The sequence below is a fragment of the Tachyglossus aculeatus genome, chromosome 11 (assembly GCF_015852505.1).
Source record: "Tachyglossus aculeatus isolate mTacAcu1 chromosome 11, mTacAcu1.pri, whole genome shotgun sequence".
NCBI lineage: Eukaryota > Metazoa > Chordata > Mammalia > Monotremata > Tachyglossidae > Tachyglossus > Tachyglossus aculeatus.
Genome location: NC_052076.1, coordinates 9,611,197 through 9,733,345, shown reverse-complemented (window position 1 = coordinate 9,733,345; position 122,149 = coordinate 9,611,197). Strand labels below are relative to the sequence as shown.

General features: G+C 49.0%; 2 protein-coding genes across 3 annotated transcripts; one reads left to right on the top strand and one right to left on the bottom strand.

Moving 5' to 3' along the window:
- The first annotated feature begins 16,853 nt into the window (after positions 1-16,853).
- ADCY7 (adenylate cyclase 7) lies at positions 16,854-72,852 on the top strand. Of its 2 annotated transcripts, none has more exons than XM_038753760.1 (27): positions 16,854-17,036; positions 29,345-29,847; positions 33,471-33,683; positions 36,037-36,183; positions 41,414-41,563; positions 43,374-43,522; positions 45,832-45,943; positions 48,522-48,649; positions 50,731-50,889; positions 52,852-52,984; positions 56,269-56,463; positions 57,198-57,241; positions 58,405-58,482; positions 59,392-59,464; positions 60,793-60,890; positions 62,151-62,235; positions 62,524-62,658; positions 63,710-63,772; positions 64,794-64,856; positions 67,882-68,084; positions 68,429-68,516; positions 68,734-68,889; positions 69,832-69,978; positions 70,116-70,223; positions 70,408-70,522; positions 70,604-70,728; positions 70,812-72,852. In XM_038753760.1, exons 2-27 carry the CDS (start codon positions 29,677-29,679, stop codon positions 70,962-70,964), a joined length of 3,291 nt encoding a protein of 1,096 aa, XP_038609688.1. In that variant the 5' UTR covers positions 16,854-17,036; positions 29,345-29,676; the 3' UTR covers positions 70,965-72,852. The 2 variants fall into 2 exon arrangements, with proteins under 2 accessions (XP_038609688.1, XP_038609687.1); XM_038753759.1 differs by having other exon boundaries at positions 58,399-58,482.
- Positions 72,853-77,478: 4,626 nt separating this feature from the next.
- BRD7 (bromodomain containing 7) lies at positions 77,479-109,591 on the bottom strand. Its single transcript, XM_038754090.1, has 17 exons — positions 109,516-109,591; positions 100,583-100,791; positions 95,581-95,713; positions 95,154-95,211; positions 93,233-93,377; positions 89,552-89,662; positions 86,775-86,959; positions 85,123-85,246; positions 84,401-84,476; positions 83,426-83,533; positions 82,467-82,602; positions 80,938-81,049; positions 80,358-80,414; positions 79,734-79,845; positions 79,294-79,437; positions 78,887-79,030; positions 77,479-77,709 (listed from the first exon to the last, which is right to left on the bottom strand). The coding sequence occupies exons 1-17, from the start codon at positions 109,562-109,564 to the stop codon at positions 77,639-77,641; spliced, it is 1,974 nt and encodes a 657-aa protein (XP_038610018.1). The 5' UTR covers positions 109,565-109,591; the 3' UTR covers positions 77,479-77,638.
- Positions 109,592-122,149: the final 12,558 nt, after the last annotated feature.

The following is a 122,149-nucleotide window of genomic DNA, read 5'->3' as shown; positions in this document are numbered from 1 at the left end:
AGAGGTAGATAAGAAAAGAAAATCACTTTTGAGGCTGGTGGCAGCCCCAGGTCCTTGTTTGTTTGGGTGGTGGCAAATGGGGAGATTGTGTCCAGACTGGATTTTGGATCCAGTAAACTGGGACTGAGTGGCCGCTGGAGCTGGGGGAGTTGTCTGGGAAGCTCTTAATAAATACCATTGATTGATAGATTGATCCCTAAAGGCTGGAGGTGGGTTGGGAGAGGAATAGAGTTTAGTGGGAAATTAGAGCATGCGTGGGGGTGGTGGTGTTATATTCAATCTCAGATTAGAACCTGGGAGGGGGGGACAGCGATTCCCTGCCGAAAGATGGAATTTAGATCAGTTTTTGCCTCTAAAGTCTAATTCTGCTCTGTCCATCTCAGGGTTATCATGTTAATGGTGTTTCTTTCCTTGCCCAGTTATCTCTTTGCTGTTGAAAGGAAGGTTGCATTTCTATAGACCTCAGCGCTTAGTCCAGTGCTTAGGACAGACCAAGTGTGTAATCAATACCCATCACTTTAATCTGCTGCAATTAAACTTCTCTGCCGGGCCATATTTTGAATCGATTTCACATCTCTGTTTCGAGCAGAGTTGTGAAGCACTCCAGATCTGAAACAGAGTCCAGGCCATCCTTGAATTGCCAGAATGGACGGATGGACACACACATATGCACACCCAGGCCACAGCTCATCTTCTAAATACATTGATTGGCCTGTGGGCATCACCTGAACTTCCTAGCCTCGTGACTGGGGGCTTCTATGCTCCCACTCCACCCATCCCCCAGTGTGGGGTTTAAGCAGTATCCGAGCCAGAGCATCTTGACATCCAAGAGCTCATCTAGTCCAGCACCCTGTCTGTATGCTGGGAGGCTCTCCTTCAAACACTAACCAGGCCTAGCATCCACTCAGTCTCACCCCGAGTCATGGGAATGAGAACCCCTTAATCTGTGGCCAAGAGGGGCTGGTTTGGGATTCCAGGCAGGGTCACCGTGTAGTCTAGTGGAAAGCCAATGGGCCTGTGAGCCGGGGAAGTGGGGAATTAGACCTGGCTCCACCACTTCTCTCCTGCAGGACCTTGGGCAAATCACTTACCTTCTCTGTGCCTCACTCTTCTCATCTGTAAAATGGGGATCAAATACCTGTTCTCCCTCCTTCTTAGAGAAAGATTCCCAGGTGTCTGATCTGGTGGTTTTGTATCCAGCCCTGTGGTTATCACAGTGATTGGCACATAGTAAGCTCACAATCATGTTAGTACTATTATTGTTATTATGTGGAGTTGACTGTGAGGGAGCAGCCCAATCAGGTTTTCTCAGGTATTGCAGAAGTTCATCTGGGCAAAGAGAAACCATGCTCACAAAACCAACATTTGGGTCGAGCTGGGTATTAATAATAATAATAATAATTATGGTATTTATTAATCACTACTTTTCTGTTAGGTTCTGTACTAAGCCCTGGGGCGGATACAAGCAAATCAGGTTGGACACAGTCCCTGTCCCACGTGGGGCTTGCAGTCTCAATCCCCGTTTTACAGATGAGGTAACTGAGGTACAGAGAAGTAAAGTGACTCGCCCAAGGTCACACAACAGATAATTTATAGAGTTGGGATTAGGATCCATGACCACCTGACTCCCAGGCCTGTACTCTGTCCACTACATTAGGATTCAGTGCATCTGTGCTGGGGTGGCCAGGACTCAGGTCTCCCAATGGAACTGCTTTCTGGAATCACCTTGGACTACTGTTCCGCTCCTCCAAGAAATAGCTTGGGTTGGGTTGGACTCTGTGGCTTTGGGAGACAAAAATTCTTCTCGCTCCATTTAGTATCATCACACCCTTGTCAATATTTTCTCTAAACTCTTCCTTAGAACCTGTTCCACCGCATGCCTTGTCTTACCCAATAGCCGATATCCTCACCCTGACCTTCTGAGCCCACCTACCCTACAGACCGCAGCCTCTATTTTCTTACACTGAAACACTACCTAGATAGGGGGAAAGGGAATATGAAGATTGCCAGGGAGTCAGTCAGATTGAGGGATTGAAGATTGAGGGAGTCAGTCAGTCAATCATGTTTATTGAGCGCTTACTTTGTACTCAAGCACTTTACTAAACAATTGGGAGAGTACAGTATAGCAGTATATCAGACACATTCCCTGCCCACAATGAGTCTGCAGTCTAGAGGGGAAGACAGACATTAATATTAATGCATCTATTACAGATATATACATAAGTGCTGTGGCACTGGGAGGGGGGATGAATAAAGGGAGCAAGTCAGGACGACGTAGAAAGGAGTGGAAGAAAAGGAAAACAGGGCTTAGGGAGCTCATGGGAAGCCGTGTGGCCCAGAGGAAAGAGCACGGGCTAGGGAGTCAGAATACTTGGGTTTTAATCCTGGCTTGGCCAATTGATTCTTTTTTTTATGGTATTTGTTAAGCACATATGATGTACCAGACACTGTACTAAGCGCTGGGGTAGATACAAGCTAATCAGGTTGGACACAATCCATGTCCCATATGGGGCTCACAGTCTTAATCCCCATTTTACAGATGAGGTAACAGGTATAGTGAAGTTAATTGACTTGTTCAAGGTCACATAGCGGACAAGTGGCAGAGCCGGGATTGGTATGTTTTTGTATGACCTTGGGCAAGTCTCTTTGCTTCTCTGTGCTTCAGTTTCCTCAACTGTAAAATGGGAATTCAGTCCCACTTCTCCCTCCTACTGAGACTGTGAGCCCCATGTGGGACAGGGACTGTGTCCAACCTCTTTCACTTGTATCTACCCCAGCACTTCAAGTAATGCTTAAAACAGAGCATATGCTGAACAAATACAATAACGGTAATCATGATAATAGTATTAATAAAGTCTCCATTCCTGGAGACTTACCCAAAATAAGACAGTGCTCTATTCTGAATGGTTTAGGCATTCAGTTGCATGGAGGCAGGTGGCTGGACCAGATGGCTCCTTGAGTGCTTTTCAGGTCTGGGATTCCATGGCAGTCCCAGTTTTCCCTTGGTGAAGAAGAAGATGGTGGCCCCCAGGTTTGGATGGGGACCTTCTGATCGAGCATTGCGCTTGATGCTGGAGGTCTCAGATGCTGCGGTTCTCAGATGCTGCAGTGCCTGAGCCAGGGAGGGCCGGGCCCAGGCTTCAGGCCCAAGAGGGGCTCCTCTGCCTGAATTCCGGCCACTGCGGTCCAAAAGCAGCACATCTTCTCTAATAATAGTAATAACAATAACTATGGCATTTAAGTACTTACTATGAGTCAAACCCTCATAGTGCTTGGGGAAGATGCAAGATAATCAGTTCAGACACAGTCCCTCTCTCACACAGAGCTCACAGTCTGAGTAGGAAGGAGCACAGGCATTGAACCCCCATTTTTCAGATGAGGTAACTGAGGACCAAAGAATTGAAGCAACTTGCCCAAAATCCCACAGCAGGCACGTGGCAGAGCTGGGATTAAATCCCAGGTCCTCTGACTCCCAGGCCCGGGGTTTTCCCACTAGACCATATTCTAAACCTTGGCACGTTCAGTCTCTCTCTTCTTGTCCCTGTGGGGAATTTCCCGTTTGGATTGTAGCCAGGGTTCCTCTTACTAGTGAATCAGGCACTTGTTGGGTTTTTTAAACAGCAGTGTGGTTCCCTGTTTAAGTATTTACTTAATGCATTTATTGAGTGCCAACTGCTGAAGTTAATAATGAGAGAAACCGTTCAGATGAAGCATTTTCATGGGTCAGGAGAGAGGGAGGTGTTTGGTAGGTCACTATCTCTTCCTTTTTTATGAGAAAAGAGTGGTTTTAAAGGCTTCTTGTCCTGGTAGTCAATCACACTTCCCCGCCCCCCTTTCAAAGCCCTACTGAAAGTTTACCTCCTCCAAGAGGCCTTCCCAGACTAAGCCCCCCCCTTTTCTCAGCTCCCTTTCCCTTCCACGTCACCTCGACTCACACCCTTTACTCTACCCCCCGCAGCACTTATGTATCTATCTATAATTCCATTTATTTGTATTGATGCCTGTTTATTTGTTTTAATGTGTATATACCTATAATTCTAGTTACATTGATGCCTGTTTACTTGTTTTGATGTCTGTCTCCCTCCTTCTAAACTGTAAGCCCAGTGTGGGCAGAGATTGTCTCTATTGCTGAACCGTGCTTTCCAAGCACTTAGTACAGTGCTCTGCACGCAGTAAACACTCAATAAATATGACTGAATGAATGAACATCATCCAGGGCAGGCAGTGATTCATCAAGAAGCAGCATAGTCTAGTAGAAAGAGCACAGGCCTGGGAGTCAGGAGACCTGGGTTCTAATAATAGTTGTCTGTTTTGTGACCTTGGGCAAGTTACTTCACGTCTCTGAGCCTCAGTTTTCTTACATGTAAAATGGGTACCAAATACTTGCTCTCCCTTCCTCTTAGACTGTGAGCCCCCTGAGGGGCAGGGACTGAGTCTGATTTGTCAAGCGCTTAGTACAGTGCGCTGCACACATTAAACGCTCAATAAATACGATTGAATGAATGAACGATTGTTCTGATCTACGCCAGTGCGTAGATCAGTGTACAGAGAGTTTTCCTGTCAGGTGGACGGTGAGCTGTCTTGTTGGGAGTGGCAGGCAGCGCTTGCCACAGGCAGAGCATCTGTCTGTGGCAGGCAGCCCTTGCCACAGGCAGAGCATCTGTCTCTACGACCAGGGAGGCGACGGGGAAATGAGGTAGGGGTGGCGGGGTCAGGGCTGGTTGGGCTGCACTGAGGAGGGGAAGGAGATGCAGGGCTGGATAGAGTCACAGGCCCTGCCCTGGACCACGGGGGCCACTAGCCAGAGAATGGACCCCCTGACGGGGCAGTGTGGACAGGGATGCCAGCCAATTACTCTCCCCCTCTTCAAAGTCTTATTGAAGGAAGTAAGTGCTGTAAGCTTGTGGTGAGCAGGGAATGTGTCTGCTAATGCTGTTGTATTTTACTCTCCCAAGTGCTTAGTATGGTGTTCTACACATAGGGCTCAAATACCACTGACTGATTTGTTGATGAGCAAACACCACAATCGGTGTTGTTGTTTTCTACTCCTCAAGGAGATGGGGTGCCCTGACTTCCCCGTTTGAGGATGTAATCTCCCTCTATTATGAGCCAGGCAGGTCTTTGCCGAGGCTCTTTGAGCTATAACTGGCATGGAGCCCTGGGGAATCCCTGGGGAAGAGTCAGGGAGGAGCCAAGGGAGAGTTTGCCAGTCAGTGGGTCAATCATACTTGAGCACTTACTGTGTGCAAAGCATCGTATTACGTGCTTGGGAGACTACTGTAACCTCCCCAGTGCTTAGAACAGTGCTTTGCACATAGTAGGTGCTTAACAAATACCATAATCATCATCATTATTATTATTATTATTATTATTATTACTACAATAAAACAATAAACAGACACATTCCCTGCCCACAATGAACTTACAGCTTACAGAGAGTTTTCCAGTCAGGTGGACAGTGGGCTGCCTTGTTGGGAGTGGCAGGCAGCCCTTGCCACAGGCAGAGCATCTCTCTCTACGACCAGGGAGGAGACGGGGAAATGAGGTAGGGGTGGCGGGGTCAGGGCTGGTTGGGCTGCACTGAGGAGCGGGAGGAGATGCAGGGCTGGATAGAGTCACAGGCCCTGCCTTGGACCACTGGGGCCACTAGCCAGAGAATGGACCCCCTGACGGGGCAGTGTGGACAGAGATGCCAGCCAATTACTCTCCCCCTCTTCAAAGCCTTATTGAAGGATCAGCTCCTCCAAGAGGCCTTCCCTGACTAAGCCCACCTTTCCTCTTCTTCCACTCCCTTCTGCGTCACCCTGACTTCCTCCCTATATTCATCCCCATTCCCAGCCCCTTGGCACTTATGTACCGATCTGTAACTTTATATTATCTGTCTCCCCCTCTAGACTGTAAGCTTGTTGTGGGCAGGGAGTGTGTTTATTATATTATGCCCTTCCAAGTACAGTACTTTGCACACCGTAAGTAGTCAATAAATGTGATTGACTGACTGACCTCTTGGATCCTAGGTAGAGTCTGACTGTGTACACACACGCACGACATACCCTCTCTCTCCACCCCCCCGGGTGGAGTCTGGCTGTCTGTCCTTCCACTGATACATCCACAGTCTCCCTATGCCCCAGGTTCTGGAGTGACTGTCATTTGCAAGGGAGTGACTCACCTCCGACCTGTCACATTTCATCCCGACGCTTCACCAAAGTCGTGGCCAAATTGCCCGATTCATCACTAATGAGGAACACATTTGCTTGGATAGAGCAGTGACTGAAACTCTTCCCGCCTATTTTCCATTCCATTCTGGAACTGGTTTTCTTCCCTTTAACTGGGTGTGTGAAGTTTCCTGCGGGGGTCAGGGCCCGGGAGTGGGGATGGAGTGGGATGCCCTGTGTGGGTCAGTCTCAGGACCAGACTGTAGCCTCCACTACAGGGTGCTGAGGGGAGGGCAGAAGAAGAACCAGCATGAAGCAGCGTGATCTGGTGGATAGAGCACGGGCCTGGGAGTCCAAGGACCTGGGTTCTTATTCCGGCTCCACTTCTCTGTGTCTGTCACCTCATCTGTAAAATCAGGACTAAGACTAGTAGCCCCGTGTGGGACAAGGACTGTGTCCAATCTGAATAGCTTGCATAGTAATAATAATAATGGTATTTGTTAAGCGCTTACTATGTTCCAGGCACTGTACTAAGTGTTGGGGTGGATACAAGCAAATCAAGTTGGATAGAGTCCTATCCTAGCACTTAGTGCAGTGCCTGGCACATGCTAATCACGTAACAAATACCATTAAAACAAAACAAAAACAGGTGAATGGTGAAGTAGGGGCCTGGCTGCTTAGATTCTGAGGCAGGGTGGTTTCTCTGCATTGCTCCCTCTCTGCCCTGTACCGCCTCATGCTGGGAAGTACAGTGTCTGGCACATAGTAAGCACTTAAGTACTATGACAAAAAAATTAAGTTCTCAGGATCCCTGGGAAGCATGATGGGAGTCAGGCACCAATTCTTGTTCAAAGTCTCCCCTGCTTCCTGGTATGAGAAGGTTTACAGGACTGCCACTGAATCAATCAATGATATTTATTGAGCACTGCATGCAGAGTACTGTACTAAGCACTGGGAGAGTAAAATGCTGTGGAATTGGTATATAAGATCCCTACACACAATGACAAGACATTAAAAATGAATTACAGTTAGAGGAAATGGTAGGGTATAAGGATGGTCTACTAATTTCGTTATATTGTACTTTACCAACCTCTTAGTAAGGTGCTCTGCCCACAGTAAGCACTCAGTAAATACCATTGATTGATTGAACGTAAGTGCTGTGGGGCTAAGGGTGGGGTGAATATGTACTTAAGGATTACAGCTCTGAGTATGTAGGTGATGCAGAGGGGAGGTGGTGGGAAGGGGAAATGAGGTTGGGAAGGCCCCTTGGAGGAGATGGAATTTTAAGAGGGTTTTGAAGGTGGGGAATGTGGTCTATCAGATGTGAAGGGGAAGGGTGTTCCAGGCCTGAGGAAGAACATGGGCTAGGAATTGGTGGTAAGTTAGACAAGACCAAGGTATTGGACCATAGTAGGAGATCAGTGAGGTGAGGTAGGAGGGGGAGAGCAAATTGAGTGCCTCAATGTCCATGGTAAAGAAGTTCCTTTTGATATGGAAGTGGGTGGGCAACCATTGGAGTTTTTTGAGGAGTGGGGAGACATTGGCTGAACAGTCAGCCTGGTCAGATCTGTGTTCTAGTCCTGTCTCCATCACCCATCAGCTGTATGACCTCTGGTAAGTCACTTTAATTCTCTGTGCATCAGTTTCCTCATCTGCAAAATGGGGATTAATTATTTGTTCTTCCTCCCCCTTGGAGTGTGGGACAGAGACTGTGTCCAATCTAACTCAGCGCTTAGAACAGTGCTTGGCACATAAGTGCTTAATAAATGGCATTATCATTATTAATTATCCTGTATCTACCCCAGTGCTCAAGAATAGTAATAATGATAATAATAATTGTAGTATTTGTTAAGCACTTACTATGTGCCACACACTGGACTAAGTGCTGGGGTAGATACAAGATCATCAGATCCCACATGGGACTCACAGTCTAAGTGGGAGGGAGAACAGGTACTGAATCTCCATTTTGCAGATGAGGGAACTAAGGCACACAAATGGTGGAGCTGGGATTAGAACCCAGATCCTCTGACTCCTAGGCCCAGGCTCTTTCCATGAAGCCATGCTGTTTCTTATATATAGTGCTTGGCACATAATAGGTGATTAATGAATATCACTACTATTAGTAGTAGTAGTAGTAGTAGTAAAATTCCCAGCATCCTCCCTTGGAAGAGTGGTGGGTCCTGGCTAGGGACATCCCTTGCACTTATCAAGCCGAGCCCCAGAATTCCATCCCCCTCTTCAAAACCCCGATTCCTGCCCTCAATCTAAGCCCCTTGAGGGCAGGAAATGAGTCTTATTCTTCTGCTGTTCTTTCCCAAGTGCTTAGGTTAGTGCTTTGCACTTAGTAGGTACTTAATAAACACTAATAATAAATGCTGATTAACTTGTATCTACCTCAGTGCTTAGAACAGTGCTTGGCACATAGAAAGCACTTAACAAGTACCATAATCATAATAATAATAATAATTATTACCACTACCGTCATCCCGGCTCCACCACTTGTCAGCTGTGTGACTTTGGGCAAGTCATTTAACTTCTCTGTGCTTCAGTTACCTCATCTGTAAAATGGGGATGAAGACTGTGAGCCCCATGTGGGACAATCTGATTATCTTGTATCTCCCCAGTGCTTAGAACAGTGCTTGGCACATAGTAAGTGCTTAATAAATGCTTTAATTAATTAATACATAAGTATGCCTGAAGTACCAATGACAGATGCTCAAGTCCTTATAGATCCCTCAAGGACTTATACAAATCATATACTTACATCATTCACAGAAGGGGATGTGAGTTCTCCTAGGGGTCTGGTGGGGTAATCGTGGGGAGGCAGAGTGGAAACTTAGCCTCATGGGAAACTCATTCTCCCTTCTCTATAGGTTTACATTCAAATAAAGAAGCAAAAATGTAAATTCCCTTTGGGACATGGAATTGGACTCCACAGGCGACAATTTCCATAGACTCTCCCTTAACAATCTGCTAGATTGTAATCTCTGGGAGGAAGGGAGAATGTACTCTCCCAAGTGCTTAATACCCAGGGCTCTACAGATGGTAAGAGCTCACTCAATGATTTGGATCACGTCGACCACAATTTCTGTTGCTACTAGCCTCTTCCTAGCAGTCTGCTAGACTGCCATCTCCGTGAGGGCAGGGAGAAGGTTCTCTCCCAAGTGCTTAATTCACAGGGCTCCGCAGATAGTTAAAGCTCAATGAATTCCTTTAATTGATTGATCTCTCTGGCTGTAGCCCAGAGAGAAAATTTACAGTGTAAACTCTACAAGTCATAAATGGACATCTGCAGACCCAAGTTGTCCATTTCACCTGCCCTAGATTAGTGTCCTTTGGAGGGAGGTAGGTGTGTATGTGGCGGGGAGGGGGGAAGCGGGAAGAGAAGGGAAGGAGAGGCGGTTGGATTCAAAATTGTGGGTTCTAATCTCAGCTTTGCCACTTGCCTGCTGTGTGACCTTGGGCAAGTCACATCACTTCTCTGTGCCTCAGTTTTCTCATCTGTAAAATGGGGATTAAAGCTGTGAGCCCCATGTGGAGCAGAAACTTCCTCCAACCTGATTTTCTTGTAGCCACCCCAAGGTTTAGTACAGTGTCTGGCACACGTTAAGTCCTTAACAAATACCAGAATTATTATTACTATTGTGGGGGGAGAAGCAGAGTTCTTTCTCCAGAACCCGTGACCATAGGCAAGTCACTTAATTTGTCTGCGCCTCGGTTTCCTCATCTTTAAAATGAAAATTTAAAAAGCTGTTCTCCCTCTTCCTTAGGCTGTGAGTCCCATGTGAGTCAAGGACTGTGTCTGACCCCGTTGAATTGTATCTACTCCAGTGCTTGGCAGGTTGTAAGTCCTTAACAAAACTATTATTATTATTATTATTATTATTATTATTATTATTCGACCTGAGGGGTGGTGATGCTTGGAGGCTGCCTTGGCTGAGTTTCTGTTCTTGGCTAAAGATTTTGGCAGCAGAGGTGCCCAGGGGCTGTCTTTAGCTGCCTAGACCGAGGGGTCTCAGAGACTGCCTTGAGGGGTGAACGGGTGTACCGTGGCCCATCCCCTCGCTGTTCCCAGCGAACCAAGGCCTGTGTGTTCCGTCTTCTCTGGCTGCCAGGACTTTCTGCTCCCAGAACTGTTGATGAAAGAGCTGGACAAGGGGTCCAGAAGTCTTCCCAGGGAAGCTCAGAGAGATCTATCCAGGTGAAAGATTTATCCAACCCCTCAGGCTGGGACTCCCCACCTGCCCTAGCCCAGGAACCCCCAGGAATTTCAGAGATGGCCTGATTGTCCGGTGCTTGCGCGGGCTTGCCCGGTGGCAATTGTGGTATTTTGTTAGGGGCATAGTATGTGCCAGGTACTGTACTAAGCTCTGGGGGTACATACAAGATTAGCAGTTTGGACAGTCTGTGTCCCATATGAGTTTCTCAAGCAGAGAAACAGTGTGGCCTAGTGGATAGAGCATAGGCCTGGGATGCAGAAGGGTCTGGGTTCTAATCCTGCCTCTGCCACTTGTCTGCTTGGTGACTTTGGGCAAGTTACTTCACTTCTCTGTGCCTCAGTTACCTCATCTGTAAAAGGGGGCTTAAGACTGTAAGCCCCATGGGGGACATGGACTGTGTCCAGACTGACCAGTTTGTGTCTGTCCCAGCATTTAGCCCTGTGCCTGGCACCGAGTAAGTGGTATTTATTGAGTGCTTACTGTGTGCAGAGCACTGTACTAAATGCTTGGGAGAGTACAATATTAGAACAGTGCTTTGCACATTGCGCTTAACAAATGCCATCATTATTATTATTATATAACAGAGTTGGAACACAACAGTCCTTGCCCACAATAAGCAAACAGGTTAAGAGAAAGGGAGAACAGGTATTTCACCCCTGTTTTACAGATGGGAAGACTGAGGCCCAGTGAAGTGACTTTCTTCCCAAGATTACAAAGCAGGCGGCAGGGTTGGGATCAGAACACAGGTCCCTGAGGGGTTTGGTCTGTGGACAGGGGCTCTGAAGAGCAGCTGAGTGAGGGGCGTGAGGCTGTGACAGGCTTCACTGATCTGGAAAGGCCCCTGGTTGAGAGTTGGTGATCCCAAAGGAGTCCCAAAGGGTTAAAGTCGGGGGAGAGGGCCACACACAGACCAGTGCTGGCGCTGTGGGTGTTTTGGACAGTCCTGCTTGCTTGTAAGCAGCGGTTCAGTTGTTGTGGAAACAAGAAAAGACGTTGCTGTGTAGGCCCGTGCTGATTAATGGCGGCTGCAGAAACCCTCGGTGTTGCGGGTACCTGGCCTCTTGGTCGGCTGAGTTCACAGCGACTCCCTGCAGCCTTGGTGGTGGTAGGGGGCTGGAGGTGGGCTTTGTGAGGGGGCCCAGGATATCTTTCTTCTTCGCCCCTTCCCTGCCTCTGGTGAACCAGAGCCAACTGGCCCCGGGAGGCTTTTCCCTCTGGTTGGGTAGGGGTGTGAAAACCCTTCCCTCTCCTTCTCCTAATCATCATCATCATCATCTTTGTGGTGTTTTTTATGGGAAGTGCTTACTGTGTGCCAGGCGGTTGTACTAAGTGCTGGGGTCTGCTGTGTAACCTCAGGGAAGTCACTTCACTTGTCTGTACCTCAGTTACCTCATCTGGAAAATGGGGATCGAGACTGTGAGCCCCACGTGGGACAGGGACTGTGTCCAACCCAATTTGTTTGTATCCACCCCAGCGCTTAGTACAGTGCCTGGCACATATTAAATGCTTAACAAATAGCTCGCTGATTATTATTATAAGCTAATCAGTTTCAACACAGTCCATGTCCCACGTGGGACTCTCAGTCTTAATCCCCATTTTACATATGAGGGAACCGAGGCACAGAGAAGTTAACTGACTTGCCCAGGGTCACACAAAGGGTAAGTGGCAGAGTTGGGATTAGAACCCAAGTCCCTCTAACTCCCAGGCCCGTGCTCTATCTAACAGACGGTGATGCTTCTCATCGTATTTAAGTGCATGCTGTGTGCCAAGCACTGCACTGAGTGCTGGGGTAGCTACAATACAACCAGTTACAGTGGGATCCTCTTGGTTGTCTCTCCCACTTTCTGCTTCCTGGGATTGAGTAGGTTAGCGTGTGGGAGGCTGGTTTTCCATTGGAGTGGATGCCAGGTGGAGCGGAGCCCCAATCAGGATACCCCCTGAAGGGCATTCAGGGTATCAAATAAAGCCACATCCCCCCCCCACTCCCTGGCACCTTGTGACTAGTGAGCACTTGTCAGACCAATCAGTCTATCAGTGGTACTTGGTGAGCACTGACTGTGGGCAGAGCACTCTACTTTGCACTTGTGAGAGTAAACTACGTAGACATGTGCCAAGCACTGTACTAAGCACTAGTGGAATTAGACTGGGTTCAGGTCTGCTGTGAGTTTCCTGGATGCTCCCTATCGGGATTTCAGCTCCCAGATCCCCCTCTCCATAGTCCTAGGATTGGAATCTCGGCAACCTGAACAGTCAGCCCATTTGAATGAGGAAGCGGGAAATGTCCAGCACACCCAGTTGAGAGGACCCAGTTTGGGCTTGAGCTCTGCTGAGAGCCTAAACCAATTCCGTTCAGCACCCCGATTTCAAATTTAGAGTTTAGGGAGTCACTGTTGTTTAATGAGCAGTTGCTGTGTGCAGAGCACTGTACTAAGCAGTTAGACAGTGGGCTTCCGGCTGGGTTTTACCCAGGAATTATTTCCCTGTAGTCACCATCCGATTGGACTTTCTGGTGGTTTTCCGGCACTGAGCTGGGAGCCTTGGCTGCTGATGCCACCCCAGAGAGCCAGGGAGAAAACGTGGGCTTTTCGGGGTGAGTCTGTTTTGGTTGGGAACTGGAAAGGGTCAGGCTTCCCTTAGGTAAACACTGTTCTGTTTCTGGGTGGTCACAGCTGGCAGAAACAACGCCTGCCCTGGTGACTTGGCCCGCCTCCCAGATAGACTGGGCCGAATGGAAGAGCTGTCATTCTCCCAACTGAGAATTTTCTCAGCATTATTCTGGGGTTGGAGGAGGACCCCCCTCCCCCACGCCCACCCCAGGGTCACATGGGACTATGTAAACTCCCTGTGGGTGGGGAACATGTGTACTGGGCTCTGCTCATTCTAAGCACTCAATAAATACCGTTGATTGACTGACTGAATCCTCATCTTGAGCTTCAGTGGGCAAAGGAGGAAACACCGCTTACTGAAGTTCTCAGGACTGGATGTTAGGAGACCTCAGTTCTAATCCGGGCTCTGCCAATTACCGGCTTTGTGACCTTGGGCAAATCATGTAACTTCTCTGTGCCTCAGTTTCCTTAACTGAAAAATGAGTATTCAATGCTTATTCTTCTTCCCTTAGACTGTGGGACAGGGACTGTTGTTGGATTTGGTTATCCTAGGTCGATCCTAGTGCTTTCAGCACATAGCATTCAACAAATGCTGCAAGTATTATCAGTTACTAATAATAGTATTTAATAAGCACCTATTGTGTATAGATCACTATCATAAGCCCTGGGAAAAAGAATACCGAGAAGAATTATACATTTTGTTTTGTTGTCTGTCTCCCCCGTCTAGACTGTGAGCCCGCTGTTGGGTAGGGACCGTCTCTATATGTTGCCAACTTGTACTTCCCAAGTGCTTAGTACAGTGCTCTGCACACAGTAAGCGCTCAATAAATACGATTGAATGAATGCATGAATGTCCCCTCTAGATGGTAAGCTGATTGTGGGAAGGGAATGTGTCTGTTATACTGTTATATTGTACCCTCCCAAGCACTTAGCATAGTGCTCTGCACACAGGAAGAGTCCAATAAACACATTCGGTTGTCTCATTTTTAATCTATGTCTGATCTGTTATAGTTGTGGGCGAGAGTTAGGCTTAAATTACTTTAGTTTAATTTTACTTATATTAAATTACCCCAGTGCTTAACACATAGTAAGCATTTAATAATTGCCATGATTAGGTAGCGAAAAGTTCCAGGTGAAACCCAAGGCCAAATTTTTGGCTGGCTTTGGCTTTGAAGCTCAAGTCCCCTCAAAGATCTGTGCTGATTGTGAGTTTGGTTTGTTATGTTGATCAGGTTTCCCTCAGACCTGGTTTCATTGGGACACAGAAGCTTCTGATATCTAGAAAGAAGGTTCTGGAAAGTCAGAGGAGAGGAGGAAAGGAGACCAGCCAGGACTGGGGCCTGCTGGGCTATGGTCGGCCTTTGGCGGGGGCTTTGCGCCTTGGGCTGGCCACACTCCTGAGGCCCTGGAGCTCCGCTGATGGGATCCAGCCTGGGGCGGGGGCTTCAGTCTCATTTATACTACGTCCATCTTGCCTATCTCACCACTGACCTCTCGCCCACATCCTGCCTCTGGCCTGGAACGCCATCCCTCTTGATATCCAATAGACAATTACTCTCTCTTCCTTTAGAGCCTTATTGAAGGCATTTCTCCTCCAAGAGGCCTTCCCTGATTAAGACCTCTTTTCCTTTTCCCCCATTCTCTTCTTCATCACCCTGACTCTATTCATCCCCACCCCAACCCCACAGCACTCCTGTACATATCCATAATTTATTTATTTATATTAATGTTTGTCTCCCCCTCTAGACTGTAAGCTTGTTGTAGGCAGGGAATGTGTCTGTTTTATTGTTATATCATACTCTCCCAAGCACTTGGTGCAGTGCTCTGCACACAGTGAGCACTCAATAAATTCAATTGAGTACTCAATTGAGTATTCAAAACTGTGTGCAGAGCACATTACTAAATGCTTGGAAAGTACAATTCGGCAACAAATAGAGACAATCTCTACCACCCAATATTGATTGATTGGGGCTTGGGCCGGCCGGATCCCTGGAGCCCCACTGTTGGAATCTAGTGACCCCTGGCTCGCTCAGCTTGAACCTTGAGGACGGGAGCTGGCCAAGTCCATAAAGAGGCTGAATCCCATCCCTTCCTGGAATGAGGTTTCCAAGGGCTCTGCCTGGATATGGGGGAATGGCGGAAGGCGGGGTGGGGTGGGGGGTCTCACCAGCCCCGGCCAGAATGGTGGCAGCAGCTGAGGCCCCCAGTGACCCTACTGGGACATAAATAGAGAAGCAGTGTGGCCTAGTGGAAAGAGCATGGGCCTAGGAATCAGAAGGACCTGAGTTCTAATCCCAGCTACTCCACTTGTCTGTTCTGTGACCTTGAGCAAGTCACTTCACTTTTCTGGACCTCAGTTACCTCATCTGGAAAGTAGGAATTGATTGTGAGCCCCATGTGGGGCATGAACTGTGGCCAACCTAATTAGCTTGTATCTAACCCAGCACTTAGTACCATACCTGACATCAAGTAAGCACTTCACAAATAGCATTGAAAGAAAAAAAAATACTGTGTATGCCCCCTGAGGTGGAGTTAGCCAGACTTAAGCAAGGGGAGGCCCCGGACCATGTGTGTGTGGTCATAGAGACTCCCTGGGCTCGGGGCAGCTGTGCAGGAAGGTGGGGGCGGGGGGTGCCAAGACCTGACCTGGTGGAGGTAGAGGAAGCCTGGTCCCCAGGCCCTTGGGCATCTCCACTGCCCCAATTCCCTAGACCCACTGTTACGATTTTTATTATGGCATTTGTTAAGTGCTTACTATGTCAAGCACTGTTCTAAGCACTGGGGTTAGATTGAGTCAGGCATAGTCCGTGCTCCACATGAGGCTCACAGTCTAAGTAGGAAAGAGAATAGGCACTGATTCCTTGTTTTACAGGGGAGGAAGCTGAGACACAGAGAAGTTAATTGATCTGCCCAAGGTCCTAAGGCAGACAAGCGGCAGAGCCAGGATTAGAACTCCTATCCTCTGGTGCCCAGGCCCATGCTTTTTCCACATGTCCATGCTATTAATAATAATAACTGTGGTATTTCTTAAGCCCTTCTATGTGCCAGGCACTGCACTGAGGTGGAGACAAGCAAATCGGGTTGGAGACAGCCCCTGTCCCACATGAGGCTCACGGTCTTATTCCCCATTTTACAGATGAGATAACTGAGTCACAGAGAAGGGAAGTGACTTGCCCAAGGCTACAGAGCAGACAAGTGGCGGAGGCAGGATTAAAACCCATGACTTTCTGATTCCCCAGCCTGTGCTCATCCACTATGTCATGTTGCTATTCTAAGTTGTTGTTGGGCTCCTGACTTCTCTTGGCTCCCTGACTACCTTCGTGTCCCAGGGCGTCTGTTCCAAGGAGCGGGCCGGGGTCCGGATACCGAGGACCACAACGAGTCCTGAGCTGGGACCGCTTGCTGGCCTTGGGCACGCTGGGAAGGAGGTTGTCCGAGGAGGACGGTCTGCTGACCCTTCATGCCCACGCCCAGCTACTGCCATTGCTCCCTTCTGTCGCGGGCCCAGGGCTTCACCAGGCTGAGGCCTGTCGCGGCAAATCCTGTAAGATGATGCACAGAGGCAGGGTCGAGCCCTGTTGGACTGGGGGGCTCCTCCCACACAGTGCCGCCTGCCCACCGCCGCCTCCTCCTAGGCAGCCCCCATGCCATGCGAGGCCTGCGGTGGTCTCGGGTGGCTGACGAGGCCCATCCCCCCGCCCCCACCTTCTTGTCCCCTGCCCTCCCCACTCTGCATCGGGTTTGGTCTTCAGAATCAGGAAGCCTGTAGGCAGCTCTGCCTGCCGAGGCGGCCAAGGTTCTCCTTTTTTAATGAATTCACAGCAAGTTTCCCTTTCTCCTCCCCCACCCGCTCTCCGTTCCTCTTGAAGCCAAGACATTTGAAAAACCTTTCCTGCTGGCTGGGCCGTCCTGGATCTCCTTGTTGTCAGCTTCGGCTGTGAGGGGCTCTGGGCTGCGGGATCTGAGGGAGCTGCCGCCAACGCCACCGTCCTTGGTCTCCGAAATAAGGCTCAGGCCGCCTCCTGGGTTATCTCCACCTGAAGACCCTGAGGAATCAGGTACAGCCCCAGTGGGGTTGGGGGGCAGGGGCGATCCTTTATGCTCTGGCTTTAAGGCACAGTTTGGCCTTTGGTCCTGAATGGGGAGACACACATCCCTTTCCATGCCCCTGCCCTCCACCAAGCTCTGGGGGCACAGGGAAAAGCATATGCCCCCTACCCCTACCCCACCGCCCCATGCTCTCATTTATACTGTGCCTCCCAAACGTCACCCTGATTCCTGGACCTTGTGGCCTCTGTCACTTCCTGGTCGGCAGTAGCGGCCGGGTCCCGGAAGGCTGCCGGGGCCACGGAGGGAAGGAGGGTCCTGGGACCACAGGCCACCGCTGGGCAGCAAGGGCCATGGAGTTGGCCGGGCTCTGCTGGAAACCCCAGCCAGATGCTAAACAATGGGACCAGAAGGGAGTTGTTTTGTCTGCACAGATGTTGGAGACTGACATTGTCAAGGACTCATGTTTTGAAAGGAAGATCTGGGCCTATAGTCTGATAGGGAAGGCAGCTTTAAGTTTTAATGAGAGAGAGAGAGAGAGAGACAGAGATAGATAGATAGATATGTGGGTCTATGTCAGTTAGGCCTGTTGGCAGTCAGATGTGAAGTCCGGAAACCACAGCGTCACCTTTTGGCAATGTGCCAGCTTAACAGGAGCTACATCAGAGGTGCTCAAAGGGCCCTAGAAACTGGGATTAGCCTTTGTTGCCAGATGAGATGAGATTAAATGGGCACAGTTGGGGAGTCCTTGCTCTCTCTCCCTCCCACTCTCCTGGTGTGTGAGTCTCTCCCCTCCCTCTTATCTCTTTTCCCCCTTTCTCCCTCTCTTTCCCCCACATTCCCCTCTCCCTCGCCCCCTCTCGTCCCTTCTCTTTCCGCTTCTCTCTCCAGTTCACTCCCCTCTATTTCTGCTCTCTCCTCTTTTCTCTCTCTTCCCCTCCCTCTCCCCCAACTTTCTCCCTCTCTCCTTCTCTCCCTCTCATTTATTCAATCATATTTATTGAGTGCTTACTGTGTGCAGAGCACTGTACTAAGCGCTTGGAAGTACAAGTTAGCAACATATAGAGACGGTCCCTACCCAACAACAGGCTCACAGTCTAGTCTCTCAAATGTAGTGTTATCTTTGATCTTACTGCAAAATCTAACCCGGGGCATCATGTTTTCAGTAACTTACTGTCTTATCTCCCCTCAGCCACCGCTCCAGTTCCTCTGCACTTGGTCTCCATCTCCCTGCCTGTCCAATGGGGGTGAGACCCACCGGTGTGTCCGTGGGGTTGGGGGATAATCGATGAATGAGAGGGCCATGGGAGGGACTTGGGAACAGCCAGTGGCCTGGGATGATGCTGGTGCCTGGGGTAGTGGTGGAATTACCAGCTACCTCCATCTGCTGTGGACACCAGTACTGGCACCGGACACCTGACCCATTCCCTCTCCATCTTTCCCAGAAGAGCACTGGGGGGGCTGCTGGGTCTTGGGCAGGATGACCCTTGGCTGGACTCCCTCCATGTGACAGGCTGAAACCAGACCTTGAGCCCTTGGAAAACAGGGAGTAGGTGCAGTGTCTGCTGCGGGTGGGAACCGATTTTCCTTCCTTGGAGCTCCTTGACTTCTCCCCCAGCTGAGCTAGGGCAGTGTGGAACAGTCATTCATTCATTTATTGAGAGCTTACTGTGGGGTTTTCATCTGGGGTTCTCCTTTAAGGGAGGTTTGGAACTGGGTGGGGGGCTTCTTTGTTTAGGAAGAGGGTTTCGGGGTACCTCTCCCCGTGGGTCTGAGCTTTGCTCCTGAGGGACAGTCCCTTGTGTGAGTGGGCCCAGCTGGGAACACTGGGAAGGGACCAGGCCAGATGTGGTTGGTCCAGAACCTTGCTGGGAGAGGCCAATCTACTGCTCTTGGGCTCCTAGTAGAGTCTGGTCACTGGTCACTGGGGCGGGATGAGTCAGGCTGCCCTTGCCCCTCCTCCCCCCATCCTGGCTGCCACCACCAAAGCTCGAGGAAGCTTTGGGCTCACACTGACCCCACCCCTAATACTGTCAGGGTGGGTCTGGAGGAAGACAGGCAGGCCTTGGGTGCCCCAGTGACCGGCAGGCAGAGAGGCCAGAAGTGTGCACTCTACAGGGGCCACCAGAACCCATGCTTTAACTTCAAAGAAGCAGCCGCGGAGCTGCCTCACCCCACTGTCGCCCCTCCCCTGCAAGCTGCATAGGCCCTCCCCGACTCCCTGGACTGGCCCCTTGGTCAGCGGCTGGTTCTGACGCCAGGGGACCTCAAAGCGTCCATCCTTGTTGGAGCCTCCGCACTTGTTCCTCCTTGCTGTGGGAGCCTGGGGGTGGGGGAAGCCTGACTCATGAGATGATCTTTGTTGGGACAGGTTGGGTGGTTATGATGGGGGAAACCCCCCCGAGGTATCAGGGACCGGGGGTGGGGGGTGGGGTGGGTGGGTGTGTGTGTGTGTGTGTGTGTGTGTGTGTGTGTGTAAGAAAAAAATGTACGTATATATATGTTGGGGGGACTTTCACATCCACAATCAGCATCTCTTTGATGCTGTCTCTGTCCAGCTGGGCAGAGATGCTGCTTTCCAAGTTACAGAGTGGGCACTAAGGCCCAGGGAGGTTGTCGGTTGTGTAAGAACACACTGTAAGTTACCAGTAGAGCCAGGATTAGAATTCACCTCTCGTGACTCCCAATCCTGTGCTCTCTCCACTCAAAACACTCAAAGCTCCCAAAACTCTCCTGGGAGGCCTCTTTCCTGGGCTTTTCTGATTGGCTGACTATGCAGGCTTGTGACCCAAAGAAAATTCGAAGAGCAGGTCTCCTATTCTTCCCAGAGATCCCATCTCTGGTGAGATTAAAGCCTTCGAATTACTCCTGGAGCTGAATGAATCATTTTTCCGGTGGGCAGGCAATCAGAGGAATTTACTGAATGCTTACGGTGTACAGAACACTTCACTTGGGCAAGTGCAGAATAACAGAGTTGGTAGGCTTGATACCTGCCCACAAGAAGTTTACGGTCTACAGGAGGAGACAGGCATGAAAATAGATTAGGGAGGGGCGACAGTAGAGTATAAGATATTACTGAAGGATTGTGGGGCTGGGATGAGTGGCAAAGTACTTATGGGGTTCACAGTCAAGTGCATAGTGGATTCATTCATTGTCATATTTATTGAACACTTACTGTGTGCAGAGCACTGTACCAAGAGAGTGTGGTTAAGGGAAATGAGGGCTTAATCTGGGAAAGGCTCTTGGAGATGTGATTTTAAGAGGGTTTTGAAGGTGAGGAGAGCTGTGGACTGTTGGATATGAACGGAGAGGGAATTCCAGGCCAGAGGGAGGACTTGGGCAAGGATTCGGTGGCCAGATAGACGAGATGGATGTACAGATACTAGGTGGGTATTGTAGGAGTGGAGTGTACGGGGAGGATTGTAGTAGGAAATCAGCCAAGTTAAGAAGGAGGGAGAGAGCTGAATAAGTCCCTTGAAGGCGATGGTGAGGAATTTCTGTTTGGTATGGAGGTGGATGGGCAACCACTGGAATGTTTTGAGGAGTGCAGAGATGGTTTTGCAGAAAAGTGATCCAGGCAGCAGAGTGAAGTATGGACTGGAGAAGGGAAAGACAGGATGTTATGAGGCTGATGCAGTCATCAGGGTGGGAAATGACGGTTTCAGTTAATGTGGTGGCAGTTTGGAAGGAGAGGAAAAGGTGGATTCTGGAGATGTTGTGGAGGCAGGCTAGAAATACTAAAGTAGGTTTTTAAGTGTGAATTTATGTGTTGCTGACCTTTGCTTGCCCCACATCCCACTCCCCATGAGCCCTTCCCAGTGAAAACCTCCATCCTTCCACCTCTCACCCCTACCATCCCCTCCATTCTCCCATCCTTCCATGCGTCCATGCCTCCATAAATTCAGGAGATGTAGATTGGAATCTTCGGTATGTGCAGACTCCTCAGCTGGTTGGCTTCTTCCTTGCTTTCATTGTGATCGACGGCCAAGTCCTGTTGGGGTGGGGAGGAACCTTGAAAACTCTCCCTGAGCACTAATCGTGGACCAGGATCACTGACATTGAGCCAATGGGTCAGCTGGCCTGAAAGAGCAACAGTTCTGTCCAGCTGGGCAGGGGAGACTCTGGCTTTAGTCATTGGAGGCAGGATCAGGGCCAGGGTAGGCTAAGCCATTGAGGGCAGAGATTGTGCCAGGTGTGGTCAGACCCAGTGATTTCTTGGGGGAGGGGCACTTCCCATTGTTGGGTAGGGACCATCTCTATATGTTGCAGACTTGTACTTCCCAAGCGCTTAGTACACACAGGAACCGCTCAATAAATACGATTGAATGAATGAGTCATTAGGAACCTGGACCTATCGTCTCCTGCCTCGGTCACCCTGGCGCCTGGCGCTGTCCCACTATCTCCCTCCCACTGATGAAAGCGGAAGGAGGTGGGTGGCCACAGAGGAGCCCCCCGCCTGCCTCCTTTTTCCAGGCTGGACTGCAGACTTCTGCTTTCGCCGTGTGGGTGGAGTGGGGCGGCTGAACGCCGATGGGGGGCTCCAGGCAGGAAACGTCAGTTAGTCTGATCCGGGGGGGCGGCGCGGGGGCCAGTGGCCTCCGGGTCCGGGAGTTGCTCGTCTCAGGGGTGGCCAGAGAACCTGCCTCTTAGAGACCTGGTCGCTAATTTCCTGAGGGGTTAAAATCTCCAATGAAGCCCCTGGATAGTGAGGAGCCAGGGGAGGGGGCACCAGAAGAGGAAAAGGGCCTCCTGGGAAATGAGTGTTTGTGTGTGTGTGTGTGTGTGTGTGGTGGGGGCATGAAATAGTGTCCTCAGCTGTTGGGGGAGAGCAGGTGTGGCTGGCCAGTAGAGCGGCCTGGTTTTGTGGCTTTCTTCCAGGGTCATCAGTCGTGTGATGAGTGTCTACTATGTGCAGGATCTCTGGTGTTTCCCATTCGCAGCTCCTCAGACTCAGGGGGCCCTGTAGCTTTGTGGCAGCCAGGTTGCACAGTCCAGAGAGTGGGCTGCCCTCAGTTTATTTTAATTATGGTATTTGTTAAGCGTTAACTATATGCCAAACACTGTTCTAAGTTAATCAGGCCAAATACAGTCTCCCCCACACCCCACCTTTTTTATGGTATTTGTTAAGTGCTTACGAGATGCCAGGCATTGTATCAGGAGTCAGAAGGTCATGGGTTCTAATCCCGTATCTGCCACTTGGCTGCTCTGTGACCTTGGGAAAGTTACTTCACTTCTCTTATGCCTCAGTTCTCTCATCCAAAAATGGGGATTTGAGATGTCCAATCCGATTTGCTTGTTTCCACCTCAACACTTAATACTATACCTCACACAAAGTAAGAGCTAAACAAATATCATAATAACTAAGCACTGGGGTAGATGCAAGCAAATCAGGGTGGACACAGTCCATGTCCCACAATGGAACTCAGTCTCAATCCCCATTTTACAGATGAGGGAACTGAGGCACAGAGAAATTAAGTGACTTGTCCTGTCCCTATCCCACTTGGGGCTTGTAGTCCAAGTAGCGAGGAGGAAAGTTATTGAATACTGATTTTACAGTTGTGAAAACTGAGGCACAAAGAAGTTAAGTAGATTGCTCAAGGTCTCACAACAGGCAAAGTTTGGTGCCAGGATTAAAACTCAGCTTTAATGATGTGCATAGAGCTTTAATTCTATTTGTTCTGGCGATTTTGACACCTGTCTACATGGTTTATCTTGTTGTCTGTCTCCCCCTTCTAGACTGTGAGCCCGTTGTTGGGTAGGGACTGTCTCTATATGTTGCCGACTTGTACTTCCCAAGAGCTTAGTACAGTGCTCTGCACACAGTAAGCGCTCAATAAATACAATTGAATGAATGAACGAATCCTCTGCCCCCGCAGGCCTGTGCTCTTTCCATTAGGCCACACTACTTAGTTACTTCTCTTTGGCTGATTTGGGGCTGTAACTTGGAAAGGGAAAGTGAGGTGTTACCTCTTCCAGGGAACCTTCTTAAATCGATCCTACCTGGCTTGATCAGTCTGGAATCTCCTGGGCACTTTTTGAGAACACATATCTGATGTTGCATGAGTGCTGTGTGTATTTTGGGCTTCTTTCCCCATTATGTCTCTTTTTGCCCATGATTTGGTCTCCCCAGTGCCTTCAGTCTGTCTGAATGCACATTTTCAGTAGTAATTGTGGTATGTGTTAAGCGGTTACTATATACCAAGCACCGAACCAAGCGCTGGGGTACAGGATAATCAGATCGGACATAGTCCCTGCCCCACAGAGGGCTCACAGCCAAAGTATGAGGGAGAACAACTTATTAAATCTCCATTCTACAGATGAGAAATTTGAGGCACAGAGAAGTTCAGTGACTTGTCTAAGGTCATACAGCAGGAACAGGGGTTAGAACCCAGATCCTCTGTCTCTCAGGCTTGTGCTCTTTCCATTACACGATGGCAGAACTAGGGACCATCCTTCTGTCTGTGTTTCTCTCTCTGGGAGTGGCCCGACGCAGTGACAGTAGAGATGGTTGTCGGATGCTGGGGCGTGGCGTGGGGATTCGTTGGTGTTTCAATTTAGACTCCATCGCCCCCGCAAAATGTTCATAATGTACTTGAGGGCAGGCATCGTGTCTGCTCATTCTATTGTACTCTCCCCAGAGTTTAGAACAGTGTTTGGCACGCAGTTGGCACTCAGTAAATGCCAGACTTCTGTCTGACCTGATGATCTTGTATCTACCTCAGTGCTTAGTATAGTGCTTGGCACATGGAAAGCACTTAACAGATACTGTTATTATTATTGGTCTGCAGGGCAGTGCTGCTATGAGTACCTCCTGCTTATAGCCTCCCTTTCCCTCTCCCTGTCCTCCCTCCCCCTCTTCCCATCATCCCCTTTCCCCATCTTCCCCTCTCCCCATCCTTCCTTCTTCCTCTTTCCCCACCCTCAGGTGTTGATAGGCTTTTCTGACCTGAGGGTGAGGTTTGTAGAATCAATCAGGGGGACTTGCGTCCACATCTCATCCTCTTCAGGTGCCCCCTCCCCTCCCCAGCCCAGTCATTGAGCAAATTAAAACTGAATGTGGTTCCTTAGGCTTGGATTGCCACCTTGCATTGACCTAAGAACGTAAGGGGATTGAGTCTACATCCCAAAGAGTAGCAGTCCATGAGTAAGTAGTCAAATAGAGAGTGGTGGGGGTGGGGGGGAAGTGACTCGTCCTGCCGGCTCCTGATTTTTCAGCTGTAGAAATCTGTGCTGATTCGTGCTCCGGTCAACACAGAGCAACCCGAGATAAAGAGGCCCTTTCCTTCCAGGTTTTCATTCCCCTTCTGTCATGATGATACAAGGACCTTAAAATCACAAATGAATGACAGCTAGTTGTGTAGATTCTTACAGAATGATTTACCCCGATCGAACGTCATCCTCACTACTGCTTTGTGGTGTGAAACCAACTGGTGACCCTGGGCAAGTTACTTCACTTCTCTGTGCCTCAGTTGCCTCATCTGTAAAATGGGGATCGAGACTGTGAACTCCACATGGGACAGGGACTGTGTCCAACCCGATTTGCTTGCATCCTCCCCAGCAATTAGTACAGTGCCTGGTCCATAGTAAATGCTTAACAAATACCATCTTTATTAACTGGTATCTCTTTAGTAATAATAATAATAATGATCGCATTTATTAAGTGCTTACTATGTGCAAAGCACTGTTTCTTTGCACACAGTAAGCACTCAATAAATGCCACTGATTGATTTATCTTGGTCCACTCTTCAGGAGGGGCTTATTCACATTTATCGAGTCCCTTACCCTCACTGTGGCTGAGCCAGTGTCCAGTCTCTGGGACTGAGAGACAAATGAGAGAATTTAGCTTGGGGTCTGACATCTCTCTTGGACTAGTCTGCTTTCCCCTTTCAGAAGAGGAAACAAGGGAATTTTGTGTGGTCTTAAACATCTTTGTGACTTACGCTCCCGGCCCTTGCTGACTGTGTCCTTTTCCCTTTCCCTCTTTGCACGGCCAAAGGCAAGGGAGAATTTACCTTTGTCTTGCTGGTCTGTAGCTCTGGAGGGACTGTATAACAGACCAAGTTATGAGAAGCAGCGTGGCCCAGTGGAAAGAGAACAGGCCTGGGAGTCAGAGGATCTGGGTTCTAATGCCAGCTCTGCCACTTGCCTGGCTGTGTGACCTTGGGCAAGTCACTTCACTTCTCTGGTCCTCAGTTTCCTCAACTGTAAAAGAGGGATTCAATACCTGTTCTCCTTCCCCCTTTAATTGTGATCCATTTAATCATATCTTCTACCCCAGGGCTTAGTATGGGGCTTGGCACAAAGTAAGTGCTTACTATATGCTATAGTTAATTAATAACAAGGGTGAATTTGGGATGATTGAAGTTGACGCAAGAGTCTTGACATCTCCACGCTCTGGGATCCCACAGGCAGATAGCTGGCAGCCTGGATGCCCTGACCCACAAGGGGAATGGATCTTCAGGCTGGTGCAGGCTAGGGCATCGGGGAGCAATGTGAAGAGTCAGTCTTGGGGGTTGAGGGGAGTCTTGGCTGGGAAGTAAAATCGAGCACTAGCTTGTCACCTGCATTGTCTGGCCTGGAGCTGATGGATTTGATTTGGATCAGGAGGACGTATGACCTGGAGAAGTCATTCTTAGGTGGCTGGCTGCACCCTCCAGCAGAGCAGATGGGGGCCGATGGGGAGAGTGGACACTGTGTCCGAATGCCTGGTCAATTCCAGTCTGGCGAGTGGGCTAGATCCCCGCAAGAAAGTGGGTGTCATCTGTACCCCATACCCTTCCCCTGGACTTCTGTGAGAAGGCAGATTAAGAGTCACTGTACCAACTTTCTTGAGTAGAGAAGCAGCGTGGTTAGAGAAGTAGCATGGCGTAGGGGATAGAGCCTGGGCCTAGGAGTCGAAAGGACCTGGGTTTCTAATCCTGGCTCCACCACATGTCTGCTGTGTGACCTTGGTCAAGTCACTTCACTTCTCTCTTGTGCATATATCTATAATTCTATTTATTTTGTTGGTATTGACACCTGTCTACTTGTTCTGTTTTGCTATCTGTCTCCCCCTTCTAGACTGTGAGCCCGTTGTTGGGTAGGGACTGTCTCTATATGTTGCCGAATTGTACTTCCCAAGTGCTTAGTACAGTGCTCTGCACATAGTAAGTGCTCAATAAATACGATTGAATGAATGAATGAATTCTCTAGGCCTCAGTTACCTCATCTGTAAATGGGTAAATGGGTATTAAGAGCATGAGCCCCATATGGGACTGGGACTGTGTCCAACCTGATTAATTTGTATCCCCCCGCCCAGTGCTTAGAACAGTGCCTGGTACACACTAAGCACTTAACAAGTATCTTTGTTGTTGTTATTATTTTTATTATTATTTTTGAGCCTTCTGCCTGCTGCAGACTTAGAAGGGCCGGTGGGCAGGTCTCCGTCACCTCAGTCGGGAAGGCCAGAAGCAACCGGCTATCCAGAGTCGGCCCAGCCCTGCCCCGGGCACCCTTATGTGGGCCGTGGTGCTCCCCGCCCCTCAGCTTCCGCTCTCCTGGGTGAGATGGTCTAGGCAGGCACCGGGCCAGCGGCACCATGGTGAAGAAGCCAGGGGCCTGTTATCACGCCTTAATAAAACTTTTCTCTGGCGGCACGGAGGGGAGGGCAGCCATGTTCTTTCTACTTGGCTGGCTTTTTCTCAAGCCCTCTCCTGGCCTGGACTGACCTTTATTCAGGAACCAAGTTGGAAACCGTCCCTCCCTCCAGAGGAACAATGGAACTCATCTCCCCAGGGCCCGTTTTTCATTCCCTGGGGCTGGTTGCCCTGGGCAGCCCCTTAATTAGCCATGACCACTGGCAAGGCTGAGGCTTCAGACCAAGTGGCAGTCTGTGGTGGGCTCCCCCTCCTTCCCTCCCTCTTTCTGCTTCTGACTTTGAATCGGTTTTCCCATTTCTCATTCCCCCTCCCTCCCACCTCCCATATCTTGGAGGTGGTGATGCCATCGGGGCCAGGGAGGTGGTGATAAAGAAGGACAATGGTTATTCCTTGGCATTGCTTCTCCAGAGGGTTTTTAGCAAGACCTCTGCCACCCCCAGAACAGGAAGGAGCCGAGGGTCACAAACGTGAGTTGTGAAGAACACAGGGAGCTCTTGGGGTTGCTATCTGTCAGCTGAGACTAGCATTCATTCATTCATTCATTCAGTCGTATTTATTGAGCACTTACTGTGTGCAGAGCACTGTACTAAGCACTTGGGAAGTACAAGTCAGCAACATATAGAGACAGTCCCTACCCAACAATGGTCTCACAGTCTAGAAGGGGGAGACATTCTCTTGAAAGTCTTAGAAATCAGCCTTCTTGCCCATACACCTGCAGCTCAGAAGACAGGGGTTCAAGAAGCGGTAGCCTGATTGAATCAATTGATCAATCAATGTCGGATTTACTGAGCACTTACTGTGCAGAGAGCACTTTACTAAGCCCTTGGGAGAGTCTTCTAGACTGTAAGCTTGTTGTGAGCAGGGAACGTTGTGGGCACTTGAGAGGGTATGATATAAAAGTGTTTGTAGACACGTTCCCTGCCCACTGTGAGCTTACAGACTAGAGGGGAAGACAGACGTTAATATAAATTAATAAATTATGGATTTATTCATAAGTGCTGTGGAGCTGAGGGAGGTGTGAATAAGGGTGCAAATCCAAGTGCAGGGGTGACACAGAAGGGAATGGGAGGAGAGGAAATGAGGGCTTTGTCGGGGAAGACTTCTTGAAGGAGTTATGCTCTTAAGGCTTTGAATAATTAAATCCATCAATGGTATTGAGTGCTTTTTTTAAATGGCATTTGTTGAGTGCTTACTATATGCCAGGCACTGTACTTAGCGCTGGTGCAGAGCACTGTCCTAAGTTCTTGGGAGAGTACAATATAACAGAGTTGGTATATGCAATTTCTGCCCTCAAAGAGATTAGTTGAACTTTCTTTGCTCTTGAGGACAGTTGTGCCAGGACCCACAGGTCAGCAGGGAAGGTATTTGTTGGAGTGCCTGGTGCTGGGGATGGGTGGGGTGAGAATCATTTCTGTCGGCATTGTGAGACCGGTGTCATCTCCCCAGGTGCGATAGCTGTTGGCTGGCCCTACCTCCATCCGGGACCCACCCAAACTGTTTAAAACAACAATGAAGAATAATCGTGGTGTTGGTTAAACACTTGCTAGATGCTGAACCCTGTGCTAGGCTCTGGGGTGGAAATGAGACCACCAGATTGGTCACAGTTGATGTCCCATAAGGAGTTTCCATTCTAAAGGACCATAGACTTTAAGCTTGTCGTGGGCAGGGAATACATCTGTTTGTTGTTATATTGTACTCGCCCAAGCACTTAGTTAAATACTCTGCACACAGCAAGTGCTCAAGAAATGCCGTTGAATGAATGAATAGACTGTAAGGTCATTGTGGGCAGGGAGTGTGTCTTTCAACTCTGTTTTGTTGTCCTCTCCCAAAAGCTTAGAACAGTGCTCTGCACACATTAAGCACTCAATAAATACCGTTGATGGATTAAGGGTGGAAATGGAGGAATGAGTGGAATTGCAGGACAGGGAGCCTGGTTCCCAGAGAGCAGTTGACGTCCTTAGGACGGTGACCCTTTCTCTTGCCAGATGGTAAGTTCCTGGAGGGCAGGAATCATGTCTGCTTGTTCTCTTCTACTTTCCCCAAATGCTCAGTGCAGTGTTTGGCACAGACTAAGTGCTCAGTAGGTACCACAACACTTCTGCCCTCCATATCTGTAATTTATTTATATTAATGTCCGTCCCTACCTCTAGTCTGTTAGCTTGTCGTGGGCAGGGAATGTGTCTGTTTATTGTTACTTAGTACTCTCCCAAGCACTCAGTACAGTGCTCTGCACACAGTAAGTGTTCAATAATAATGATGAGGATGATGATAATAATTATAATTGTGGTATTTGTTAAGTGCTTACTATGTGCCAGGAGCTGTATTATGTGCTGGGTTGGATACAAGCAAATCGGGTTGGACACGGTCTGTCCCACGTAGGACTCACAATCTCAATCCCCATTTTACAGATGAGGTACCTGAGGCCAAAGAATTAAAGTGACTTGCCCAAGACCACAGAGCAGACAAGTGGTGGAGCCGGAATTAGAACCCACGACCTTCTGACTTCCAGCCCGTGCTCTGTCCACTACGTCATGCCCTTCCCATGGCATAGTGGTTAGAGCAAGGGCCTGCTCGATAAATACAAATGAATGAATGAAGAGCAGAAGTGTGGGACGGGTGTTGGAAGGTACTGCCCCGACCCCGTTTCATTACATCCCAGGATCTGTCTTGTGTCTCCGCAGGACTGGCTTCAGCCAGTGGGAGGTGGCGAGGGGTGATGTTTCGGCTGCAGGAGGCCCCCTAGGTGGCGGGCAAAGGTGAGGTGGTGGGGGCGGGAGAGCAGGATGGAGCTGGTGGTCTGGGGGCCCGGGCATCACCCCTCACCGCTGAGCATCGGCCCTCAGCCCCCCGAGAGGATGCCCCGATCCTGGACGTGAGCAGCCCGCCCCCGGCTCCCTGGCCCGCACCCTCCATTTCCCCGCGGCCCCGCCGGGCGGCCCTGGCCGGGGGAGCCGATGCGTTTCCCCTCCTGGTTGCCGAGCGACGAGGGAGGACCAGGCCGGACTGGGGTGCCATGCCAGCCAAGGGCAAGTACTTTTTTAACGACGGCGAAGACTGGAAGATCAAAGACACGCTGTACGAGAAGTACCGCTACACAAGCCAGCACTATCCGCTCTTGCTCATCTTCCTCACCATCGCTATCGTTTTTTCCCTGGTCCTGATTGGGGTCTTCTTTTCCTGCCCGGTGAGTGGAATGGCTTTCTTCACCCCCACCAACCCATCCCATCCCTGAGGGCTTGAGATGGCTGGGTGGACGGAGCCCTCGACCTAGAAGCAGTGTTGCCTATTAGAGAGAGCATGGCCCTGGAAGGCACAGGACCTGTGTTATTATTATTATTAATAACAGTATTTGTTAAGCGCTTACTGTATACCAAGCACAGTTCTAAACACTAGGGTAGGTACAAGCTAATCAGGTTGGACACAGTCCTTGTCCCACAGGAGGCTTACAGTCTTAATCTCCATTTTACAGATGAGGTCACTGAGGCACAGAGAAGTGAAGTGACTTGCCCCAGGTCATACAGCATATATGTGGCGGAGATGGGATTAGAACCCAGGTCCTTCTGACTCCCATGCCCATGCTCTCTCTGATAGCACATGCTGCACCATCCACCTGGGGTCCAGTGTAGGCCCCGCCACTTGCCTGCTGTGTGACCTTGGGCAAATCCCATCACTTCTCTGGGCCCCAGTAACTTCATCTGGAAAATGGAGATTCAATCCCTGCTCTCCCCGCTACTTAGATTGGGAGCCCCGGGTGGGTCAGAGACTTTGTCCAACCTGATTAACTTTGTCCACCCCAGCGCTTGACACGTAGTAAGTGCTTATTAAAAAATTATTGTGGGGGAGTGGGAGCAGCAGGAATACTCTCCCAAGTGCTTAGTACAGTGGTCTGCATGTAATAAATACTCAATAAATACCATGGATTGATCAAAAAGATCAGCTAGAGAGTTAACCACAGTGCTTTTAGATTGTGAACTCCTTGTGGGTTAGGAATGTGTCTGTCAACACTGTTATGTTGTACTTTCCCAAGCGCTTAATACAATGCTCTGCACACAGTAAGTGCTCAACAAATACCATGGATCGATTGAAAGGGTCAGCTAGAGTTGACCACATATGTCAGGTGAAATAAGAGAATCAGGAATTGAGTGTCTAATTAAATATGCATGTATTCCATCCATACTATGGGTGGGTAATAAAAATATATGCGGTTTGGGGGTGACTGTTGGCTAGATAAGACTTAGGGGGTGGTTGGGATTTCATCAGGGAAGTGTTGGAGGTAGAAATTTAGGAGGTTTTTTTTTTTGTGGCCGGGAGTTGAGGGTGGGTCAGGGAGGAGCAGCGAACAGTGTGAGCTGAGGACTGTGATGAGAGAGCTGGGCTGCTGCAGGGTGTGTGTGTGAAAGAGAGAGAGAGAGAGACAGTGTGTGTGTGTGTGTGTGTGCGTGTGTGTGTGTGTGTGAGAGAGAGAGAGAGAGAGAGAGAGAGGGAGAGGAAGAGGGTGCGAGGGGTGGTGGTAAGGGGAAAATGAGGTCAAGGATGAGAGTTAGGCTGTTGCAGGGTGTGTGTGTGTGTGAGGAAGAGGGAGATGTGTCAGGGCTGCCAGAGAAGAAGCTGGGGATGGAGGACTAGGGTACATGGCGACATCCTATAACCCCAGCCCTCAGCTTCAGAAGCTGTTGCTGCTGCTCAGGTTGGCTCTCGGAGAAGAGGTGCTGATGGTAAAGGCAGAACTAGCCGAGGAGGACTACAATGGAACAGTCAATCCATCAGTGGTATATGAGTGCTTACTTTGTGTAGGCTCATTAGGAGCAGGGAACGTGACTGCTAATTCTTTTGTATTGTACTCTCCCAGGTTCTTAGTACAGTTGCTTTGCACATAGTAAGCGCTCAGTAAATACCATTGATTACAGAGCACTGAAGCTAGAAGGTCTAGAATCACGGGACACTCCTTCCCCTGAGAACAGTGTGGTGTCTTTTTACATCGTCGTCTTGGACTGCTGATTTTGCAATTGATTGTTTTGCATTTCCCTGTTCCTACTCTCCCCCATTTTGATTGGGGATCCTGTGTGGGACAGGAACTGGGTCTGATCTGTTCAGTTGGTATTTGCAAAGTGCAAATGTGCAAAGCAAGTGCTTAATAAATAACATTACTAGTCCACTATGGGGAGCCAATAAATTGAGAGTATTGAGCATGCCCTCTGTGCAGAGCACTGTAATAAGTGATTGAGGAAATATGAACAATCCATCAGCAGTATTTGAGCACTTAACTGTGTGCAGAGCACTGTACTAAGCTCTTGGGAGAGTACAGTGAAACAGAGTTGGTAGACACATTCCCTGCCCACAACAGTCTAGAGGGAAAGATAGGCATTAATATAAATGAATAAATTACGGATATGTACATAAATGCTGTGATGCAGAGGGTGGGGCAAATGCCAAGTGCATAGTGGACACAGAAGGGAGAGGTAATCAGAGAAAGAGAGCTTCATCAGGGACTGCCTCTTGGAGAAGATGATGTCACCTTAGTAGACATGATCCCTGCCCTCAAAGAGCTTCCAGTCTAGCACGGTGGAAGAAGAGGAGGATACTGAGTATATAGGCTTGGGGCTTTGAAGGGAGAGTAATCTCAGCTCTGCCACTTGTCTGCTGTGACCTTGGGCAAATCACCTAACTTCTCTGTGCCTTAGTTACCTCATTGGTACAATGGGGGTTAAGATTGTGAGCCCCATGTGGGACAGAGACTCTCTCAAATCAGTTAGCTTGTCTCTACCCCAGTGCTTAGAAAGTACCTGGCACATAATAAGCAGTTCCAGTCTAGCACCGTGGAAGAAGAGAAGGATACTGAGTACACAGGCTTGGGGCTTTGAAGGAAGAGTATTCTACCCTGCCAATAATTTCTCATTTACCCCACCTCCAAACCATTTGGTTGTAAGATCCTCAAGGACAGGGATTGCATCTGTTTGTTCCCTAAATGCCCTACTACCATGCTCTTCCGACTAGATGCTAAGTCAGTATTTTTTTAGTGTTCCCCCTATGCTTAGCACTGACCTAAGTCATAAGTGTTGGGAGAGGTTACTGGGGATACATAGTTACGCAGGTGGCCAAAGTGTCCACTTCTGTGTAGTCATTCAGGTAGGGGTGTGTGGGTTCATGTACAAATCATAGGAAAATCATCCTAATTTGCAAGATGGCATTTGGAAATAACTTATCTCAGGCATGAATAATAACTGTGGTATTTGTTCAGCTTTTCCTATGTGTCAAGCACTGTACTAAACGCTGGGGTAGATACCAAATAATCAAGTCAAATACAGTCCTTGTCCCACACAGGGTTCCCAGTGTTACGGGAAGGGAGATCAGATAATGAATCCTCATTTTACAGATGAGGAAACCGAGGCACGAACAGGTAACGTGACTTGCCCAGGGTTACATAGAAGGCAAATATCAGACCCAGGACTGGGCTCTTCCCACTAGGCCTTGCTGCTTCTCTAGGGCCTAGTGGCAAGAGCACGGGTTTAGGAGTCAAAGGTAGTGGGTTCTAATCTTGGCTCTGCCACTTGTCTGCTTTTGGGCAAGTCACTTAACTTCTCTGTTCCTCAGTTACTGCATCTGTACAATGGGTGTTAAGCCTGTGAGCCCCATGTTGGACAGGAACTCTCTCCAATCGATTAGCTTGTCTCTACGTCAGTGCTTAGAAAACACTTGTCACATAATAAGCGCTTAAATACAATAATAATTATTATTATTCACATGGTTCTATCCAGGCTTAAGAAATCTTTAGCCTCACAGGGCGGGCGGGTGTCTTTGCGTTGCCAGAAACAGAAAATCGAAGATCATCTCGCCTTTACCGTGACAGTCTTCACGACCCTGATCATCTTCGGGGTCATTTTGGTGCTTGTGTACATCGAGTCCTTGTTCCGGAGATGGCTCAGGTTCTTTGCCGGGCTCACCTGGATGTGCTTCCTGAGCTTGGGCTGTGTGCTCACCTTTGACTCGGGGAAGAATGGGAACATCTGCGTCTGGGAGCAGGTATCTGTCTTTGTGGTCCCCTTGCCCTTCCTGTATCTCCCCCACAGCCGACCGAAGTTGGGGGATAATAGGGAAATGGGGCCCTGCTCTGCTTCCTACCCTGGCGAATGCAGGTCCATCCTGGAGCTACTCCTGAGGACCGTGGGGAACCAGTGGTTGGATTCCTAGCTGATTTTCCCCTGACCACCTCGGGTGTGAGGGAGGATGGTGGGGGTGGGGGCAAGAGGAGTGGCCAAGAGGCTCAGAGTTTGTTGAGGAAGAGGAGGAGGCGGAGAGGCTGATTGATCCACCTTTGGGGAGTAGGGTCCAGATAACCCAGTTGTGGTGAGTCCGGGGGAGTTGGGCCTGGTTAACCTGAGGCTGGGGGGAGCCGGACCCAGATAACCCATGGCTGTAGAGGTGTCGGGCCTAGATAACCAGCAGCTAGGGGGAGTCAGGCCTGGAAAACCTGCAGCTGGGGGGAGCCGGGTCTGGATATCTCATGGCTGGGGGGAGCCAGGATGGATAATCCGCTGCTGCGGGTGAGTTGGCCCGGATAACCCAGGGCTGGGGGGAATCTGGCCTAGATAAATGCAGCAGAGGGGAGCCTGGCCCGGATAACATGTGGCTGCGGGGAGTCGGGCTTTGGCCTTCGGCTTGGCCCCCTTGACTCTCTAATCGCCCTGGGGAGCAGGTCCCAGCCTGCCCTCAGGACACATCATTACCTAGGGCTAATTACAAGGCAGCAGTCTCTGAGGTAGAATCCTTCAGACGGCTCCTCCTCTGAAGGGGCCATTTAGCAGTCCCAGGAGAGAGCTAATCAGCGTTTCTGGCTCGAGGCTTGACGGCAGCTCTCCCACCGTTGTCTGTCCGAGGCATGGAACTCCAGAAAGCTGGAATCTGCCCACAGAGAGGCACTGAAGAATAGGGAGGGAGGGGCCGTCCGGGCAGTCGCTGTAGCCCTCGGCCCCCTGCCCTCACTGCTGTGGCCCTGAGGATCCTTGGAATGGAGTCTCAGTAAGTGAAGCTGAATCCTATCCTTTAAAATGGGGAAACATCTGCGAGAAGGTCCTGGGGCAAGGTGCTGCTAAAATCCATCCCACATTCCTGCCTAAATTTGACCTTGGCTTGGGGTCCGTCGCTCTGCCCTTACTCTGAAGTCCTGCTAATGGCCTGGTAGCTGCAAATTCTGAAAATCCACCCAGTTCCTCCCTTTGGCCAGGCCCATCAACCTCCTTCTCTGTCAAGCCTTTCTCCAAAGCTGCTCCCCAGGAGAGAGAAGGCAGGCAGCACAGAGGAACTCAGAGAATCCAGAAGCAGTAAGGTCTAGGGGAAAGAGAGCACAGGCCTGTGAGTCAGAAGACCTGGGTTTTCATCCTGGCTCGGCCACTTGCTTGTCAAGTGACCTTGGGCATGTCACCTTACTTCTCTGGGCCTGTTTCCTCATCCCTAAAATGGGGATTCTGTACCTCTCCTGCTTAGACTGTGAGCAAATCAATCAATCAATCGTATTTATTGAGCGCTTACTGTGTGCAGAGCACTGTACTAAGTGCTTGGGAAGTACAAGCTGGCAACAAATAGAGACGGTCCCTACCCAACAGTGGGCTCACAGTCTAGAAGGGGGAGACAGACAACAAAACCAAGCATACTAACAAAATAAAATAAATAGAATAGATAGGTACAAGTAAAGTCAATCAATCAATCAATCGTATTTATTGAGCGCTTACTGTGTGCAGAGCACTGTACTAAGCGCTTGGGAAGTACAAGTTGGCAACATATACAGTCCCTACCCAACAGTGGGCTCACAGTCTAAAAGGGGGAGACAGAGAACAAAACCAAACATACTAACAAAATAAAATAAATAGAATAGATAGGTACAAGTAAAATAGAGTAATAAATATGTACAAACACATATACAGGTGCTGTGGGGAAGGGAAGGAGTTAAGATGGGGGGGAAAGCACAGCCACGAGCAGGACCGAGTGAGTGCCGGCCCAGCGGGCGCACCCATCCCACCCACCCCCTGGGAGGAGAGTCTGGGATTGTATCTGAACTGGTTATCTTGTATCAACTCAATGCTTAGTACAATGTTTGGCACATAGTAAGTGCTTAACAAATACTGAAATTATTATTATCATCATCTTCCCATTGAATAATCAGCCAAAGGATAACCAGACTTGTCTGTACCTAGGCCTTGGGTGCCTTCTCCCTCGCCCCCACCGTAACTGAAAACATTCAGATCCATCGTCCATCAGACTGAGCCCACTGGAGGGGGCCCCCCTGCCTCCCATCCTTCCCCCGACTCCAGCCCGCTACCGGCCCCTACACTTCTCCCATAGTTCCCAACCTCGTTCTGAGCCCTGTGTTCTGCCCCAGGTCCCGTTCTTCTTGTTCCTGATCTTCACAGTATACACCATGCTGCCCTTGGGGATGAAGGATGCCATCATCGTCAGCAGCGTCTCTGCCATGTCCCACCTGCTGGTCTTTGGCATCAGGCTATGGGGAATGGGCTTCTGGAACCAGGTATATTTGTCCAGCGCTGGTGGGGTTTGGCTGGGAATATGGAGTCGCCATCTGGTTTAGTCATGAGGCCGGGCATCGGCTGCCGGGGAGAGTCGGGGCTAGGAAACCAGGCCACGTGGGAAAGCGGGTGGGCAGGGGTGGGGGTGAGTGGATGGTGCCCCAGTGTGTCTGACCACTGAGTGAGCAGGCTGGCATTGCTGGACCTTCCCTCCCTCACTCTCCTGCTGTCCAGACTAGAACGGGCCCTGTCCCTTGGGGCCGGCTCCAGGGTGACTTGTCTGTTGGCCCTGCTGGATGTTGGAGCCTTGGGTGGGGATAGGGTGGTGATGTTCTGATCTGGAGGGGAGAGGAGAAGAAGATGGGCAAAAGGAGGCCACCCTGGGACTTCAGGGGCTGTGGAGGCAGAGGGCACCCCCGGCAGGCTTTGATTTTCCTTCTTGTTCTCTGTCTTCTTTCCTTGGGCATCAGAGGTGTCCAGTCCAGGGGAGCAGGGTAGGATCGTTCAAGTGGATATGGTCACAAACAAGTGCAAATCTGTGGTGCTCAAGGATGGCTATGGCCTCTAGACTTTAAGCTCATGATGTCTACCCACTCTGCTGTATTATACTGTCCCAAGCCCTTAGTAAAGTGCTCTGCACACAGTAAGTGCTCAGTAAATACCATTAAAATAGGATTGATTGATTGTCCTTCTAAGCAGCCCAAGCCGCCATTGGGGAGATGGGGGAGATGCCTCCTATTTGAAAGGATCTCAATTCAGTCTTTTCCTCCTAGCTCCTAGTAATAATAATGATAATAATTGTGGTATTTAAGTACCTACTATATGCCAAGCATTGTAGTAAGTGCTAGGGTAGATATAAGGTAATCAGAATGGACACGGTCCCTGTTCCACATGGGGCTCACAGTCTCGATCCCCATTTTATAGGTCTTAGACCCAGCTCTGCCACTCACCTGTTGTAGGACATGGAGCAAGACATGTGACCTGTCTGGGCCTTGGTTTCCTTGTCTGTGAAATGGGGATAAGAGCCTTGCTCTCTACCTCTTAGATTTCAGCCCCATGAGGGATCAGGGATGCCAAGTGGGAATTGGAAGACTTGGGTTCTAGTCCCAGCTCCACCCCCTGCCTGCTTGCATCACCTGGGTTCAGTGTCTCCCGCACCTCACTGACATGATTTTTTTTTAATGGTATTTGTTAGGCACACACTATGTGCCTAGCACTGGGATAGAACAAATTAATCAGGTTGAACACAGTCTCTGTCAGACAGTACTGTCACCATGTTTATCCAAGCACTTATCTTATTCTGCCCTGATGACTCTATCAGCCTCTTTGCTGACCTCTCCTCCCTCTCCCCACTCCAGTCCATACTTCACTCTGCTGCCCAGTTCATTTTTCTACAGAAATGTTCAGACCATGTTTCCCCACTCCTCAGGAACCTCCAGTGGTTGCCCACCCACCTTCGCATCAAACAAAATCTCCTCATCATCAGCTATAAAGCAATCACCTTGCCCTCTCCTATGCTACTCTCCTACTACAACCTAGCCCCCACATTTTGTTCCTCTAGTGCTTTCTCATTGTTCCTCAGTTTCATCTGTAACTCCACTGACCTCTCGCCCACATTCTGCCCCTGGCCAGGAATGCCCTCCATCTTCATATCCAACAGATAATTCCTCTTCCCCGCTTCCTTCAAAGCATTATTAAGGCACATTTCCTCCAAGAGGACCACCCTGACTAAGCCTTCTTTTCCTGTTCTTCCACTGCCTTTCTGCATTGCCCTGACTTACTCCCTTTATTCATCCCCACTTCCAGCCCCAGAGCATTCGTGTACATATCTTTAATTTCATTTATATTAATATCTGTCTCCCCCTCTATACTGTAAGTTCTTTGTGTGTTATATTGTTTTTGTACTCTCCCAAGTGCATAATACAGTGCTGTGCACACAGAAAGCGCTCAATAACTTCAGTTGACTGACTGATTGTCCCACATGAAGCTCACAAGTTTAAGTAGGAGGAAGAACAAGTATTGCATCTCCATTTTACAGTTGAGGAAACTGAGTCCCAGGGATGTTAAATGACATGCCCAAGGTCACACAGATAGCAAGTCAGGTCTCTGGCAGGAGTTTGAGCCCCAGTGGTCTTGGGAGTTTAGCCTCGGGTCTCCTGGAGCTTTAAAACAAACATCGCCCAGTTGAGCTGAGGCCCTGAAATACCTATCGGAGGCTTGGGATTACATCAGGTCATTACCCCATCAAGGTCTCTCCCAGCTCCCCGCCTGGACCAGGGCTTCCCAACAACCACTGGGGTTGGGGTTCTGTGTGGGTTCCCCTTCCAGACGTCCTCTTAGAGACCCCACGGAGGTGTCCGCTCCGAGAGGCGGATCCCTCGAGGGTCTCTGTCCACCAGAGCGTGGGACCTGTAGCCCGCCAGCTGACTGCCAGGTGTCTAGCCAGTGCTGGTGAGAGGAGATATTTAGGAGGGAAGCTGGGAGCCTTGTTTACAAGTCTTTCCCCATTCCTCTGAAAGGCCAGGGAGTGAAACAGTGACAAGCCCCAGAAAACTCACCCTGCAGTTGGAAGGGGGATGCACATGCAAAGCTGAAAAGCAGCAGAACTAGGGACAGGAACTATGTCCCATCTGACTGGTTTAACAAATACCACGATTATTATTTCTTAGAGAGAAACGCCAGGAATAAAGGCAGCTCTTGGCTGCCCCCGGAGGGTGAAGGGGTGGACCGTCAGTCTTCTCTGCTGCCTTTCCAATAATAATAGTAATAATAATAATAATGGTATTTGTTAAGCAGTTACACTGTGCCATGCACTGTACTAAGCACCAGGGTGGATACAAGCAAATCAAATTGGACACAGCCCCTGTCCCACATGGGGCTCACAGTCTTAACCCCCATTTTATAGATGGGGTAACTGAGGCATAGAGAAGTGAACTGACTTGCCTAGGTGGCAGAGGAGGGATTAGAAGACAGGTTCTTCTGATTCCCAGACCTAAGCTCTATCCACTAAGTGACATTCCTTCTCCAAGCACTGGGGGTTTGTTTCCCGGCACCCATCTGTCCCTTCCCAGCTTTCTGCACTCTCCCTCTCCCTCTCTCTCTTCATTAGTGTGAGCCCCCTGACCACCTGCAAGGCAGGCAAACGGCACATATTTTCTGGGTGTTCGTCATGTCTCGCTGAGATAACCTCTGAGCCAATTTTCCCTTTCTGAAGAACGCCTGCAGCTGTGTGCCATTACCACTCTGGAAACTTATGGGACATTTAGGATGTCTTTCCTCACTCCTCTCCTCACCACATCTCCCTCCCTGGCTGCTCCCCGCCCCTGTAGCCCAGGGCCTGGGAAGCACCCTGGAGATGAAGCAGAGAGGGGACACGAACTGGCCCTGGAGATCAATCAATCAATGATTGAGCACCTACTGTGTGCAGAGCACTGTACTAAGCACTTGAGAGAGTATAATACAACAATAACAGAGTACATTATAACCCAACGGAGTCGGTACATCTTGCGCTCATTTGTTTGCTGCAGGCTGCTCCTAGAGGCGCATGTTGTCTCCTGTGGTCACACCTCCCAGGATGCTAGAAAAATTTAGGGGGGTGGGAAGGGGGCTGCCCACTCTCCTGAGCAGGCTGGCACTGTGGGCCTGGGGTGGTTGGGGTCTGGGACATTTGGGGTCTGGGGGTGAAGTTTTCCCAACCTGCTCCTTGCTCACCTTGCCTTTCCCTGAAACTCAAGGCCAGATGAAAAGGTTTTTCACTCTCATCCCAAACTGCCAGCTGACCAGACACCGAGTTGGGCTGATCTCTTGCCCTCAGGTGGCTTTGGCCAGCCCTACTATGGGAGGGTCTCCAGCATTGGCTGGGAAGTGGAAAGTTTCCTCAGGAGGCCTAAGCGCTCAGTGCTCCGCACATAGTAAATGTTCAATAAATGTGATTGAATAAGAGGCTTAAGGAAAAGGTCATGCTTTTCTTACTCTCCAGAAAATCTGACACCTTATTCTGTAGCTTGGGGCTTGGAGTTTGCAGAAGAGCCAAAGGAAATGAAAACTCTGAGTAATTGGGGCACAAAGAGCCATACGGTTTGTAGCGGGGAAGTTGCTGCAGCTCCCAGCACAGTGGGATAATATCATTGCACCAAGTGGCTGTTTGATGGCAACAGCAGCTGCTGTGAGCCAGGTGGGGAAAAAGAGTCGGATGGGGGAGGCTGGGAAGGTCCCCAGAAACACTTATCCATACTACCTTGCCTTTCGGGGTTCAGGCAGTGTCGGGCTCTCCTAGGGGTGACTTTGGGGCTCAGATGCCTCCTTAGCAAGTCGGAGCTCTGGGCATTTTCTAGGAATTTCCAACATCGCTGCATAGGCAGGGGGCAGGGCCTCGCTGCTCTGGGCTGGCGGCTCAGCAGGGTGGAGATGGTTTTCTCCACCAGGCACTGAGGTGGCTGGCCTCGCTTCCCAAAAGGAAGGCAGGGATTTGGCAGAGGCAGGGCACTCTCCCGTGGTCTCTCAGGGCCTTCCAAATCAGTTAGGAGGCCAACTGCCTGCCTCCTTTTCCTCCTCTTCAATCCCTGCCAGCTGAGAGCGTGGACTTGGGGCGAGGGGATTGTGGATCTTTGAGCTGGAGCTGAGACAAGGCTCCCTCGCACCCACCACAAGTTACCTTTCATGTAGAGAAGCAGCATGGCTCAGTGGAAAGAGCCCAGGCTTTGGAGTGATTCATTCATTCAATTGTATTTATTGAGCGCCTACTGTGTGCAGAGCACTGTACTAAGTGCTTGGGAAGTACACGCTGGCAACATATAGAGACAGTCCCTACCCAACAGCGGGCTCACAGTCTGGAAGTCAGAAGTCATGGGTTCAAGTCCCAGGTCTGCCAATTGTCAGCTGTGTGACTTTGGGCAAGTCACTTCACTTCTCTGTGCCTCAGTTCCCTCAACTGTAAAATGGGGATTAATACTGTGAGCCCCTTGTGGGACAACCTGATCACCTGGTAACCTCCCCAGCACTTAGAAAAGTGCTTGGCACATAGTAAGTGCTTAATAAATGCCATCATTATTATTATTATATATTCATTCAATCATATTTGAGTGCTTACTGCATGCAGAGCACAGCGTTGAGCACTTGGGAGAGTACAATATAGCAATAGAGAGACACATTCCCTACTCACAATGAGCTGAGAGTCTTCAGTCTATGATCTTTGCTTCCTTTCTGTCTCCCCTCCCAACTACTCCCACGCAGCTGGCCGCCAATGCCATCATCTTCCTCTGCGGGAACGTGGTGGGAGCCTTCCACAAGCACCAGATGCAGGACGCCTCCCGCCACCTCTACCAGCACACGCTAAAGTGCATCCAGATTCGCAGGAAGCTGAAGATTGAGAAGAGGCAACAGGTGAGCAGAGAGAGAGAAAATGATCAGCCCCTCACCCTCTGTCAATCGCGGGTATTTATGAAGCACTTACCATGTGCGGAGCATTGTTTAGAAAAGGACATTAGACTAAGTGGACATCATCCCTGCCCTCAGGGAGCTGACAATCTGGCCTTGCCAACAGTGTTCAGCTGAGACTTCTGAGCAGTAATTCTCCACCCCCTCCTCCTTGTAGCAGTAGTATTTATTAAGTGCTTATTGCATGCTGAGCATTGTACTAAGTGATTGAAGAGAATATGCAGGGGGAATTAGACACAGTCCCTGTCCCTTGAATCTAATAGGATAAGTTGGGAGAAGGGTTAGTAGACAGACACATCAGGAATGATGAGGCATTCAACCACAACCCTTACAAATACACAAAGTAGAAACCAGATTGGTAGGGTGCTGTGGCTAGAGGAGCAGAAATTCAGGCTCCTCAGAGTTCATTGTACTCCCATATCCACAGAGACGACTCTAGTATCCATCAGTCTTCCTGGAGTTTTGGAGGGTAGTGTCAAACTGTGGCTGTTTTTCTCTTTCCCGGTGGGGTCGGGGAAGTCAGGATGGGATAGAGTCTACTCTATGGAACCTCCTCTGTCCTCCACTTGCCCAAAGTCCTAAAGAACAAAGTGGGATCTCTTTCTGAAAACAAATGCAAAGGCTGTTTAAGGGCTGCGCCTGCCTGTTGTCGCAAGTTGTTGCCATTTAGAGAAGCAGTGTGACCTAGTGGATAGAGCTCTTCAAAGTCCTACTGAGAGCTCACCTCCCCCAAGAGGTCCTCCCAGACTGAGCCCCCTTTTTCCTCTCCTCCTCCCCATCCCCCCGCCCTACCTCCTTTCCCTCCCCACAGCACCTGTATATATGTTTGTACAGATTTATTACTGTATTTATTTTACTTGTACATATTTACTATTCTATTTATTTTGTTAATGATGTACATTTAGCTTTAACTCTATTTGTTCTGACGACCTGACACCTATCCACATGTTTTGTTGTCTGTCTCCCCCTTCTAGACTGTAAGCCCGTTGTTGGGTAGGGACTGTCTCTATATGTTGCCAACTTGTACTTCCCAAGCGCTTAGTACAGTGCTTTGCACACAGTAAGCGCTCAATAAATACGAATGAATGAATAGAGCACAGGATTGGGAGTCAGGAAATCGGTCCTAGTCCTGACTCCGCTACCCACCTGCTGTGTGACCTTGGGCAAATCATTTTACTTCTCTGTCCTTTTGGTTTTCTAATCTATAAAATGAGGACTCAATACCTGTTCTCCTTCCTACTCTGACTGTGTGTCCCATGTGGAGCAGGGACTTTGTCTGGCCTGAGCATCTTGTATCTATCTACCCAGCACTTTGCACAGTGCTTGCACATAGTAAACACTTCAGGAAGAGCAGTTTCTATTATTAGGGGGATTAAATGCCTGTTCTCCTACCACTTTAGACTGTGAAGCCCGTGTTGGGCTGGGATTGTGTCTGCTCTGATTGTGCTCTATCTACCCCACCGCTTAGCTCAGTGCTTGGCATGTAGTAAGCACTTTACAAGTGCCACAGTTATTATTTCATGAAATGTCTTAACAGAGTCCAAAGAGGCTTTCAAATCCAATATGAATTTGCCTTCTCCGCTTCTCCCTCTCCATTCCCTAGGGGTGGGGAGCAGTCCAGCACGGGAAACAGTGGTGCTTTTGACCCTTTGAGATGTCCCCAGCTTGCAGGGGTGTTCTTCCTCCCCCTCCCCGCCCCAGGGACCACCCACTCCCCCTGCCTGACACCACCCCATCTCCCCCCCGGCCTCCCCAGGAAAACCTGCTGCTGTCGGTGCTGCCGGCCCACATCTCCATGGGCATGAAGCTGGCCATCATCGAGCGGCTGAAGGAGAACAATGACACCCGCCACGCACCCGACAACAACTTCCACAGCCTCTACGTCAAGAGGCACCAGAACGTGAGGTGAGCACGGGCGCCGGAGGCTGCTGTCTCCCTGTCCTGAGGGTGTTGGCAGTGGGTTCTGGGCTCTGCGGATGCTCAGTCCCGCCCTCCCACTGCCACCTGCCTCGGCCCTCTCTCCCCTCAAATACCTGGCTGAGTGGCCCTTGAGCAGCCATTGCCCAGCGAGGTCCCTGGATTGTCCCCAGAAACCTCCTCTTCCTGTCTCTAAGGGGCTCAAGCTGGACCCTTCCAGCTACTTGGCTTTGGAAGTCTCCTTGTCCCTAACATGTAAGTGCTTCCAGAGCTGCCCCCATTTTACAGAAGGGCAAGCTGACACTGGGGGAGGGGAGGGGCTTGTCCCTGGGAATCCTGCTTTCAAACTATTCAGGCTTAAACTGGTCTTATAGCCCCTTGGGCCCAGACTGTCAATCATATCTATTGAGCACTTACTATGTGCAGTACACTGTACTATTTGGGAGAGTACAATATAAGAGACATATTCCCTGTCCACAGTGAGCTTTCAGAGGAGCCTCTCTGGCACTGGCCCTTCAACTGGTGGTTGCTTCCTCCTCACCGTTCCCCTGGGTTGGACATTGATGTCCTTACCCACACTGCCCCAGAGGAGACAGAGAGGAGGTTTATGGGAGGTTCCTGAAAGGGAGAGTTGGGTGTGGGTACTGTCAGGGCTATAAGTGATTTAGAAAGGAATTCTGTTCCCTAGTTTTCTGTACAAGAAAGGATATTACTAATCTGGGCACAAATGAGGTTCAAGCCAGTGTGACCCACCGGGGGTTGGGGGCAATCCTTTCAGAGAAGTGGAAAAGGAGCTACGGCTTCTGGCGGGAGAGGGACGCTACCAAGGAAAGAGCGGGAGGAAGATTCAAAGTTCTGTCCCTACCAGCCCTTGATGAGCAGGGTCTGGCTGCTGAAACCCTAAACAATCCCCTTGGTATTCAGGATAGGGGGCATCTGAAAGTGAAGAGGGAGTGGTTCAGTGAAATCAGGGAGCTAGGCCTCAGGCAGGTCGTCATCATCATCCATGGTATTTACTGAGTCCTTACTGTGTGCAGACCACCATACTAAGCGTTTGGGTGAGAACAATATAACAGTGGGTGGACGCGTTCCATTTCCACAACGCGCTTATCCTGGTGAAGACTCCTGAGGTTTTTTTCTGTCTTGAGAACAATGACGCTCAGGGGACCTTTGAACGCTGGCGAAACCCCAACATCCAAGAACTCTCATTCCAGTGGTCTTTGCAGTCCTCCTGGCTGGGGGAACCCCAGTTGTTGTACCCCCAAACTATTCTGCTCTTGGCTCAGGCCGCCCCCATGCTGGGATCTCAGCACTTAGTGAAGGGCCCAGAGGAGCCAGCCAGTTGGTGGGGTGTACTGAGCACCCACTGCCCTGGCTATTGTAGGGGCATACGGAGGAAAGGCAGACCTTGGGGCCTGCACCCCTCCTCACCCACCTAGTGGGGCAGACAGGGCACAAAAACGCTCAAAGATGGCAACCTGCCATCCAAGTTGCACTGCGAGCTAGAAATGGAGAGACAAACAGTGCAGCATAGAGGCAGCAGAAATGTAGGAGGGTTTTTGTTAGAGGTTCCAGTGCGGGAGGCGGAAGAGGTTGGGGTGATTGGCTGGAAACCAGGGTGATTGGAGAAGCCCCCAGGGCAGGTGAACGTTCGGAACAGCTTTATGGGGCAAGGACTCGGTTGGGTGAAGAGAAGGGGGGATTAAGACTGTGAGCCCCATGAGGGATATGGACTGCATCCAACCTGATTATCTTGTATCTAACCCAATGCTTTGTACAGTGCCTGGAACATAGTAAGCACTTAACAAATACCATTTAAAAAAAATAAAAAGAAGGAAAAGGAACTCCAAGTATCCGGAGCAGAGGAGTGCATGGGCCCCTGGCCAGGATCATTTGATGATCCTTTTATGAGCGCTTAGTACAGTGCTCTGCACACAGTAAGCGCTCAATAAATATGATTGATTGCTGTCCTTAGAGCTAACCTCTCTCCTCTCCCTCCAGGACCCTGTCCGGGCTGCCGAGACATGGGGTGTCAGGGTGGCCAGGAGATGGGCTATGTGTTTAGGGTGGCCAGGGGGTAGGCTGTGCGTTTAAGTTTCTGAAGGCATAAAGGTGTCAGTCTTTCCCATTGCCGGAGCCTTGCCCCCCTTCCCAGAGAAGGGATGCCAGCTTCCCAGAGGGCTGGCGGTTTGATGCTCATGCCCTCCGCCCCCCGAGCCAAGCAGGGAGTGTCTGCTCTCCATGTTATGTTCCTTCCCTCCCACCCCCCACCCAGCTTTCCTCTTTCTCCTCCTCAGCATCCTGTACGCGGACATTGTGGGCTTCACCCGGCTGGCCAGTGACTGCTCCCCCAAGGAGCTGGTGGTCATGCTTAATGAGCTGTTTGGAAAGTTTGACCAGATTGCCAAGGTAAGCTCCTTCTGCAGGCCTTCTAGTTGGGTCTTGCCAGGAATTTCTGGCTCGGGGGCTTTCTGGCTCGGGGGCTTTCCCTGTCCTCCGAGGCTCTGACTGGCTCTCTGCCATTCTCTTGATTCCTAGTTTGGGTCTCCCTGACCCAGTGGTAAGAGCCAGGGTCTGGGAGACAGAGGACCTTAGTTCTAAACGTGGCCTGACCACATACCTGGTGAGTGACCTTGGACAAGTCACTTCACTTCTCTGGGCTCCAGTTCCCTCATCTGTAAAACAGGGTTCAATACCTGTTCTCTGTCCTCCTTAGACTGAGCCCCATGTAGGACCTGATAATCTTGTATCTTAGCACAGTGCTTGTTACATAGTAAGCACTTAGCAAATACCACAATTATTATTATTATTGTAATTTCTATTCAATAATACCTTGACTCTGTAGAGCATTTTTTATTTTCCAGAGCTCATTAGCCACAGGGTGGCCTCATGAAAAGAGCATGAGATTGGAAGTCAGGAGAACTGGGTTCTAGACCTGGCTCGGCCACTTGCCTGCAGTATGTCACTTCTCTGGGCCTCAGTTTCCTCATCTGCAAATTGGGGATAAAAATACTTGCTCCCCCTCCCTCTTTGATGGTGAGCTCTTTGTGGGAACAGGAACTGTGCCCATCTGATTCTCTGGTATCTGCCCCAGTGCTCAGCACATAGTAAATCCCTAATAAATGCAAGCATCATTATTGCCATTTGTAAGTAAGGAGAGACAGGTATTACTATCCTCATTTTACAGAATCCAAGTGCTGGGACCCCTTTCCTCCCTCCCTCCCTCCCCAAGTCCTACTCAAGTTGAGCTCACAACCCTCAAGACCCAGGGCTTGTTAGTTATGTTACTTACTAAGTGCTGACTTTATGCCAAACTCTGTGGTGGATGCTAGAGAATCAGACTAAACCCAGGCTGGATCCCACATGGGCTTATATTCTAAGAGGGAGGGAGAGCAATTGCCTGATCCCTTTTTTATAGATAAGGAAATTGAGTTTCAGAGAGGTTGAGTGACTTGCCTGAGGTCACACAGCAGGCCAGTGGCAGAGTTGGGTGGGACTAGGGCCTGGGTCCTCCAATGGCCAGGGGCCCTTTCTGCTAGACCGGGCTGCCTCCCTGTGTGGGCAGGAGGAGATGGACAAAGAGAGAGAGAGAGACATGGGGACCCCCGCAGTCTCACGCCAATTTCCTGGGTTTTGATAAGAGCTCATTTTAAATGGCTGGTCTTGATATCAAATTGGACCGAACTGAACCTTAGCTCTCTGGAACCTCTGCCAGGAGCCCGCGTCCATTCCGGTCAGTTCAAAGTTCACCGAAGTTGGCCACCGCTGTGGCAGAGGAAGGCCAAGATAGCCTGGGTGCCGGTCCCCGCAGGGATTTCCTCATGCCAGGATCAGAGTGGGCCGCGGTCCCCAAACATTTCAGGTCCGAGATCCCAGAGGAGTGAAATCATTTGAAGAGTGCGGCCCGAGCAGCTGGGGCCCTGGGGAGAGGAGAAGAAGCCTCTGAAAGATGAGGAGCTGCCTTCCCCATGCTCTCTGTTGGCCCCCGCTGAATCGCCATTGGCCGCCGGGCTCCCCAGGGGACAGGGATTCCTAGCAAGTCATTTGACTAGGTTGTTAAGATCGGGACTAGAACCAGAGGGAGTGGCCTTCTGGATAATGAACCGGGCCAGCTGGACTGAATCCATTCGGTGACACTGAGCATCCCAGGGACACTAGGGGCCATAGCAAATTGTAGACAGTAGGGCCTGAGGGCGGGGTGGGGGGCTCAGGGCTCCCGAGGAAGGGTGGAACCGTCAGTCGTATGGTGGATGCAGAGGATCCCGGATAATTGAAATTAGCAGATAATCCATATACCCATTTTAGCCAGGTGTTTCTCTGCCCACCCAGAGCTGCCTACTGGGGCAAAACACTTGTGTTTCCATCCCCCTACCCAACTCCTGTGGGGGCAGGGCAGATGAGCCAGGGCATCTTGATTTGGAGTTGAGGAGGAGGAGGGATTGAGATATTTGTTCAACACGTCAAATACTGAAGTAGATGCAGTCTAATCAGGCTGCAATCAGTCCTTGTCCCAAGGGGGATCACAGTCTAAAGCGGGGGCGTGGGTGGGAGGAACAGGTATTGAATCCCCAGTTTCCCCATATAAGGCCCTGAGAAGTTAAGTGACTTTCCCTAGGTCACACAGCAGGTAAGTGGTGGAGCCGGGATCAAAATGCACATGTCTATTCCCGATCCTTTACTGCTTTTACCAGGCTGTCCTGCTGCTCTTCTTTATTTAAAAATTCCTCTGTAACAAAACCTCCCTACAAGTCTCCCCACAACCCCACCACCATTAGTCCCAGCCAGCCCCAGTCCCCGTTCAGACAGTCCCCTTGAAAAAGCCAACGCTGGGTTTCTTCCACGCAAACTCAGGCGGGCGGGCATTGGGATGGATGGTCAGGACTCCTGTCTGCCCCAGGGAAGGTCCAGGAGGCTTTTTGGAATGATTGGGCCCCCGGCTGTTCCCTCCACGTTCCCTTCTCCACTCCCACTTTGCTGTGTCTTTCAGGAGAACGAATGTATGCGGATCAAGATTCTCGGGGACTGCTATTATTGTGTCTCCGGCCTGCCCGTGTCTCTCCCCACCCACGCTCGCAACTGTGTGAAGATGGGGTTGGACATGTGTGAGGCCATCAAGTAAGTGATGAAATGAATTCGGGCAACCTCACACAGGAGGTTTGGGGTCTTTCTCTCCCTTCCTCTCTCTCTGTCTCCCCCTTTCTCTCCCCCCTGTTTTTCCTCCTTCAACTCTGTCCTTTTCCCTGTCCCTCTCCCCCTTCTCTGTCCTCTTCCCCTCCACCCCCCCATCCCTTTCTTCTCCTCTCTGGGTTCTTGGGGGCCCCGGGTCTCTATGGACAAACACTATGGCCCTAGACTGGAGCACCTAAGTGACTTGAGCTGAAAGGGGGGAAAAGACTAAAAGATGGACTCAAGGCAGAAAGAGAGGGAGAAAGTCTTGGTTGCAGCAGAAGGGATTTAGGTTAGGCTTGTGAGCCATTGGAAAGAGTGATTGGGAATGCTGAATGTCCTCTTCTGGAGACTTTGAGGAATACTCAATCCATGGTATTTACTGAGCTCTTAGTCTGTTTGGAACACTACTAAACTCTTGGTAGAGGGCAACAGAGTAAGTAGACACCCTCCCTGCCCTCAAGGAGTTTACAGTCCAGCAGGGGAAATGGACTCTAAAATAATTTACATGTAGGGGAAGTAATAATTGTAGTATTTGTTAAATGCTCACTATGGGTCAAGCACTGTACTAAGTGCTGGGATGAATTCAAGGTAAATTATGTCCCTAATGGTACTCACAGTCTAAGTAGAAGAGACACTATTGTCTCACTGTACTGGCACTGTACTAAGTGCTGGGGTAGATTCAAGGTAATTATGCCCCATGCAGTCTAAGTAATAGTAATAATAATAATGGTAGTATTTATTAAGTGCTTACTATGTGCCAAGCACTGTTCTAAGCGCTGGGGGGGATAAAAGGTGATCAGGTTTGTCCCACGTGGAGCTTGCCGTCCTAAATGGGAATTGACTATGAGACCCCCGTGGGACAACCTGATCACCTTGTAACCTCCCCAGCACTTAGAACAGTGCTTTCCACATAGTAAGCGCTTAATAAATGTCATTAAAAAATCTCCATTTTCCAGATGAAGTAACTGAGGCACAGAGGAGTGAAGTGACTTGCCCATAGTCACACAGTTGACAAGTGGCAGAGCCGGGATTAGAACTGGGTCATGGGATTAGAACCCATGACCTCTGACTCCCAAACTTGGGCTCTTTCCACTGAGCCATGCTGCTTCTCAAGAAGAAGTAGGGAGAAGAGGCAACGAATCCCCATTTTGCAGGTGAAGGAACTGAGGCACAGAGAAATTGTGACTTGCCCAAGGTGACACAGCAGGTACGAGTTGGAGGCGGGATTGTGAGCCCGTTGTTGGGTAGGAACAGTCTCTATATGTGCCAACTTGTACTTCTCAAGCACTTAGTACAGTGCTCTGCACACAGAAAGCGCTCAATAAATACGATTGAGTGAATGAATGAATGTTCCACTGACTCCCACGCTGTGCTCTTTTCACTAGGCTACTCTGCTTCTCCTGAGCAACTGAGTGTAAGGATCTGTACCTGAGTGCTGGGGGGAGAGAGGGTAGCAGGAGCAACTAGCTGTTAAGGAGGTATTGACCCAAGTGAAGCAGCATGGCCTACTGGATAGATCATGGGCTTGGGAGTCAGAAGGACCTGGGTTCTAATCTCAGCTCTGCCACTTGTCTGCTGTGTGACCATGGGCAAGTCACTTCACTTCTCTGGGCCTTAGTTACCTCATTTGCAAAATGGGGATTAAGACTGTGAGTCCTATGAGGGGCATGGACTGTGTCTGACCTGATTAGCTTGTATCTACTCTGCCACTTAGTACACTGCCTGGCATGTAGTAAGTGCTTAACAAATATCATTAAAAAAAGGGTGACCCAGTAGGAAGGGAAACGGGGTAGAGAGAGGAAGATGAGAGAGGCCAGTCGGAGTGGAATAAGGGAGTGTGGGAGTGAGGGGGCATGTTGAATGTGAGCAGTTGAGGGGGGTGGCTGAATTGTCCCACAGTGGCATTATCCCTTGATCCCACAATCAGCCGGGTACTTTCAGCTGCTTGGAAAAGCAGCGATGGTCTGGCTGGGGGCAGAGGGTGGTGGCCGAGGCCAGGCCGATGGTCCTGTCCGGTGGTCATGCAGGCAGGTGAAGGAGGCCACGGGGGTGGACATCAGCATGCGGGTCGGCATCCACTCGGGAAACGTGTTGTGTGGCGTCATCGGCCTGCGGAAGTGGCAGTACGACGTGTGGTCCCATGACGTCTCCCTCGCTAACCGCATGGAGTCCGCAGGCGTCCCTGGGTAAGAGCGCGTCCTGCCTCGGAGTCACCCTCCGCTCAGGGGAGCTGGGGGCTTGGCTGGGGGTGGCTGGGGTGGGAGGCCAGCCCCCCAAAAATAGGGTTAAAGAGGCTTGGACGCCCTGCTCAGCTCTCCCACCTTCAGCTCCGCTTTTAGCTCATGGCTCCAGCAGGGCAGGTCACTGTGGCCCTGGAGCAGCAGGGAGGGAGAGACCAACCTGGTCAAAGCCCTTCTCCCCTCGGTCTCTTTCCTAGCCATGGCGGCCCATCACGGCCTGTCACCACTGGTGCGGCAAGCAGTCCCCGAGCCTGCAGAGCAGAGTCCGGGGCTGCTCGGTTCTAATGATGATGCTGATGGTGGAAATTGATCAATCAGCCAGTCAATCAGTGCTATTTATTGATCACTTACTATGTGCAAAGCACTGTCCTTAATGGTTGGGAGAGTACAATACAACAGAATTAAAGAAGTAGCTTGGCCTAGTGGATAGAGCACAGGGCTGGGAGTCAGAAGGACCTGGATTTTGGCTCAGCCACTTTCCTGTTGTGTGACCTTGGGCAAGTCACTTCACTTCCCCGTGCCTCAGTTACCTCATCTGCAAAATGGGGATTAAAACAGTGAGCCCTGTGTGGGACAGGGACTGTGTCCCACCTGATTAACTTGTGTCTACCCCAGCACTTAGTACAATGCTTGGCACATGGTAAGTGCTTAACAAGTGCCAGCTGAGCCAGATCTACAGGTGAGAGAGATTGTCAGTCAATCAATGGTATTTACTGAGAGCCTACTTGGTGCTGAGCACTATACTAAGCACTTGGGAAGAGTACAGTATAACAGTATAAACAGACACATTCCTGACCACAACGAGCTTGCAGCCTAGACAGAGACAGGCATTAATATAAATAATAAATTATGGGTATGTGCACAAGTGCTTTGGGGCTGGGGGATGAATAAAGGGAACCAGTCAGGGCTACGCAGAAGGGAGTGGAAGAAAAGGAAAAGAGGGTTTAGTCAGGGAAGGCCCCTTGGAGGAGTCATGCCTTCAATAAGCCTTTGAAGGTGAGGAGAGTAATTGTCTGTCGGAAATGAAGAGGGAGGGCGTTCCAGGCCAGAGGCAGGACTTGGGTGAGAGGTCAGCGTCAAGATAGATGACATGGAGTTCAGATTCCATTGCCTCACTTGGACAAGGCTGGGCCTGATTAAGTAATAGTAGAAATAGTGTGCACTGTGTGTGGAGCACTGTACTAAGCATTGGGAAAGAATACAAGGGTGAGACTTAGACAGGGTCCCTTGCCCAGAGGGGCTCATGATCTAAGAAGAAGGTGCAGAGGGGATTGGTGATTGGCACATGGGAGCAAGTAAAATTAAAAAAGCAAAAAATGAATCAATCAGTGTCTATTTATTGAGTGCTTACTATGTGCCGAGCACTGTACTAAGTGCTTAGGAGAGTAGATGAGGTCCAGGTTCAGTGCACAGTTCATTAGGAGCTGTCGGGAGCGGAAGGTCGGGGCACTCATGGGCTCAGGATCCATCTGGATAGAGCCCGGGCCTGGGAGTCAGAAGAACCTGAGTCCTAATCCCATCTCTGCCACTTGTCTGCTTCGTGACCTTGGGGAAGTCATTTCACTTCTCTGGGCCTCACTTGCCTCATCTGTAAAATGGGGATTAAGACTGTGAGCTCCCTGTGGGACCTGATTACGTCGTATCTGCCCCAGCACTTCGAACAGTGCCTGACACAGAGCAAGGGCTTAACAAATACCATAAAAAAAAAAAAAACATAATAGTGACGGCTACAACTGTGGCCTTCCCAGCGTTCCCCATTCTGAGGAGGCAGGTTGGGGAGGAGGGCACGCTGAGAAGTGGCTGGGGGGCTCGGCTATGTGGTGGTCCGGGAGTCTGAGCCCTGGGTGCAGCCGGTCTGAGGCGGCCCCTGAGGGTCCTTCCGGGCTGTTGGTTTCCCTCCCCCTGCAGCCGGGTGCACATCACTGAAGCCACCCTGAGCCACCTGGACAAGGAATACGAGGTGGAGGAGGGAAATGGGCAGCTGCGGGATGCCTACCTGAAGGAAATGAATATCCAGACCTACTTGGTGATCGATCCGAGGGTAGGTGGTGAGTGGGCAGAGTGGGCACCCTGAGGCAGGGCTGGGGGGATGATGGCTGGGAGAACAGACAACTCTGAGGGCTGGGAGAAGAGTCTGCCCAGTCCTGACTCGGGGAGCACCAAGGACCTTCTGGGAGCAGAACACTGTATCCAGGGGAAGGAAGAATGAGTCCCGGCAGCCACTGTCCTTGAGGATCTTACAGTCTAAGGGGATGGGGGTTGGGAGAGGTGAGTAGACCTAATATCCATCCCCAAATATATTAACTAGAACCTGGGTGGCAGCACCCCAAAGAGGTGGAGCAGATATCTCTTTAAGGGTGGAGGTTCTCACTAGAGCGATCGGGGTGACTGCAGCTTCTAGATGGGGATAACCTAGGAGGGCCTCCCGGAGGAGCTGTGAGCTTTTAGTCTTCAGCACAAAACTCCTTCCGGTCAGTTGACGTCTGTGGCCCCAACCACCAGGTTTGGGTGGGTGGAAGGCGGTTAAAATGCCAAGCAGATATGAGCTGCGTAGGTTGGCACTTCCTGTGGTGCTTACGTCCAGGCCAAGGCTCTTGGCGGGTGGACTCGCCACGCCCCTGGCCCCAGCAGCCACGTGGTCGGGTTTGGTACTGGCAGACCCATGCTGGGAGGGAGAGGAGCAAAAGAGGTGGAGAACGTTGGCTCAGTGCTGCTGGGTTACGGGGTGTGCCAGGGTGGAGGAGCTGTTGATGCAGGGAAGGTGGGGTGTCTGCCAGGCCCCGCGGCCCCTGTTGTGCCGAGCCGGGCTGCCCGTCCTGAAAACCGGAGGTGCTGATTTTGCCAGGCGCCCCGGTGCCAGTAGCCCGGGTGGCAGAGAGACAGGTCTGAGCTGCTCAGGAAGCCGAGACAGGCACTGATCCAGAGACGTGACTCCTAGGCGATCCAGGCGTCTGCAGGGTTTTCCTTGTCCCACTTACCCAGCTGCCTCCTTGGATTGCTTCCCCCTTCTCTGTTTGCTCTGTGCTGTCAAGGGCGGGCGGGTAAGTGGGCCTCCTGAGCTTCGGGAATCTTGTTTTCTGGGCCACTGTCGAACCAGGTCAAAAATCAGCTCGGTAGGAAATTTCAGTTCAAGTCCCAGATCATCTCCGGTTTCCTGATTCGTCAGAACAAAAGGCCAAGAGCCAGGCCCCTGGTTCCTCAGCTCCAACAGTGGCTCCTGGCTGCTTGCGAGAACCGGGTGATGGTTGCCCTTCTGGTTAGGGATGGATCATCAAGTGCCTCTTTTCCTCTTGGCATCCCTAAGGTCTGCCCCCCCTTCCCCGTCCCAGTGATTTAGCCAACCCCCTCTCACCTGCCAATCATGCTGCCTGTCCAGCTTTCTGGGGTGACCATTTCGTATGTTTACTACCCTCTGGGCGAAGAAGTGACTCCTTTTGTTCATCTCATACCTACCTCCTTCAGGTTTTGCTAGGTGCCCCTGCAGTTTGATGGTAAGGATTTGGGGAGCATTTTGTGATTCTGTTTCCCAGAATAGAAGGTGAATTTGGATATTCCTGTCTGAATCAATCAGTCAGTGGTATTTACTGAGCACTTGGGAAACTACAATACAACAGAGTTGATAAACATGTTACCCGCCCACAATGAATTTACAATCTAGAGGGAGAACAGTATGATTTTTATTCATCTTTCTGCCAGCTTATCTTTTTCACATCTGTTGGTCTGTCCTCCCTTCCCTTTCTCCCTCCCTCTCTGTCTCCCTCCCTCCTTCCCTTCCTCTTTCCCAGAGCAATCTAGCAATCCCAGAACTCGGAGTTTCTGAAGATGATTAATTAGCTATTAGGCTATTTTGTTTTAGTTTTGTCTCTCACAAAAAGATCCTCTTTTGTTCTCAGGAATAATAGGCCCCGGCAGCGTGTTTTAGACCCTGAGCAGTTTCATGTGCTGTGGCTATTAAATCCCCACTGGAAACAAGCTGATCCAAACAATAAGCATCTGTCCTGCTTGCCTGAGAGCTGGTAGTCGTCAGCACTTTCGGCTGTTCTTTTTGATTTGCCCGAGGACTGGTTTTGATGGGTGGTTTCGCCGGGTGGTGGGTTCAGCCTGGCCACCCCCTTTCCAGGGTATTAGTGGTGGCTCTGTGTTAGGACCCAGGTATCCCCCGTGCCCAGTCCCGGGCCCCTTCCTCTCCCCCGCCTTCATTGGTGCTAGGCCCCGGGGGCTTCTGATATTCTCCTCTGACAAACAGTACTTTTTCCAGGACATCTGTATGCGGATCTAATGAATCATCCTTGGGGCCCAGACAGGAATGTTGTCCATCTGTTACCAAGCTCCTGCTCTCTCTCTCTTGGCCCTGGCTGCCCAATGGGGTTGGCCTGGGGAATTTGGTTTCTGGATAGCGTAAGCGGCCTAGTCGCCAGCATCCCCATGGCCTGGACCGGACCCGGCCGGAGCTGGGCTCAGCTAAGAGGCTAAGGGACCCTCGTGGTCTAGACCGCTAGCCGTTCCCCCAGTCCCCAGCTAGCTTTGGGTGTGTTGGCGGCTGCTGAGGGGACTGTGAGCCCTGAACTCCAATTGGACCTGGCCGGGCCCAAGTGGGGCAGTGTCTCTCCATTCCACCCACTGACTGACTGCCTGACATCAGGGACAGGGGAGCAGCCAGTAGGGCAGTGTGTTCAACACTTGTGGCTCTCCAAGTTTTCCCAGTTTTTCAGCCTCTTCCACTGGGGATGGGAAAGTGCTTCATGGAATGAACCAATGACAAAGCGGCCTGCAGATGGGCCGGGATTCTGGGTCCTGAGGGCTCTGTGGGGCCTGGGGGATTTGGATGGTCCCAGAGACCCCCAGGCTGGTGCATCTGTCCCATGCCACCCCAGCTGGGGAAGGAGGGAGTGGCCGGGGCCTGAAACAGGGTGGGGGCATCTGTTCTGAGAAGGTCGGCCGGCAGCCGGCATCAGGACAAACCTCCGGTCCTGGCCTGCCCTGCCTGCCTTGGGTCTGGAGCAAGCCCTAAAGCATGCTGGATGTTTGGGCCACTGATGCCCCTGCCATTCTGTGGGTGTAGGCCACAGAGCAGGCATGGAATTTGGGGGTCCCTCGCCTTCTGGTCAGGCTACAGAATGAGGCAGTGGCCACTGGCCAAGTTGGTGTCGAGAGTCCCGAGCAGATGCAGCTGCTTGCCTGTGCTGCATGGGCTCTTCCTTCCATCCTCCGGCTCCTTGAGAGATGAGCGGGGGCACATGGGGAATGGGGGGGTCTGGACTGCGGTGGGGGGGTGCCCGGGGTGGAGGAGCCCCGGACGGACACTGGTTTGCTCCCACATCGCAGCAGCGCAGGCAGCCACTCCCGGCCCACCCCCAACACCTGCCCAAGCCGAGGGTCAACGATGCCCTGAAGATGCGGGCATCCGTCCGCATGACGCGCTATCTGGAGTCTTGGGGGGCCGCCCGGCCATTTGCCCACCTGAACCACCGGGAGAGTCTGAGCAGCGAGGTCTCCATTCCCGGCGGCAAGAGGACCAACGTGAGGCGGCCTTTGGGGAGCGGGGCCAGGGAGGGGGCTCTTCCCTGGGATGGGGTTATTCCCTGGGACAGAGGAAGGAGCCAGTCTGACCTAGTGCCAGTCTGGGAAGCTGTATGGAATCAAAATCACTTCCCGGGAAGAGGATGTTGGGGCACCCAGATCCAGGGGTAAAGGCATAGGTCTGAGAGGTGGGAGACTTTTTTTTTTCTATGGTGTTAAGTGCTTACTGTGTGCCAGGCACTGTACTAAGCACTGGGGTAGATAGAAGATAATCAAGTTAGACACAGTCCCTGTCCCACAGAGGGCTCACAGCCTTAATTCCCATTTTACAGAGGAGGTAACTGAGGCACAGAGAAGTGAAATGATTTGCCTAAGGTCACCCAGCAGACAAGTGACAGAAATAGATTAGAATTCAGGTCCGCTGACTCCCAGGCCCGTGCTCTTTCCACTGGGTCCCGTGGGTTCTGGCCCTAAGTTGCTCCCGTCCTGCTGTGTGACCAGGGCGGGTTACGTAACCTCTTTGGGTCTTGGCTTCCTCCTCAGTAAAATGCGGATTGTGACTCCCTCTCTTCACTGTGATGCGAAGAGAAAGGAGGAAAATAACGGATGGGAAGCACTTTGGGAAAGCAAAGTGCAGTTACAAAATCAAGTTTTAAAAAAAAATCCCCCATTTTGGCTACACCTCCTCCCTACTCCCAGGATGGCTCACCCCCTCCCCTTTTGTCCCCTTTCAGGCCATCCCCTTGCAGGCTATCGGTCGTCGGAGGGCAGCTGACAGGTGAGCTGGGCCCAGGAGGGAGGGAGATCAGGAGGGCAGGAAGGCGAAGCTGGTGGCTGCTGGACTGGAACATTCCTCCCTATTTCCCCCTGCCCCGTTAGGCCGTTTCAGGTGGGGCTAGGCCAGGGCAGTGGGGGAGCCCGGCAGGGAGTCAGAATGAGGGAGCTTTCAATTAATTGATTGATTGATTCTTTGAGTGGGTCCAGCAGCAGGTGGGCTGGGCTGGCCACTGGGGGAGCAGTCAGAATGAGTGAGACTCTGATGGATTGATGGATTGAGGCTGGCAGCAGGCCGGCCCGGAACCTGGGGGAGCCTGGCAGTGAGTCAGAATGAGGGAATCTAAGATTGATTGATTGACTGATTGAGCCCAACAGCGGACGGGGGGGCCGACCCCTGGGGGAGCCCAGAAGTAAGTCAAAATGAGAGACCCTCGGATTGATTGATTGGACCAAGCCTGGCAAAGGGCCGGGCTGGACCCTGAGGGAGGCTGGCAGCAGGATGGGTTGGGACAGCCCCTGGGGGAGACCGGCAGTGAGGTGGGCCGGGCTGGCCCCTGGAGAAGCCCAGCAGCCGTCTGGTCCGGCCCTCTTCTGCTGTGCTCTGTCTGGGAGGCTGGCAGGATGTGCCCAGCCATCCTCGGGCCCACCGTCGGTGCTGAGCAACCCCGGAGAAAGCCATGAAGCAGAAACCGTGGGGAGGGATGGTGGAGGGGAACACCCAGCCCCTCCCTCCAGGGGCTGACCCTGTGATAATAATAGTGATCATTATGACATTAGTTAAGTGCTTACTATGTGCCACGTACTGTATTAAGCGCTGGGGTGGATACAAGCAAATCGGGTGGGACACAGTCCTTTGTCCTATGTGGGGCTCACAGTCTCAAACCCCATTTTACAGATGAGGTAACTGAGGCCCAGAGAAAGTGACTTGTCCAAGGTCACGCAGCAGACAGATGGCTGAGATGGGATTAGAACCCATGACCATCTAACTCCCAGGCCAGTGTTCTGTCCAACTTCACCATGTTGCTTCTGCCATGGTGAGACCAGGTGGACCCCGGAAAGCCAGAGGTCCAGAAAGGGAGGGCGAGGGTTGCTCTCTGGGCCGGGGTGCAGCGGGACGGGAGTGCGCATGTAACGCTCTGCAGCGGGGTCTCGTTGCAGAGACAGGGCCCCAGGGGACCGGGCCGAAGACAACTCCTATGATGAGGAGATGATGTCTACCATCGAGGGGCTCAGCTCAGCCAAGTGAGTATCGGCCAGCGTCCACCGGCCACGAGCTGGCCCCAGCACAGTTAGGACTGGGCTGGGCTGTGGTGTCGTCCCCTCCCCTCAGCAAACCATCTGCCCCTTTGCACTGACTCAGTCAACCAAGCAATGACCAGAGTGAGGGCAGTATTGGGAGAGGACAATATTGTTGGAAAACACCATCCCTGCTGCCATCCCTGCTCCCTCCCAAGTGGGACAACCTGATCACCTTGTATCCCCCCAGCGCTTAGAACAGTGCTTTGCACATAGTAAGCGCTTAACAAATACCATCATCATCATTATTATTATTATTATTATTATTATTATTATTATTAACAAACACTTAAAAAGCACCTCTGGGGAGACAGCAGGGGGCCCTCAGGGCATCTCCCCTCCTTGTTGGGCTCTGCAGACGATTCCCAGGCCCTCTGAGTCTCTCACGCCTCTACCCCTTGACCCCGTGGCTCCGGCTCCTCCCCACCCTGGGTGGGGCAGCTGCTCATGAAAGCCAACGTCACTGCCAGTTCCCCGGGGCCCTGAGTCAGTGACCCAGCAGTGGGAGGCTCCCGGGGCAGGCTGACCCGACCAGGCTGGCTGCTTGCCCTTCGGGGAACCCCCTCCCCATTTCCTCCCCCAGCTCCGTAGGTGTGTCCGGGAAGCCTCCGGATGAGCTCGAGCCAGTGCAGGTTGATGCTCCCTTGGGCCCCCAGCTCTGCCCTTCGGACGCCATTGCAGGGCAGAGGAGACGATGAGGATTGCCTTTTGGGGCGGGCAGGTTTTGGGGGAGCCACTGCAGTGGCTGGGCTCCAGTGCCTCCCCACTTCTCCTTGAACCCCATTTCTCTGGCCTGCGGGAGCCCAAGGGCCTGGGGGCCGCTGTCTGAGTGGCGCCCGACTCATCTCCTTGCAGACCGTGCTGCAGCAAGTCAGGAGACTTCTGCGCAGTCGGGATGTTCTTCGTGGAGAAAGGCTTGGAGAAGGAGGTGAGTTGGCCTCGATCCCCTAAGCCAGGCAGAGAGTCCCCTGCCCTCCTTCTGGCACAATGGGTGATAATAAGAGTTGTGGCATTTCTTCAACGCTTACCATGTGCCAAGCACTGAGCTAAGCACTGGGGTAGATACAAGACAATCAGGTCAGACACTGACACTGACCCTGTCCCACATGGAGCCCACATTCTTAAAGAGGAAGAACAGGTAGTGAACCCCAATTTTGCAGATGAGAGGTAAAGGGACTTACCCAAGTTCACACGGCAGGCAAGTGGTGGATCCGGGATTAGAACCCAGACACAAGCCACCCCCCCAACCAAATCCTGGGGGAAACTGAGACCACGGCCCACCCCCACCCCCGTCCAACTCTCCCAAACAATGGCATTTGCTGAGCGCTTACCGTGTGCATGGTGCTGTACTTAACACTTGGGAGAGTATAATACAATAGAGTTAATAGGTATGATCCCTACCCTCAGGGAGCTTAGAGTCTAGAGGTGGAGAGAGAGACACTAAAATCACACCCCTTGAGTGTGGTAAGGGTTTAGCTGGTTTTCATCTGGCAAGCCTATATGGGTCTAGGGGACCCCGGACTCTCTCCCACCATTTTCCCTTCTGACTCTCAGGCTGGGGTACCTTGGCCATGGCCGGGTCACTGGCTCCGTCTCCAGTGTGGTTGCCTGTAGGCTAAGGTGTTGATGTCTGTCTCCCCCTTCTCTAGGCTGTGAACTTGTTATGGGCAGGGAATGTCACTGTTTATGGTTGTATTGTGCTTTCCCAAGCACTTAGTACAGTGCTCTACAGTAAGCACTTAATAAGTATGATTGAATGAATTTTAAAAAAAGGCCTCTGGGAAGCCAATGGCACCACCCTGTAGTTGTCAGTCATTTGTCGTTATTGAATGCTTACCGTCTGCAGAGCACTGTGCTAAGCACTTGGGAGAGTACAATATAACAAAACAGGTGAGCACAAGAGGTAGCGTGGTGTCTAGGAGAGAGGCAGCTTGAAGCCTCCTCACACCCAGTTGCTGAGATGGGACAGCGTCTTCTCTCATCACTAAATAGTCCCTTCCTCCAGGAAGCCCTCCCAGAGTATGCCGTCCCAGCTAAGCCCACCACGGTGGGATGTTCTCAGCTGTCCTGAATGCTTCTGTACCCAGCATGCCCCAGTCTTGGTGATTGTGTGGCTCGGATTTTGGCTAGTGGGCCTGTCCTCGCCCTGCCCTCCACCCACACCCTCAGCAGGGCCTGGGTCCTGCCCTCCCTCTGTCACTGCCCCCAGGAGGCTCCTTCCACCCTCACTGAAGGAACCTGCCGCTTTTCTTCCAGTACCGCTTCATGCCTGTCACTGAGGTCCGCAACTACTTCGCCTGCGCCAGCTTCATCTTCCTCTGCCTCCTCTTCATACAGCTCCTGGTGATGCCCAAGTAAGCTGCTTTTCCTTTGCATTTCATTAGAAGTTCGGCTTGGGTTCCGGGTGAGATGGGGCAACAAGGTTGGGGTGGGATGGAGGTGAGGACAGAAGAAGTGTTGAACCATTGGCCTCCACTGGGATGTCTCCAAAAGCCAGGCCACACAAAAGCAACAGGAGTGTAAGAGTGCCCCTAGGACAGGGTATTGGGGTCACTGCTCTGGGCCTCAGGCCCCAGGGACCCACTTCCCTCTTGCAATGACAAGAGGCTCCACCCTTAAAAGGCCGCTGTGTCAGCTCTGCCTTTGGGTGCTTTGCCCGAGCCCTGTTCTCCTCAAGGAACTGCCAGGTTTGTACTTGCCTAAATTTTGCCTACATTGGCATTAGTCTCACGCAGTATTCTTATTGATCCCTTGGAAGTTGATGTTTCTCCACATTTCAATGACAAATCCTGAGTCTTCCCTGGCTTAGTGGAAACCGGTGCCAAGATTCAGAGAAAAGCGGGCGAAACATAGGTTGTTAGTTACAGCTGCCATGGGATAGTCTGTGCTTCACCAGGGAGCACGGTTCTGGGGAGACTTAGCTCTTATACCACAGTGCTAAGTCATCCCTGCTCAGGTCCTCTGAGATCTGCAGAGGGAGGAATTCCTGGAATCAATTTCTTTCTCTCCGCACTTCTTTTCTTCCCCCTTTCTCTTATCCTCTGCCCTTCCCTCCTCCTCACACTTCTCTCCACTCTTCCCACCCACCCACCTCCTACCACCCACCTCTCTATGCTGAATCCTAGCTCTTTTGTCTATCATAAGGAAACCTCTCCATCACAAACACGCACACACATATGGGGTGGGTTCGGGTTGGGTGGAGGGTGGGGGTAAGGCACAAAATTCACAGAACAGGGTGGAGTGAAGCAGTAGAGTGATGAACCAATGGGTACTCTCCCAAGTGCTTAGTATAGTGCTCTGCACACAGTAAGCAGTCAGGAAATACCACTACTTGATTGGCCAGCCACTGGGAGCTTGCCAGTGTAATCCGGAGAGAAGCATAAGACAAGGGCAAGGGTCTCGGTTTGGGGCTGCCGGCCCAACTCTGAGGGTGGTGTCCCTGCCGGGGAAGGTCAGGGAGTGCTGCTTTTCGAGTCCCGGCCCTGGCCTGGAGGGCCATGCAGGGGTCCAGCTGTTGGGGGTGAGGGATGCAGGGGACGGGGGTCAGACTGGTGGCTCCCTGTCGCCCCATCATTCTGACCAGGAGCCGTTGGTGGGGGTTGTTCTCATTTCAGAAATGCAGAGTTGGGCACCTCGTTTGGGATCGTCGCCGTCCTCCTCCTGCTTGTCCTGGGGGTCTGCTTCTCTGACAGATGCCTGGTCAGTTGGTCCACCACCTGGACCTCTCCAGCTCAAGCCCAAGGGCAGGTGGTGGGTTGACACCAGAGAGCAGCCGCCCTCCCTCCTGGGCTTGTTGCATTGAACTCTGACCCTTCATTCCCCAGGACACCTGCAGTTTGGGGGTATTTTGGGGGTCCTTCCCTAGTTGGGGTCCAGTGTTCCAGCATCCGCTTTGGATGGTGGTGTTGGAGTGGGGCTCTATGGTCAATTTTGTGCCTCTGTCCAGCCTGACCGCACCGCCTGGCCGGGGCTCTTGTTTGCTTGCAGAGGTTCTGCCCCCAGTGGTCTTCCCTACAGCGACTCGGGGCCCTCTCCAAGAAGGTGGAGGGGATGCCAGTGGTGCGCCTGGTCTTGGAGGTCCTGACTATCGGCAGCCTGCTGGTCATTGCCATCTTCAACCTGGTAAGCCTCTCCCGAGCTCTCCAGCCTGGCAGAGCTGGGTCTTGCTCCCGGGGGGTTGGGAGAGTCAAAAATCAGTGATAGGTCCTGAGCACTGAGAGCACATACTAAGCCCTCGGAAGAGCATAATACAATAGTCTCCATCCATTGGGCGGGCGCCAAGGGGTCATTTCACCCTTCGGATTTGGGCAACGCTCGGTTTTTCCCTGGGGGCTGGGTTTTATTCTCCCCACTGCGCAGATGGAAAACTGAGGTCAAGAGGAATGATAGGCCTTGCCCCAGGTCAGCCAGCAGGACGGGCAGATCTGAGATCGTATCCCTGACTGCCTGTCTTTTATTCATTCATTAGTATTTGAGCGCTTACTATGTGCAGAGCACTGTACTAAGCACTTGGGAAAGTACACTATAACAACAGATACATTCCCTGCCCACAAGGAGTTTACCCTTTTTCACTGGCTCTAAGGGAAGTAGCCAACATCGTTGGGAAATTCCTTTAAAGTCTGTTTTTCTTCTTGGCTAGTGTTTGTCACAAGGAGGTCCCGAGGCTTCCTCTAGTTGGGGTTAGGAGCGAAGCAGAGACTGAGCCGCAAGAATGGTATGCTTGAAGCCAGAGGAGGACTGGAGCCTTGTGAAAGAGCCTGGGTCAGAAAATCAGGGTTATAATCCTGGCCCCATCTCTTCTCTGTTGTGCTGCCTTTGGCAAGTCCTTTCATTTCTCTGCGCCTCAGTTTCCTCATGTGTAAAATGGGGATTTAATACTGGTCTTCCTCCTCCTTAGACAGGGAGCCCCTGATGGGACGATCTGATCGATCTACCTATCTCAGTGTTTCTGCACAGTGCTTGTCATCATGGAAATGCTTAACAAATAGCCCTATCATTATTGTTATTATTATTGTCCTTCGTAAGTCATTTGAGGCCCTCTCTTGTGGCCCTTAGGAAAGCCACCAAACTCTGGTACTAAAGGGAGCAGAACTTCCAGGTCTCTAGGGCCCCAGGCCTCACCCACACTTTAGATTCCACAGTCACCCCAAAATGGTTCTTCTTCCCTCACCAGCCCCCGCAGCCAAATGGAAACCTGACGAGTCAGTGTCCCGCCGGGGAGAACGTCTTTTACTCTGTGAGTAGAGCTCTGGGCTTCACTTTCAGTTCAGCTTGACAGCATTGCCCTTATCTCTCTGCCCCAGCTGCTACTACACTAATTCAATCACTCCTCCTATCCTGCCTTGATTACTGCATCAGCCAACTTGCTGACCTCCCCACTCCAATCATCATCCATACTTCACTCTGCTGCCCAGATCATTTTTCTACAAAAAACATTCAGGCCATGTTTCCCCACTCCTCAAGAACCTCCAGTGGTTGCCCGTCCACTTCCGCATCAAACAAAAACTCCTCACCGTTGGCTTTAAAGCAGTCAGTCACCGTGCCCCCTCCTACATCACCTTGCTACTCTCCTACTACAACCCAGCCCACACACTTGGCTCCTCTAATGGCAACTTTCTCACTGTCCCTCGGTCTCGTGTATTTCACCGCTGACCTCTTGCCCACGTCCTGCCTCTGGCCTGGAATGCCCCCCTCCTCATATCCGACAGTTACTGTCACCCCCCTCCATCACCGAGCCTTATTGAAGGCACATCTCCTCCCTGAATAAACCCTCCTTTCCTTTTCTCCCACTCCCCTCTGTCTCCCTGAAATGCTCCCTTTATTCATCCCCCCTCTCAGTCCCACAACACTTATGTACATATCTGTAATTTATTTATTTATTTATATTTTTGTCTGTCCCCTCCTCCATACTGAATGCTTGTTGTGGGCAGGGAATGTCTCTTATATCGTACTCTCCCAAGCGCTTAGTACAGTGCTCTGCATACAGTAAGCTCTTAATAAATGCAATTGAATGACTGAATACCTCAGTGTTTCTGCACAGTGCTTTACAGAGTGGAAGCATTTAAATAATAGCTCTATTATTAGTATTATTATTATTTTCCATCGTGGGTCATTTGAGGCCCTCTCTGGTGTCTGATGGGGAAGCCACCAAACTCTGGTGCTTAGGGAGCAGAACTTCCAGGTCAATAGGAACCTGGGCCTCACTTACTCTCCACAGTTCCACAGTCTTCCCAAATGGCTCTCGCTTCCCTCTCCAGACCCCACAGCCGGTTGGAAACCTGACGAGCCTGTGTCCTGCCCGGGAGAACATCTTTTACCCTGTGAGTAGAGCTTTGAGCTTCACTTTCAGTTTAACTCAACATCATCCATTGAGCGCCCACCCGCTGGGTCCCAGAGTACAGTAGAGAGGACGGAAGAAATTGGGAAGACCTGGTCCCTGCCCTTAGTGGGTTTTGATTCACTGGGGGACGCAGGTTGATCCCAATTGTAAATTACAGAGGGAACAGGGGGAAGACAAACCTACAGCCGGTTTAACAGCAGAAGGGTCGGAGAAAGGATCCGGCGAGGCAGGGATGTAGACCGTGTTCATGAGTGGCAGAGTGGCCATGGGTGACACCAGTGGGGCTGGTGGGAGTGGCTCGGTTCCCGGACAATTGCCAGGCCAGAATACCTCCGCCCCATCCCAGGGACAGCCCAGCCTGACTCTGGTCTCTTCCCATTTGTCCTCTCAAGGTCTCCACGGGGCAGGGCATCCTCCCCCTTGATCTCACAGAGGGCAGGATGTCTTCTCCCTTGATCTCAAAGTGGGTAGGGGGCTTTCCCAAGGCCTCCCAGCCCGGAACTTCTCCACTGCGCCACATCCTGCTGTACCTCAGAGCTTCCAAAGCCAGCCGGACTGCAGGGCGGCTTCCCAGGGTCCGGTCTTGGTTGGGGGGAGGCTTTCTGGCCACTGAGACCCCTTCCATGAGAGGGAAGAGGGGAAGCAGCGTGGCTCAATGGAAGGAGCATGGGCTTGGGAGTCAGAGGTCATGGGTTCTAATCGCACCTCTGCCACTTGTCAGCTGTGTGACTTTGGGCAAGTCACTTAACTTCTCTGTGCCTCAGTTCCCTCATCTGTAAAATGGGGATTAAGACTGTGAGCTCCATGTGGGACAACCTTGATTACCTTGTATCCCCCCCAGTGCTTAGAACAGTGCTTGGCACATAGTAAGTGCTTAACAAAAACCAACATTATTATTATTAAACAGGTTGTGTTCCGCTGGTCAGGGTGGTGTCGGGGCAGCCTCTCAGCCAGTCGGAGTATTGGGGGCTGCCACGCCGGTCCGTCCCACCCACAGCAGGGGCTCCGGACAGCGGCGGCGTCTTCATGGATGTGAAGGATGGATGGGAAGGATAGATGGGAATGTTGCAGTCTAGTTCTGAGAGCATCCAGGAAGCCTTCCTTCAAAGCCAGCCCCCCTTGGGCGTGGAGCTAAGGGGGCAGAGCCTGGGAGAGACATGCCCTCAGGGCTGGATTTTTGCTGCAGAGATAAGGAGGAGGCAGTCTGCCCTGGGAGTCACTGGGGTATTATTTGATGAAGATGATGATGATGGCATTTATTAAGGGCTTACTATGTGGAAAGCACTGTTCTAAGCGCTGATTTATTGAGTGCTAAGCACTGTACTGAACGCTTGGATGAGTAGAATCTAATAATGTAACAGAGTTAGTAGATGCAATCCCTGCTCACAACAAGCTTACATTCCAGAGCCTTAAATAGATTATGGCTTAAAGAGCAGACCCAGCCCTATCCTCAGGCTCAGTCTAAAAGCAGAAATGAGGCAGACAGACAGATGGACAGATGACCTACCGTAAAAGTGGACCTGGCGATTGGTTCAGCGATTAGGATAATGGGTGGAGGAAAAAGACTGGATCGGATTGATGCTGGCCGCTTGGAGTGGGGATTAATCAGGGATGGCTTCTGGAAGGAGGGAGGGGTGGCCACGAATGTTTCACCTTACAATCATCCACTTACTGAGTCCCCACTGTGGCCAGAAGACCCGGTCCCTGCCCTCAAGGAACTGACAATCCAATGAGGGATTCAGACTTGCAAGGGTCAGAGGCACAAAACACGAACCCACACGTGTGATTCGCGGAGATGACAAAAGCATTGGGGACCATTCATTCGTTCATTCATTCAATCGTATTTATTGAGTGCTTACTGTGTGCAGAGCACTGTACTAAGTGCTCGGGAAGTACAAGTCAGCAACATATAGAGAAGGGCTCACAGTCTAGAGGGGGGAGACAGACAACAAAACAAAGCATGTAGACAGGTGTCAAAATCATTAGAACAAACACAATTAAAGCTATATAATAATAATAATGATGATGGCATTTATTAAGTGCTTACTATGTGCAAAGCACGGTTCTAAGCACTGGGGAGATTACAAGGTGATCAGGTTGTTCCACGGGGGGCTCACAGTCTTAACCCCCATTTTACAGATGAGGTAACTGAGGCACGGAGAAGTTGTGACTTGCCCAAAGTCACACAGCTGACAATTGGTGGAGCTGGGACTTGAACCCATGACCTCTGACTCCCAAGCCCGGGCTCTTTCCACTGAGCCATGCTGCTTCTCATAATGATGGTATTTGTTAAGCACTTACAATGTGCGAAGTACTGTTCTAAACACTGGGGTGGGATACAAGGTGGTCAGGTTGTCCCATGTGGGGCTCACAGCTGTAATCCCTATTTTACAGATGAGGTAACTGAGGCACAGAGAAATGAAGTGACACAGCTGACAAGTGGCGGAGCTGGGATTAGAACCCATGACCTCTGGCTCCCAAGCCCGTGCTCTTTCCACTGAGCCATTCTGCTATATGCACATCACTAACAAAATAAATAGAATAGTAAATATGTACAAGTAAAATAAATACATTAATATATATAGTAATATAATATATATAGTAATATATAGCAATATATAGTTATATTTAGCAATATATAATATATATTATATAGTAATATAATATATATTATAATATAATACAATATAATATACATAATACAACATAACATAATACATAATATGTAATATAACATAATATATATTATAATATAATATAATATAGTAATATAATATGTATAGTAATATAAATATATATATTACTGTATTTATTTTACTTGTACATATTTACTATTCTATTTATTTTGTTAATGATGTGCATATATATATTGGTGAGCAGAGCCACTGGGTGGAAATCTGGGCAGGTTTCCTGGAGGAGGTGGTGTTCTTGTTGTGCTGGGAGCCTGAACCTTCTGGGGACTTGGCTGCCTTGGTCTTCCCTCTGACCCTACCCTTCTTTCTCAGTATTACACCTACAGCTGTATCCTGGGCCTCATCGCCTGCTCCGTGTTTCTCCGTATGAGCCTGGAGCTTAAGGTGTTGTTGCTGACGGTGGCAGTCATCGCTTACCTTGCCCTCTTCAATACCCACCTACCGGAAGAGGCCTGCGGCGCCTGCTGGCCCGCTCACAACCAAACCAACGCCAGTAGCGCCAACACCACCTCCAGGTATGCTTGGCCACTGGTGGGATGGGAGAGCTGAGGCCGGTGGAGGCGGTGGCCAGACAGCCCAGGCCTTCCAGAGGCCATCCTGTCCACAGGTCTGCCTCTGACCCAAGCCCTGCCTGGAATCCGTACCCCTTCAGCCGACTGCCCGCCGGCTCTGTCGTCTCACTTCCCCCCAACCCCGGGGGAGGGAAGCAGACAAGGGTCGGTGAAGTCAGCCCCGCGGTGGGTGGAGGGAGTGCCAGGCTGGTGGACCAGCACGAACGAGCGGGTGGGGACGAAAGGAGTCGACACAGAAGTCTGCTAATGACCTGACCCTGCCTTGCTTTCTTTCTCCTTCTATCCAGTTATCCTCTTTTTGTGAACGATCTGAGAATTATGATTAATTTGTACCTGGTCCTGTTTTATGTTACCCTTATCCTGCTGTCCAGACAGGTAGGGATCGAGATGGCCTGCCTCCCCCTCTCCTTCCTCTTTGGCCGCGATCGCTTGGGACCCAGCCCCTTGTGGGCAGGGGGGTGGTCTGTCCAGGGGAGGGGACGCTCCCCCAAGGCCCCCCTTTGCTCCAGCACTCGGAGGACGGGCCGTGGAGACGATCTCTGAGTGCAGCCGCTGGGGGGGCGGGGGGTCCATCTCCGGGCCCTGTCTGTAGATCGACTACTACAGCCGTCTGGACTACCTGTGGAAGAACAAGTTCAAGAAGGAGCACGAGGAGTTTGAGACCATGGAGAACGTGAACCGGCTGCTGCTGGAGAATGTGCTGCCCGCCCACGTGGCCGCCCACTTCATCGGGGACAAGTTGAATGAGGTCCGGGAAGGGGGCCGGGTTCGGCGAGGCCGATCCTGGGGCTGGGGTTTGGAGGAGGAGGGGACTGAGGTCGAGGAGATTGGAGGGAAGCTCTCACTTGCCCGTTGTGCTGATTGCGATGGTTTCAAAGGAGACTGTCTCCCCAGCGACCCCAATCTCCCATGCCTCTTCTTAGTTCAGTTTCCTGGGCTCCGCTTTAATTGTTGACGGTAAAAGTACCAACCTTCAAGAGCCAGGAGAATCCAGTGGAAAAAGCCTGGGAACACAGGGTCTGGTCTTACCTCGGTCACTGGTTTCTGTAATGGGGTTTAAGCGCTTACTATGTACCAGGCACTGTACTGAGTGCTGGGGCAAATATAAGCTAACCAGGTTGGACCCAATCTAGGTCCCACACGGGGCTCACAGTCTCCCCATTTTACTTATGAGGCACAGAGAATTGAAGTGACTTGTCCAGGGTCACCCAGCAGACAGGTGTCAGAGCTGGGATCAAAACCCAGGTCCTTTGGCCTCCCAGGGCCATGCTCTATCCACTAAACCACGCTGCTTGGCTGTCGCCTAACCTCCAGCTGCCTTAATTCCCTTTTCCATAAAACTGGGAGAAAATATCTATGCCTCCTCCCTCTTCCTCTGCAGGCCTCGGGTGCGTCAGGGACAAGACCGGATCTGCTGATCTCGTATCTTCCCCTGTTAAGTAGGGTGCTGCACTAAGCACTTAATAAGCCCTTCATAAATAGATCACCATCCTGCCCTCAAGGCCCCGGGAAGCACACCTGGTTGGCAATGGGCTACAGTGGCATGGTGCCTGGTTTGTCTGTGGTGACTGGGCTGGCCCCATCTCCTCGTCACAAGGTCTTCCTCATCCTACAGGCAGGGCTGGGTCGGGGGAGGAAACTCCACTTTTCCTCTCCTGCATCTGCCCCCCTTCTCTCTCCCATGGCACAGGACTGGTACCACCAGTCTTACGACTGCGTCTGTGTGATGTTTGCCTCGGTCCCGGACTTCAAAGTGTTCTACACCGAATGCGACGTCAACAAAGAAGGGCTGGAGTGCTTACGCCTGCTCAATGAGATCATCGCTGACTTTGATGAGGTGGGGTAGAGGAGGGCATCCCCAGCTGACGCCCCCGGGATGCCCGGGCTAGGAAAACCCCAGGGGAATGAGGGGCTGGTGTGTGGAGGGTGAGGGGTGCACTTGCTCCCTTCCTCACACTTCCCCTTTGTCCACAGCTGCTGCTAAAACCCAAATTCAGCGGTGTGGAGAAGATTAAAACCATCGGCAGCACCTACATGGCGGCCGCGGGGCTGAGCATCACCCCTGGGCATGAGAACAATCAGGTGTGAGACTGCCCTCCCCGCTGCCTGTGCCCGTCCCAGAGCCCCCTATCCCTGCCTGCTTGGGCGCTGAGGGGGAATTAAGGGCTTTGGACTGCAAGGAAGAAGAGACTGAACAGGGGGATTTGGGCTGTTCATGGGGGCGGGTGCCCGTGCCCCGCAGCTCACCTGCTGTTCCCCCTCCCAGGATCAGGAGCGGCAGCACGCCCACATTGGCATCATGGTAGACTACAGTATCGCCCTCATGAACAAGCTGGATGGAATCAACCGCCATTCCTTCAACAGCTTCCGGCTCCGGGTTGGTGAGTTCTCCTAGGAAAGGGCCCACCTGCCATCTTGTCCCCCCGGCCTGGGGCGTAACCACAACTCTGGTCTCTCTTCAGGGATCAACCACGGGCCAGTGATTGCAGGAGTCATCGGGGCCCGCAAGCCTCAGTATGACATCTGGGGCAACACGGTGAACGTGGCCAGCAGGATGGAGAGCACGGGGGAACTGGGAAAGATCCAGGTAATGCCCGGGGACCACTTGCCCCCTACTCTTACCCAACTTGGCATCAGGTTCCCACAGCTTGGCTTTCTGCCCCCTCGCAGGTGACTGAGGAGACAAGCAGCATTTTGCAGGGGCTGGGCTACTCGTGTACGTGTCGGGGGCTCATCAACGTCAAGGGCAAGGGCGAGCTCTGCACCTACTTCGTCTGTACTGACACGGCCAAGTCCCAAGGCGGCGGCGGCGGGCTGAACTGAGGAGCTGCAGCATCCTGGAAGACCACAGAGGCTGATTGCCACTGACGTGGGACCCACCCGGGACTTGGTCTGGCAGGGTCTCCTCCTGCTCGCCAGTCCCACCTGGACCGCTGGGACCGAGCTGCGGAGCCCTCAAGAGCAAAGCCCCCGTGGGGCTTCTCAGAAGGAGTAGGTCTCGCCTCAGGAGCACCGACTCTGAGCGCCATAAGGTCACGACGGGCGAGCACCTGACAGGAGTTTGTCCAAGTCGGAGCGACACTGGACTACATCTGTTGGGGCAGGATGTTGTGACCTCCTTGGGACCCCTTCCAGCTCCAAGGCTGAAACCTTGGCTGAATGGAAGAAAACATATCCACAGGCATTTTCTTGCCTAGGGGATTTGAAATGCCAGCAAGTAAGTTTTAAAGACAGTCACAAAACAGGCCTTGCTGACCCTTCCTTAGGGTTCATGTTGCGTTTTCAGTAGACACAGGGTTAATACAGAGACTTTTTGATTCTCACCCTTCCCCGGCTGCCGATCTAACGGGTGAGTTTTTGCCTGTCCATCTGAACTGGAGCTATGACGACCAGAGCGCCCGGAAGTGGGGAGAGGAGTCTCCTCCTCGGTTCTGGAACTGGTGAGGTGGCACCTGCTTGCTCTCCCTGTCCTTCCCCTTCCTCACCACCTCCCCTCCCCATCACCACTCTTCAGGCTGTGAGTTTGTTTTCAGCCAACCCAAGAGATGTCACTGGGAAAACTGCAGAGGTCATGATCCTGGCCGGGAGCCAGGCTGGTGCTTGCTGGGGCAAAAAGTTGTTCATTAGTGGTATTTATTGAGTGCTTACTGTATGCAGAGCACTGTACTAAGTGCTGGAGAATACAGTACCCTAAGTTGGAAGACACGTTCCCTGCTCATTGGAAGTGAGTTGGGTGGGTGCAGCTGAGGAAAAGAAAATACCGTGTTTACTTGCATAATTGCCCCACTTTTGCAACAGGGGATGGGCTATTATCGGGGAGGTTGTCTTAAGAATAGAGATAATGGGAGCAGGAGGAAAGGAGGGGAAGAAAGACGAGAAAGGTGAGGGGGCACTTGGGAAAGCATTCTCCTCTGGCCCCTGCCTGGATCCAAGGATTTTTTTAAATGTTCTGATATGTCCAAGAAACTTCCCTGCTGCTTTTGCTCTTTCTAAACACTTCTCTTTCTATCCCAGGATGTGCTGCTCTCGCTGCTTCCAAAAATGATCTTGTATTTCCTCTTCAAAAATCAGGGTTGCAGGGGGTCATGTGAGTAAATGAAACCTGCGGTGGTAGTGAACTGCCTTCCCCGGCAGGGATTCTGCCCAGCTAACAAGCCTCCCGAGATGTGGGGTCCAGTCCCCGCCCCCACCTCCCCTGCACCCCAGCAGGAGTGGGGGACGAGCCGAGAAGGAATCTTCCCTCTCCCAGCTGTTTGGTAGTCCACCAGGCCAGGGCTGGCCTTCCCTGGAGCAGGATTCAGCAAGTGAGCCCAGCCCCAGTTCTCAAACAGTGAGCAGCACGGGGAGGGTTTTGCTGATTTCCCGGGTGGCACCAGCTGCATGCTGCAAGGGAACAGAGGCCATGACTCTTTCTGTTCCTGGTCTAAACTGATGTCTCTGCAAACAGAACTAAACCAACAGCACAAGCTGTTTTCTTTATGATTAAATGTAGTGCTTTCTGCTCTAATCCAGAAGGGACCATTTTTCTCTTTTTAAACAAACGGAAGTTAGGACAGTTCCAGAAGTACTTCGGCTGACTGTAACTCCCATGGTTGCCCAATAAGAATCCTTTTCTGAACTCCAAGCAAAGGGATTTTTTGTTTAAATGGTATTTGTTAAGCACTTACTATGTGCCAGGCACTGTATTAAGCGCTGGGGTAGATTCAAGGTAATGGAGTTGGACACAGTTCCTGTCTCACATAGGGCTCATAGTCTTAATCCCCTTGTTACAAATGAGAGAACTAAGCCACAGGGAAGCAAAGTGCCTTGCAAACGGTAACATAGACAAGTGGCGGAGGTCCTTCTGACTCCGAGGACTGTGCTCTATCCACTAGGCCACACTGCTTGTGTGTGGGTCCTGAGAACCGTAATTGTGCCGATCTCTACCTTGACATCATTTAGTGGCAGGTAGAAGTGGCTAGCTCTGGTATGGAAAAGGAAGATTTTTCGTGTGGCAGAGGTGACTTAAAAGCATCCTTGGCTGTGCGGGCCCAAAAACCAAAATGATCACAATCACTGCCAATCAGAAGGGAAAGAATCCTCACAAAAGAACAGGATTCCTTTTGGAATCCAGGGCCACCCAGGCTGATTTAACTTAAGGTGCTTAGCTCCGATAAGACCGCTTGCCACGCTCTAGATTCCAGAGGACGCCAAGTGTCCCAAGCTCGGAGCGTTGGCTCACCGAGTACAGACCCGCCAGTAAAATCACCTCCTGGCCCCCCACCTCTGCTCCTTCCCAATCACTGGGTGTCCCTGGGGGAAGCGCTAGGCTGTCCCGATAGAACAAACCTCTCTTCTTCCACCGCTGTCCTATCTAACGGGCTGAGTCTGTGTGAAGCCAAAGGCCATGGAGCAGTCCCCTGCCTCTGAAAAAAAATGATAGTCTTTAAAGCTTTCTTAATGCTGGTGCTAGAGTAAATGTGTCATCTGCTCACAAAAAAGAAAGGCACATTAGTGGCTGAAACTACCGTGTACACTCTGTAAAACAGGTCAATGTGAATAAGTTTGCTTTTAAGGGTGGATCTGAATAACTGGGGCATATTTTGTATATTGTTTACGTAATGGCATTTGTTCTGAAATGTTAAATTATTCTTTTTTTATAAAAAGCCAGACTTTTTCAAAATGGATAGTTTCTCTTCAGCTGCTTGTAGGAAGTAGACAGCCGACAATGGGAGGCCTTACTGCCTTATCTTTTTATGCCTTAATGTAATCCCTTGATCACAATAAAGGTGAAACAGGACCAACCAAACTTAATTGCTTTTTGTATACAGAGCGCTGTTCTTCTAAACAATGCTGGTTTTTTTTTTTTTTAAACAGAGGGGTTTTCTCCGGCTTCCCCAAAGGTTTTGAATGAAGTTACTAGAATGAAGTTCAGATTGCAACAACCACTTTGGCTGAAGGTCAAGAAGCTGCTTCAGAGAGTAACTCTTCAGAAATAGCCCTACATTCTCACCAGCTCTTTCTCCCCCAAACTGTGAATTTTCTTTGGACTAGTTTTATACTGGAAAGAACAAACGGAGTATTACAAACTGCAGAGTGACTCACAACACCAGTGAGGAAATGCTTTAGATCTTTCAACGGTTGCACATATTGCCTCTAGGCAGGTGGGTTAGTGGTAGAGCATCCAACCAGAACCATTTGCAATCCTAAAATAAATACGGTAGCTTCCTAACACTTGCTGGGGGCTTTTTAGAGGGTTCTTAGGGATTTGGAACCACCCCAACCTAGTTTGCTTTGGTCTGGGTAAGGGAAATGGCAAGAACCAATCTCAGAGTTTGTCATAGGCCTCATTAATGACCTCCTTTAACACCTACCTTACTTTCAATTGAGACAATCTGGGGAGTTGATACGGTTTCCACTCCGTGGTTTTACTCAATGAGCTCTGAAGCATACTTTCACAGGATAAGAGGCCACTGTTATGCTCCGGGGAAGAAAGTTACTTCCCTCTGACTTTGAATCATCATCTGAATATGATTGGAAAGCAGAATGGAGGCTTCTTTTCCCCCTCTAAGCATCCACCCCTCCCTTTTTTACAAATTTCCTGAATTTCTGCTCGGCATAATTGGGATTTGTCCAGAGCCCTCGCCTAATTATTTCCTCTTCAGTGTATTTTCTTTTTAGGGAAACAGCATGGCCTGGTGGAAGTGCACGGGCCTGGGAGCCAGAGGAGCTGAGTTCTAATCCTCACTCTGCCACTTGTCCAGGGTAAGTCACTTCGCTTCTCTGTGTCTGTTACCTCATCAGTAAAATGGGGATTAAATTTTCTGACCTATACTGTGAGCCCCAAGTAGGACAGGGACTGTGTCCAACCTAATTATCTTGCATCTACCCTAGTGCTTAGTACAGTGCCAAGCACATAGTAAGTACTTAACAAGTACCATTAAAACAAACACCCCGTACTCATTCACACAGCCTTGACTTTCACCTTGAAGGCTCAGTGGAGGTTTTCAGAGGCGGGGTTGGTTCTTTTACGAAATGAACCATCCCATACCACTGCTCCCTTTACCTAGAATCCCACAAACCCCACTGGAACTGCCCCCTCGTATTTCAGGCCAAATGGATTGGAATCTGGTTCAAAGTGGGTCAGCCGCTGAGCGGGGGAGAGCTAGGAATCCCCTAAGGCCTTTGGAAGAAGCAATCTGTTTGTTTTAAAATCGGAGTGGCGGCCAGATGGTGGTTTTGGGCGTGTCTCTGCAGTCCAGAAAAAGGCCAGTGAGCTCTAGAAAATGTTGTAAGTGACATGGTGCCACAGAACTCTTACACTGAACCTCCTGGCTGAGAATCCAAAATGTCAACATTTTTTGTGCTCTCTGGCAGTGGAGAGTTCAGTAGGTTGGCTTTTCCACCCTCCTTCCCCAGACCAGAGGTGGGTCAAGAGGAAAGGTTCTGTGCCCTCCCTGGTTCCTCAGAAGAAAACCTCAGAGGTTTTCTTAACTAATTATTAACTTATTAACTAATAATTAACTCCTAATTTTCCCTCCCAAACCCTGCCCTCTCCCTGACTTTCCCATCACTGTTGATGGCACTACCATCCTTCCCGTCTCACAAGCCCGCAACCTTGGTGTCATCCTCGACTCCGCTCTCGTGTTCAATCTTCACATCCAATCCGTCACCAAAACCTGATGATCTCACCTCCGCAACATTGCCAAGATCCACCCTTTCCTCTCCATCCAAACCACTACCCTGCTGGTTCAATCTCTCATCCTAGCCCGACTGGATTACTGCATCAGCCTCCTCTCTGATCTCCCATCCTCCTGTCTCTCCCCACTTCAATCCATACTTCACACCGCTGCCCTGAAGTCTTTGTGAAGAAACGCTCTGGGTATGTTTCTCCCCTCCTCAAAAATCTCCAGTGGCTACCAATTAACCTACGTATCAGGCAAAAACTCCTCACCCTTGGCTTCAAGGATCTCCATCACCTTGCCCCCTCCTACCTCACCTCCCTTCTCGCCTTCTACATCTCAGCCCACACCCTCTGCCGCTAATCTCCTCACTGTGCCTAGTTCCCGCCGTTGACCCCTGGCCCATGTCCTCCCCCTGGCCTGGAATGCCCTCCCTCCGCACATCTGCCAAGCTAGCTCTCTTCCTCCCTTCAAAGCCCTACTGAGAGCTCACCTCCTCCAGGAGGCCTTCCCAGATTGAGCCCCCTTCCTTCCTCTCCCCCTCCCCACCCCTCCCGCCCTCCTTCCCCTCCCCACAGCACCTGTATATATGTTTGTACAGATTTATTACTCTATTTTGCTTGTACATATTTACTATTCTATTTATTTTATTTTGTTAATGTTTTGTTTTGTTGTCTGTCTCCCGCTTCTAGACTGTGAGCCCGTTGTTGGGTAGGGGCTGTCTCTATATGTTGCCAACTTGTACTTCCCAAGCGCTTAGTACAGTGCTCTGCACACAGTAAGCACTCAATAAATACGACTGAATGAATGAATGAATAATAATAGTTATGGTATTAAGTGCTTACTATGTGCCAGGCACTGTACTAAGTGCTGGGTTGGACACAGTCCCTGACCCACATGAGGCTCACAGTCTTAATCCTCATTTTACAGAGGAGGGAACTAAGGCACAGAGGATAATGATAATTATAATAATTGTGGCATTAGTTAAGTGCTTACTATGTGCCAGGAACTATACTTAGTGCTGGGGTGGATACTAGCAAATCGGGTTGGATACAGTCTCTGTCCCTAGTGTGGCTCACAGTCTCAATCCCCATTTTAGAGTAGGGAACTGAGGCCCAGAGAAGTGAAGCGACTTGTCCAAGGTCATACAGCAAACAAGGGGCAGATCTGCGATTAGAACCCAAGCCCTTCTGACTCCCACGCCCGTGTTCTAGCCATCTTCTCACGTCCTGCTGCCTGAAACAAACCAGCGCTGCCCAGTCCCATCCCGTGCACAACCTTCACCGTTTTGTTCTAAAGCCAGTTTGGTTTGACTGGTCCAGTACTCACCTGGGATAGTAGCATCCAAGAAAGCCGAGGAGCGGTGTGGGAGCGGGCCCTCCTGGGCATCCACGCTGATGGCACAGTCCTCCAGGTCCCGGGCCTAGACTTGATGCGGACAGCCTTGAGGAGAAATTCAATTTTATTATGTATTTCCTGAGCCAGGGTTGATCGTTTCATTGGCGGCGAGCTAGGAACGGGGCTGGCTTTTAAAGAGTCATTTATACCCGACCCAGACTGTATGCTCGCTGTGGCCAGGGAACATGTCTGCTAATTCTGTAGTACTGTACTCCCCTAAGCGCTTAGTACGGTGCTCAGCACATAAGTGCTCAATAAACACCACTGATTGACACAAGTTGAACTAGAGAAGTATATTTAAGTTTTTAAAAAATGACAAATTGCTTCATTCATTTAAAATGTGGAACACTGAAATAACCTGTCCCAAACGTCACATACTATACACATTCCACACACCCGGATAAAAACTATATACACGTGTTTACACTGGGACCAAGCTTAGCTTCTAATTCCATCAGCCACACAGTCGCTGCTGAAGGTGGTGTCAATCTTCTCAGGTTCTTCAAAATCTGCAAGAAAAATACACAATTAGCATCCTGCCTTTCCCCCTCTTTTTCAGTTCATACTTCCTCCGGTTCAAAAGAGAAGTGGAGAGTATTAATTACCAAGAAGGAACTATCCCTGTGGTCACTCTTTGCAACTCTGCTTCTAAGTCGATTTCTATTTACAAAACCAAATTTTGTCATGGTAATGAACTACACCACTAACTTAAAATCTGATGCCTGGCATTTATACCTGCGGTGATACATTACCTGTACCAACAGAAGTAGGGGAACGTTTCCTTTGATGAAAAGGAAACGCGAATGGCCACAGGAGATTAGACAATGAACTTTAACACTGTTCCACTAACTCTAAGTCAAAGTCTCAAATGTTGAAAACTTCAGATGCTCTGCTGTAAATGGACTAAGATCAAATTTATCGCTTAAATCTTTTGGCTTCCACGAATGTCCACCATTCAGGGTGAGGCCAACTCCACGCGAAACCCTCACCCTCGCCACACTAGCCCCCCCAGAGCTAAATGGGTCTGGGAGGTCTTTGGAGACCTTTGGCAACCTTCCCCCCGGCCCTAAAATGATTTTTCAGATAGGAAATCTCTTTGGGTACCAGATGAAGTCAGGGGTTGCGGGGAGGCCTTTGTTTTGGATCTTTGGTGGGGAGGGGTGGACGCTGTAGGCCTTCCTCTTGCAGTTCATTTTTTTCACAAATGACTGAGCTGCAAAATTCCCACTGGTTGCATTGCCTCCACCCTGTAGGCTAAGATTTTGCCTCCTGTTCTCCCAGCCCAGGCCCATCAGGAAGGGAAGGAGAGCAATATTAAATTTCTCCTTGGGCAGAGTGTCAGATCCAATTTTTTTTAGCCCAAGTATGAGCATCTTTCCATGACCAGGCAGACAAACCAACCACTTTAAATGAAAGAAGGCTGGCCCTTAAAGCATCATTAGCATGCTATGTGATACTGAAACATAATAATAATAATAATGATGGTATTTGTTAAGTGCTTACTATGTGCCAAGCACTGTTCTAAGCACTGATTAGTTACGCTCAGGGTGGATAAGCACAGGAACCTTTGACCTCACAGTTCCCAGCAACCCCCAAAATGAATCCGGCTCCACCCTCTCACCCTGTCCCTCAAGTTGGAAAGTTGGCCCTCCTCCCATTTCTGCTCTGAGAAGCAGCGGCAGATACCTTCTGTCAAATCCACCAGGCTGGTGTCCGTGCCCGTGGAAGGAATGGAGATGCCCATGGCTTTCCGGATTCCGTGCATGCTGACGATATCGCCGGGCGTCACTTGTTGTGCAAGCTCTTTTAGATTATTGGTCACCCGTTCAGCTGGGAAGAAAAAAGGACCTGCTGCAACCAGGGCCACGATGCCCCTGAGGGCCGGTCCGCAAAACTGCCAAGGGCCCCGGGGAGTCCTCTGACCACAAAATTAAAAGTTCACCACAGCCCGGAGGTGATTTATTCCTCACTGCACACAACCCCGTCCCCCTTTTTCTTCGGTATGGCTTGCAGGGGGGAATACTGCCTGGGCACTGCAGGTGTATTTAACAAACTCCTTTGGGAGAGGCCCACCCCGACTGTGCACTACATACCCAGGTGCATCTCTCTATAGGAGGGCCCCAGCAGGCAGATCATGTTTGGTGGAGGCCTGGTGCTCAGCCGCTCGTTCTGAGCCTCTTGGAGCTCTTGGAGCAACTTGGTGGTTTCGTCGAGTTTCCTCTGGAAGATTTCCGCTTCTGTAAGGACAACAGTGAAAAAAGGCCCGTTGGAGAAATGGTGCCACAGTCTAATGCAGACTTGCCGACAGGTAACTCGGCCCACCGTCTCCGGAGAAGGGGAGAAAGGGTAACAGAAACGTTCTCATGACACGGTGGTTGTCCCTCTGCACCCCCACAACCCACCGCCACCGGTCCAGACTGTTTCTCCGCCGGGTCGGTGGCGGGGTGGAGGAAGGTCATGTGTCTTTTTTGCCAGGGTCCTGGCTGCATGAGTTCTTATTCCTCTCTGCTGCCACAGAGGAGGAGGCGCTCACCTGCGGAGTCGAACACCTCAATCTGGGCTCCAAAGTTTGTTACTGCTTTCAGGGCCGTAAGTCTGTCCTTGCTGCTGGAGTCCGGGCGACTGGCTGCATCTGTTTCGGGAACCTGACCCAAAAGCCAAGAGCTAGAGTTGGCCAAACCAGAAGACTCCAAATTCTTGGTGGGTCAGGTGGTCTGGGCGCCTCGGCACCGCCAAGCCTACTCGGCTCCGCCCCCCCAGCCCACCTGCAATTTCCCTCACAGCTCATCGTGGGCATTTTTTGGTCCATGATTATCCTGACAGTGGGGTTGGGGGTGTCTCGTGCTCAGGAAACAGTCCATGTGCTGATCTTGCTTAAATCCAAGGGGCTATTTTACCCAAGTTGCTTCACAGTTTCCTAACCGAGGCCTAGACCAGACTTATTGAGACCGTGGCAGATTAAGTGCACCTATCACTAATCAATCGATAGCATCTACTGAGCACCTATGGGTCACGGGGGATTAAAAGATCGGGGGTTAGAAAGACGGGAAAATAGGCCGGCTCTCCATTATTAAGGTTTACAAATCTCAGGGCTGAGTCTTTCAAGGGATAGGGTAAACACCTAGGGAAATCTTGGAAAAGCAAATAAGGACAATACCTCCAGGTCTTTAGCTGCATCTCCTGTCCCATTCTGGCCTTCGTCTTCAGTGGCTGGCTGTTAGGTGGGGGCAACAACACGTACAAACTGACACTGTGAAAACTGTGCTTGCACCCCGGGTGGGGGGGGGGCCTCCTTCCCTTGCCACTGCTTGAGTCATTAGCTGTCTTTTGAAAAAGAGGTCTTTTTGCCTGTAATGCCCAACTGTGGCTCTCTGGGGCCTCCCCACCCAGCAATGACCGGGCCCGGGCCCTCTCCCTTGCTCCCTCCCTGCTGGTCTGGGGCGGGGGTTCCGGCTCCATCTGGCAATCGGATGCCAACAGATTAGAAAAACTGGCACCAACTGAAGCTTGAGGGAGTTTGTTCTTCAAGGTCCCTGCCCGACAGATCATGGCAGCTTCCTCCCATTGTCCCTGGCCCGTGCCCTCCGCCCTGGCTCGGGTTGGGCCCTCCGTCTCTTCACGCCAAGGGAGTTCCCTATGACTCTGGTTCGGCCCATCCTTTCCTGCCACCCAGCAGAGGACCAAGTCTGGAACCAGGGGCTCCGGTGCCCGCCCGCTTTCTGCATCTCCGTTCTTACCCTTTCCATCTCTCGCAGGGTCCGAGAATGTCCTCCTTTGGTCAAAGCATCTAGTAAGCTATCGGCCATGATGTACGGGTAATCCTGGGATGTGGCCAGAAACTCATGAATGCTGGAAGGAGAAGAGTCGCAAAACAATTACTTTCACAGGAACGATAATAATAACGACGGTACTTATCAAGTGTTTATTATAAGTCAAGTGCTGTTCTGAATGCCTGGGTGGATCTGAGATATTCAGGTAGGACATAGTCCCTGCCCCTACTGGGGCACACGGTAGGTGGGAGTCGGATTGAATCCCTATTTTACAGACGAGGAAACAAGCACAGAGGCGGTAAGGGACTTGCCTAAAGTCACACAGCAGACCAGTGGCCGAGCCGGGATTGGAGCCCTGGTCTCCTGACTCCTGGGCCCTAGGTCTTTCCAGTAGGCCACACTGCTATCCAACCCATTAAACGGACAGTGAAGCAGCATAAGAAGCAGCAGGGCTTATTGGAAAGATCTTAGGTCTGGGAGTCGGAGGACCTGGGCTCTAATCCCAACTCTGCCTCACATGTGCTGAGTAACCTTGGGCATGTCATTTCATTTCTCTGGGCCTCAGTTACCCCATCTGTAAAATGTGGATTACGACTAAGCCCAATGTGGGACACGGACTGTGTCCAACCTGATTAGCTTACGTGATCTACCCCCGTGCTTTGCACAGTGTCTGGCACATAGTAAGTGCTTAACAAATACCATTAAAAAATATGCAAGGAACATTTAAATGCACGGTGCTCCTCTCGTTGACCACGGGGGCCCAGTGGCCCCAATGTACTCAGTGCTGAGAAGAAGCACAATAATAATAGTAATGGTAATTATGATTACTATTACGGTACTTGTTAAGCACTTAACTTTATGCCAAGCACTGTTCTAAAAGCTGGGATAGAAGCATCCCCAGCAGCCCCTGCTAGGATCTGTTTGTGGCCAAAGTCTTTTGGGGTTTTTTTGGGTGTTATCTGCTACTGAATGAAGCGTACTGTCCTATTCAAATTATGCCATGATCATCGCTGGGCCTGAAGAGACAGGCAGGGAGACATACAAATTCCACTCTTCGGCTCTGGGTTGCCTCCACCCTAGCCTACCCAATGCAGTTGGGAGGCCTGCCATGTTAAACCTATTCAGAAACAGAGCAGTTTATGATTGAACCTCTTGAACAATAAGAAAAGGTAGATTCAGGACAGACTGGCCAGCAACTAAACATTTCAGGAAACAAGCTATTGATTGAGGCTTAAGTGAACATATAACAGATCTTTGAGGAAACTTAAGATGCGGTCAGTGTCAGCATCAAGAAATGCTAGAGAAAATATTCGGTGTTTTGGACCGACTGATGTGCATTACCAAATTATCAATCACATTGATTGAGCGCTTTCCGTGGGCAGAGCATTGTACTAAACGTTTGGTAGAGTACAATATAACAGGGTGGGTAGACACTATGCCATTATTATGATGATGCCATTATTCATTTCAGAATCTAATTTTAATGGGCGGCTCACCTAAAACCAGCGGGAAGATTAGAGTCCTCCCCATAAGTTGAGTAGAGTAAGTCGGAATCATCCTTGCTGATGTTTGCAAATGTGGAATCGTAGCCGGGTGCGTAAGAACTGAAGGGTCCGTAATTCAAGTAGAGCACTGTTGACCAATGAAGAAATAACGAAGATTTCGATCTTGAAGATCTATCGGAGCAACTTTTTACAACCAGGCTTGACGGAAACCGGAACCCGGCCTCCAGCTTTCGTTCGCTCCTATTTATTGAGTGCTTATTGTGTGCAAAGCACTGTGCTAAGCACTTAAACACGGAGGCTGAGCCTACACCTGCCCAGTTAACCATCAAAACCTCCTTGGGACCACCGCTGCCTCTCCCAACCCCACCCCTGGGTGCTGACCAAACTCAGTGGGCCGTGAGTTACCGGAGGGACGAGGACAACGGAGATGACTGAAGGACCTAAACAAATGTCAAGGCTATTGTTTTTAACAGATACATTTCTGAAGTCCTTTTCCAATTTATACATAATAGGTTTCCCGCCCCCTCAAAAATCATTCCACAAGTTGATATTAAACTTGTGGCTGATGTTTGGCTGAAAAGAGGAACAGCCATTCTATCAAGGCAGTCGAGGTGCGGAGCACCCAGGAACATGAAAAGGGAACTAACTTTTCTAGCGGGAGCTGCCCTAAGGAAGGCGTGGGGACTCCCCGGGAAGAACGGGGGAGGAGGTGCAGGTAAGGGGTAGGAACTATCACTGTGCAATCCCTCCCCGTCTCCCCCCGATTGGCAGACCGGGATTCACAAAGGGCCCACGAAGGGTTCTAGAGGGCCCCACCTCTCCCGGTGAGCAGGACTCCGGAAGGACGGCAGTGACCGCAGTGCAATGTTGGGGGAGGTTTGGGGCCATGCCATGCAGGCTCCCCCCCGTCCCCGGGCCCCCCACCCAGAGTCCTGCCCTCCCAGACTTACCTGGGGTAACTTTGTTCCTCTTGTCTTCTTTAAACCCCTGCAGTGTATTAACTCCCGATTGAAGACGTCCTGCTGTCATTCCCAATTTAACAGGACAGTAGCCTGGCTCTATAATGAAAACCACAATGAGGCAAGGAGCTGGTTGAAGGCCGGACATCTGTTGGTAGGTACATCTTTATGCTTTAATAGCCCCGAGGGACATGAATGGAATTTCTGGACTACAACTTCCCCCAATAGGTAGAAATTTTGCCGTTTTTGAAGTGTTCCATAACAAAATGCCCTGAAATCGTTCTGTGACCATATAGGCAGATAAAGAGCTAACGGAAGAAGTTTGCCATAGGCTGTACTTATGGATAATGGGATAAAACACCTACTCTCCCTCGCTCTTAAACCGGGAGCCCCGTGTGGGACAGGAACTACCTTTGTTCTAATTACCTTGTATGGATTCCAGTGCTTAGCACAGACAAAGTGTTTAATAATTACTACTATTATTATTGTTATTCACTTTTTCTCTTGGCCACGTCAATATTCCACTGAACTCCGGAGCTTTATTTACCGGCTATTGGGCAACATCACTTACATTAAATTAAGGCTGCCAAGTATTTCATGTGGGGGTGGGGGATGGTTCTGAAAAGGCAAGGGATTTGGCTCTTTTAAGGTACGCAGATTCTTTTCTATCCCCACTTTGGGGCCTCCTCAACCATTCAGCTTCACTATGGCCTTGACCCATTCAAATGATCAGCCTCACTTACAAAGATAGAGGAAAACATTTAGAAAGTCTGTCTACCTTAATATTTACCTGCTAGACTGACAAAAACCATGGTATAGTAGAGAATGCACTTCACCTTCCACCTTGGAAATGACACATAATTTACTTCAATAGTGGTACTGAACACAAATTCATTTAAGAGTCTGATTGGCTCCCACCTTGACCTGAGTTTGGAAATGCATTTGCATGGTGATTCACCGACATACCTCCTGCAATAGGGTCAACGGGGTTTAGAAGTCCTAGTGTTGTGGTTCCATCTGGCTTTCTTCTTTCAAATTCACACTAAAATGAAATAATGAATTGCTTTTATAAATGTACGTAAGTACACACACACACACACACACACCCCACACACTCTTTCTGGAGATTTCAAAAATAAGAAGTAATTCACTCTAGAGGTTGCTTTCTAAAATAAAAATACATGGAAGACTATGCATTACAGTCAACTATCATAACTCCAATTAAAACTTGAGCACCAGTTGCATCTGGCAATGGGTCAAGCCCTTTAAGAACCAAAGGGGGCCTCCTTTAGTGATGTAATAATGAAGAACCCGAGCTTCAGGATTTGTTTTGGTTTTTGAACCACTTGGGGATCAAACAAACCCGTGACCTAAAACGAGAAACTGGCAAAATAAAAATGTTCTCTGGTCCAAAAGTTGTAGTGAAACAGTTTACTCATTTCCTAATTTCAAAGCACCCTAATGTAAAAACATACACAAACACAGTAGATTTAAAAGCTTTTTCACAATAGGATGAGCAACTGAACTTTAGAAACCTTTTTTTTTGGCATTTTGTCAAGAAATCCCAAGAGTGTGAATGAAATTTAAAGGGATCAAACAGAGGAACCTGTGAATCAGTGACCATTCGGAAAATGAAGTTGGAACCAACAGAATGGCTTAATGGGAGGAAAGAAAACCAACTGTCTCACCTGACTATTTATTAGTCTCCGGGTCAACTTTCCTCCTGATTCTTTTACGATGCGGTCAATTTGCTCCCGCTCCCTTTCTAAATGACCGCTTTTGAATTTATCCTCAAATCCATCTTTATCTCGCCTGCAAACAGGTACACGTTACTGCCAAGCAGAGTCAGAGCACGCAAACACAAATTCAACTGAATTCCATCTCTAGGGACAGACATTGGGGAGGAATCTGTCCTAACTGCCACTAGCTCATATTGATCTCCAATGAAAAATTCTTTCCTCTGTGATCACAAAAAGGGCCAAAGCAATTCGAGACACATTTAGCCGCAAGAATACCCAAATGCCCAATTTCGTTCCTTCGTTCATGATAAAATGTTTCGTGGGTAGCCATGGCATTATGGGCCAAATCGACATGTGAAGTGGCTGGGAGCTCACTAAGTTGGAGTTTGGGGTGTGCCAGAGACAGGCCTTCCTCCATCTTGGAAATAGTATTCCTGAGAAAAGTGAAGTGAATTATGGAAATCCCAAATCAGTGCAGCTTCATCTTTGTTGACACTTTCCCAGGAATGGCCCCCTAATTGGCAGGTGTCTGGGGTTGGGGGGGGGGGGGGAGGGCACTCACAGATATTTAGGTGCCCCCCATCTGTTTGGGAAGTGCCCAAGCAGCTTGCTTGCCCTTCCGCTACAACTCTGATGGCTCACATTTACACTGACCACATTCTGTTTTAGAAATCCCTCTCCCTACCTTCAAAGGCTCATTAAAGCATAGCTCCTCCAAGAGGCCCGGTTAAAGCCTCAATGCCTCATTTCTCACTACCTTCTGCATCACCCATGCACTTGGACTTGCTTCCTTAATTCTCTCCCCCCTCAGCCTCACGACACTTATGTACATATCCATCAATTATTTCTTTATATGAATAATGTCTGCCTCCCCTTCTAGGCTGTAAGCTTGTTGTGGGCAGGGAACGTTTCTACCAATTCTGTTGCACTGTACTTTCCCAAGTGCGTAGTACATTGCTCTGCATGCTGTAAGCTCTCAAATACAACTGATTGATTGAAATCTACCTACAATACAGACATCAAGTGCCACTTAATACTATGTTACCTTACAAAGCTGTAGATCTTTATGATGAGAACCATAACAATCCCCCACAGATTATTTGCAATTTCTCTATCTCCTAACCGCCTTGGTAAGAAAGCCCTTTTAAAACCTTTTTTTTTTTTAAAGTATTTGCTAGCCACTTACTATGTGCCAGGCACTGTACTAAGCGCTGGGGTAGATGCAAGCTAATCAGGTTGGACACAGTCCACGTCCCACATGGGTTCAGTTTCAGTCCCCATTTTACAGATGAGGGCACTAAGGTCTAGAGAAGTGAAGTGACTTGCCCAAAGTCACACAGCAGGCAAGTGGCAGAGCTAGGATTAGAACCCATGTCCTCTGACTCCCAGGACCGTACTCTATCCACTATGCCATGCTGCTTTTCGTTTCTTCAATGGACTCGAGCCACAATACAGGCAGAAATTTGCAGGGGTAGAGAGGGCAGAACCCCAAGACCAAAAGAGGGATTTTTTGTACTGTAGATCCTGTCAGCATAATCAATCCAGCCAGTGTCACTTCCCTTCAATGGTCCCCTCCAATTGATATTTCAAAGGCACTTTACTTTTTGCTTTCCTTATTCGGACATTTGAAGACTTGGACATTGGTTTCCATTAATTCATCTTTATCTTTCAGGAGATAGCTGTTGTCCTCGCCACTCTGTTGTGTTTCCAGTTTATCTTTCTGCTTTCGGGTCTTTTGCAAGTCAGCCATGAAATCTATACTTTGTTTCAGGCTCTGGATTCTTTCCTTTGAAAAAAAAAAAAAATCATACTCATCAGCTGGTTGTGTGTGTGCATGTGTGTGTGTGTGCGCGCGCGCGTGCGAGGGAAGGGGAGAGAATATACATCGAAAATGAAATTCCAAAACTGAATTTTGTTGAGGGATAGAGAGAGTGTCACATTCAGGCCTTAGCGTCTCCATCAAATCTAGATACATTATCATTTCCTCAGAGCAACTGTGTCAGGAAAAGCATCAAGTAAAAAGGAAAGAAGAGGAAATTAAAAACCCCAAATGGGTTCTGCAGCGCTGCAATTTCACAGTGTGTTAGGTTTTTCAATATTTTCCATAACTATGACTAAGCTGCATAAAAAATGTTCAGGTAAAACATGTTTTACTGGGATCGACGAGACCCTGGAAATTCCAGAAGTTCTGCAATCCCTTTTGGGATGAGCGTGTGAGGCCTGTTCGTAGCTCAGGTTTGGCTGGGATGCTTCCTTTCTTTTAATGGTATTTGTTATGTGCTTACTATGTGCCAGGCACTATTCTACATGTTGGAGTAAATACAAGGTAATCAGGTCAGACACCATCCCTGTACCACATGGGGCTCACAGTCTTAATCCCCATTTTACAGATGACGTAACTGAAGCCCAGAGAAGTGAAGTGACTTGTCCAAAGTCATATAGCAGACAAGTCGTGGAGCTGGGATTCAGCCCCCAGGTCCTTCTGACTCCCAGTCCTGTGTGCTATCCACTAAGCCATGTTGGAATGGGTCCTAAAGCACCACCATTCATTTTTATTTTCTGAAGTGACTCTAGTCCTGTTCTGAGTTGTGCTTCTGCTTCCCTGAGAAATATTGAGGTGTCGTTCCATTGGAAGGCGATGCTGCTCAGAGTGTGTATGCTAGCGGGTAGGCTCAAAACCTTGACTCCCGAATGACTCAGTCCAGGATCAATTCGTTCGCTCCACAATCATCCTTTAAGTCTTTAAGTCTGCAATTTGGGACTACTTTGAAACTTCAGCAAGCCGAGTGTGGTTTTTCAATCGCATTTTAGGAGCAAGAGAGATAATGAAGTTTAGAGGCCTCTTTTTCTAATGTCATTTACTTTTCTTCTGGGTAGAATACCCTCTATTGATTACAAAATTCTCTGCTGTTTAATCCAATGTTTCCACCTCTCTCTTCACCCCAGGGGTAGTCAACTCATTTTTCTAGTGAACGCTAAGTAAATAGGCCCAGTCTCGACGGTGCGAAAGCAACGATTTATTTCAGTGTTCCTATTAGTTGTTTACCAAGAAGGGTTCAGACATCATCTACTGCTCTAAGGAAAAAGGGGAAATAAGGCAAGCAAGCCCTGGATATGGGTGCTGACAGACACCAATGCAATGACTTGAATTCCCCACCAACTGCCAAAGAGCTCCCTATGAATAAGTGGTGTCTATATTTGTGCACTGGTACATCCAGGATGCAATGAGGGGAGGGATGGGCTCCTAGGCAGAGAAAAACAGACCAAGAAGCAAAATGAAATAAGGCCCTGGAAAGGGGAGGAGAAAGGAGAATGGAATTTTTTTTTTCAATCTTGATTTTTGGACTGGAAATTCATCTAAAACTCTATGTTGGGAAATATCTTTAAAACAAAAAACCAACTCAAATAATATCCTACCCAAGAATGAAATGCAGATAAATTGCCATTAAAAGGGATATCGGAGTCTTATCATCGTAGGCTGTTTTCTACTTCAAAATAAGAAGTCATTGCTTCCCTATTGGATATACATTCTACTCTCCCCTAATCTGGCAACTGTGTCTGAACTAAATTTTCTGAGTCCTCCTGCAAGGACTAGAATAAATATTTCTCAATCCCTCTTCCTCACCAAACCGTTCCAAGAAAAGGATAATATTTATCGGACAAGTTCCCAGCAACTTTGGGGAAGGGTGGGGGACAATTCTGTTCAAGTATTAAATAGCCCAACAGCAATCCCAAGGCCGGTGTCTTTCTTTTCCAATTTTATCAGGTTCCCAAGTTTTTTTAAGTGGCATTTGGAGACATGAGCATTTTATTACCGCTGGATAACTTCAGCATTTCTCCAAATAAAGGGAAATACAGATGGCCTCCATGGAACTCACTGAAATTGGAAAAATCACAAGTGCAACACACTTTGGGATTCCTACAAATTTCTCTGTATCATGAGGGCAAACGGAGGTCACAGCCCAACGGTCTGATAAATTACAAGGTCAATTCTTTGTGGAAATCCAAAATCTGCCTCCGCCCTCCAGTAAATAGAAGAGGCAAGTTGACAAAAACTAAGAATGCAGCCAAGGGTCCAAAAAGAAGTCATGCCTTTCAATATTTCACTTCATCAACCATCAACTCCAAACTTTCTAGCCTCAGCATCTGCAGCTCTCTCTTTATAAACACACACGTTTTTCCCTTCAAAATTTTTCGACTTTAAAATGGATCCAGCACTTAAATTGAATTTACCTCATTATAGAGGGCTACGTTTCTGAAGCCCCGACAAAGAGGAAAGGAGGAAAAAACAATTCAGTTGCCAGATGCTCTGATGTGACTTTTAAAAGGATACAGACACATTTATTCTTTCATTGCCTCTGTGAAGATTTTCTCCTACCTGGCTCAGAATTTTCATTCCCGACTGCAGCAGCTTCTTGGCAGCTTTATAATAAATGGTCTCTGGTTTGTTGTAAATCATGGCATTGCTACACATTAGTTTGAAGTTATCCTGCAGAGATGAGATTGAGAGGAGAACATTTTCATACATATTTTAGATATTTAAACTAGACAGCTACCTCAAATTCCTCTTTATCTCAGAACACATTTTGCTTCTGGATACTTTTCTTCAAGGGGGAAAAAAAAATGAATGCCTTTCACAGCTTCACCAAGTAACCTAGGCTCTGGCTAGTTTGGGCGTCTCTCTGGTTTATCAAGTCGGATGCTTTTCGTTGGCGTTTTTTGTTTCCTGCTTTTGCGAGGAGGTGGAAGAGCCTCCTCTGATGCTAAGCCACCCTGAATATCCTAAGCAGAGATGGCTGACCAAATGTATGAGGGCAAAATGGTGTTTACCTGCTTTTGGGTGAGTCTCAGACTGCACCTTTTCTCCTTACAATGCATACAACTGGGCACAGGGGTGCCAAGAACAAGTGGGTGTGAATGGTTTAGTGCCAATCCTCACCACTACTGCGGAAACAACTCGAGCGCACCACCCTGCAGGCAGTAGAACATATTTTTCCCCACAACTATTGCTCACCCTGAATGACAATGGGGAATTGGGGGTGCATTACTCTTTTTCACAGGCACAAAGGGTAACTCATTCTCAATGTGACAACACATCCATGATACAATCTCACTGCCAGCAGCATGGCCGCTAAGCTGAAGGACAGTGCCATCTATTGATCGACCAAAGCTGAAAACCTGGTACAAATGTTTCAAGAGAGTTGAACACACTAAAAAACCCTTCCCTTAAACTCCCCAAATACTAGCTGCAGATGAAAGTTGAGATCTTAGAATCAAAATTTCCAAAATGCACTTCAAATATTTGAGCTTCTGATACACAAATGTTCCCCCCCCACCCGCCCCCGTGGTAATTTTTTAGTTTGCGAAAAAGCTATACAGGAGTATAGCACAAATGCCCCCTCTAACAATTATTTTTAGGCTTAGATGAAAGATTCTGGGGGGCTTTCTGCCTAGTGGCTAATAGTGATAAAAAGTTTAGAGGAAATGAAAATGGGACAGCAGTGAGTTGTGAGCAGCAACTCTGCCCCCAAAGCACGATAACTCTTCGTGCCATAACTTGGAAAGCGTAGTGACGGTATTTTAAATATTTTTTTACTCGGCTTCTATCGAGACTGGGAAACTATTGGAAAGAAAACCTCGCTGGCACAGTGTCACAAAGAACTTGCTAATGGGAAGTAAACCATAAAACCACAAAGAGTTAGACATGTAATAGGAGTAGCCAGATGATCTAAGCCATCTTTCTCATTTAGTTTCCACTGTGTGCAAAGGCCCTGGAGAACGCTGTGCATTTTTGCTGCGTTACACAAACCTCACCCTTTGTGAATGTGAACTGGACTGACTTCAAGGCCCCACTGAAACTCCTTCCTTGATGGCAAGTTAGCAGCTAATAGCTCAGAAAGGTTGATAGATTTGAAAATAAGAAAAATGAGTTCTCGTATCATTTTAAGGCCAAAAATAACACTGAGGTCAGGGCGCGCTAGCCCCGCCCCAGGAATCGGTTCCCGGAATTCTTATGAGAGGGGATGGACATGGTCCACAGTTCCACTGGCAATCCTGAGTAATGATGCTACAGGTGCCCTAGAAACGTGCAGTCACCTGAACTGCACCAGGCCAAGGCTCACGGAGAGAGTCGCCAATTACCGAGTCCTCGGGGGAATCCATAAGCAGGGGCAGGGAAGGAGAAGGCGTCTGGAAACTTCCCAAGGCCTTGGGGGAATGGGGCACTACTACGTCAGCCCAAGAGAAGCAGAAAGCTAAGCTTTCCAAGGGGCTCAACACCTCTCAGCCTTTCAGATGTGCGATGAACTGCAATGGGCAATACAGGAATGAAAACTGACTTTTGGATTGATACTTCTTCACTGAAAACCTAAAGCCTGATTCTGTGTCCCAGGTGGAGAGCACAAAATGAGCTGGAAGAATAGGTGCCCACTTTACTCCACAGAGGCTGCCCCCTCTCCCCTCCTCCGCCTCCACCCTGATAGCTTTTGAGCTGGACTCCTGGACTTCTTCACCCATGGTCCCTGACAAGCCCCAAAGACACCCAAAACGGTGGCTTTCTGGCCCGTTAGCTCTTTGAAGCCTGTTCCTTTGCCTCTTTATCCTTCTTCAAATCCCCACCTCCTCATTCTAAATGAAAAGTTGGCACCTACTGCCTATCAGGAAGAGTGATTCCTTGGATCTATCTGACTCATACGCAGCAGCTGATGAGAAACACTTTCCTTCTTCCTGTACTAAATTATACAGGATTGTGGTTTTCTGCTATAACTGACAATATGCTTAATTTTCAGGCCAGATTCCCCCACTGCATTAAAGTAGGGAAGATAAGGTAAAGTTTCATCGCAGTGACCTCCAAATTGCAAGTTACCTCACTGGAAGCTAGAAGGATGTGAAAAAGTAGTCGTCCTTGCCCTCTAAAAGCTTACAGTTTAAGAGCCTTATTCTCTAAGGAAAGCACATAGTTTCTCACCTCACTGTATATTCTGTGAGCTGCTGGGGATGAAAACAAGTTTAACCAGGTAGCTGTTCATACATAAGCAAGACTATTTCAATGAGGAAAATGGTTTTGATGTGAGCATTCACCTCAATGCTTGGGATTTGTGTTAACATTTTTGAAATCCAGAGGTGGCCAGACATCCAAAATGCAATTCAGAAGGCAAGTTAATTGCCTTTCGGAATTCAGAAGGCAAATGAGAAGCAGCATGGCCTAGTGGAAAGAGCACAGGCCTCGGTGTCAGAGGACCTGGGTTCTACTTCTGGCTCTGCTACTTGTCTGTCATGTGGCCTTGGGCAAGTCACGTAACTTCTCCGTGCCTGTGACCTCATCTGTAAAATGGGGAATAAGACTGTGAGACCCATGTGGGATATGGACTGTTTCCAACCTGCCTCTCTTGAATCTACGAGCACTTAGTACAATGCCTGGACCATAGTAAGTGCTTAAAGAATACTATTAAAAAAAAAAAGAATTGCACTGTCTTTCAGTAGCACGCCTGATGAGACCAATTTTTTTTCATCTTAACCTTGCAGCCAGGCTTACCTATGTGCAGGTAGGCTGGGCAGAAAGGGAGCACTCTCTCCTGGTCCTAATTAAACAAACAGTCTTTCGAACTTCTATTTTATTAGTGTGGTTTGGCAGTTAAAAGTCTCACATCCCTGTCTAATTTCAAAGGTTGGGTAACTACATCTTTTTTACTTAAAAAGTTTTACAACATTTATTGAAATAAAACAACAGGAACCCCCACCCCCCGGCAAAAAAAAAAAACCCTAAAACAAACCCCAAGAGAGCAGATGATGGGTCTCATCTGGTTTTCTACCACAGAGTTCATAGAGTTTTTTTTCCAAGAATGCAAAGACAAAAATTCTGGGAAAAAAACCCCTTTCTTCTTTGCCCAATAAAAGGTCACTAGGAAATAGTCAGAATGCCAGACATGCAGATTTTTCTACCAAATCTTAGTATTTTTAGAATCTAAATATTGAACTATATTGGATAAAGATGTCACAATCTTATTTTACGTCGGAGTTTAACTTCCATCTCCAGCTTAAAAAAAAGAATTATAAACACCTTCAGCTCTTCAATGGACTGGTAACCATTATTCTTGATCTTCTCTTTCATGGTACTAAAATCCATGGGATGTTTAATGATCATGGAGTAGCCAGGAGCAATAAAATCAGTCACAGGAAATGAAAAGAAAGCACTTGGGTCTTTTCTGTGAAGATATGAAAGAGGCATTCTTAGGTTTCATTTCTACAGTAAAGAGCCTACGGTCCAGGAGGTGAAATGGGAGAGGAGAACCCTCCCCCGGTGGTGAACCAAACTGCATTATTGCAACAACAAAGGCTTTCGTTTAATGCTGGACGATGGAATTTATGGGGCTGGGAAATCCCTATCTTCGGGGTAATAGTCAAAGTTTACAATGCATGCTTTACCTCAAATATGAAAAACTTTTTGGAAAACATAAGGAGACACTCAAAATTGACTCAGACGTGCCTGTGGATTCAAAATAGGGAAGGAGGTAAAATAAAAGTCTAGTGCACAGGCAACTGCCTTTATTTCTGTCCTACTACACCAATCCACTGTGTCTGACCAACCCGTCTCTGACTCACTTGCCGACTGTGAACTAAGGACACCGAGATTTATCTTTCTTACAGCTGTCACCAGTTCAACCATTAAGACTTCCTAGCAAATGGCCACTGGCCCATTTCCTTCAATTGAGGAGTGGGCCCTGCCAAGAAAGTAGTCAGGACTACCCAATGTATTTCACCACCGAAGCACTTTCTGAAAGAGGAGCCAAGCTGGCAAATATTTGCACTGATTAATATGGTGGAATAAATACACGTTAACCACAGTTCTAGGTGCTTTGTCCTGAATGTGAGTCTACAGAGTGCACTGAGGAGCAGGCCGGAAACCCTTGGAAAATATACTACACGTAAACTTTGAGAATTCGCCTGAGAGGTTACGACCAAATCAAAGTATTTTTGTGCCTATAAATTCCTATAGAGGATGACACTCTTTCATGGAAGTGGTAGGCAAGCAATGGGCTGGAATTAGAAAGTCACATGGAGAAAGGAAGTCTTTTTTTTTTTTTGGTATTTGGCACGCACTTACTATGTGCCAAGCTCTGCACTACACACTGGGGCAGATACAAGGTACTTGGGTTGGCCACAGTCCTTGTCCCACAAAGGGTTTACAGTCTAAGAAGGAGGGAATAAGATTTAATCCCCCTTTTACAGATGAGGTAACTGAGGCAAAGAGAAGCGAAGGGACGTACGCAAGGTCACCCAACAGAAAAGTGTTGGAGCCAGGATTAGAAACCAGCTGCTCTGGCTCCCTGGCCTATGCTCCTCTTTCCAATATTCCACACTGCTTCTACAAATCACTTGCTCAAGTCTTTTCAAAGAGGCCAAATGATCTCTCCCACGCATCAGAAATGCACTTAAAAGAGTGTGGGTTGAGGGTGGAGACCCTGGGCTATGGAATTTTTAGTCAATTTACAAGTCAACATTTTCTAGGAAGTACAAATCTGGGAGAATGGTGGACTGTAAACACTTCCACATGTGAACAAGTCACCAGTAAATATTCGGCAAGCACCAAATTGCCCTAGGGAGTGAAAGTCACGCTCAAGGAAGCTTGCGCCTTAGTGAAAGAGAGCATGAACCATTCCTTGTTTTCACCTTATCGTCAGAAAATACGAAGATTAATTTCATAGAAAACCAGCCGACGGATAGAGGGCCGATCCCAATCAACCCGACCCTACCGTCTGTAATGCTAAGGCCTCTTGTAGTACTTCTCCTGCCAGACCAAATATTTACCCTCCATTTTCAAACCCAAGGAACTGGAGGTAGGCCACACAACTGCAATTAAGTGGGGGGCGGTGGTGGGAAGCAAAAAGCAGCTCCTATGCCTGACACCTTAGCCAAGGTTATCAATTTTCAGTTTCCCAGGGGGATAAAATGTTCAAAAACAACGACGACAACCCATTTACCTCTGCAGTTGCCTCATCAGTTGGTTCAGAGCTTCCTGAAGAGGGGTTTGTTCCACTTCTAGGGCACAGAGGAAAAGAGTTTTAAGGAGGGAAAACTTGGCGGAAACTAGTCTAACTGCTTTTAGGAGGCGGTTTATCTTTTAAACCTTGTGTTTTGGGCCTCGCCAGAGCAGGGCCTCTCCAACTATGCACTCGCACGCCAGCACTGCGGTCTTGGTTTGGAGACGGCATTTCATTATTCCGGCTAACTTCAAGGGGTTTAACGTGAAATGTGAGGGGAAGAGGGGAACGCTGTTTGGTATTAAGAAAACCGGAGGCCCCGACGGAGCATCTGAGCCCGAGCCCTTTTCCCAAGCCCCAGCTTGGAGGTCATTTCCGCTTCTTCGGGGCTTTCATGCAGGACAAGTGAATTCTTGGTTGTTCCCACCTTCTTGCTTGGCTAACGAACTCGCTAGCGGTTTCTCCGGGGGCAGTTCCAGTCTTAGGGGAGGAGTCTGACTCTGGAGTTCTTTTTCTGCCTCGCCCTCGGGCCGGTCCCGGTCTCGCTTCCTTTTATCCTCCTAAGAGGGAAAATAAAATCGGGCCCATTTAGGGATCTTGCCGAAGAAGCTGTTGGGCCGCACGCATCTGATTCCCATTATTTTCAAATCTCTGGGGGAGAGAAAAAGAAGTTTCTGCTAAAAGAAACCGAGGTCTATAAACCTGGAATCTTCATGTATTCTGTTGCCATCTACTGGAAAAAGAGAAAATAACGGAGGCTGGTTCCAATGAGCCTTAAAATTGACATCAAATTACCAAAAGGGGCTGACAAATTGTCATCAGCCAGTCAATGGTATTTACTGAGTGCTTACTCTGTGTGGAGCATTGTACTAAGCCCTAGGGAAAGTACAATGCAATAGAGTTGGTACACAGGATTCTTAAAGAACTGACAGTCTAGTTTAAATAATGGCAAATTTCACGGAAAAACTAATGCCTGACTTACGGAAGAATGATTTTATCAAATGTTTATTTTCTAGGTCCAATTTGGACCTTCAAAATATTTTCCCTTTAACTTTTCAAGCTCTCTCATGACTGACGTCAGCACAGAAGCACTGCTCTCCTGAGTTCTGTGGCTCTGTCCAGAGAAATGATAGATCATACAAAGCAAATTCCTTCAGTCCAATTATTAACATTTTCCCCAAATCAAAATAATAATAATTATGGTATTTACTAAGTGCTTACTATATGCCAAGCACTCTTCTAAGCACTGGGGTAGACACAAGACAATCAGGTTGTCCCATGTGGGGCTCACAGTCTTCATCCCCATTTTACAGATGAGGTAACTGTGGTCCAGAGAAGTTAAGTGGCTTGCCCAAGATCACACAGCAGATATGCGGTGGGGCTGGGATTAGAACCCACGTCCTCTGACCCCCAAGCCCGTGTTCTTTCCACTACGCCATGCTGCTTCTCCTAGCACTTAGAACAGTGCTCTGCACATAGTAAGCGCTTAACTAATGCCGTTCATTATTATTATTATTACTCCTGGAACCATCTTGATCCCATTCTCACATTCCTTCTCTTTCTCCATCCCTACAATGATCCCCCCCAGGGATTTCAATATCTATGTGGATGTCCCTAACGACCCTTCCACTGTCCACTTCCTCTGTCTCCAACTCCAAGCCACCTCACACACTCGCTAACATGGACATACGCTCGATCTCATCACGTTTAGTTATCGTAAAGCTCTACCCTCACCAACTCTGAAATTCCAGTATCCTACCATAACCTCCTCTCCCACACATCTGTCTTGTTCCCCTGTCTTTGATCTTTCACTCCCTCCGATTTTCTAAAAGCCAACATGCCCCACTAGGTCTCCTTACTCAAACCATCTTCTCAATGCACAGATCGACATCATCAGTACTGCCCTCTCCACTGACCTCAACTTCTTCGCTCCCCTGTTCCTCCTCCGATCTTGTACCACTAACTCACAACCCTGGATCACTTCTACAGTCTGTTTCCTCCACTCCTGAGCTTGAGCCACGGAGTGCCGGTGGTGGAAATCCAGACACCAGGCTGACCGCATGCATCTAATTTTCATCCTTACCTGCTTTGATTCTGCCCTCTCCGCCTGACAACAGTACTTCATCCTTATTCCCTCCTGTACCGATTGCAGTCCCAAATGTTTAACTTCCTTTTCGACCCCCGGACCCCTCCATCATAATGATCTGGCTTTCAGCCTAAGCTGGAAGGAACGTAGGGCTTCCATCCTCCTTTGACAGATGATGAAACTGAGACACAGAGTAGTTAAGTGACTTGCCCAAAGTCACCCGACAGACAAGGGGCAGTGCTCTTTGTACAGGGCTCTTCCCACAGTATGCTCTATTGACTGATTGGCAGAGCGAGGACTAGAACCCAGGTCTTGGGCCCAGAGTAGGCCCTCAACAAAAACTGGTCAATCCCCTTTTTGAGCCCACAAAGTGACACACAATGCATTGAAACAGTGAGTTTACGTTGAACTGCTAGGGGTGGAGAGCCTGAAACGACACCTAGAAATCCTAGGGCTAACAGGCTGCCACTGGAGGGGTCAGTGTTGTATATAAGCCCTTTCCCTTGGGCAGATATGATAAAATCGAATATCTCCTTCTCCATTACTTAGTAGGGAATCAGTCTGGGTTAATGGCTTTTCTCTAGTTCACATCACATGTTCTACGGCAACAGGCAATGATTTCAATTACTTTTGGCCCAGCTGAACAGAGTCAACATTTGTTTAAAACTCACACTGGTAATGTGGGTGTAGTTTATCTTGGTCTCTCAAGCAATATAGCCCATCCATCATTTCCAGGGAAAGCATGTGCATGGTTTAAATTAAATAAAAAACATTCCCAAGAATATAAGTAATAAAGACTTGGATAGGAAACAGGATGCGGTTTAATGTTTTGCCTAATATTTTCTCCTACCAATCTTTTCCAGTCTTACTTACATCTAGGGAAGCAGTGTGGCTTAGTGGAAAGGATCCGGGCTTGGTAGATGGCATGGGTTCTAATCCTGGCTCCGCCACTTGTCTGCTGTGTGACCTTGGGCAAGCCACTTAACTTCTCTGGTCCTCAGTTACCTCATCTCTAAAATGGGGATTAAGACTATGAGCCCCATGTGGGAAAACCTGATTACCTTGTATCTACGCCAGTGCTTAGAACAGTGGCTTGGCACACAGAAAGTGCTTAACAAATACCATAATAATAATAATAATAATAATCTAGAAATAAACCCATTAAAATCACGGCTCATTCTTCCTCTTCGTCCTCCATCCTTCACAGTTTGGGCTTTCTAACAGAAAGAGTTTTAACTATTAATAAATCAATCAATGGTATTTATTGAGCGCTTACTGTAAGCAGAGTCATGTACTAAGTGCCTGGGAGATTACAAAAGACTTGGTAGACACGATCCCTGCCGTCTAGGAGCTGACCCCACTTAATGGACTGTAACTGGGAAGAGCTAACAAATACTGTTTAAGAGGCACAGACAGTGCACCAAGAAAATACAAATAAAAGCACCAGCAGTATGACTGGACAAAATTCAATAAAGACAAAGGAATCTCCAAATTAAAACTGTTCCAGAGGGATTCATTTATAAAGAAAATTTCTTGGAAATGGGAAGGAATAGGAGAGAAGAAGGGACAACATGAAAAGAAGAGAGGATGAAAGAAACTTATAAAAGGGCTAGTTTGGGGAAAACACCAAGACAAAAATCAGGAGTTATAAATCTGGAAAAGAATTATTTTGTAGGAGAGTCTTTGTTTGCTAGAGGTAGGAAAAAGCTCAGTTACCGAAAAAAATATGATTTAAACATCCCCTGCCGCCCACCTTGCTAAAACAGAAAAAAAAACAGAGGGGCATTATGGGGCATTTCCCTAAATAAAGCAGTTATATGAACAACAAAAACATGCTACAGCAAGCTATACACGCAATAGCAAGCTATTGTTGCTTTGTAACGTGCTCAAGGATAACCTAAAGGATGCCTAACCTAAAGGACGCAGGAAGTTAGTTTCCTCAATCAATCAATCAATCAATCGTATTTATTGAGCGCTTACTGTGTGCAGAGCACTGTACTAAGCGCTTGGGAAGTACAAGTTGGCGACATATAGAGACAGTCCCTACCCAACAGTGGGCTCACAGTCTAGGAGGAGTCCTCAGAAGAGCATCCAATTAAGAGGACACTTCCTAGTGGCTAATTTCCAGTATCAATCAATGGTATTCCTACAGTGCCTCCTGGGTGCAGAACAGTGCACTAAGAACTTGGAAAAGTACGATGCAAAGGAGTTGGTAGAACTTGTGGACAACTCATTTTCAGCTATAGAGATTCCACTAGGAGAAACAATGGCTGTTACAGCTTTTGATTTGGGATCTTTTTAATAAAACATGTCTCATTTCTAATATTTCCCTAAATAATTTACTTCATTCAACCAACCGGAGCCACCCTTCCGCTCATCTTGCCTCCTTCAAGGGGTGAAGAGCATTTCCCTCTAGACTGTAAGCTCGCTGTGGGCAGGAAACACGTCTACCAACTCGATTATATTGTACTCTCCCAAGAGTTTAGTACAATGCTCTGCACCCAGTAAGCATTCAAAAAATATGACTGATTGATTTACATGGCCGTTCTCCCTATACCTTTTAAATTCTCCTTCAAAAACACAAAATCATAGTATACAAAAAGACAGATCCCAGGGGCTGGAACAATGCATCTGCACTATTTCGCAACAGAGCACTCTCCAACATCAAGGTTTATTTCCCCACTACCCACCCCCTAAAAAGAGTTGGCTTTACTGATTAGATCCTATAATTTTCAGTGGAATAATATACCCAAAGAGCACCAGGCAATCTGGGGATAACCCAGCTAACTATGTTTGTAGCAGGGGCAGCAACTTTTTAACCAAAGACTCACAAGATGAGAAGCAACACGGCCTAGAAGATACAGCATGGGGTTGGGAGTCAGTGGGATCTGGGTTCTAGTCCCAACTCTACCACCTGTCTGCTGTATGATCTTGGGCAAGTCACTTAACTTCTCTGGGGCTCAGTTACCTCATCTGAAAAATACGGATTAAGATTGTGAGCCCCATGTGGGACAGGGACTGTGTCCAACCTGATTACCCTGTATCTACCGCAGAGCTTAGAACAGTGCCTGGCACGCAGTAAGCACTTACTAAATACCATGAAAAAATAAACAAAAGAAACATCTGCCAAACTGATAAGCCTCGACTCATAAGTCATTTTGCCAGAAATGAACTATGTGTTGGATTTCTTAGCTCTGAGGAGAACAACATTTGGGATACCAGGATAAACAGGTGGAATCGGTTAGTAGGCATTACAGACTTCAATCTCTGGTAAGTTCTGAATTCTGTCAGCGTTTTAACGACCAGTTCTTAGCTCAGCAGTATCAACTGCAAAGATCTCTACCTTTACTCTTCGCCTCTTCTTCTCCTTTTCTTCTCCTGGAGCCTGCTTTTCTCCTTTCTTTCGCTTCTTCCTCTTCCTGTCTTTATGTTTGTCATAGTCGGATCTGTCGTCAAAGAGGCTGGAATCATGTCCCGAGCTGCCCGTGGAGAGTTCTGTGACTTCATTTCCTCCCACTTTCAGCACCAGCTTCAAAGGCTTTTCGACATAATCTTTAAACAAAAAGAATAATTATTGAAGTATTTAAGTGGCAATCAATAGCATTCATTAAGCCTTTTCTGCATGTATAGCATCTGTACTAAGCATTTGAAAGAGTACAATACAACGGAGTTGACAGACAGGTTCCCTGCCCATAAGGAGCTTACAGTCTAAGCGGGGGAGTCAGACGTTGATATAAGTACGTAAGTGTTGTGGATCTATGAGTGGAGTAAATATCAAGTACTTAATAGGTAAAGATCCAAGTGCACAGGCGACGCAAAAGGGAGAGAAAGTATGGGAAAAGAGGGTTAAATCGGAGAAGGCCTCTTGGAGGAGATGTGATTTTAATAAGGCTTTGAAGGTGGGGAGAGTGGTGAGCCCACTGTTGGGTAGGGACTGTCTGTATATGTTGCCATTTTGTACTTCCCAAGCGCCTAGTACAGTGCTCTGCACATAGTAAGCACTCAATAAATACAATTGATGATATAAGGGGGTGGAGGGGACGGAGTTCCAGACCAGAGGCAGGATGCAGGCAAGGGCCCAGTAGTGAGACGGATGAGATCGAGGTACGAGTTGGCGTTAGAGGAGCAAGGTGTGCGGCCTGGATTGTAGTGGGAAATCAATGAGGTTAGGAGGGAGGGGGAGAGCTGACAGTGCTTTAATGCTGATGGTAAGGAATCTAATGCACAGGTGGATGGCAAACCACTGGAGATTCTTGAGTAAACCAATCAATCAATCGTATTTATTGAGCGCCTACTGTGTGCAGAGCACTGTACTAAGCGCTTGGGAAGTACAAGTTGGCAACATATAGAAACAGTCCCTACCCAACAGTGGGCTCACAGTCTAGAAGGGGGAGACAGAGAACAAAACCAAACATATTAACAAAATAAAATAAATAGAATAGATATGTACCAGTAAAATAAATAGAGTAATAAATATGTACAGATGTGGACTGAATTTTTTTGGAAAGATAATCCAGGCAGCAGAGTGAAGTATGGACTGGAGCAGGGAGAGGCAAGGAGGTCAGGAATGATGCTGATGCAGCTGAAGATGATGCAAGGAAGGACAGGATAAACGCTTCGATCAGCAGAGTAGCAGTTTGGATGGAAGGGAAAGGGTAGCTTTCAGAGATGCTGTGAAGGTAGAGTTGACAAGAAGTAAGAAATAAATGCCATAAAAAAAGATTCGGTGACAGATTCACTATGTGGATTGAATGAGAGAGAAGAGTAGAGAGTAACGCCAAGGTTATGAGCTTGTGAGTTAGGGAGGATAGTAGGTAATGCCTACAGTGATGGGACGGACAGGGGAAGGACTGGGTTTGGGTGGGAAGATGAGTTGTGTTTTGGATATGTTAAGTTTGAGGTGTCAGTGGGACATGCACTTAGAGATGTACTGCAGAAAGGAGGAAATGCATGAGAGGTAGATTTGGGAATCATCCACGTAGAGACGGTAGTTGATGCTGTGGGAGTGAATGCATTCTCCAAGGGAGTAAGTGTAGATGGAGACTAGAAGGGGACCTAGAATGGAGCGTTGAGGAACGCCCACTGTTGGATGGGAGGCAGTAGAGGAACCCGTGAAAGAAACTCAGAATGACAGGCCAGAGAGACAGTAGGAGAACCAGGACAGGGCAGTGTTAGTGAAGCCAAGGCTGGATAATGTTTCAAGAAAGGGGTATGGTCCACGGTGTCAGAGGCAGCTGAGAGGTCAAGCAGCTGAGCTCGGTACTAGGCTCTGGGGTAGGTACAAGCTAATCAAGTTGGACATATTCCCTGCCCCTCACTGTGCTCACAGTCTAAGGGGGAGGGAGAACAGGCATTGAAATCATTTAATGGATAAGGGAACTGAAGCTCAGAGAAGTCAGCTGACATGCCCAGGGTCACAAAGCTGACAAGTGGCAAAGCCGGAACCAGAAGCCAGTTTCTCTGACTCCCAGGTTTGCACTCTTTCCACTATAGGTCACACTGCTTCTCTGAAGAACGACAACCAAGTGAGATAAAACAAGGTTACCCTGCAAAGATCTAAACCTAGTATTTTCTTAAACGTGGGTCACTTGGTGCAACTGTAAATCTGCTCTGGGTGGTACTTTGATTACTGACCACATTCTGCTTAGTTTGTTGAAATTAGTAAATTGACATTTCCAAAAAAACCCTTGCCTTGGGAATTAATGACCTGATGATGATAGTTTCATTCAATCGTATTTATTGAGTGCTTACTGTGTGCAAAGTAACGTACTTAGTGCCTATTAAGCACTTACTATGTGCCCAGCTCTGTGCTAAGGCCCAGGGAAGATACAAATAACCAGACCGGGCATAGTTACTGTTCCAGATGGGACTCATAGTCAGAGAGGAGGAATGGGGGTCTTAACCCCATTTCACAGATGAGGAAACAGGCCCACAGAAGTGAAATGACTTGTGTAAGGTCACACAAAGGGAAAATGGAATTGGGATGAGAACTCATTCATTCAGTCATATTTGAGTGCTTACTGTGTGCAGAGCACTGTACTGAGCACTTGGGAAGTACAATTCAGCAACTAATAGAAACAATCCCTGCCCACAGTCTAGAAGGTCTCCTGTGTGGAAACCAACTCTTACCCACCCTTACTCCATTTTGTTTTCAGTCTTCATTCTGCATTAATCTACCTTACTTTCCTATATCATGCTTCAGCCACACCCTGTCATCAGTTAAGAAACCTGCTGCCACACTTGATTGGATGCCTGTTGTTGGTGTGAAGGAACACCACGCCCACCACGGGCTATAACTAGCTCCCTCTCTCAGCTGTCCCTAATGACGTTGAGCTTGCTTTTAGGGGGACAGGCTTCATCCGTCCTCACCCATGTAGCTCTGTATTAATACTGCTTGTTGCTGTGACTTGATTTTTTCTAATTTTTTTTTTTTTTTTGACCTGGACTCGACACCTGCCTCCCCATCCTGTGCGCCCTTCACTAGACCAACTGGCTTCGACTACGGTAAGTGGGCCCTTGGACCGGGGACTCCGGCAACACTTTAGAAAGCTGGCTCCAACCTGCAAATCTATGGGATGTCTCTGGGCTGGAGAGGGAGGGCTTGGTTTGGCCTTACTAATAACAACAATAATCCTCTCTTGCACCTGGCCCTTCTCACCCCTTTCTTAATAGTAATAATGCTGATGTTTAAGCGCTTACTATGTGCCAAGCACTGTTCTAAGCACTCTTCCCTTCAGCCCCTCTCACAGTCCTCTCACCCTTCTTGCATGCGTTCCCTCTCATCCCTCTCAATAATAACAATAATGCTGGTATTTGTTAAGCGCTTACTATGTGCCAAGCACTGCTCTAAATGCTCTTCCCCTCAGCCCCCTCACCCCTCTTGCCCCCAGCCACTCTCATCCCTCTCAATAATAATAATGTTGGTATTTGTTAAGCGTTATGTGCCAAGCACTGTTCTAACTGCTCTTCCCCCCAGACCCTTTCATTGCTCTCATCCCTCTCAATAATAATAATATTGGTATTTATTAAGCACTTACTATGTGCCAAGCACTGTTCTAAATGCTCTTCCTCTCAGCCCCTCTTGCCCCCAGCCCCTTCTCAAAAATAATAACGTTGGTATTTGTTAAGCGCTATGTGCCAAGCACTGTTCTAAGCGCTCTTCCCCTCAGCCCCCTCAACCTTCTTGCACCCGGCCCCCCTCATCCCTCTCATAATAATAATAATAATAACAATAATAATAATAATGTTGGTATTTGATAAGCACTATATACCAAGCACTGTTCTAAGCACTCTTCCCCTCATCCCCTCTTGCCACCAGCCCCTTTCACCCCTCTCGTCCCTCTCTTAATAACAATGATAATTTTGGTATTTGCTAAGCGCTATATGTCAAGCACTGTTCTAAGCGCTCTTTCCCTCAGCCCCTCACTGGTCCCCTCTCCCCCAGCTCTGTCACCCCTCTTGCCCCTGGTGCCTTTCACCCCTATCTTAGTAATAATAGTAATAACAATATCGGTATTTAAGCCCTATTCATTCATTCAGTCGTATTGAGCGCTTACTGTGTGCAGAGCACTGTACTAAGCACTTGGAAAGTACAAGTTGGCAACATATAGAGACAGTCCCTACCCAACAACGGGCTCACAGTCCAGAAGCGGGAGACAAGCAACAAAACAAAACATATTAACAAAATAAAATAAATAGAATAGTAAATATGTACAAACATATATACAGGTGCTGTAGGGAGGGGAAGGAGGTAGGGTGGGAGGGAGGGGGAGAGGAAGGAGGGGGCTCAGTGTGGGAAGGCCTCCTGGAGGAGGTGAGCTCTCAGTAGGGCTTTGAAGGGAGGAAGAAAGCTAGCTTGACAGATATGTGGATGGAGGGCATTCCAGGCCAGGGGCAGGATGTGGGCCGGGGGTCGATGGCGGGACAGGCGAGAACGAGGCACAGTGAGGAGATTAGCGGCAGAGGAGCGGAGGGTGCGGGCTGGGCTGGAGAAGGAGAGAAGGGAGGTGAGGTAGGAGGGGGCGAGGTGATGGACAGCCTTGAAGCCGAGAGTGAGGAGTTTTTGCCTGATGCGTAGGTTGATTGGTAGCCACTGGAGATTTTTGAGGAGGGGAGTAACATGCCCAGAGCGTTTCTGCACAAAGATGATCCAGGCAGCAGCGTGAAGTATAGATTGAAGTGGGGAGAGACAGGAGGATGGGAGATCAGACAGGAGGCCGATGCAGTAATCCAGTAGGGATAGGATGAGAGATTGAACCAGCAGGGTAGTGGTTTGGATGGAGAGGAAAGGGCTACGTGCCAAGCACTGTTCTAAGTGCTCTTTCCTCCGCCCCTCCCCCAGCCCTTCTTGCCCCTGGCCCCTTTCACCCCTCTCTCTGGTCCCCTCTCATCCTTCTTTTAGTAACAATAATAATAATAATGGTATTTAAGCGCTATGTGCCAAGCACTGTTCTAAGCGCTCTTCCCCTCAGCCCTTCCCCCAGCCCTGTCACTCCTCTTGCCCCCGGCCCATTTCACCTCTCTGTTGTCCCCTCTCATCCCTCTCTTAGTAATAATAATAATAATAATAATAATGATAATGATAATAATAATAACGATGATGATGAAGCACTATGTGCCAAGCACTGTTCTAAGTGCTTTTCCCCTCAGGCCCTCCAACCCTCTTGCCCCCAGCCCCTTTCACCCCTCTCATCGCCCTCTTAGTAATAATAATAATAATGGTATTTAAGCGCTATGTGCCAAGCACTGCTGTAAGCGCTCTTCCCCTCAGCCCTTCACTCCTCTTGCCCTCGGCCCCTTTCACCCCTGTGGTCCCCTCTCATCCCTCTCTTAGTAGTAGTAGTAATAATAATAATAATAATGGTATTTAAGCGCTATGTGCCAAGCACTGTTCTAAGCGCGCTTCCCCCAGCTCTGTCACCCCTCTGTGGTCCCTTCTCGTCCCTTGCCCCCCCTCCATCCCCCCATCTAACCTCCTTCCCTTCCTCACAGCACCTGTATACATGTATATATGTTTTTACATATTTATTACTCTATTTATTTTACTTGTACATATCTACTCTATTTTATTTTGTTAGTATGTTTGGTTTTGTTCTCTGTCTCCCCCTTTTAGACTGTGAGCCCACTGTTGGGTAGGGACTGTCTCTACATGTTGCCAACTTGTACTTCCCAAGGGCTTAGTACAGTGCTCTGCACACAGTAAGCGCTAATAAATATGATTGATTCTCATCCCTCTCTGAGTAATAATAATAATAATATTTAAGCACTATGTGCCAAGCACTGTCCTAAGCGCTCTTCCCCCGGCCCTGTCACCCCTCTGTGGTCCCTTCTCATCCCTCTCTGAGTAACAATAATAATAATAATATTTAAGCGCTATGTGCCAAGCACTGTTCTAAGCACTTTTCCCCTCAGCCCCTCTTGCCCCCGGCCCCTCTCATCCCTCTCTCAGTGGTCTCCTCTCATCCCTCTCTTGGTAATTAATAATAATAATAATAGTATTTAAGTGCTACATGCCAAGCACTGTTCCAAGCGCTCTTCCCTTCAGCGCTTCCCCCAGCCCTGTCACCCCTCTGTGGTCTCTTCTCATCCCTCTCTGAGTAATGAGAAGCAGCGTGGCTCAATGGAAAGAGCCCGGGCTTTGGAGTCAGAGGTCATGGGTTCAAACCCCGGCTCCACCACTGGTCAACTGTGTGACTCTGGGCAAGTCACTTAACTTCTCTGTGCCTTAGTTACCTCATCTGTAAAATGGGGATTAAGACTCTGAACCCCACATGGGACAACCTGATCCCCTTGTAACCTCCCCAGTGCTTAGAACAGTGCTTTGCACACAGTAAGCGCTTAATAAATGCCATTATTATTATCATTAATGTTTAAGCGCTATGTGCCAAGCACTGTTCTAAGCGCTTTTCCCCTCAGCCCCTCCAACCCCTCTTGCCCCCGGCCCCTCTCATCCCTCTCTTGGTAATAATAATAGTAATAATAACAATAATAATAATAATGCTATTTAAGCGCTATGTGCCAAGCACTGTTCTAAGTGCTCTTCCCCTCAGCCCCTCCAACCCCTCTCTTGGTAATAATAATAATAATAACAATAATAATAATAATAATAGTATTTAAGCTCTATGCGCCAAGCACTGTTCTAAGGGCTCTTCCCCTCATCCCTCTCTTGGTAATAATAACAATAATAATAATAATGGCATTTAAGCGGTATGTGCCAAGCACTGTTCTAAGCGCTCTTCCCCTCAGCCCCTCCAACCCCTCTTGCCCCCGGCCCCTCTCATCCCTCTCCTGGTAACGATAATAACAATAATAATAATAATGGTATTTAAGCGGTATGTGCCAAGCCCTGTTCTAAACGCTCTTCCCCTCAGCCCTTCCAACCCCTCTTGCCCGCGGCCCCTCTCATCCCTCTCTTGGTAATAATAATAATAACAATAATAATAATAATAATAATAATAATGGCATTTAGGCTCTATATGCCAAGCCCTGTTCTAAGCGCTCTTCCCCTCAGCCCCTCCAACCCCCCTCATCCCTCTCCTGGTAATAATAATAATAATAACAATAATAATAATAATGGTATTTAAGCGGTATGTGCCAAGCCCTGTTCTAAGCGCTCTTCCCCTCAGCCCCTCCAACCCCTCTTGCCCCCGGCCCCTCTCTTCCCTCTCCTGGTAATAATAATAATAACAATAATAATAATAATAATAATATTTAAGCGGTATGTGCCAAGCACTGTTCTAAGCGCTCTTCCCCTCAGCCCCTCCAACCCCTCTCTTGGTAATAATAATAATAACAATAATAATAATAATGGCATTTAAGCGGTATGTGCCAAGCCCTGTTCTAAGCGCTCTTCCCCTCAGCCCCTCCAACCCCTCTCTTGGTAATAATAATAATAATAACAATAATAATAATAATAATGGCATTTAAGCGGTATGTGCCAAGCACTGTTCTAAGCGCTCTTCCCCTCAGCCCCTCCAACCCCTCTCTTGGTAATAATAATAATAACAATAATAATAATAATGGCATTTAAGCGGTATGTGCCAAGCCCTGTTCTAAGCGCTCTTCCCCTCAGCCCCTCCAACCCCTCTTGCCCCCGGCCCCTCTCATCCCTCTCCTGGTAATAATAATAATAACAATAAATAATAATAATAATAATAATAATAATATTTAAGCGGTATGTGCCAAGCACTGTTCTAAGCGCTCTTCCCCTCAGCCCCTCTCTTGGTGGTAATAATAATAACAATAATAATAATAATGGTATTTAATTGGTATGTGCCAAGCACTGTTCTAAGCGCTCTTCCCCTCAGCCCCTCCAACCCCTCTCTTGGTAATAACAATAATAATAATAATGGCATTTAAGCGGTATGTGCCAAGCACTGTTCTAAGCGCTCTTCCCCTCAGCCCCGCCAACCCCTCTAATCCCTCTCCTGGTAATAATAATAATGATGATAATAATAATGGTATTTAAGCGGTATGTGCCAAGCCCTGTTCTAAGCGCTCTTCCCCTCAGCCCCTCCAACCCCTCTTGCCCCCGGCCCCTCTCATCCCTCTCCTGGTAATAATAATAATAACAATAATAAATAATAATAATAATAATAATATTTAAGCGGTATGTGCCAAGCACTGTTCTAAGCGCTCTTCCCCTCAGCCCCTCTCTTGGTGGTAATAATAATAACAATAATAATAATAATGGTATTTAATTGGTATGTGCCAAGCACTGTTCTAAGCGCTCTTCCCCTCAGCCCCTCTTGGTGGTAATAATAATAACAATAATAATAATAATGGTATTTAATTGGTATGTGCCAAGCATTGTTCTAAGCGCTCTTCCCCTCAGCCCCTCCAACCCCTCTCTTGGTAATAACAATAATAATAATAATGGCATTTAAGCGGTATGTGCCAAACACTGTTCTGAGCGCTCTTCCCCTCAGCCCCTCCAACCCCTCTCATCCCTCTCCTGGTAAGAAGAATAATAATAATAATAATAATGATGATAATGACGATGGTATTTAAGCGGTATGTGCCAAGCACTGTTCTAAGCGCTCTTCCCCTCAGCGCTTCCCCTCGCCCTGTCACCCCTCTTGCACCCGGCCCTCTCACAGTCCCTCCCCCGCCCCCCCAGCTTTTGCACCCGGCCCTCTCACAGCCCCCCCCCCCCAGCTTTTGCACCCGGTTCCTTTCGCCCCTCTCACTGGTTTTTCTCCCCCCCCCCGCCCCCAGCTCTTGCACCCGGCCCCTCCTTTCACCCGTCTCACTGTCCCCTCTGCGCCCGCTCCTCACCCTCATACAGGTGTTTATCCGACTTGTGCTTCTTGTGCTTCTTGCCCATGTCTCCCCCGCCTCGGCCCCGGCCCCGGCCCCGCCGCCCGATTCCCGACCCCCGCGCCAGGCCGCACCGCTTCCGGTCCAGGCGGTGCAGGCAGCGAGCGACAGCGGCCCGGAGGGCCAGAGCGTCGCGAGGGCGGCGGGAGGGAAGGGAGGGCCCCGCGCCGGCGCCGGGACACCGCCAGCCCCGGCGCAGCGCCCCCTTCCTGCCGGAGGACGGAAGCGCACCCTCCGCGCCAGGCTGCCCGCCCGCCTCGCGGGAGCGGGAGGGGAACACTCATTCATTCATTCATTCATTCATTCATTCATTCATTCATTCATTCATTCATTCATTCAATCGCATTTATTGAGCGCTTACGGTGTGCAGAGCACTGCACTAAGCGCTTGGGAAGTACAAATAGGCAACATTTAGAGACGGTCCCTACCCAACAACGGGCTCACACTAATCATCACGGTCTTCTACAATAATAATAAAAATAATAATGGTATTTGTTAACCCCTTACTATGTGCCAAGCACTGATATAAGCGCCGGGGTAGACACAAGGTAATCAGGTTCATTCATTCATTCATGCGATCGTATTTATTGAGCACTTACTGTGTGCGGAGCACTGTACTAAGCGCTTGGGAAGTATAAGTTGGCAACGTATAGAGACGGTCCCTACCCAACAACGGGCTCACACTAATCATCAGGGTCTTCTACAATAATAATAAAAATAATAATGGTATTTGTTAAGCCCTTACTATGTGCCAAGCACTGATATAAGCGCCGGGGTAGACACAAGATAATCAGGTTCATTCATTCATTCAAACGTATTCATTCAATCGTATTTATTGAGCGCTTACTGTGTGCAGAGCACTGTACTAAGCTCTTGGGAAGTATAAGTTGGCAACGTATAGAGACGGTCCCTACCCAACAAACGGGCTCACACTAATCATCAGGGTCTTCTATAATAATAATAAAAATAATAATGGCATTTGTTAACCGCTTGCTATGTGCCAAGCACTGATCTAAGCACTGGGGTAGACACAAGGTAATCAGGTTCATTCATTCCTTCAATCGTATTTATTGAGCACTTACTGTGTGCACAGCACTGCACTAAGCGCTTGGGAAGTACAAGTTGGCAACATATAGAGACGGTCCCTACCCAACAACGGGCTCACACTAATCATCAGGGTCTTCTATAATAATAATAATAATAAAAATAATAATGGTATTTGTTAACCGCTTACTATGTGCCAAGCACTGATATAAGCGCCGGGGTAGACACAAGATAATCAGGTTCATTCATTCATTTGTTTGTTCGTTCATTCATTCAAACGTATTCATTCAATCTCATTTATTGAGCGCTTACTGTGTGCAGAGCACTGTACTGCACGCTTGGGAAGTACAAGTTGGCAACATACAGAGACGGTCCCTACCCAACAACGGGCTTACACTAATCATCAGGGTCTTCTATAATAATAATAAAAATAATAATGGTATTTGTTAACTGCTTACTATGTGCCAAGCACTGATATAAGCGCCGGGGTAGACACAAGGTAATCAGGTTCATTCATTCATTGATTCGTTCAATCGTATTTATTGAGCACTTACTGTGTGCAGAGCACTGTACTAAGCGCTTGGGAAGTACAAGTTGGCAACATATAGAGACGGTCCCTACCCAACAACGAGCTCACAGTCTAGAGGGGGGAGACAGACAGACCCGTGGGATTAGGTTGTCCCACGTGGGGCTCACAGTCTTAATTCCCATTTTATAGATGAGGGAACTGAGGCCCAGAGAACTGAAGTGACTTACCAAAGGCCACGAAGTAGAGAAGTGGCGGACTGAAGGCATCTCTTGAGCACTTACTGTGGGCAGAGCATTGTAATAAGCATTTGGGAGCATTAAATGCAAAAGAAATTGTACACCTGTTCCCTTCCCACAACAAGCCTACAGTCTAGAGGATCCTGCCCAGAGTGGGGAGATGTGGGGCTGATAAGGAGGCAGGTGGCAGGGCATAGACAATATAATAATAATAATAATAGTAATTCAAAACCTTATTGTAGGCACACCTCCAAGAAGCCTTCCCTAAGCCCCCCCTCTTCTCTTCTCCCACTCCCTTCTGCGTCACCCTGACTTGCTCCCTTTGTTCTCCCCCCCAACCCCACAGCACTTATGTACATATCTGTAATTTATTTATATTAATGTCTATCTCCCTCCCTCCAGACTGTAAGCTTGTTGTGGGCAGGGAATGTCTGTTTATTGTTGTAGTGTACTCTCCCAAGTGCTTAGTACAGTACTCTGCACTCAGTAAGCATTCAATAAATACGATTGAATCAATCAATCGTGTTTATTGAGCGCTTACTGTGTGCAGAGCACTGTACTAACCGCTTGGGAAGTACAAGTTGGCAACATATAGAGACAGTCCCTACCCAACAGTGGGCTCACAGTCTAAAAGGGGGAGACAGAGAACAAAACCAAACATACTAACAAAATAAAATAAATAGAATAGATATGTACAAGTAAAATAGAGTAATAAATATGTACAAGCATATATACAGGTATATTGAATGAATGAATAATAATGGTACTTGTTAAATACTACATGCCCGGCACTGGGGAAGATACAAAATAATCAGAATTGACACAGTCCCTGTCTAAGGGGGAGAGGCAGATGGTATTTAATCTCCTCTATTTTACAGATGAGGAAACACACAAAGAAGTTAAAAGACTTGCCCAAGGTCACAGAGCCTAGGCCCCCGACTCCCTGGCACATGTCTTTCCACTAGTCCACGCTGCTTCTCTGATCCCAGCATTTACAGAGAAGCAGAGATCCAAGCGTGAGGTGAGAGCCTTCCCTCCTTCCCCTCCGTCCCTGGGTCAGAAGGCAGGTGGTGATGTTTAGAGAGTGATTAAAACCCAGGACGCGAGCTCAGATCTCTCCATGCAAACAGGTCCCAGTCAGAGCCAGGAGAAGGGTCTGGTGAGACCGGCACAGAGCACAGCCTGTTGGATCTTAGACACTTCGTGCTACTCAGAGGGAAAGATGTCTCACTAACCTTCTTCATATCTCAGTTCCTTCATCTGCAAAATGGGGATTAAGACTGTGAGCCTCATGTGAGGTGGGGACTGTGTCCAACCTTCTTTGCTTGTATCTACCCCAGAGTTTAGTAGAGTGCCTGGCACATAGTAAGTGCTTAACAAATACAGTAAAAAAAAATGACATTGGATTAGTGCATGCAGGCTGTCATCAGCACTGCGAAGTGATGACAATCAGTGGTATGTACTGAGCACTTACTGTGCACAGAGCAATTATTCATTCATTCAATCGTATTTACTGAGCGCTTTCTGTGTGCAGAGCACTGTACTGTGCAGAGCCAGAGAAGCAGCGTGATTCAGTGGCAAGAGCATGGGCTTTGGAGTCAGAGGTCATGGGTTCAAATCCTGACTCTGCCAATTAATTGTGTGACTTTGGGCAAGTCACTTCACTTCTCTGTGCCTCAGTGACCTCATCTGTCAAATGGTGATTAAAACTGTGAGCCCACTGTGGGACAACCTGATCACCTTGTAACCTCCCCAGTGCTTAGAAAAGTGCTTTGCACATAGTAAGCGCTTAATAAATGCCATTATTATTATTACTAAGCTCTTGGGAAGTACAAGTCGGCAACATAGGGAGACGGTCCCTACCCAACAACGGGCTCACGGTCTATAAGGGGGAGACAGACAACAAAACATGTAGACAGGTGTCAAAATCATCAGAACAAATAGAATTAAAGCTATATGTACATCATTAACAAAATAAATAGTAAATATGTACAAGTAAAATAACTAGAGTAATAAATCTGTACAAATATATATACAGGTCCTGAGGGGAGGGGAAGGAGTACTGGGCAGATATTTCTGCGAGTGTCTGAAGCATGCCTGGCTGGCCTGGGGCAATCAGTAAATGATATTTATTGAGCGCTTACTGTGTGCTATACTGTACTGAGCCCTTCCCATTTACTGAACCAGGGCTGGTAAATGGTTAGAAAGGGTTAGTACTAAGCAGCCCTCCCACACTGCCTCGTTTCCATATTTTTTAAAATGGTACTTGCTAGGTGCTTATTACATGCAGGGCACTGTATTAAGTGTTGGGGTAGATACAAGTTAATCAGGTTGGACCCAGTTGCTGTCCCACATGGGGCTCACAGTCCTAATTCCCATTTTACAGATGAGGTACCTGAGGCTCGGAAAAGTGACTTGCCCAAGGGCACACAGCAGACGAGTGGTGGAGCTGGGATTAGAACCCAGGTCCTTCTGACTCCCAGCCCGGGCTCTATCTATTAGGCCATGCTGCTTTTCATCTGGGTGAGGATATGAGAGTGTCTGCTACAGGGAGCTGGGGAAGCCTTGCTGGATTTATCCCTAGGGATACCAATTAGTGGTATTTATGGAGTGCTTACTTTGTGCAGAGCACTGTGCTAAGTGCTTGGGAGAGTACAATATAACAGACACATTCCCTGCGCAGAACAAGCTTAGAGTCTAGAGGGGGAGACAGACATGAATATAAATAAGTAAATTACAGATATGAATGTAAGTTTGGTGGGGCAGGTAGACAAATTGATAATAATAGTAATAATAATAATAATAATGGTATTTGTTAAGCACTTACTATGTGCCAAGCACTGCTCTAAGTACTGGGGTAGATACAAGTCAATCAAGTCGGTCAGAGTCCCTGTCCCACATGGGGCTCACTCTCTTATTCCCGTTTTACAGATGAGGTAACTGAGGCCCAGAGAAGTGAAGTGACTTACCCCAAGGCCGCACAGAAAACAAGTGGCAGAGCCGGAATCAGAATCCAGGTCCTCTGACTCCTAGGCCCGTGCTCTTTCCACTAGGCCATGCTGCTTTTCGCACTTAGTAAGCACTTAACAAATTGCATATTAAAAAAAAAAAGAGAAAGGTTGGGGCATAGTCCTTGTTGGGGAATTGCAGGAATGGGGGTTGGTGTGTGTGCGCTTGCCCAATCCTGCCCCACTAAAGCCCCAGTCCCCTCCTACTCTCCCAGGGCCTGGGAACCGTGGTTGTGTGTGTGCCTGTTGGCATGGGTACTTCCGTGGGAGGGTGTGTGGGGGCGGTGGGGCCTGGAGGAATCTCCACCCGAGGAGCAGAGGGAAGAGGGACAACAGGGGATCCTGGCCCATTTACGTTCCTTACCTGCAGGACAGGGCTGCGCCCCCTGAACCTGATTCTCCGGGTAGTTCAGACCTCATGTCATGCAAGTTCCTCAGCGACCGATTAGGCCACTTGGTGGTGTGGTCTGCCCAGGAAAACCAGCTCGTGTTTTGTCCAGAGGAGCTCCGTTAATGGGGTTTAGACTGGGAGTCTGGGCATTTTGCCTTCTGGAGTAGATGGAAGGTTAGGTCCCTCCAGAGGGCTTGGGACATCATCACCCTGTTCGTTCCTCATCAGGAGACAGCAGGGGCTGAGAAAAAACCAGAATTCCCAGTCGATTCGGCCACGACAGGCCAGTGTGGGCAACCCCTTTCCCTCCTCCCCACCTTCAAAGCCTTATCCCACCTCCCCCTCATGTCTGCTGTGTGACCTTGGGCAAGTCACTTCACTTCTCTGTGCCTCAGTTCCCTCATATGCAAAATGGGGATTAAGACTGTGAGCCCCACATGGGACAACCTCATCTCCTTGTGTTCCCCCCAGAGCTTAGAACAGTGCTTTGCACATAGTAAGCACTTAACAAACACCAACATTATTATTATTATTATCGAAGGCACATTTCCTCCAAGAGGCCTTCCCTAACTACACCCTCGTTTCCTTTCCTCCCACTCCCTTCTGCATCACCCTGACTTTCACCCTTTATTATCCCCGCTCCCAGCCTCACAGCACTTATGTACATATTTATGTATTTATATTCATGTCCGTCTTCCCCTCTAGACTGTAAACTCTCTGAGGGTAAGGAATGTGTCTGTTTTATTGTTATATTGTCCTCTCCCAAGGGCTTAATTCAGTGCTCTGCACACAGTGAGTGCTCAATAAATTTCTTTGATTAATTGATTGATTCTCCCACCTCTGGGTTTAAGAGATCGTTAGAATCCTTTCTCGGGTATAGTGTTTGTTGGAGGGGATTGTAGAGGCAGAGATGTTCTTAAAGGAAAGGGTTGAAGAGGGGTTGAGGGATGGGGGTGTGCAGAGAGCAGTTGAAACCCCTGCGGCTCTGACAGCCTGTGAAGCCCCAGAAACTTTTCCAGCAGGTTTCATTTGTGCCAGGGCTCATAGAGGACTTGGCAGTTCAAAGCCTTTGCACCTCTGGAGATGGCAGTTCAAAATCCCTGTACCTCCGGAAATGGCGTGTCAGAGACCTGGCATCTCTGGGAATGGTGGTTTACAGCCCTAGCACCTCTGGAAATGGCTGTTCATAACCCCTAGCACTTCTGGAAATGGCAGTTCAAAATGCCTGGAACCTTGGGAAATGTGGCTTCTCATCCTGGCACCTATGAAAAGGACAGTTCAACTCTCCTGGCACCTTTAGAAGTGGCAGTTCACAGCCCTGGCACCTCTATAAATGGTAGTTCACAGTCCTGGCCCCTTTGGGTTTGCCTTTTCCTATGTTTCTGACACATAAACATATATTTTAGATGTTCCAAAGTCTAACACCCAAAAAGGATGGCTCTTGTGAGCCAGTTACGACTGGGTCTGTGAGAGTGATATTGTGTATGGTATATAGACATTTAAAGCCATTACCAATTGACCGTACTTCACTCTGTAGCCCAGATCATTTTTCTAAAAAAATATTTGAGTCCCTGCTCTCCCCACTCCTCCAGAACCTCCAGGGATGGCTCATCCACCCCTGCATCAAAAGGAATCCCTTTACCTTTGGCTTTAAACCACTTAATCAGCTCACCCCTCTTTCTTATCTCACAGATTTCCTACTACAACCCACTCCATGTACTTTGCTCCTCTAATGCCAACTTACTCGCTTTACCTCAATCTGGTCTATCTTCCTGCTGACTTTCATCCGGAAGTCCCTCCCGCTTCATGTCTGACAGACTGCCACCATCAAAGAGGCCTTCCCAACCAAGTCCACATTTCTCCCTACTCCCTTTTCCTCCTGTGTTGCCCTTGCACTAGGACTTAGACTCTTAAGCACCTGCTATTCACCCTTCTCAGCCTCCCAACACTTAAATACATATCCATAATTTATTTTAGTTCCCAGATCTCCCTCTGAGCTCTAAGCTCATTGAGGGCAGGGAATATGTCTACCAATTCTGTGCACAGTAAACACTCCATAAATACTATCGATTAATTGTTAAATGTAAAATGTCTGGAGTCTCAACATCTCTTTCATTCCCCACAAAGCCCAGTTTTCTAGTCCCATGCTAAATGCCTCCACCACCGTTGCTTCAATCTGGTCCTTTGGCGCGGACGACTCCCACAACTGGGAAGCATCTGGTTGGTGTATTTCCCCCGGCGACAACAGCCATTGTTGGGAGACTTTTGCATGAACGAAAACCGCAGGTTTCATCACCCCATGTCATTGTCTGTCTTTTAAGCAGTGTGGGCTTGTTAATTCTCTAGAACAGATTGATTAAAATGGGAAGATAAAACCACATGTTCACACTGAAAGTGAAGCCAGAGGCAAGCCCTGTCTATGAGGTGTCGAGGAGACAGAGAGGGTGCCGACCAGAGCTGGGATGCTGTCTGGCTAGGTCGGATGGGTCCCTCTGCCTGGCCCTGTCACCAAGCCCTGCTACGTGGCTCAGTCGAAAGAGCACGGGCTTTGGAGTCAGAGGTCATGGGTTTGAATCCCGGGTCTACCACATGTCTGTTGTGTGACCTTGGGCAAGTCACTTAACTTCTCTGAGCCTCAGTTACCACAACTGTAAAATGGGGATTAAGACTGTGAGCCCCATGTGGGACAACTTAATCACCTTGTATCCCCCCCAGTGCTTAGAACAGTGCTTTGCACATAGTAAGCACTTAACAAATGCCATTATTATTATTATTATTATTATTTGTTCCCAGGGGGTCAGTCAGCCCCTTGCTCACTGAGTCGGGAAGGGAGAAGCCTGGCGAACAGCTTGAACCCCCCCCAACCTCCTGCCCCATCATCCCCCACATCAAACCATTCCCCACCTCCCCCGCCTGCGGCAGTGGCCGGCTCAGACAAGTTTTCCTAGAGCCTGCTGGTGGGGGGGAAGGTGAATTCCTGGTGTCACTGGCTGTTAGCATTGTTGGGTCAGAGGAGCTGGGCATGAAGATCTGGTCCTGGAGGGGGCGGGTGGACTCAAAGGATCCCGTCACCCTGGGTGAGGAGGCTGGATGGAGATCTGTGCTGGGATTTATCCTGACAGGCTGGCACTTGGCAGCTTTCGTTGTCCGCCTCGGGGTGCATTTGCTCATCACTTCCTCTTCTCCTTCCACCTCCCCCTCCAACTCACAGTAAGACTCCACTCAACCCCACAACAGTCTTCCCCTCACCCCCACCTCTCCCCTGCGAGGACCATCTCCTACCCCGACCAAAATGGGTTAATTTTGTGTAATCTGTCACAGCTCCCCTCAAGCCGATGTACAGCAACTTACGTTCTCTAGTGTTTAAGCACTTGAGGTGCAGCATGGCCTAGTGGGAAAATCACGGGCCTGGGAGTCAGAGGACCCGGGTTCTAATCCCGGCTCTGCCAAGTGCCAGCCTTATGACCTTGGACAACTCACTTCACTTCTCTGTGCCTCAGTTCCTTCATCAGCAAAATGGGTTCGTAACATCTGGTCTTCCTCCTACTTAGACTTGTGAGCCCCATGTGGAATCTGCTTATCTTCTATCTACTCCAGGGCTTAGTACAGTGCTTGACACATAGTAAGTGATGAAGATGATGATGGCATTTGTTAAGCGCTTACTTTGTGCCAAGCACTGGGGTAGATCCCATACAATCAGATCAGACATCGTTCTTTTCCCACATGGGACTCACAGGTTAAGGGGGAGGGAGAACTTGTATTAAATCCCCATTTTACACATGAGGAAACTGAGGCCCAGATAAATTAAATGACTTACCCAGGGTTACATAGTAGGTTACACAGTAGGCAAGTGGTGGAGCCACAGTTAAAACCCAGATCTCCTGACTCCCAGTCCTACGGTCTTTCCACTAAGCTGTACTGCTTCTCTCTTTGTAATGCTTTTATTTAGGGAGAGTAATTTTACAAGGAGCAGCATGGCCCAGTGAATAGAGCACGGGCCTGGGAGTCGGAAGGACCTGAGTTCTAATACCGGCTCTGCCAAATGTCTGTGGTGTAACCTTGGGCAAGTTGCTTTGCTTCTTTGTGCCTGTTCCCTCATCTGTAAAATGGGGATTAAGACTCTGAGCGCCATGTGGGACATTGATTGTGTCCAACCTGATCACCTTGTATCTACCCCAGCGCTTAGAAAGGTGCCTGGCACATAGTTAACACTTAACAAATGCCAATTTTTTTTTTCTGTCACCCTCTGTTACCTTGAATTTTTTTTGGTATTTAAGTGCATATAGTAAGTGCTCAATAAATATGATTGAATGAATGAATGAAAGAATTGGGCTGTGAGTTTCATGAGGGACAGGGATAATTCTGATATGATTATCTTGTCTCTATCACAGTGCTTAGTACAGTGCTTGACACATGATCAGCACTGAACAAATCCCTGCTCTGCCACTTGTCTGCTGTGTGACCTTGGGCAAGCCACTTCGCTGGCCTCAGTTCCCTCATCTGTAAAGTGGGGATTGAGACTGTGAGCTCCGTGTGGGACAGGGACTATGTCCAACCTGATTTGCTTGTAGCCACTCCAGAGCTTAGTACAGTGGCTGGCACATAATAAGCACTTAATAAATACTGCAATTATTATTATTAAATGCTACAATTATTAGTATTAATATTTTGTGGAGTCCCAAACAGCTTTGGGATTCAAAATTGTCGCTCTTTTTTTTTTTAACAGCCCATACTCTGAGACCAACTCTGGAAGCTCCCTAGCCAAGTCTGCAGAATTCAGCAGGTTAAACTTAATCTTCACAAAGGCTGGTTTGCAGGATAGCAGCCAGCTTGGATGGGCAGGTGCTGAAACTCTCTTCCTTGTTAAAGTGGAGAGGAAAAAACGTGCGTTGTCCATGCCTTAGTCCGGACTCCCTCCCGAATGGATTTCGAGAGACTAGGTTCACTGCAGCACAGACTGACTTCATGTTCCTGTCCAGGGCTGGGGATTTCAAAGGCATGCTAATGTCTTTGAAATAAGTTCCTCAAAGTGGCCGCCGATCCAGGAACATCACTCCCGACATCGATGGACTGTTGGATTGTTCTGCACAGAGTTAGGGACAGTAAGCGTCTGCCGAGTTGGTTCACTGAATGAGGGTCTGGAGGTTCTTTCCCACCCCGATCCCCGGGGTTGTTGAAGCATCATTGTTTACGAATCAAAGTGGTCTAAATACTGCTGGATGCAGTGCAAGTTTTGAGCCCTCATTATCAAACTCAGACTTGGAAAACGTTTGAAAATATTCCCACACTTTTCCGGATACCCACGGTTTTTCCCTGCTCCTCCATTCCCAGCAGCTGATCTTGACCATACTATGGCTTTTCCCTCTCCTATGAATCGAAGTCTAATCATGGCAGGAGAGTTTTTGTATGTTGATGAAGCTTAGAGCTATGCCATATAGGATTACCCCTAATGGAAAGGTCTAAGCCAAAACATCAGACGAAGTTGATTCACCTCTGCTGGGCAGCAGCGGCTTGGGAAAGAGTCAAAGGCAGATGATCAAGTGATCAAATCATTGATCAAAGACAATGGCAGAGACTCAAGTTTGTACTGTGCGGAAGAAGGCAGTGGTAAAACACTTCTGTAACTTTACCAAGAAAACTATGGATACACATGCCGGATGACTTTGACAGAGGATGGGACATTCTGAAGAGGATGCATCCATGGAGTTGTTATTTGGAGAAGATGGCTTTTCCAGCACTCAAGCAATCACCTGCATCCTTGGGCACGTCAGTACATATATACCTCCCCGTGACACACACAGATTCACATAAACACTCAGGGAGTGTATATTGCAGTAGGGAGTTCATAAGCACCATGAAATAGAGAGCATGACCTTAAACAGTCCTGAGTAAGTCAAGACAACACAGTTAGGGCACCTCACCCTCGGTTTCAAGGCCTCACCCTCGGCTTCAAGGCTGTCCATCACCTCGCCCCCTCCTACCTCACCTCCCTTCTCTCCTTCTACAGACCAGCCTGCACCTTCTGCTTCTTTACCTCTAATCTCCTCACCATGCCTCATTCTCGCCTGTCCCGCCGTCGACCCCCGGCCCACATCATCCCTCTGGCCTGGAATGCCCTCCCTCCACACATCCGCCAAGCTAGCTCTCTTCCTCTCTTCAAAGCCCTACTGAGAGCTCACCTCCTCCAGGAGGCCTTCTCAGACTGAACCCCCTCCTTCCTCTCCCCCTCGCCATCCCCCCTGCCTTACCTCATTCCCCTCCCCACAGCGCCTGCATATATGTATATATGTTTGTATGTATTTATTACTCTATTTTATTTGTACATATTTATTCTATTTTATTTTGTTAATATGTTTTGTTTTGTTCTCTGTCTCCCCCTTCTAGACTGTGAGCCCACTGTTGGGTAGGGACTGTCTCTATGTGTTGCCAACTTGTACTTCCCAAGCGCTTAGTACAGTGCTCTGCACACAGTAAGTGCTCAATAAATACGATTGAATGAATGAATGAAAGATAGGTATCATCATGATGAGACATGATGTCTAGACTGTGTGCCTGTTGTTGGGTAGGGACCGTCTCTATATGTCGCCAACTTCTACTTCACAAGCACTTAGTACAGTACTCTGCACACAGTAAGTGCTCAATAAATACGATTGAATGAATGAATGGTGGGAAGTAAAGTAATGTCCAGAAGAGGGGAGAGGAGGAGTTTTGAGTCAGGCTGTTGCAGTGTTATGGCTATTGTTTCAATCTGCTGACATCTTGGACAGGGAGAATCTTGCTTCGTGAAAGGTTTATTACGGGACCGAGTCAAATGCTTTTCTCTCATTTGGCCAGGGCCAGCAAGAGATTTCCATAATCTTTGGAAAAGGCTGTGTGAATGATAAATTGATGTCTGCAATTCTTCCATTCTTTTCACCACCTCGGATTCGCAAGGTGAGGGTAGCTTCCCATTCTAACCCTCATTTCAAACGCATGTTAATGTCTTTGAAATAAGTTCCTCAAAGTAGCCGCTGATCCAGGAACATCACTGCCTTTGATGATTAGGACCCAGGTCCTCTGACTTCCAGGCCTGTGCTCTTTCCTCTGACTTCCAGGCCTGTGCTCTTTTCACTAGGCCACAATGCTTCTCAAGTGTGAGATATCGACTACTTAGGCAGCACACTTTCTAAAGAGTACCTAATTTGAAAAGAAGTAGAAAATGGTGCCCAGAAGGCCATCTTGTCCTTTGGAAGCCTGGCAGTTAGAATGCGGCTCTGGCCAGCCATCAGTTGCCTCAGACCTTCCACCGACATCCCATCCGGTTTCTTGAGCAGTTTCATCAGTATCGCCAACTCAACCACAGTGGTAGAACTTGATCTCCATCAGCCAGGTCCTGGAATGTCTT

Excerpts from the sequence above, each read along its gene's own strand:
- BRD7 (XM_038754090.1), bottom strand. The coding sequence starts at position 109,564 with ATGGGCAAGAAGCACAAGAAGCACAAGTCGGATAAACACCTGTATGAG. Across the intron at positions 100,792-109,515 it reads GGATAAACACCTGTATGAGG|ATTATGTCGAAAAGCCTTTG; the intron begins GTGAGGAGCGGG and ends TTTTGTTTAAAG. Across the intron at positions 83,534-84,400 it reads CGTTGACCCTATTGCAGGAG|AGCCAGGCTACTGTCCTGTT; the intron begins GTATGTCGGTGA and ends TTTTCATTATAG.
- ADCY7 (XM_038753759.1), top strand. The coding sequence starts at position 29,677 with ATGCCAGCCAAGGGCAAGTACTTTTTTAACGACGGCGAAGACTGGAAG. Across the intron at positions 52,985-56,268 it reads ACTTGGTGATCGATCCGAGG|CAGCGCAGGCAGCCACTCCC; the intron begins GTAGGTGGTGAG and ends CCCACATCGCAG. Across the intron at positions 68,517-68,733 it reads TTATCCTGCTGTCCAGACAG|ATCGACTACTACAGCCGTCT; the intron begins GTAGGGATCGAG and ends CCCTGTCTGTAG.